Raw genomic sequence first — 144179 nt, 5'->3', positions numbered from 1 at the left:
TGTTTTTGGATGAGATTAACATTTTAATTGGTAGACTGCCCTCTACCAATTTAAAGGGTAAAGTAGATTACTCATGTGGATGGACCTCATCCAAATCAGTTGAAAGCCTGAATGGAACAAAAAGGCTAACCCTTGCCTGAGTAAGAAAGAATTCTTCCTGCCTTTGAACTGGGATATTTCTCCTGTTTTTGGATTCAAAAATAAAACACTGCCTCTTCCTGGGTCTCAGGCCTCTCAGCCTTTGGACTGGTACTACACAACTGGTTCTCCTGGTTCTCAGACCTTTAGAAGTGGACTGTAATGACATTCTCCTGAGTTTCCAGCTTGCCCTTGCAACTGTATCTATCTATCTGTCTGGAAGAACACAGGAATGTGTGCTCTCACCACTCCTATCCAATTATATCCTATTGGTTCTGTTTCTCTGGAGAAACCTGATATATATGGTGTGAGGTAAGTGTATAACTTCATTCTTTTGCATGTGGATATCCAATTATCCCAGCCCAATTTGTTGAAAAGATTATTCTTTCCCCATTGAATAGTCCTAGCACCCTGCAGTAAATCAACTGACCATAGATGTGTGAGCTTATTTCTGGATTCTCAATTCTATTTCATTAATCTATATGTCTATTTTTATGCCAGTACCACAGTGTTTTGATTACTGTAGCTCTGTAGTAAGTTTTGAAATTGGGAACAGTTTGCCAACTTTGCTGTGCTTTTTCAATATTGTTTCGGCTATTCAGAGACCCTTGCAATTCAATATGAATTTTAGGATCAGGTTAGCCCTTTCTGCAAAAAAGACAGTTGGAATTTTTTTAAAGATTACATTGAATCTGTAGATAAATTTGGGTAGTATTGCCATCTTAACAACATTAAGTCTTCCAGTCCATGACCATGGGATGTCTTTACATTTATTTAGGATTTCTTTCATTTCTTTCAATAACATTTTGAAGTTTTAAGTTTACAAGTCTTGTACCTCCTTGGTTAAATTTATTTTTAAATATTTTATTCTTCTTACTGCTTTTATAAATAGAACTGTTTTCTTAATTTGTTTTTCAGATTGTTCATTTCCAGTGTATAGAAGTTCAACTAATTTTTGTATGTTCCTGTATCCTACAACTTTGCTGAATTCACTTATTAGCTCTAATAGTTTCTTTGTATATGGATTCTTTAGGGGTTTCTATATGTAAGATCATATCATATGCAAGTAGAGATAGTTTTACCACTTCCTTTCTAATTTAGATGCCTTTTATTTCTTCTTGTCTAATTTCCCTGGCCAGAACCTGCAGTATAATGTTGAATAGGCATGGTGAGATCACACATTTTTGTGTTGTTCCTAATGTTAACGTGAAAGCTTTTGGTCTTTCACCATTAAATATGATGTTAATTTTGGGCTTTTAATAGATACTTTTTATCAGGTTTAGGAAGTTTCCTTCTATTCCTAGCTTGTTGAATTTTTTTTATAATGGAAGGGTACTAGATTTCATCAAGTGCTTTTTCTGCATTAATTGAGATGGTGATGTGCTTTTCTCCCCTTCATTCTTTAATATGGTGTATTATATTGATTGATTTTCATATGTTGCAACACTCTTGCATTCCTGGGATCAATCCCACTTGTTCATGTAGTATAATCCTTTTAATATGCTGCTAGATTTGGTTTGATAGTATTTTGTTAAGGATTACTGAATCTATATTTATAAGGATATTGGTCTGTAGTTTTCTTTTCTTGTGATGTACTTGTCTGGCTTTGGTATCAGGGTAATGCTGGCCTTAGGATATCAGGAAATATTCTCTTCTCCATTTTTTGGAAGAATTTGAGAAGGATTCATTTTAATTCTTTAAACTTTTAATCAAACTTGCCAATGAAATATCTGGTCCTGGGCTTTTATTTTATAATCTTTATTACTGTAATGTCCATAGTAAGGTGCTTTCATACTTGATTTTAGTGGTGTGAGCCTTCTCTCTTTATTTCTTGTCCTGTCAAGCTAAAAGTTTGTCAGTTTTTCTATCTTTTCAAAGAACTAGCTTTTGGATTTGTTTGTTCTCAGTTGTTTCCCTATTGTCTACTTCATTTATATTTGCCTTAATCTTTTTATTTCTTCCCTTCTGTATGCGTTAGGCTTAGTTTGTTCTTTTTCTAGTTACTTAACATGGAAGATTAGGTTATTGATGAGCTCTTTCTTCCTTTTTAATCTAGGCATTTACAGCTATAAATTTTCCTCTGAACACTGGATTAGCTCAACTCCATAAATTTAAATGTTGTATTTATTTTCATTTTTATTCATCTTAAAGCATTCTCTTATTTACCTTGTGATTTCTTCTTTGATCCATTGTGTGTTTAAGAGTGTTAACTTCCACATATTTGTGAATTTCCAGATTTCCTTCTGTTTCTCCTTCATTTTTGTCAAATACAGTATAGATTCTTGGTTGACAGTCATTTACTTTCAAGACTTTGATGGTGTCACCCCACTGCCTTCTGGCCTCCATGGTTTCTGATAAGAAATTACCTATTTATTTTATTGAGGATCACTTGTATCTGAGTTACTTCTCTTTAGCTATTTTCTGAATTATCTTTGACTTTTGACAGTTTGGTTATAACATATCTTTGTTTTGATCTCTGGATTTATCCTTTTTGGAGTTCTTGAGTTTACTGGGCATGTAGGTTCATGTCTTTCATTATAATTGGAATGTTTTTAACCATTATTTCTTCAAATATTCTTTGTGAACACCCCCCAATTTTCTTTAGTGATTACAACTATGCATGTGATTGTACACTTGATCGTGTTCCATAGATCTCTGAGGCACCATTTATTTTTTTTTCATTCTTTTTTCTTTTTGCTCCTTATCCTTTGAAGATAAGATTGTCTTATCTTCACCTAGTCTTTTTCTTCTGATTCAAGTCTCCTATTGAACTCCTTTAATGAATTTTTTATTTTAGTTATTGTAGTTTTTAAACTGAGAATTTCTGCCTGGTTCCTTTTTATAATTTCCATCTCTTTATTTATATTATCTATTTGGTGAGACATTATTCTCATGGTTTCCTTTATTTCTATTTTTATGGTTTGCTTTATCTCTTTGAGTATATTTAAGTAGTTGATTTAGTCTTTCTCTGATAGATCAAATGTTTGGGCTTCTACAGGGACAGTTTCTATTAATTTTTTCCTGTGATTGGGCTCTACTGTCTTAGCTATGTATGTATGTATCTATGTATGTATGTGTGTGTATTTTGCATGCCTTGTAATTTTTTTCTTGAATACTAAACGTTTTTACTAATATGATATGGTAACTTTGGAAATCAGGTTGCCCACCCTTCCCCCCACCCCACATAGTTTTCTGTTGTTCCTTCTTGTGTTTGCTTTTGTTTGTTTAGTGACTTTTCCGAACTATTTTCATAAAGTCTGTATTCCTTGCTGTACATGGCTATTGAAGTTTGTGTTAATTTAGCTTAGTAGTCAGTTAGTGAGTTAAAGGTCACAAAGCTCTTCTACAAAGACTCACTCCCCCATTTTTTCTTGATTAAGCATTTGCCTGGTTGCTATAAACCTTTGATTAGCTTCTAGATCTCCAATAAAGTTGATTCTGATAGTTTTTGCCCATTTGTTCATTGTTTTTGTGGAGGGATGGGCCCTTGGAATTCCCTACTCTGACATTTTTACTGATAAATTTAGCTTGTTCAGTTTACATCACCTTTCTGGCCTCAGTTTACTCATTTGATAAATAGGAAGAATATAATTATCCCACCATTTTGTAGTAAAACTTAAACAGTGCAATCTAGCATGATAGGCTAGGTATATATGTTTTCCAAAATGCTATTTGGAGAGTATCACACAAAGCCTTACAGATCATTACCACCGTAAGTCTAATTTGTTTCCAAAGAGAAGGTGGATCTTGAGAAAAATGTGACATAGGACAGGTGAGTTGAATTAAGTAGAGGACAACAACTTGGATGCTACCCCTTATCTCTTAGGCAACTTGAGAAGTATTAAAGACTTCCTAGGGACAGGGGCAGAATGAGAAGGCAGGAAAGGCAAATTTATATTTTATAAAATAAAGTAAAAATTTTACAGATCAATTACCAGTGGCCACCACTTGTGACTTAGCCCCACAGAAAGCCTCTGAGACACACAAAAGCCTAAGATAAGCAAAAGCAAAAGATCCTTTGCTTATTAAGACCTCATTTAATTTCCTACCTTCCCCCCAAAACTTTCCCAACTTGTCTAATCCATAGAGATTTCTCCATCTTCATCCTGACTTTTTAATATTATTCTGGCATTAAATCATAAATTGCTTTTGCACCATTGTAGTGTTAACTCTTTATGTATGCCAACTCAACTCATCCTCTACTGCACCTCCCTAATAATAATCTCCTTGAGTGTGTATTTTTACATCTACTTCTTTGCATTTGTTACAGCATTCAACAAGTGCTATGCACATAGTAGGTATCCATTAAACATTTAAAAAATACAGCATGATAAAAAAAATCTCTATCTCAAAAAATTGATGGAATTCTTCGAGCATTTCCATGTCAAGGCAAATCATTTGAGTGATAATTAGTTTTCTGAGCTCAGGTAAAAGCTTTGACATGCTTCAAGCAGAGAGTAAGTCTCCTATGTAATACTCAAAATGGAGCAAAATTCTTGACCAAAATCAAAGTAATTCTCTCTTAAGGAGAACCCTTCTAGCTCCAAGTCTACTGCTCTCTGTTAATGGACAGTTATCTCCTGCTATATTGAAGCCCCAGAAGCTCTTTTAGCCCAAGCAACCCTGGTTTCAAAGCCAAACTTCCCAGTACATTATGTTGATTCTCCATCCCAGACCTTTTAGGAAGCAACAGAAACTTTGCACTCGTCCATTTCTCCACAGTCTATCAAGTCAGTTACCTCTGGATGCATCAGTTCATTCTTCTAGTATCCAGGCTGTCAGAAAGTGATCATTAATGATAGAGGCTCCTCCCCAGACTGTTGGTTTCATTACCCCTCCTGATTACATAGGGCAATCTGGCCCATTTTACAGAGCTTCTTCCTGCCATTGTATTGTTGGCCTTTTATGAAAGCTTTTGCCTGGAAAGCTGTGTCAGAGGTTAATGTGACTGTTTTTTTCTTCTCAAATTCAGTTTACTGGAAACAAACTCCCTAGAATGCTACTTAGATAGTTATTTATCTTTATAATTTGAAAAGGCCATATTCATGTGAGGGGCTCTGGGTGAATCTTACCATTGTTATTTTCCCTCTGTCACCTCCTACTAGTCTCATCAGCTAAAAATATCCAAACAGACTGTGAAAGAGGTCTGTGAAGAGTAGGTCAATGGAATGCAGGGGTTGGCCTTCTAAAGAGCATGCTTTTTTCCCAAAATGGTTTGTCACCGGACACAAGGACATGGATGGCTCTCTAGGGCCTTTCCATCTTGAATTTGAATGAGCCTGGCCCAGGGTGAATCAATAATGATCTTTGCTTTATACTTTTCATCCACCCTAATATGCTGCTCAGAGCAACATCACTGTAAAAACATGGGTGGAGAGCAGTTTCTTTGTATTGGAAGGACAGTCACATTTTCTTTCCAGTTCAATCTTTAACTCAGGATTTTAGCTTATTACTTTCTCTGAGGCTTGAAGTTTGGGGTAATAGTGGGTGATCCACCCTACTATTTAAGAAATTGCATTGTAGCTTCTCTGGAGATTCCTCCATCATCTGGAAGAACAAAAATACAAAAATGTGAGCTATGTCTTGGACATGGGAGGGCCACAGGGTTGGATGGAAAGCAAGGACTGGGACAGTCCCATAACCTGTCAAAGGCTACCTCCTCTGGAAGATTTAATGATTCTCTCCTTTGTGTTTCCAGAGCACTTAAAAACCTTTAAAATAATGGTTCTTTATTTCTAGTTGCTCAATTAATGTATGAATGCATTCTTGTTTTAAAGGATTCAAATGATGCAGAAAAGGATAAAGACCCACTTAGCTACCTCCTTGCCCTACAATCTTAATCCCCTCTCCAGAGGTAACCTCTATTATCAGTGTGGTCTATCTCCTAGACATCTTCTATGCACCTGCAAACATGTATATATATATATATATATAAAATATATATACACACATATATAATATATAAATATATAAATTATATAATATAGTGGTTTTTAAAAATATGAATAGTATCGTATTGTCTATTTCATTCTGTGACTTCTTTTTTTCTTTCTAAATCAGTGGCTCTCAAATGTTAGCATGTATCAGAAACACCTGGGGGGCTTATTAAAACACAGATTTCTGATTCCCACCTCCAGAGTTTCTGATTTAGTAGGTCTGGGATGAGGCCCAAGAATTTATATTTCTAAAAAAATTCTCAGGTGAACTGAAACTGATGGTTGAAGGACTACACTTTGAGAACCACTGCCTTAAACTTCACTCTATTCTAAAAAATGCTGCACAGCATTCCATAGTGGCATGAGGTACATACCCCTTCCATAGTGTTTATCATGTGGCATTATAGTTAACAATTCTCACTGCCATCATTGCCACCCCCTACTCCTCCCCCACACAGTCACAGTAGACTGAGGTCTGAGAGAAAAGCGATTGCATCTTTGATTTTTATAGCCCCCATAGTGCCTGGCATGTAATATACACCAAATAAATTAGTGAATGAAAAGAATGAATGACCAACTAATCTGAAGACCTATTTGAAGCTGAGTATTTGCATTTGGGGGGAGGTCCAGTAAGATTTAGGATTCCCTTCGAACTCTGATCAGACACTGATATATCAATGGAAAAGATGTCTGTGTGTGTTAGGGTGGGGTTAAGGAATGTGTACTAGAAGAAAAAGCTGTAAGTTGATTTTTATGTCTCCCCCACCTCTTCCTCACCCTTCCACCCCCTCCAACAATGTCCACTGCCTTTTTTTTTTAAAAAGCAATGGCTTATATGAGGGCAAAATAAATGCCCTCTGTCTGTGCTCAGATGCTAATAATTTGCTGGTTACATGTTACCAGAGGTAGAAATCACTTATCTTGCACTTTAGTATTCTCATCTATAAGATGGAATGGCACTGGGATAGGATACTCATTTTACACTTTGAATTTAGCACTTTTCATTTGAGAATCATAAGGCATTCTTATCGCTTTGGTCCTTATCTCCTCTGCCTGAGGCCTGATAATTTGCTATCAGAGAAACATTTACTACATTCATATGCAGATACCTGACATATCTCCTGCGGACTTGCAGTATGTTTTTCAGCCACATTTCTTTCTAAGATGTGAATTACAACCCTCTGTTCATTGTATGATGCTACTATTACCTACTACTAGCGTAGTACCATGCTAAAACTTGAAGGCCGTAGAAGAATGTTAAGATGAGTGTTCTGTTCTCAAGGAGCTTATTTGTTAGGTGGAAAGATTAGACATTTATACGTGAAACATTCAAGTAGCAATACATCACGATGTATGATTAGGTGCCAATATGTATAGTATAAATTTGTGTGGTTCAATATGTAGCCATTAGCCACATGTGGCTATTAAGCAAGTGAAATGTGAGTAGTCAGAATTGAGATGTGCTATAAATGTAAAATACACACCAGATTTCAAAGACTTAGGACAAAGAAAGGAATGCAAATCATCTCATTAAGAATTTTTATATTGATTATATGTTAAAATGATGATATTTTTGATATATTAGCTTAAATAACATATATTAAATTTATTTATTTTTAATGGAGGGACCGGGGATTGAACCCAGGACTTCGTGTGTGCTAAGCCTGTGCTCTACCACTGAGCTATACCCTACCCCCACTTTTTAAAATGTGGCTACTAAAAATATTGAAGTTATATATATGTGGCTCACATTGTCTTTCTATTGAACAGAGCTGGTATAGATAGTTGGGTTGTAAGAATTCATAGAAAGCCAGAATAGTTACAGAAGAAATGGGACTCAGTTACAAACAATGAAAACTAAACTCAGACAGCTTAATTAAACACACATGCACACACTCACACACAAACACAAGATGGTGGGATAGTTTATTGGCTCAATTAACTGGAAAACCTACAGAATATATTTGGGACTGTCAGAAGCCATCCCTTGCACATGTGAAAATGACATAGTCAAGACAGGAACAGTTCTGATGATGCAGTTTGAGCTCCAGACTTGCAATGTCTTAGGCAAACAACTGAAGCAGGAAAAAAAAAGTTTCTTTTCCTCTAGCTTCAATAGACAAATCCCAAGGAGGACTCTAATTGGCCTAGCCACACCTAGTTGGGGGAGGCCAGAGCTCTGTGATTGTTAGCTTTACTAGGGTCATGTGTAGGGGGGGCAGTGTTCTCTAGTGGAACTAGAAGAGAAGCAGAAAGAGTCCTCAAAAGACAAAAACCATACTATGTCCACTACAGTTGGACTATAGATGTGTAAATACAATTCAGATAAGAATATAAATCTACCTTATTTTTATCTATTATTAGAATATAAATATGCTTTAGATAAGCTAATGTGCCACATAATGCCAGCATACTTTTTCCTTTTAATTAACTTTATTTTTTTAAATTAATGTCAAGGAAATATTTTTTAAAAGGCTTTGCCTCACCACTTCTCTCTGGTATGTAGAGTCTCCTCCCCTCCAGAGATCCAGCCTGGTATAGTCAAAAGACCAGATTTGTATTGAGCTTAGTTAGACCAAGATTAAAGTAGCCATTTATTTGACATGTAACACTGATAATATACTTAATGTCTTGAACCTCAGTTTCCTAATCTGCAATATGGGTACAATAATACCTACCTGATAAAGTTGTTATGAGAATTATATGAGCTAACAAATTTAGTAGGTGCTCAATTAATATTTACTTGTCTCCTTCCTCTTAATAGTAGAGAACATGCTTTGGAAAGAAAGGTACAGCATTGTGCTAATAAATGTTTACCAACCAGTTCCCTGAATAAGCGCTCTGATTTGAAGTGTTAGCCAATTTGTGTGGTGTAAATCCTCCTACCGTGGCAGATTTCAAGCTACAACGTAAGGTAACTGAGCACCCAGTTTGGAACAGATGTACAGAATCAGCTCCCTTCATACCACTTTAACAACTCAATTCTCTCCTCGGGCATTGAAACCATACTGCTGCCCCCTTCAAAGGGAATATAGGACAAAATGGAGAAGTTATCGTTTGTGACTATTGTCCTGGAAATTCCTTCCCTATATCCCTTCTCTGCCTGCTTCTTCTGATTACCTCTAGCTCTCTCAGCTTTTCTTTGGGCCTAGAAGAAACTTTTCTCACAAAGTTCAAAATGGCTTTCCAGGCAAAACCAGTTAGGATGCTTAAACTGAAACAATTAGAGGTCTCACCTCAAAGGAATTTCAAAACAGTTTCTCCTCTCCAGTTTGCCTCTTTTTAAAATAAAAGATTGACATCACTACACACCCATCCAAATGACTAACAACAACAACAACAACAACAAAAAAACCCCAGTGAGACCGCCAAATGCTAATGAGGATGTAGAGAAACTGGACCAATCATACATTACTGTTGGTGTGTAAAACGGTACAGGTACTTTGTAAAACATTGGCAGTTTCTTAAGAAACTAAACGTGCCACTACCAAACTATCCAGCAATTGCACTTCTGGGCATTTATCCCAGAGAAATGAAAATTTGTATTCACATACAAACCTGTGCATGAATGTTCATAACAGCTTTTTTCATAATAGCCAAAAATTGGAAACCCAGATGTCCTTCAACAGATGAATGGTTAAACAAACAGTGACACGTCCATCCCATGGAATACTACTCATCAATAAAAAGGAGCAAACTATTGATATACACAGTAATTTGAATGAATCTCCAGGGAAATTATGCTGAGTGAAAAAAGGCAATCACAAAAAGTTGCACTTGGGATGATTTCATTTATTTGACACTCTTGGCAAAATTCTAGAGGTAGAGAGCAGGTTAGTGGTTGCCAGGGGTCAGGGATGAGGATATGATGAAAGGGGAAGGTGAACTTGGCTATAAACAGCAACATGAGGGATCTTTGTGGTGCTGGAAGTGTTCAGTATCTTGACCATGGTAGTGGATACACAAACCTACACAGATGATGAAATTGTATAGAATTAGACACACACTCACATAGAGAATACAAGCAAAATTGGGAAAATCTGAATAAGATTGGTGGTTTATATCAAGGTCGACATTCTGGTTGTGATATTATACTATAGTTTTGAAAGATGTCACCTTTTGGAGAAACAGGACAAAGTGCACCATGGCTCTCTCTTTGTATTATTTCTTACAACTGTACATGAATCTACAATCCTGAATAAAATGTCCAATTAAAAAGAAGTCAGAGAAAAGCTGAAAAAATAAGGAAGGAATAAAAGATCCTCGACCTTAATGTTCTCCAATGTGACAAAGGCCTTATATCTAGTTGCTTCCGCCAGATGCCTCATCCTTTAGCACTGACCTTTTTCCCCACTAACGTCCTCACTTAAATGTCTATACTTTCCCACTTGCCCCCAGTTTGCTGCTGTGTGTTGTGTGCCTTGTGCACAGCGTTCCTTAGTCATCTTCTCCTGTCTCATCTCACACACTTCTTTTCACATGTAGTATTCTTATTGGTGAACTGTTTGTCTTTTTATAAATCTGGGGACTTATAAACAACAACAGTGTCGGAAACGCTGGCACAGGGCCTTGCACTGCCAGCCTATCTCAGTTTGATCTGGTAGCCTTACCAAGTCTTCCAGGTTAGGCCTTCCTTAGACCATGCCATTCTCCTGCACTTTATTTATACAGAAGTAGTCTAGAAAAGTCTTGTTTTTTCATCATTTTAGAGCATGCTGTTGAAGAACAAGAGCTTTGGAATTAGACAGACCTGAGTTTGAATCAAGGGTTTGGCACTCATTAGCTGTGACCTTAGGCTACTGACTCTGTTTCCTCATCTGTGAATGGGGGTAATAATAGTATCTACCAAATAGGTTGTGGTGTGGATGCAATGAGATAGTGTATGTTAAATGCCTAGTATACAGTAAGTGCTCATTTATTATTATTCCATTAGTCTTGCCCTTTCTGCCTTTTGACTCCACAGCATCCCAGCTTTGCACCCACAGGCTGCTTCTGCTTCTCCTTCTTCCTCTTCCTCTTCTTCTCCTCCTCCTCTTCTCCTTCTTCTTCTTTTATTTTTGGTATAGCCAAGGCCAAGATCCATTTTTCCAGTCTTTTGCCTCCCAGTGTCCTGCATGCTTTTGATATCTAGATGACTATGGGCAGCAGAGTGGAAGGATGTGGCTACTCACCAGGGATATCTCAAGGTTCAGTCCCACCCTTGTTTGAGGCCTAAGTCTAGACTATCCTGTAGTGTTTTCTTGCCTTCTCAGCCTTTGGGTGGGTTTAGAAATATCCCACCTGGGCCGCCAGAGGTGTGGAGTAAATATCAAGGAGCCGATAGGCTTATCCTTTCTTCCAGTCCCACCATCTCTCTGAGGCCCTAGAGCTCAGGTGATCTCTCCTATACTGGTCAGAAATATGGTTGTATTATTCAGATCATTCTAGACAGGGTGGTGGAATAATTGTTTCCCCACAGTCTAAGGGAGAATCTCTCAAAGCTAGTTGCAGAAAGCAAGCAATACTGTCATTATCCCAAGCCTTTCTCTCCCCATGAGAGGTATTGTGCAGAAGGGCGGTGGTTCTCAAAATGTGGTCTCTGCAGCATCAGCATCACTTGGGAGTCTGTTAGACATGCAAAATCTTGCGCCCCATCCCAGACCTTCTGAATCAGAAACTCTGGAGGTGGGCTTTAGCATTCTGTGTGTTAACAAACCCTCTGTGTGAGTCTGATAAACTCTAAAGTTTGAGAGCCACTGGTGTAGTGGTTAGGAGCACAGAGTTTGATGTCAGATTGCTTGGGCTTAACTCCCTGCTCTTCTATTACTAGCTATGTGACCTATGGCAGGTTACTGATACTCCCATGCCTCAGTTTCCTTACCTGTAAAATGGGAATAATAGTACTCTCTCTCCTTGAAACTTCCATTTTTTTTTCCTCTTGGCTTCAGTGACACTACACTTTCCTGGCTTATCTTATACCTCATTTCCCCCTAACCTCTTTTGCTGGTTCCTTGTCCTCTGCTTGACCTCTAAATGTTGGAGACTCCAGGGCTCAGTCAAGGAACCTCTTCTTTTCTATTCCATTCTTTCCATAGACAAGGTCATCCAATCACAGGGCTTTAAATATTATCTACGTGTTGTTGACTCCAAAATTAATTTTTATCTCCAACTCTGACATCACCCAGAACTCAGACATGGAAATCTGATTATTTGACACCTCAATTTGGAATTTTATTAGGCATCTCAATCTTTACATGTAAAACTGAGCTCTTGATACCTGACCAGCTCCTTCTCCTTGAGTCATTCTCACTTTTGGAAATGATCCCACCATTCACCCAAGTCAAGACACCTGGGAATACCCTTGAGTCTTCTCTTTCCTTTTAGACCCTACATCCAGACCATCACCAAAACCCTAACTCCAAAATACACACAGAATTGTCCTTTTCTGTGCTCCCCATCACTTTACTCCAAGCCACCACCACCTCTTGTGTTGTCTACTTGCGATAGTCCCCCAACTGGTTTCTCTGCTTCTGCTCTCACTCTGTTATGGTTTATTCTCAAAAAGTATCTGGGAGATCTTTAAAAAATGTCAATCTGACCACATCATTCCTCTGTTTAAGCCCTCCAATACCTTTTCTGAACAGGAGAAGAGTGAAATCCAGGCCCATGACCCAGGCCCACAAGGCCTCCATAACTTCAACCCTACCTGCCTCCCCAACCTCCTCTCACATGACTCTCCCTGTTGTTCATGACACTCCCATCACACCAGCTTTGTTTGTATTTCTCCAACACATCAAACTCTTTCCTGTCTTCAGGCTCCTGCCCTAGATGTTCCCTCTGGAACACTTCTCCCCAAGGTCTGCAAATGGCTGGCTTTTTATCATTTAGATCTTGGCTCAAATGTCACCTCCTCAGAGAGCCATTCCCTTATCAACCTATCAAAAGTAGACTCTCCATCTCAATCACATCACCTTAATTTTATTTTGTTCGCAGCACTTATCAAAACACCTGTCATTATATATTTCTTTGTGTGTTGTTCTGTCTCTTTGCACTAGAATGTAAGTTCCATGAGAACAGGGACCTATTGTGCTTACTGTCATATCCCAGTGTCTAGCACTGTGCTGGCACATAAAAGGCCCTCAATAAATATTTGCTGAATTGACAAATATTCTCAAAAACAGTGGTCCCTTAGTAATTGCGGGAGATTGGTTCCAGGACCCCCTGCAGATACCAAACTCTGCAGATGCACAAGTCCCTTATATAAAATGGTGTGGTATTTCCATATGACCTATGCACATCCTCCCATATACTTTAAATCATCTCTAGATTATAACACCTAATGCAATTTAAAAGCTATGTAAATAGTTGTCAGCTCATGGCAAATTCAAGTTTTGCTTTATGGAACTTTCTGGAATTTTTTCAAATATTTTATATATGTGGTTGGTTGAATATGCAAATGCAAAAGCTGTGGATACGGAGGGCCAGCTGTAGTTGTAGTTCTAGAAAAATGGGTATTTCTCCACCTGTATGTTGAAACATGCCAGACATATATTCCTACATGCATGCCTATATTCACATCTAATAATACATATATACATAATATATATTCAGTAAATATTCCTGAAATGAATAAATGAAGGAATGAAATTCTACAACTTCATCTCTGTCTCACTTAGCTCATTGACATAAGCAACAGTGATGATCCTGATATTTGCTTAGTCATGATGTTGCCCTAAAATCACCACCCTCCAAATGAAGGAAGAGGGCTACCTACATGTTATAATGGATGAATGTAGCAGTTAAAGCAATTAGCAAAGGCAATGCTACAGGGAGCCAGCTGCTGGCTGTGTGTGTGTGGAGGGGGTGGTCTTTGGTGCAGAGTGGAGGAGGTAGAGTGCTTTGGCCACTCCAGTGGTTCTCAAATTTCAGTATTTATAAGAAAGCAGTGATTCTGATTTGGTAGATATGAGACTGGAAGGAAGTGGGCAGGACACAGCCATTCAAGGAATGACACAGCAGTTAACACCAAGGTGGCGAAAAATTCAACTCACAACAGACCTTGAGGCTCAAGATGACAGAAGAGTTGACTCCCAGTAAACCCTGAACTTCATACACACTCATTGTAATATATTAATGTGGTAAATGGCAGTCCCACAGGTGCCACAACAGTTCCGAGGCTGACAATAAAAGGTCAAAAAGTGGGTGATGGCCCAATTCATGAGAATTTCCCAAAAGTAGTTGGAATAATCCTCCCACTTGTTAGCATATGAAGCTACCGAGCCCATAAATACTAGCAACACCATGCCTCGTGGCCTATCACTCCTTCGCCTTCCAAGACGGCCCACACTCTGTCTATGGAGTGTGTATCTACTTTTACTTTAAACTAAACACCCAAACCCACACCTCGTGGCCTTTCTCTTGCCCTCTGAGACAGCCTGCACTCTCTCTATGGAGTATGTATCTCTCTGAATAAAGCTGCCTTTACTTAACTGTGGCTCACTCTTGAATTCTTTCCTGTGCGAAGTCAAGGACCCACACTTGGCGGGGCACATCCCAGGGACTCAATGGAGACCTGGGACATGGCCATCCTCTTGCCTCACATTTTTTCTCATATTAGATCTGGATAGGGGTGACCACCCATGCATATTTGTCTGAGACTTTCCCAGTTTTAGTAGCAAGAGTCCAGCATCTGGGGAAAACCCTCAGTCTCTGGAAAACCCAGATGATTGGTCCCCCTGGTTCTGTGTCAGTTATTCTGAAAGAACACCCCCAGGTGTTTCTGATGTAGGTTGGCCCCAGGCCACACTGTGAGACATTGCAACATACATAAAAGGTTTGGTGGAGGCCCAACGTACCTCACTAACTCTGATCTCCATTCTGGTACCAAATAATAAGGTTGGCTCAGCTGCTGCAGTTCTCTTTCCAACCTTAGCTAAAAAGAACACTTTGTAAGGCTTCAATTGATTCAAGAAGATTGAAAATGCAGGGCTAAGTGATTAAACCTCTTACAGATGGAAGAACATTTAAATGCCTAAATTGCCTGAGTACTTTAAAAATAGGGAGAAATGGCCAAATTGTATCACCCAAAAAGGTCTAAAATAATCAACTAAAAGGAACCACTCAGGATGTGAGTGGCATAGTGTCATTTCTTCCCAGTCTGCTGACCTCGTCACTTTAGTGGCTATGGGTAGATTTGTTAAGTGATCTATGAAATGTTAACCTTTCTATCATGGCTGCAGATGCTGTCACCGGAATAAATTTGAATTCAGTCGATGAAAGGGTGTCAAAGGACACCAATCTCTTTCCTCAATCATCTCCAATTCTTTCAAAGATTTTCTGCACAGTTGTCACTGCGACTTGAAATCCATTTCAGTTTCTTCACCTTAGATTTCATAGTTGAGGTGTGCACAATTAAGGATACAACCTTTAGTTTCAAATAATCTAGTCTGAAGAGAGACAACTACCTAAGTAAAGGCATATTTTCAATATAGGTGCTATTTGTGGTTCGTGGTATGTGTTGGCAGGGATGTGGAGAAATTAGAGCCTTCATACATTGCTGGTGGGAATGTAAAATGGTGTAGCTGTTGTAGAAAACAATTTGGCAGTTCCTTAACAGTTTAACACAGAATTACCATATGACCCAGCGATTCTATTCCTTGGCATGTGCCTCAAAGAAATGAAAACAGATTCAAACAAATACTTGTATGCAAATGTTCACAGCAGCATTATTCACAATTGCAAAGAGTCCATGGATGGATGAATGGATAAACAAATTATTGTATATATATACAATGGAATATTACTCAGCTATAAAAAGGAATCAAATTCCTTCATCCAGAATTTAGATCAGACACAGGCTGCAACATGGATGAAACTTAAAGACATCACGCTGAGTGAAATAATCCAGACACAAAAGAACAAATATGGTATGATTCCACTTATATGAAATATCTAGAATAGGCAAATTCATAGAGACAGAAAGTAGGCTAGAGATTGCTAGGGGCTAGAGAAAGGGAGAAATGGAGAAATGAGGATTTGTTGTTCAATGGATACAGAGTTTCTGTTTGGGGTGATGAAAATATTTTAGAAATAGATTGTATTATGGTTATACAACATTGTCATGGCCAGTACCACAGGTGGTAAAAGAATTTACCAGAAACAAAGAAAAGTTTATTAAATATGCTGCTACAGGCAACAGTGGGCAGACAGATGAGAGGTGTCTGTGTGCACCGAGAGTCAGTTGCTGAGGTCTTTTATAAGAGAGGATAAACTTTAACTCTTTGTGCTTACGTGACATCAGGCATGAAGGAGGTCACAGGGTACATGATCAGTTATGCACAATTCTCTGATTGGTTGATACTGAGGTAATAAGGAGGGAGGGTTTTGTGAAAGGGTAGGGCTAGGGATTTTGATAGGGGGTTGTGACAGATTCTGGAGGTCAGGCTTCCAGGCTTCCAGGCATTGTACAGTTGGTCATTATCTCTGCTAAGGCTTTATTATCTTTAAAGGGCAGCAGCCTGGCACCTGAGGGACCTTGGAGCAGGAATATAACAGATGTCTGTGGACCCCACAGAAGCTAGTCCCCAAGCTATTATTTTACATGTTGGGAGAGGAATGTGCTTTGCGTTTCCTGGTTTATGTCTTCATGGCATGCGTGATTAGAGTACAGGCAGACATCCTGTGATTGGAGCCCCTTTTGGCTCTCTATGGGGTCTCTTGTCTCTGAACCCCACAAATGTCAATGTAATTAATGTCATTGAATTGTACACTTTAAAATGGTTAACATCTTATGTTATATTTATTTTACCTCAATTAGCAAAAAAAAAACCTGATGGAGACTAGGCACTCGGAAATTGGGGGGGGGTAGGTTGGAGGAGGAAATGAGAAGCCTGATGCCCTGAAGGTAGTTGCCTGATAGGCTTATAGCTTTGAAGATAAGGATTGTGTATGGCTTGGAGCACTGCAACAAAGCTACAGAAGGTAGTATATGAGGTGTCACTCAGGTGAATTGTGCAGGTAGTCCTTGGAGCATGCTTCCGTAAGTTACAGAGCACACGCATGTGTAAGTGATCCGAAAAGTCTGGGTAAGTGGAAATTTGAGTGAGTGAACAAGCATCTGGGAACCTAGCATGGCACCTAGCAGGTGTTCTAAAAAATTGTGTTGCATTATTGATTATTGGGAGAAGATGGAGTGCTCAATAAATACTTTTGAATAAATAAATTCATATTGCTGCCCCTTTTTGAGATGACATTTTCCTCCATCTCTGGGGAAATCCTGCAACTTGGCATAAACACAGCCTCCTCTGTGAGAAGCCTTCCCTGATTTCATATCCCCTACCCTAAATGGATGCGACCTCTCTTGTGACTGTGAGGAGTTATGGAGAGGCAGTGCTGGAGTTCAAAGGAAGGGACAGCTAGACTGGAAATGACAGGGAGGCTCACAGTTCTGCACGAAAAGTTTGTACACAGGAGTTAGGGTTGCTACAAGGAAAGGAAGCTGAGGGTCAACCAACAACAAAGTGAAGGCAACCCTCTCCCAGCCCCACAATTTGTCAGGAAAATGAATGCAAACTACTACAGTTGGAGGGAAACCAGTAAACTAATGACAGAGTAACCCAAGCCTAGCCCCCTGACTGGTCTCAGTGAAAAATTCAATCCATGTAGCAACCCCTCTCTTTACCTTTACTTTAATGTATGGCCTTGCCATTCCCTTGTTTACATTCAGATTGCTTTTTCTCTTTGCTCCTACAGATAATGCTATTTAAATGTCATTGTATCTCATATTTTTCTTTATGTACACTGGGCTCTCCAAAGAGGGTGTATTCTAAGGTCTAGCAGGTGCTGCCAGCTGACTTCTTCAATGTACAAACGTGAAAAAAAAATTGGAAGGATGTATGCATTTATCAGATCAAAACCATTTTTTTCATTCACACACTTAGCATATGCACCTTTAATCAGCCAAAAGAAAAAGTCCCAAATGTACAAGTGAAAAAAATCCTAACTGTTGACACAGGCTTAACTAATGTCAGCTACTTTTATGTACAGCTATATAAGTTAAAAAAGCTACCCTATATGTATATACAAAAAACAGGTCTGTACATAAGGGTCTATACATTTATTGCCTTAGAACCCTTATAGTGCCACCTCTTGGTGAAGACACCAACACTTCATTCATGTATCATACCAAAAAAAGACTGTTTCCAGGATTGACAACACCGTGCATCCGGTGGACTGCACACTATGGACTGTACGGCCTTTGTTGTTAAATTGTATGGGTTCTTTATATAATATTTATACTAAACCCTTATCAGATATATTATTTGTAAATATTTTCTCTCATTCTATGGGTTATCTTTTCACTTCCTGATAGTGTTCTTTGATGCTCCAAAGTTTCAATTTTGTTAAAGTTGAATTTGTGTATTTTTCTTTTGTCATTTGTGTTTTTGTCATATCGAATAAGAATTCATTGCCAAATTCATAAGTTATACAGATTTTACCTTTATGTTTACTTCTGAAAGTTTTATAATTTTACCTCTTGCATTTAGGTCTTTGATCTATTTTGAGTTAATTCTTGTATATCATGTAAGGTATGGGTCTGCCTTCATTCTTTTGCATGTGGATATTCAATTGTCCTGGTACCATTTGTTGAAGAGACTATTCCTTCCCAATTGTGTAATCTTGGCAGCTCTTCAAAAATCAATTGAACTTAGAGTGTGTGGGTTTATACCTGACTCTCAGTTCTACTTCATTGATCTACATTTCTATCCTTATGCCAGTGTCACACTATTTTGATTACTGTAGTTTGTAGTAAGTTTTAAAACTGAGAAGTGTGAGTCCTCCAATTTTGTTCTTTTTCAAGATCATTTTGGTTATTCAGGGTCTCTTGCAACTCCATACAATTTTTAGGATAATCTTGTTCATTTCTGCAAAAAAAAGGGTTACATTTTGAGAGAGATTGCATTGAATCTGTAGATAGCTTTAAGTAGTATTGTCATCTTAACAATATTTAGTCTTCCAATACATGAATACATGATGTTTTCCCATTTATTTAGGTCTTCTTAACTTCTTTCAGGAATGTTTTGTAGTTTTCAGTGTATAAGTATTTTACCTCTTTGGTTATATTTATTCCCATGTATTTTATTCTTTTTGATTTTAAGTATAATTGTTTTCTTAATTCCTTTTTCAGCTTGTTCATTGCTAGTTTATAGAAATTCAAATGATTTTGTATATTGATCTTGTATCTTGCAACTTTGCTAGATTCATTTACTAGCTTTAGTGGGGTTTTTTTTGTTATTTAAGATTTTCTATATATAAGATCATTCCATCTGAGAATAGAGATAGTTTCATTTTTTTTCCTTTCTAATTTGGATAAATTTTATCTCTTTTTCTTAATGAATTGCTCTGGTTAGAACTTTCAGCACATTGTTGAATAGAAGTGGTGAGAGTGAACATACTTGTGTTGTTTCTGATCCCCAGTGAAAACCTTCTAGTGTTTCACCATTGAGTATAATGTAAGCTGTTAGTCTTTCATACATACTTTTTATCAGGTTGAGGGATTTATCTTCTATTTCTGAATTGTTGAGTATTTAAACCAACCTTACATTCATGGGATAAATCCCACTTGGTCATGGTATATAATCTTTTTTATATGTTGTTGGATTCATATTGCTAACATTTTGCTGAGTGTTTTGCTTCTATATTCATAAGGGATATTGGCCTTTAGTTTCATTTTTTGTGTGTGATGTCTTTGTTTTTGGTACCAGGGTAATACTTCATGAAATGTGTTAGGAAGTTTCTCTCCTTTTCAATTTTTTGGGAAAAGTTTGAGAAGAATAGTTGTTCATTATTCTTTAGACATTTGGCAGAATTCACCACTGATGTCATCTGGTCTTGAGTTTTTCTTTGTAGGAAACATTTTTTTATTACTAGCTCAATGTCTTTACTTGTTACAGATCTAAACAGATTTGCTACTTATTCTTAAATCACTTTCAGTGGTTTTTGTGTTTCTAGGAATTTGTCCATTTCATCTAAGTTATCTAATTTGCTGACATACAATTGTTCATATTATTCCCTTGTAATAATTATTTCTATACAGGTTGCTAGTAATGTCCCCTCTTTCATTCTAATTTTAGCTATTTCATTCAGTCTTCTCTCTTCTTTTATGGATCAGTCTAGCTAAAGTTTTGTCAATTTTGTTTATCTTTTCAGAGACAAAATTTTGGTTTCACTAATTCCTCTATTGTTTTTCTAATCTCTATGTTATCTACTTCTCCTTTAATCTTTATTATTTCCTGCCTTCTATTTGCTTTTGGTTTAATTTGCTCTTTTTTTCCCTTGTTCCTCAAGGTGGAAGGCAAGATTTTGGGTTTGAGATCTTCTTTTTTTAATATAGGCATTTACACCTACAAATTTCCCTCTGAGTTCTGGGTTATTTCCATCTCATAAGTTTTTAAATGTTGTGTATCATTTTCATTCATCTGAAAGAATTTTCTTATTTGCTTTGTGATTCTTTTTTGATCCATCGGTTGTTAAAGAGTGTATCATTTAATTTCAACATATTTGTGAATTTTCCAGATTCCCTTTTGTTATTGATTTTTAATTTCATTTTACTGTGGTCTTTTTTTTACATTTTGTATTGAGTTATAGTCATTTTACAATGTTGTGTCAAATTCCAGTGTAGAGCACAATTTTTCAGTTATACATGAATATACATATATTCATTGTCACATTTTTTTTCACTGTGAGCTACCACAAGATCTTGTATATATTTCCCTGTGTTATACAGTATAATCTTGTTTATCTATTCTGCATATGCCTGTCAGTATCTACAAATTTTGAAATCCCAGTCTGTCCTTTCCCATCCCCCACCCCCTTGGCAACCACAAGTTTGTATTCTATGTCACTGAGTCTGTTTCTGTTTTGTATTTATGTTCTTTTTTTTTTAGATTCCACATATGAGCAATCTCATATGGTATTTTTCTTTCTCTTTCTGGCTTACTTCACTTAGAATGACATTCTCCAGGAGCATCCATGTTGCTGCAAATGGCTTTATATTGTCATTTTTATGGCTGAATAGTATTCCATTGTACAAATATACCACTTCTTCTTTATCCAGTCATTCGTTGATGGACATTTAGGCTGTCTCCATGTCTTAGCTATTGGAAATAGTGCTGCTATGAACATTAGGGTGCAGGTGTCATCCTGAAGTAGGGTTCCTTCTGGATATATGCCCAGGAGCGGGATTCCTGGGTAATATGGTAAGTTTATTCCTAGTCTTTTGAGGAATCTCCACACTGTTTTCCACAGTGGCTGCACCAAACTGCATTCCCACCAGCAGTGTAGGAGGGTTCCCCTTTTTCCACAGCCTCTCTAGCATTTGTCATTTGTGGACTTTTGAGTAATGGCCATTCTGACTGGTGTGAGGTGATACCTCATTGTAGTTTTGATTTGCATTTCTCTGATAATTAGTGATATTGAGCATTTTTTCATGTGCCTATTGATCATTTGTATGTCTTCCTTGGAGAATTGCTTGTTTAGGTCTTCTGACCATTTTTGAATTAGGTTGTTTGTTTGTTTCTTATTAAATCTTATGAGCTGCTTGTATATTCTGGAGATCAAGCCTTTGTTGGTTTCCTGTTTTGCAAAAATGTTCTCCCATTACATAGGTTGTCATCTTGTTTTGCTTATGGTTTCCTTTGCTGTGCAGAAGCTTGTAAGTTTCTTTAGGTCACATTTGTTTATTCTTGCTTTTATTTCTATTGCTTGGGTAGACTGCCCTAGGAGAACATTTTTGAGATGTATGTGAGATAATGTTTTACCTATATTTTCTTCCAGGAGGTTTATTGTATTTTGTCTTATGTTTAAGTCTTTGATCCATTTTGAGTTTATTTTTTTGTGTATGGTATAAGGGAGTATTCTAGCTTCATTGCTTTACATGCTGCTGTCCAGTTTTCCCAACACCATTTGCTGAAGAGACTGTCTTTATTCCATTGTATATTCTTGCCTCCTTTGCCAAATATTAGGGATCCAAATTGGAAAAGAAGAGGTAAAAGTGTCACTATATGCAGATGACATGATACTATATATAGAAAACCTTAAAAGGTCCACACAAAAACTACTAGAGCTGATCGAACAATTCAGCAAGGTAGCAGGTTACAAGATTAACATACAAAAATCAGTTGCATTTCTTTACACTAACAATGAATCAACAGGAAAAGAAAGTAAAGAAACAATCTCCTTTAAAATAGCACCCAAAGTAATAAAATACCTGGGAATAAATCTAACCAAGGAGGTGAAAGAATTATACATGGAGAACTATAAAACACTGATGAAGGAAATTAACAAAGACTTAAAAAAATAGAAAGATATCCCGTGCTCCTGGATTGGAAGAATCATTTCACTATGGTCTGAAAACATATTTTGATAATTTAAATACTCTTAAATTTGTTGAGACTTGTTTTATGGCCTAGCATATCTTTTAGACTGGAGTATGTTTCATGTGCACTTGAGAGGAATGCATATTCTCTTGTTATTGGGTGGAATGTTGTTTAGATGTTTGTCATGTCTGCTTGGTTAATAATGCTGTACAAGTCTTCTATATCCTTGCTGATCTTCTGTCTAGTTATTCTATCTATTGTTGATAATGGTGTGTTAAAATATCCAACTGTTATTGTTGAATTTTCTATCTTCCCCTTCAATTCTGTTTGTATATGGTTCAAGTGTTTTTGGATCTCTGTTATTCAGTACATATATGTTTGTAACTGTTATATCTTCTTTTTGGATTGATCATTTTATCCTTATAAAATGTCCTACTTTTTCTCCCTAAATAACATTTTTTTTCATGCCTATTTTGTCTGTTTCTAGTCTAGCCACTCTAGCAATCTTTTGTTTACTGTCTGTGTGATATATCTTTTCCCATACTTTTACTTTCAACATATTTGTCTTTGAATCTAAAATGAGTCTCTTGAAGACAACATACAGTCAGATTTTGATTTATATTTATTCTGCTAATCTCTACCTTTTATTGGAATTTAATTCACTTACATTTAACATAATAACTGTTAAGATAGGATTTATGCCTGCCATTTAGCTATTTTTTCTATGTGTCTTAAGCCTTTTTTGTTTCATTATTCCTCAATTACTGCACTTTTGTGTTAAATAGATATTTTCTAGTGTATCATTCTAATTTCTTGTCTTTTTTTGTACTATGCATATGTTGAGTATATTTTTCTTTGCAGTAATTCAAGAATGTAATTAACCTCTTAATCTATAACAAAATAGTTTAGATTAAAACCAATAGTATTTCAATAGTATGAAAAACTCTTCTTATATTGCTTCAGCCACCCTTCTTTTATCCATATTACTGTCATGAACTACATCTTCATATATTGTGTCCATCCACATAGATTTATAATTTTTGCTTTATGAAGTTGTCTTTTAATCAGAAATGAAAAAATGGAGTTACATACAGAAAATATATTTGTACTGTCTTTTATATTTTTCTTGTAGTTATTTGTGAGCACTCTTTATTTCTTCATGTTGATCCAAGGTAATAGTTTGTGTCCTTTTATTGCAGCCTGAAAAACTCCCATTTAGTATTCCTGGAGAACAGTTCTGCTAGGGATGAACTCTCAGTTTTTGTCTATCTTTGAGAATCTTCATTTCTCCTTCATTTTGAAGAAACTTTTGCCAGATATAGAATAGTTGGTTGACCTTTAAACATTTTTCTTCCAGCATTTTGAATATGTCAACCCACTGCCTTCTTGCTTCCAAGGTTTCTGATGAGAAATCAGCTGTTAATCTTATTGAGGAGCTCTTGTGTATGCTTAGCTATTTTTCTCTTGCTGCTTTCAAAATTCTTTTGTCTTTTGACAGTTTGATTATTATGTGTCTAATTGTGGATCTCTTAGTTTGTCTTACTTTGATTTCATTGAGCCTCTTTTATGTGTAATATTTTTCATCAAATTTGGGAGGTTTTCAGTTATATATCTTCAAATATTCTTTCTGCCTCCTTTTATCTCTTTCCTTTCCTTCTGGGGCTCACAGTATATGTTTGTTGGTATACTTCATGATATTCCATAGGTCTCTAAGGTTCTGTTCACTTTCTTCATTCTTTTTCCTTGCTGTTCCTCAAACTTGATAATTGATAATTTTAGTTGATCTATCATCATATTCACTGACTCTTCTATCAGCATATTCAAATATGCTGTTAAGCCCCCCTAGTAAAATTTTTATTTCACTCATTGTACTTTTCATCTTCAGTATTTCCACTTGGTTCATTTTTATAATGTTTATCTCTTTATATTGTCTATTTAATAGGACATTATTCTCCTAATTTTCTTTAAGAAATGGTTTCCTTTAGCTCTTCAAACATATTTAAAATAGCTGATTAAAAAGTCTATGTCTGGTATTTCCAATGTTTGGGCCTTCTTGTGGACAGTTTCTATTGCTTGGTGTTTTTCCTATGTTATGGTCATAGGATTTTTTTCATGTCTCATAATTTTTTATCAAATACTCGATATTTTAAATAATATAATTTGACAGTCCTGGAAATTATGCTGTCCCATCTCCCTATTGCTGGTTTTTGTTTGCTTATTCAGTGAGTTTTCTGAACTAATTCCATGAGCTCTATCATGTGTACTCTGTACTCTGTCATATCTGGCCATTGAAGCCTCTGTTCAGTTAGCCTACAGGGCACCTAATGATTAGGTAGAAATTCCCTTAAATGCCTAGAACTAAAATTCTCTGTCTTTGCCAAGGGGCTCTGCAAGCATTTGGGCAGAATTTCAACTCTCAGCCAAAAGGGTTACAACTCTGCGTTAGCCTGCACTTCCTGCTGGCACAGAACCACAGATCAGCCAGGGGCTTTTTCAGGTCTTTCTTGAGTGTGTGCACAGCCCTACACATGTGCCTGGTCTTCTAAATTACAAGAAATACATAATAGCTTTTCAAAGTCCCTATGGACAAGTCATTTTTCAGTTTTTCCTTTTAAGCTTTTTAGATAATCTTTTGTTTGCTTCAACTGTTACCCATTACCTCAGGCATCCATCCCATTAAAACATTTGCTGAAGTCTTTACAAAGTTAAATTCATAATACTTCAAAGCAATGTATCATTTTGTTTACATTATTTTCTAAAAAACCAATGAAAGGTAAATTTTAGCTCAGTTCAAGTCAGACTATTTCAAAACAATACAATTTTCTAAGCACTTTAAGTGCAGCTGAGGATCAGGTTAGCAAGTTTTCCCAGAGTCTTGTTGCTAAATCATTCTAGGCTTTAATAAAATAGAATATTTAGAACAAACAGTAAGAGGGAGAATGCTAGCACAGTTAATGAGAGAAAGTGACAACGATGACTTACCATATCAAGATTCAAAGGTATTAACTGACTTCAAAGCTGTGAAATAGTAAAGGTACAGTAGTCATTAACAGAAATCGTCTGAGCCACAATTTAGTTCTAGGTTTGTCTGACTCTAAAGGCTAGTCTCTTTAATTACTGGGTTATATATTGCCTCTTCTCTCTGTATCATGTCAATTATCTGATAAAAATCTGGATTTACTGGATCAAGGCTAAACTCCTATTCTGACTTTCAAGTTCTTCTCTAATTTTTCTTCCACCTACCTAACCAGATTTATTCTCTGCTAATCCCTAAAGCAATCATCTAATTTAGTCAGATCAGTTTGCATACTGTGCTTCAAATCTGTCACATTCATTTCTCATCCTGGGCCTTCACTTACCAGGAGTACCCAAATCTCAGCCATCCTACAAAAGCCAGATCAAGACCCATCTCCTGTATGAAGGATTTCCTGATCTACTCCTGTGAAAACCTACAGAATTTATCATCTATAGCACATAATTTTTATCTGGTTTAGTTTTCAATGATTTTTAAATTGAGTTATAATTTACATACCATAGAATCAACTTTTTAGAATGTACAATTCAGTGTTTTTAGTATAATTTACAAAGATGTACAACCATATTTTTACTGTCTGATCTTCATCCCGTTGGTGACAGAGGGAGTCCCATCCTAGGATAATGGGGATGGCCAAGCACATGGCACCTGACACTGGACAGATGAGACTGATAGCAGTTTATTAATCACAGATACTCAATCCCAAGAGTAGGACACAGCATGTCACACAGGGCCACATAGGAGCTGTACTTGGAAACAGAATGAATAAGCAGGGGCTGTGGGAGGGAGGCTTCATAGTTTCAGGAGTGTAGAGTGATCCTTGGTTCCCACCTGAGAATGTGATTGGTTTGTTTCAATAATTTTACAGACAGGCAGGGAACTGAAACATTTTACTTAAAGATAAGCAGGAATCTTGCTTGGCCTCTGTGATAAGGAGGGTTGTTTAGCTAGGGGACATTATTCACAGGAGTAGGTGAGGGAGGATGGTTAGGCTATTTGATATTGAACCACAAAACCATCTCCACTTTCTGAAACATTTTTATCACTCCAGAAAGAATCTCCATGCCCATTAGCCCATTCCTTTACATTCCTCCTTTCGCCAGACAAAGGCAACCACAAATCTACTTTCTCTCTCTGTGGATTTGCCTATTCTGAACATTCTTGATTACATTACCTTTATAGTAAGTTTTGAAATTGGGACTTGTGAGTTTTCTTACTTTGTTTCTCTCCTTCTGGATTGTTTGGGCTATTCTAAGCTCCTTGCATTTCCACATAAATTTTAGAATCAGTTTGCCAATTTCTGCAAATAAGCCACCTGGAATTTTGATAGGGCTTGTGTTGAACCTGTAGATTAATTTGTGGGAGTACTGTCATCTTAACAATATTAAGTCTTCTAATCCATGTCCATGGAATGTCTTTCCACTTATGTAGGTCTTGTTTAATTCCTTTCAACAGTATTTTGTGGTTTTCCATGTACAAATCTTGCAGTTCTTTTAAAAATATATTCCTAAGTATTTTATTACTTTTGATGCCAGTGTAAATGTAATTGTTGACTTAATTCATTTTCAGATTGTTCATTGTTAGTGTATAGAAATAAAACAGATTTTTGTATGTTGAGTTTATTTCCTACAGCTTTGATAAATTCATTTATTAGCTGTAAGTGTTTTTTTTTGAGTGTTCTTTGGTTTCTTCTGCATACAAAAATCTGTAGTTTTTTTCTATATACAAGATCATGTCATCTGCAAATAATTTTACTTCTTCCTTTCCAATCTGGACAACTTTTATCTCTTTTTCTTGCCTAATTGTCCTGGTTAGAACCTCCAGTCAAATGTTGAATAGAGGGGGTGACAGTGGACCTCTTTGTCTTGTTCCAGATCTTAGGGGGAAAGCTTTCTGCCTTTCACAATTAAAAATATGTTGGCTGTGGGATTTTCATAAATGGCCTTTATTAGGGTGAGGAAAATTTCTTCTATTCTTAATTTGTTGGATGTTTTGGTCATGAAGAGTATTTAATTTTGTCAAATGTTTTTCTGTGTGTATTGAGGTGTTCATGTGGTTTTTGTCCTCTATTCTATTAATATGCTGTGTTACATTTTCATTTGTTGAACCAACACTCTATTTGTGGGATCATTTCTACTCAGTGATGGTGTATAGTCCTTTTGATGTGTTGATAGATTCTGTTTGCTACTATTTTGTTGAGAATCTTTACATCCATATTCATAAAGAATATTGGTCTGTAGTTTTCTTTTCTTGTGATATGTTTGTCTTGTCTAAGTATTAGAGTAATACTGGGTGTGGAACTTTGAAGGAGCTCTGCATCAGTTAGGGCTCTCTAGAGAAAGAGAACCAATAGAAGATATATATGTTTATATAGACACAGATATAGATTTATTATAAGGAATTGGCTCACACAATTATTGAGGCTGAGAATTCCCATGATCTCCTATCTGCAATCTGGAGATTCAGGAAAGCCAGTAATTCAGTCTAAGTCCTAAGGTTTGAGAACCATGGGAACCAATGATGTAAATTCCAGTCTGGGTCTGAAGGCCTGAGAACCACAGGAGCATAGAAGGCAAAAAAGATTGTTGTTTCAGTTCAAGCAATCAGGAAGGAAGGGGCGAATTCATCCTTCCTTCACTTTTTTGTTCTATTTATGCCCTAAATAAGTTGGATGATGCCCATCCACACTGGGGAAGGCTAACTGCTTTACTGAGTTCTTCATCCAGAAACATCCTCAAAGACACATCCAGAAATAATGCTTAGTGAAATATCTGGACACTCTGTCATCCAGTCAAGTTGACACATAAAATTAACCACCACAAACTCCAACCTCATTTTGCTTCCTCCAGTGGTTTTTAGGCTGCTTGTTTTCACCATGATTGGGGCCTATTGATTTTCAAAGTCACTGCAGAGCTGGAGAGAAGGTAGAGATGGGAATAGGGTAAGTTGAAATGCCAAAAATCTTGCCATTTTTACTCAGATTCAGCCATTTTTCTTAAATAAACATTCCCTGGATTGTTGCAAGCTTTTGGTTAGTTTCCAGAGTTCTTAGAAAGTAAATTCTTAAGCTTTTTGCTAGTTTTCTCATTGCTTTTATGGAAAAGAGGATTTTCAGTGGTGCTTATGCTATCATTTTTGCTAACATCCTACAATTTAACACATATGTTATTTGTTTGCTTTTGTATCATGTGCTACTCATATTTTCCAAACTGTAGATTTTTTTTACTGTGTACTTCTATACACCACCTCTACAGCATCTAGCAAAGAAGTTCATTTATCAACCTTATTAGAATTGAGATTGAGCTCATTGTTTCTTTATATCTTTATGTTGAACAGGATGTATTTGTGAAATAAAACTAGTTATTATCTACAGATAGATTCCCTGCTTGGTGGAGTGTATTCAAAAAAACTTGAAACACTCTACAGATGAGAATGGCAAAAACAAAGAAAGTCCCAAGCTGCAAAGGCAGACAGATCAGTGATACTATGATTATAATTCTGTAGCTGACTTTTTCTCCTATTGACTTTTTTAAACAAACTTCTTATTTTGAAATAATTTTAGACTCATACGAAACACAGAAATTATATAGAGAAATTTTTAAAAATACATACATCCCAATGTTCATAGCAGCTCTCTATACAATAGCCAAGACATGAAAATAACCTAAATGTCAATCTACAGATGACTGGATAAAGAAGCTATAGTATATTTATACAGTGGGATATTACTCAGCCATAAAAAAGAATAAAATAATGCCATTTGCAGTAACATGGATGGACCTGGGGATTGTCATTTTAAGAAGCAAGCCAAAAAGAGAAAGAAAAATACCATATGATATCACTTCTATATGGAATCTAAAAAAAAAAGAAAAGAAAAAAGAAAATAATCTTATCTACAAAACAGAAACAGATTCACAGACATAGAAAACAAACTTATGGTTATGGGGGAAAGGTTTTGGGAAGGGAAAAACTGGGAGTTCAATATTTGCAGATACTACTACTATATATGAAACAGATAAACAAGTTTATACTGTACAGCACAGGGAACTATATTCAGTATCTTGTAGTAACCTATAATGAAAAAGAATATGAAGACAAATATATGTATGACAAACATTATGCTGTATACCAGAAATTGACATGTAAACTGACTATACTTCAATTTTAAAAAGTAAAAAAAGTATAGTTTTCATGTTTTACCCAGCTTCCCCTAATGTAAATATCTTGCATTGCCATAGTACAATGATCAAAACTGAGAAATTAATATTGGTACAATAATGTTAACTAAACATAGACTTTATTCAGATTCCTCAACTGAATATTTAAAGTATATAGTTCAGCAAGGATGGTAAAGGGGGAAAAAATGATGGATGCTGAGAAAGAAAGACTGTCTGAAGTTGTCTAGGGCCAAAGGCATTGAGTAAGAAGGAACAAGTTGAGCCCAAAATTCAGGGTGGGCACTGTGTAGTGCCTCTTCCCAAATGGCTTCTGGGGACTGTGCCTCTTTGTTATTGGTCTTTTTGTGGAGAGTACTTTTGGGAGGCCTTTTTGTCAATGCATGGGGCTGCATGGGGCTGGGGAGTTTTTCTTATTTGCATAAATATTCCACGTTAACCTTGGCCTTGCTGTTTCCTGTACTCTGAGTTATCCACAAGGTAAAGATTGTAAACAAAAAAAAACTATCTTTGCCCTTACTACCTATTTGTTCAACCCCTCCACCACTCCTGAGTGTAGAAATATTCAGATAGTATAGTTAGATAAAAACACTGCTTAGGTTGAAAGGTGATACTGTCCTTTTCTGCATGGAGTATGAAACAAACAAAACAATAAATAGGTAGGCAGGATGAGTAAAACAGGTTGCTTTCCAGCACCTGTCTAGTTGGGTGTTTATAATGAGGCTTCTTAAATTTGTACTAGTATAAATTCAGTGTAAGACCTATTCATACACATGTGAATGTATTTTAAAGTCAAATAGAAACATTTAAAAATTATCTTGTCAGAAGAGTTGACTAAAAGTGCATTGCACTCAAATTGTGTTACTTTGTAATATATTACAAATCATCAACTGCTTTTCTAACAGCATAATTTATGGATGATTTCATGGTAGAATTAAATTGGAGAAGCCAGAGTGCGACAGTGAATGTTTTAAATATATTTTATAACGCTCAAATCTAGTATTAGAAGGCTAACAAGTAATTGTTCTAAAATAAATTTCAGATGGATATAGTTTAAAAGCAGATGAAATCTTAAAACCACCAAAATAAAAATAAGTGGATACTCTGTTTATAAATATACTACATAACAATAAAAACTTTCTATTAAAATATGATAAACAAAATTAAAAGGTAAAGAACATTTTGAGGGAAACACTTATAAAATATATTAAAAATAACCAAATTTTATATTCTTTATAAAAAGTTTTACAAATCAATAAGAAAAAGTCAAATATTCTAATAGGAAAATGATCAACAGAAAAAATAGTCCTCAAAACAAGAACATAAGTGGCCAATAAATGTATGAAAAATTGTTCAACCTCACTAGTATGTCTGTAGTGTAAATGTTCGACAATTAGCTTTTGATTGCTAAGGAATCCATTTCAAAGACAACCATCTTTAATAAACACATTGCCAGATACACAAGTAGATAAAGAGCCAGGCTGCCCCACCTGTGAAGCCTGTGAAGTTCCCCCTTTAGAAAGCCCTAGATGACCTAGATAACTGACTGCTTACTTTTCCCTTCTCGTGCTTTAATTCCTGCTCTCATGTTTTAAACTCACCAATGAAGAACAAATTTGGGGAAACCCTGGGCACTTCACCCTTGAACCCAAGAAAGGCAGAACCCCAGGTACACACTCTCTTTTTACCTGTGATCTCTCTGTGTGGCCCTCAGGCATGCCATGTATCATCTAAAACCTGTAAGTAACATACTTTGTTTTTTCAAAGTTCCTTTATGGTTGTTGCAGAAGTGTGTCTTATAACTGTAATAAGAACCACAAGGGCCAGTCTACCCACAACATTGGCTCCAGTTGGGGAAACGTCTGTGGAGGCTCTTCACAGGTAGTACTCCTCATAGGCCCGGGTGAGTGCCCCAGGCATTCCTAGCTGATAGCATTACTATGCATAGGCAGAAACCAATACAAAACAATGTCAAAGAAGGGAATTTGCAAAAATGACATGATGCTATTTTTCCTTATTAAACTAGAAATGAAAAGGCATGACAATATTCAGGCTTTCTTAGACTGCAGAGAAATGGGTACTCATATATTGTTGGGGGAAGTATACACTAGTACAAGCATTCTGATAGTCTGGGAAGATATTAAAATATTTTGCTAAATTAAGAAAGCTTCCTGGCCATTTTTGGCAACATGGCCAACTAAATTAACTGAAAATCCTTTTTGATTCAAACCTTTATAGCTCAAGAGAAAATATACAAATATTTTTAAATTGCATAACTCAGTTCATAAGAAATAAAGGGAAAATTCCTAGATGACAGAAATGTAGGGGAAATGGGAAATCAAAGTTGTAATCTTGTGAGGGAGAGTTGTGGTTGCCCTGGGAAGGGAACACCAACTTTTTAGAACCACAGGGATAGGAGAAGAGGTCTTGGGCCCAAGGATCCCACCATAAAGTTCCCCTGGAAGGACTGCATTCTCAATAAAAGGTTGGAGTAGGGGAAAAAATCTGCATCTTCAGCGTAAGGAAGCAACAAGGAAGCTTATCTATTGCTATCTAAGTCAAAGATGGAAGGAAAAAGTTCCTCTGAGAATTTAAAGCACAGGCCTGGAACTCTTGTGAGCTTTGGGTTTTAATTTATACTACCTGCATGACCAGGGAAACTTTACCCTGAGGTCTTGGTAGAAGCAAAGGTAAAACTGCTTTGAAGGGCTGCTCCCACAACACAGACTGCAAGAAGTTTTCACAGAATTTTTTAAAGTACCAATAAAGAAGATATTGCAATAAAAAATTTAAAACCTATACGAATAAATGGCCTACCAATTGAGTCAATGGACACACTTACCAGCAAGATTAGAATCCTATGAATCACTGAGCTGGGGAATAGATTTGAGAAAAATTTTCAGTTTTAAAAAAAAAAGTAGAGATGGAAAATATGACAAAGAAGCTCAAAAACATGGAGGATAGAATGAAAGGTTCCACCTTAATCTAAGAGGAATTTCAGAAGGAAAATAGAGAGAATGGGAGAAAGAAAATATTCGAGGACATAACGGCTGAGGATTTTCCAGGACTGATGAAAGATTTAAGAAAAGTTGCCAAGTAAAATAAATATAATAAAATCTATATTCAGACACATTATAATCAAACTGCACAACACCAAAAACAAAGAGAAAAATATTTAAAACTACCAGAGAGAAAAGATAGATTACCTCCAAAGGAACAGCAATGAGACAGACAGCAGACTTTTAAATTACAAAATATAGGCCAGAATACAGGTTAAAGTTCTTCAAAGTTCTGAGGGAAAATATCTGTCAACCTACATTTCTAAACCCAGCTAAATTGTTATTCAAGAGTGAGGGCAATAAAAACATTTCCAGAAATGAACTCAAAGAATCAAGAACTCACAAACCCTTGCTGAAAAAAATACTGAAGTATGTACTTCAAAAGGAAACACTGATGTGGAAAAAGGAATGGTGAGTGAAGAACTAGTAAACATGTAGGTAGATCTAAATAAGCATTGGTTGTAAAAAAAACAATAATAAGGATGATGAATAATTTAGGAGTATGAAAACAAACTTGGAGGGACATGGTTTGGTTAAAACTTCCTATGTCTTTGAATTGCTTTAAGGGAAGCAATTACTAAAGCAATCCCTAAACTTTAAGGGAAGGTAGAATTATTGAGAAACTTTAGACATTTGAAGAAAAAAAAGTATATATAACTTCCAAACCAGTCGGAGGAAAAAAGAATTTTGAAAACTAACTAATAGAAAAAGAGGCAAGAAAGGAGGAATAAAAGCATATAAAAAAGCAGAATAAGAGAGAAATTTCATGATAAGGTGATGTAAATAAATCCATGTGTATCATTAATCACAATAACTGTAACTAGACTAAAACTTGTGAGTTTAAAGACAGAATTTTTGTGGCATTTAAAAGCCTAAAATTTATCTACTTTCTGTTCATAAAAGTCATACCTAAAACATAAAAGCATGGAAAGTGATGGAAAAAGACATGCCAGGCAAATACTAACCAAAGTTGATGTAGCTATGTTATTGTTAAGCAAAACATACTTTAAAGTAACAAATATTATTAGAGATAAAGAGTGTCACAGAACAGTGATAAAAGGAATAATTCACCAGGAAGAAGAACAATTTAAAATCTGTCTGCACCTAAATGTATTACCTTAAAATGTATAAAGAAAAAATTGACAGAATTACAAGGAGATACCAACAAATCTATCTTCGGTGGTAAATTTTAATACACCTCTTCATGTTGGTAGAGAAAGTGGGCCAAAAATTAACAAGAATGTGGAAGATCTGAACAACAAAATAAAAAATACTTGAGTTTACATATATAATACATAATTCTGTACCAAATAATTACAGAATACTTATTCTTTAAAAATACACATAAATCATTTATCACATTATTTTATCAAAATGCAATAAAATTAGAATTCCCAGAAACAAAAAGATAAAAAAGAATATACTTGGAAATTAAAAGAAAAGTTATAAAACCAGTTTGCACGATATCATCCCATTTGGGAAAAAAATAAGATCTATGTTATACATTGAACAAAAACTTTGGAAAGAGGCACTCAGAATGGTTAAGAGTGGTTATTTATGGTTTGTTGGCTTACAGTTGATTTTAAACTTCGCTTTATTTTTAAAGAATTTTTCTGTATTATTAAAGTTTCCTGCTTGGAGCATGTAAGCATGTTTTTTTTTTCTAATTAGAAAAAATTCAACAATGAATTTTACTTAGGATAATGTGCAGAAAAATAAGTTGCCTGGGCTAGTCAATAGCCTAACTGGCCTCCCATTTCCATTTTTGCCTCCTCATACATTCTCTTCTCAAAGCACTTAGAATAAAATTCAAATTCCTAAACTTAGCCTGCAAAGTTCTACATGACATTGCTCCAGCTTACATTTCCAATCTTACCTCCAGGCACACTTGCCAGATTCACTCTGTTCCAACCACACTGGCTTTCATTTCCTTGAACTCTACTCTCTAAGTTCTTTCTCTCATGGGTCTTCACATTTGCTATGCCTTGCACCTAGAAGCCCCACTGCCCTCCTTCCCCCAACACTCTCTTTGCCTGGCTAAGTCCTAGTAATCTCCATGTTTCAGCTGAAGTACAAAATCTTTAGGGAAACCTTTTCTGCTCTCCCTCCCCAGACTGGGTTTGAGTTCTCTGATAGTCTCAAAGCACCCATTCTTTTCCTTCGTAGTAACAATAAACTTGAAAATCTATGTTTATGTGTTTATTTGGTTATTGTTGGTCTCCACCACTAAACTACTTGCTCCACAAGGACAGGGACCACGTCTGGTAGGCTCATTGCTATATCCCCAATACATAACATAGTGCTAGGAATGTGGTAAATGCTCAGTGGATATTTGTTGAAAGAATGCATAAATGAATGCATGAATGAATGACTGAATCCTCACAAATGCTACTAGGGGTTATAGAACCAAAAAGTGAGGTAAAGAAGTTCCTGAAGGAGAAGGCTAGTGATATGCCACAGTGGCGGTTTTAACTCCCAGTTCTCCTGGTAATGCTCAGATTCATGGAAAAATTCTGAGAAGACAAATTTCCTTTTGCATTCTCTTTTTCTCCATTTGCTTTACTGGACAATTCCTCTTTAAAGAAAGAAAGTCCTGTGAATTAGCTTAAAAACAAAACAACAACAAAGTTGTTACTTCTGAGGCCAAGGACAGTGAAGCAGTATGATTTGTAGATGGGTATAAATTACTGGATCACATTTCATTGTCTTAAAGCTCTGTTGCATTAATACAGTGCCACATAACCAAAGCCCAATTCAAGTGGGCTTGGATATGCTCTATGCTGTCTTCCAGGGACAACTTGTACACATTCAGTCAGCTTGACTAATGATGGTCTCTGTAATTAGGGCCAATATATAGGAAAAAGAGATATATTTTTCACTGACTCACTGTTGCTTTCTAGGGAAGAAAAATGCTAGTAACCAGTCATGCTTGCTCTAGAGTTTAAAGTTTAGGGTGTAACTTGAAATTCTTAAAATATGGCCTTTTAAAAAGATATTAAGAAAGCAAACCAGGACACCCTTTTGATCCTGTAACACCACGGGCTTAAACTCACAGACACTAACTTCCTTTCAGTTAATCTCACCAGCAACACTTGCCCTCAAAGAGGAAAGTCATTTTGGTAATTTCAAAGTCAAATTCTCTACAAGAGCTTGGTGTTTTAACACAATCACTTTTTCCAAAATCTCAGTCTTTTCCTTCTATTCAGTATAGTCACAAACTAGATGCTTGGCTGTTGTCTGCATAGTTAAATCTAGAAAATATGTTTGAACATTTAGTCCCTTAAGAGTTCACATAGAAGCAATAAACATCTTTCAGTTATTCATCTCTTTTCAAAATTTACTCCCAGGTAAGTCCAGAGTTCTACAATGATACGTGAGACCAAGTCACACAAGTTTTTAAATATAATTTATTCATAAATAATTCTAAAATAAACTTACACAATACAGTACAGAAGAGGCACGATACATTGGCATAATTCATAAAACTAAGTGTGTCTAATTAAGAATAAATATAGGAAATGAGAGAAAACAGGATTTGTAAATGCACCACACTTTTCTTTATATTCTTTTTAAATGTCAAGGAATTCAATTACTAAATATAAACACAGTACTCAAAAAGGCATTGTTAATAATTATTAATGCACAAAAGGAAAAATATTTTTAACCTAAATAGATCCAAACACTGAAAGCAGGACTGAGGAAGCCAAATAACACTGTGTGCTCAAGAGTATTCTTATTCAAGCAAAACATGTCGTTAGTATGGTGCATCAGACTATTTATAATCCTTTGTTATTTATATATTCTATAACAATAGTGAGAGCCTAAACAGAGAACAGGCAAAATCATTTGATTAAATCAACAAAAAAAGGAAACTGAATAAACTTTTCTGGTGATAATAATGACCAATTGCTATGCAACTGATTGTATCATGTTATAATCAATTGGCTTAAGTTCTTTCGACCACTGAAACAAGTGGACCAACTATTTCACGGTCATATTTCAGTTATTTAATTGACCATGTAGTAATCTAATTGGTTAACCTGTAAATTCTATCCAGCGATCACTATAAAAATGAAATAGCTTATTAGTATGAGAAAACAATATTTCTTGCTAGAGTAAAAGAAATGACTGTAAATGATCACAATATCACTAGAATTGATAGGCCCTTTCTGAAATATATCAGAATAATACAGAGAAGATTGAAACCATTAAGCAATTTTTTCAGTTTTTAGTTTTTTTAATCAGTGCTGTTTTACCAAGTTTCCTCCTTATCCATGCAGTTTCAGAAGAAATTAAGAAAATCCAACTCTCGTTTCATAGTCACGGTAACTTCGAGAGTCTCACTTTCAAGGATATAGCAAGCTTTGGCACTGTTGCATTCCACAGGATGGGGAAGGGTTAGCAACAGTTTCCTAAACAAAACAAAACAAAACAAAACAAAATAAAAACCTAGAATCAGTGATATCAAGAAGATGTCACTTTTAATAAGGCAATGGGAAGTAATATATACCAGTAGAATATTATTAGGAACCAAAAAAACTATTTAGACAGTATGACTACTGGATCAAAACTATGCCTAAATAACACAAATAGTATACTGGTTTTTTGGCCTTAAAAATCCAAGCAGTGGTTTTGATGACTCCTCTTTTTTTCTAAATTGGCCTCATTTTGTATTATATAAACATAGTCTCAGGCTAGGGTTATAGGTATAGAACTACAAGCATTGCAACCTTAAACCAGTTGGATAGGTCTGTTGCCAGTCATATTTATGTGTAGATGGAATGTGGCTGACTGATAGAAATCTGAAAATTGGAATGATTCTATGATAATTCTGGTAACACAACTTTGGGCTGAGTCTCTACTACGGGTGTAGTTATTGAAACTCAGGCCTGGAATGATTTCAATACCAGATCAATGAAAGTGCTTTTCTCTGCTTCCTTCTGGTTCTTTCTACTATACATTGACAAAAATTCCCTGTGAGAGAATCCTGAGTGTATTTTGCAGTTTATGGCTCAGTTACTAGATTACTAGATAGCTGTATGCTTTAGATGAATGGCTGGGATGAGACATCCATAATTCTGTCATAGTGGTATGAATCTGAATTATGTATGGGGTTGGCACATGCTGGTATCTGAAGAAAATTAAATACATGAAACACTTGTTACCTCACATTCTCAGTAGAGGAGCTTTGAGTATCTCTACAAAAAGTGGACAGAAAAGCTCTTTTAGAAGGTATAAGATCCAAATCAGTAAAGGAATGTGGTAATTTTTAGGGATACTTATTGAATACCTGTACAAAGGACTAGTATTTGAAAACGAAACCCTTGAAAATCAATTTCCTCTTCACTCATTTGCAAAGACCTAAGTTCAGGAAACTGGGCTCATTGAAAGTATTTATCACATATCTCTGGAACTTAAAGAAGAAATTTTTTCTTACTCTTGTCTCATTCTAGATATTTGAGGTAAGAGAAACAGCTCCATCCACTTGAAGTAATTAAATTGCATTGTATTTTAATATAGCCTGTAATATTTGGCATCTCAAAAAAAGTGGCTGCAAAAAATATTTAGAGTCCATCTTTTTAACGCTGTTTACAATATAGATTGTGCTAGAGTTGTATTTGCTTTATCTCTTAGTCTACAAATGATAATATATTCACTTTTAAAATAAAGCAAAACTCAGTGGTGGTAGCTTCATTGCACTAAAAGACAACTATAATCAGCTGAAGAAGGAGTTCGAATGATAATGTGTACTTCTCTGTCCAGAGAAAAATAAATTCAAAAGAGACAGTGGCCACTGGAATGATCCATCTATACCTGTGTTTTTGTCCAGTCGTTAGTTGTGTGGCTTCACATACTAAAATTTTGAGTATAAAGTGTGCTCTTAGAAGAAGGGAAGTACTTTTGTCTAGTCTGTTTTATGGTCTGATATCTGAAGTGAGATTTACATTTTAAACAAAATAAAATTCTACAAATACTTAACCATGTACAATTTACTGAAGAACAGGACTGTATTTTATACTGGTGTCCCCTTCCTGTGTCTAGCAGAAAACTTCATAAATGTTTATTGAGTGAATGAATAAATGAATAAAAAGCAAATAGATCATCATGAATGATATTTCAATAATCAGTATAGATTAGTACTATAATAAAATACGAATGAACATTTAAATCCAATCCCTCTGCTTTTACTTTGAAAATATATTTGCTTTTTAAGAAGCTACCAGTTTAATCACTGGTAAAATGTTTATTCAGTGTTAATTTTCATTAGAAATTATTTAAATGCAAACAATACTATATGAAAGTAAAAACAAAACAGTTATCTATAGAGTGAACTCTAGTTTAGAGACTTATATGTTTACGTTTATATTAGAGAATTCAATTTGATGTTACTTGGAATAGATTTAAATAAAGGACAACCTTGTTCTGTGCATATTCCATAATGCACTTTTTATTTTATGTAGTTAATAAATTCTTTGATTTACATATCTGGGCTATAAACAGACATGAACTTTTTAAGGTTTCTTATTGGAGACATAACTGTTTTCAAAGGAAGTGCAGAAATACCTAGTGAGCTGCAATTCACTATTTCACTTAGAAAACTTTTTTTAAGGTATCGATGTCTTTTAACATCAGCCAACTCTCAGTCTAAATCAGAGGACCACAAGCAAAGGTAAGAATAATCTAAAGCAACACTCAACCAAAAATTAATTCATATTTATCTTTAGAATGTGTTTTTTTAAATCACACTCAAGGAATTCATTTATGATATTCTTAGAATTCACCTAAAAAATAATGAAACCTTATAGGAAGACAAATCAGGAGATTCTGGGACATTATACAATTTCCCCTCTCTTTCCTCCTTTCTATCTATTCCATGTTGGGAATCTATATGCCAAAACAACCAGTTTTAAAAAATGAAGAATTCAGTAAACTGCTTTGTTTATTCTGGTTGTATAATGCTAAAAACTAGGTTTTATTTATAATTTTAATGCAATTGACTATCAACAGACTGATATTACTAGTCAGTTCAGTAAAAATAAGTTTATCTGTTTTGCATTACAGATACATGAACAGAATGTATTCTTTTATCTTTCTGGGAGCCAGTTAACATAGTGTTACAGGGTGTCAAAGTTAGAAACTAAGGAAAGTAAATGTGAATATCAGTAGACTCAAAAACAAGACACATTTCCAGTAATACGATTTCAGAAAACAGTATGCTTCCAAAGAATGTTTAAGTATTTAGGAAAAGTGATTAAAAAAACTTAATTCTATCTTCTGTCTTAATTAATGAATTTTTTCCTTAAGAGACATTACCTTTCTGCACTGAGCATTTAATGTATAAGTGTAGTAAGATCCAAATGACCTAGTATAGCCCACATTCTACATGGAAAAGTATCTCTGTATGAGTCTTTCATTTAGTGGGCTTTGATAGATATCTGGAATGACAGCATAGCCAGAGCAGCTGCCTAAAGATTGATGGAGACAGTGAGAACTGCTAGGGAAACGGAAATTAACTCCATGGTGCGTAGATACGTGTGTGCTTTCAGCAAGCGCACAAATATCATGGAAGATTGACTGTACATTTAACCAACTTTCCTTGCAAAGGTTGTGTGGGAGAGTAAATACATAAATAACGTATAATGAAAAAATTACAATCCTCCTTGAAGTGAATGGTAGGAATAAAGAAAGTAATTTTTATAACATGAGACAATTTTTTTCCTGCAAATCACATTTTGAAATCACATTAAGTAATTAAAAATATTTGATATATATTCATCGGTAGGTCATATTGGGTTAAACACATCTACTATAGAAATCAACGTTAAGCTATGTACGTATGTTGGGTTGTTTACACATAGAGGTCTTTTGTTCCAGAGATCTAATTTTTTTTTCTTGAAGCCCTACGACCAACACAAGAGAATTACAGGTACTGATAATGGAAGGAAGAGAATGTGCCAGCAGCTGACTGCTCCCACAGCCAGTTTGAAATGTTTATGAGGTACAGAGAAAGAACCACTGCAATCAACCAGTGTGCTCACTGTTATACATCCAGATGAAAAGTGAACAAAGCAGTGAGATATTTAGATAATTTATCTAGCACATGCCAGGCTCCATCGATTCCTTCCTTATAGAGTTAGTTTTGAAAGACAGGACTGATTTATCCAGGTTTCAGGATAAACATTTTTATCAGAATTTTACCATATGTGTTGTGTTTTGGGAAGATGATTTGAACTTGTGTAATGACAAAACTCTTGAAAATATCAAAATGTTTAATTGAATTGTTCCATTATCATCTGCATTATTTTTAAATGTATTCACACAATTTGAGGATCTAGTGATACACTGGCTGTTAGAATTTTTAAGTAATTGATGACAATACTTTTTTGTTGATTTTTAGATGAATATAATCAAATTTAACCTTAGAGCCCCATAGTATCCAGAAAGCTTAAAGATACTGTTTTTCTTATGCCATCATTATACAAGAAAAAAAACACACGTGCAAAACTTAAAACTGAAGAGATTTTCATCTTTAATTATTTTTCCTGCCAGATAAGCAAACTATATCTGAATGTCAAGGATTATGTTTTGGTGGTATCAACCTACTCCAAATGTATGCATACAAAGTAGAAAAAAATCTACAAATTTACAAATATATTTATATTTATATTACAGATCAAACCTCTGAATAATTAACTGACTTTTTCACTTTTCTTCAGACTTTAGCAGTGATGCAAAATAACTATGTACACATTTAGAAAGGATATTGACTAAAGATTAATGAATATTATAATATTCATTATTCTAGTTCTAAGTTTTACTCACTTATTAGGAGTACGGAGGTCGAGGATCATTTCCTGAATATCGATTTTAATTTCAGAAGGGCTTGTATTTGGCAGTTTAATTTTAACCTGAAAGAGAAAACGAGAAGAAAAATACTGTTGTCTCGAAGAACAGTTAATTTGAAGAGTGTAAGATAATATGGGGGAATGAGAACTAATATTTATTAAGTGCCAACTATGTGCCAGGCCATGCTCTTTTCTCATAACAATCTTGAGAAGCAGTGATTATTACCTGCATTTTACAGATGGAGGAACTGAGATACAGAGAAGTTTAGTGAGTGACTCAAGGCAACTGTCTGTAATATGACTACGATCTATGTGTCTCCAAAACTATTATAGAAACAATTCGGTGACATGTCTATAATCTTCATTACTTGAAGGTGCATACCAGTGCCCCTGATAGAGTTGGAGACCCTCAACTGCCTTAAATCAGTGGGCACTTTGTATAAAACATGGTTAGTTCTTATGTTGAGTGTGGGTTGGTGATATCATCTTGTAGGCTCCTGGTATAAACTCTCATACCACATTTTGTACAGAAATGTAGGAGTCCAGAAAAGTTGTTAACATAACAAAAGAGAAATAACAATATGACCCCCGCACAAAAATGGAACTACTTATTGATTTAGTTATATTTCACTTAAAATTGCCTCACCTCAATTACCACATGGCCCAGCAATTCTACTCCTGAGCATATGAATATATATATACACACACAAGCATATTAAAAATAGAGGTTCAAACAAAAATATGTACACAATGTTTTTGTTTATGACTGCATTATTACAATAGCCAAAAGGCACAAACAACCCAAATGTGCATCAACTGATGAATGGATAAACAAAATGTAGTCTAGGAATAGACTTACCATATGACCCAGTCATCCTGCTCCTGGGCATATATCCAGAAGGAACCCTACTTCAAAAAGACATCTGCACCCCAATGTTCATAGCAGCACTATTCACAATAGCCAAGACATGGAAACAGCCTAAATGTCCATCAACAGATGACTGGATAAAGAAGTGGTGGTATATTTATACAATGGAATAATATTCAGCCATAAAAAATGACAACATAATGCCATTTGCAGCAACATGGATGTCCCTGGAGAATGTCATTCTAAGTGAAGTAAGCCAGAGGGAGAAAGAAAAATACCATACGAGATCACTCATATGTGGAATCTGAAAAAGAAAGAAAGAAAGAAAGAAAGAAAGAAAGAAAGAAAGAAAGAAAGAAAGAAAGAAAGAAAGAAAGAAAGAAAGAAAAAGAAAGAAAGGGACAAATGAATATAAATACAAAACAGAAACAGACTCATAGACATAGAATACAAACTTGTGGTTGCCAGAGGGGAGGGTGGTGGGAAGGGACAGAATGGGAATTCAAAATCTGTAGATACTGACAGGCACATGTAGAATAGATAAACAAGATTATACTGTATAGCACAGGGAAATATATACAAGATCTTGTGGTACCTCACAGTGAAAAAAGAATGCAACAGTGAATATATGTATGTTCATGTATAATTGAAAAATTGTGCTCAAAATTGACACAACATTGTAAACTGACTGTAACTCAATAAAAAAAGTAGTCTATCCCTACCATGGAATATTACTCAGTCATAAAAAGGAATGAAGTACTATTACATGAATGACCCTTGAAAACATTATGCTAAGTGAGAGAAGCCAGGCACAAAAAGCCACATATTGTGGGATTCTGTTATATGAAATATTCAAAATAGGCAAATCTACAGAGACTGAAAGCAGACTGGTAGTTACTAGAGGGGCTGGAGAGGAAGAAAAGAGGAGTGACTGCTTAATGAATTTGGATTTCCTCTTGAAATAGAGCAGGACCCTATTGTGCTTTCCCAGGACAGATGCCGCCATGTCCTCCACCTGCCTTTTGTCTATAGAAAAACTTGTCAAAGAATAAATAATCAGAAAAGTGAGGAAATGCAAAAAGAAAAGAAAAACAGTCAAACAAGACAAAAAATACTAGTTTAGTTATCAAGCAAAGTCAAGGACCTCTAGTTCCTCCTCAAGGACTATAGATAATATCCTAAGCCATATCTTTTGAGCTGTTTCTAGATACTGAAGCCCCCATCAGGTGGAAGAAGTTAACTACATGATGACCAGACCATAGCCAGGACATAAGCTGCCACAATTCCAATAACTGGCCTCAAAGAAATGGGAAGAAACCGACCCTGGAGTTGAAGATTAACTGTACTTAAATCAATCAAGATGATGCTGATCAGACCACTGCATGACCAATTTCAAGATGACTATCAGAGCTGACCATGCTGTTCTACATGTAGTCTCCTCCCTCTGCCTACACACCCTGAAACTCCCCTTTAAAATCTCTTGCCCCCTGATTGGCGGGGGGCGGGGGCGGAGTTAGCCTTTGGATATGAATCTGCCTTCTCCCTGGGTTGCTGGCCTCTCAAATAAAGCAACCTTTCCTTTCTACCAACATTTGCCTCTGAAGTATTGGCTTTTGAGCAACAAGCAGCCAGACTTGAGTTCGGTAACATTTTTGGGTTGATTAAGATGTTCTGGAATTAGATAGTGGCAATGATTGCACAGCATTATAAGCATACTAAATGTCACTAATGGTAAATTTTACTATGTGTATTTTACCACACTACAAAGTCTCATCTCTAATGCTAATTTAATTCATTCTCTTTTTGATAGAAGTTGAGGATCTCTCTCTCTCTCTCTCATGGCATATAGTTTCCAAAAACAAAGAAAAACAACCCAAGTTTAAGGTAAATTATGAAGTGTTCTGTAAAATGAGCTAGAAGACTTGAAATATTGGACATCTGGTGATTTCAGAACTGGAATAGCAAGGACAAAAGCAACAGGTTTTGAAGAAATTACATATCAAATAAGTAGTGAGAAAAATTAGAATTCCTTATAAGAAGCTTAAAATAGGCAATAGTGCTTTTGCAATATAAAGTATGTGTACCAATGCATGCCTGTGAGTTATATTTTACTATCTAAAACCTGTGTATAAACAAATATTTGTAAATAGAGCTCTGGAGGTCCTACTATCTAAATATATCCTTTGGTTAATGTTTTCACTAAACAAAGAATTACCTCCTAATTAATATTTTGAAAATTCAAATCTCCATAATTAGAAATGCTTTTAAGGAGAGAAATAAAACATTTCTCAAAGAAGTAGTTACAGGGGCTCTACTTCAAAGTAAATGAGCAGTCTATTGGACAAGAAAGCCCTATTTTTACTGTAATAACATTCAGGTCTGATAGTCGGGTTGAGATGTTCTTTAGTTGCAGGATGACTCATTTCACCTGGGCTAAGAGATAAAAATATTTGTTTCTTTAGTCTGAAATGTTTATATCTTTCAAGGTAAAAGATTATCTCCCTAGGGTTGAAATGACATTTGAGTAAGGAAAAACATTGTGACTTACATGAAATTTAGATACAACTTTTAGGTAGAACTTCAAGTGGTTCTTAAAATCATTTGCAACTCTAGTTAGGATAATTCAGAAACAACTCTAATTTTTCCTCTTGAGGAAATTGAAATTGTGTACTAAAATGGTTTCACAGGAGGGACAGGAGAAGGAACAAATTAAGTGGAATAGTACACGTTAATATTTCATAAAATAGAAGATTCAATGAAGAATCAACAGAAAAACTCCTCCTGAAACATGAATCACACTTCTTTAGAAATAGTTTTAATGAACACCTGGAAAATAGACATGGTTATTATTGACTTTGAACTGATTGTACCCAAGTCCTAACTTGTCCAATATTAGTAAATACAGCACGTCACTGACCAAACAAGAGGACTGATGTTCCTCTCTCTACATGGGATGTAAATTGAATTGAATTCATTTCAAAGAAAAATTAGTTCAATAAGTAAATTAAGGAAAATTGCTAAAAAGTTCACTGGTAAAATTTCAACTTTTTGGGAGATTAACCTTTGGGATCACACTTGGGCTTGAGTTCTGGTTCTGTCACATATTAGCTACTGTTTATTAGTTATCTATTGTAAAACCAAAACCAATTCACTTGCTCCCCCACTAAATCTGCAGCTCATAACAACAATAAGCATTTATTATCTCACATATTTTCCATTGGTTAGGAATTCAGGAGTGGCTTAGCTAGGTAGTACTGGGTTTGGTCTATCGTGAGGTCGTGGACAAGATATTGGCTACAGACATCTGAAGGCTTCACTGGGGCCAGTGAATCTGTATCCAAGATGGCTCGCTTACACGGCTGTTGGCAAGAAGTCTCAGTTCTTCACCACATGGACTTCCTAGGACTTAGGGCTCCCTGAGAGTCCTTATGACACAACAGCTGTCTTCCTCCCAGAGTGAATGATCCAATGGTGTAAGACAGAAACAATGCCTTTTTAAAAATGTAGCCTCAGAAATTATACACTTTCATTTCTTTAATATACTATTGGTTATGCAAGTCAGTCCTGTTCAGTGTGAGAGGGGACTACACAAAGGGAAGAATATCAGGAGGTGAGAATCATTGGGGGCCATCTTGAAGGCCAGCTACCATAGTACCCATCACTAACTTCAGTTCATACTTCTGCCCTCTAGCCTTGTGAATAAAAGTAACAGGAAAAGAGTTCACTAATTTAAAGTTTGTGAGATCCCTTCTACTTTCAGCCTGTCTTCAGGCAAGCAGTTGAAACTACTCACTTAGTCTCTCTAGGAATTCACTTTGGAGCTTTCCTCAAGATAGGTAAATGTAGGTCAAAATGCTTATAAATTGTTTTCATTTTCCTTCATTTATTCTCCTCTATGTGCTATAACAGAGCTGGCTTAATATGCCAAAGCTTTTGAGGGTGGAGTCATTAATGTGAGATTGTCATTTTGAGTTTTAAATTTTCTCTTTACTGCCTTGTTCTTATGATAGATTTATATGACAAGATGGTTCCTAGTGAGATTCTGTTCCTATAGTCTGTAAGTGATTAATACAGGCTCCCTAGCTCCTCAGATAAGTGCCTATGATCATATTCTAAGTTTTTTGAAAATTGAAATGAGAAGGCCAAATAGCAAGTGCTCCATGGAGATCATCCATTCTAGGTTTCCTCCTGAACTGTCACTTCCTAAATACCTGAACAAAAGAGTAAGTGAAATATATCTTATATATGCAACTTGGCCAGTCTATGCTATTTACTGAAATTTTAGTGAAGGTAAAGATATACAGAAAAATTTGGCCTGTGATTTGGAAGATATTCTTACTTAATTTGTGGGTTCTAAATATTGCAAAAAAAATTTTTGACAGAATAGAGCAACCACCCCCAATATATCTGATTCTTACCAAAGAAATTAATGCAACTTGAGTTTCCATTTGAAACATAACAACATTAAGAAATTCTGATTAACAGAAAAAGTTTGGGTAGGTCTCATTCTGAATTGCTTCAGTAATTTAATTTCCTATTGTTTAACTATAGAAACACATGTGAGATTTTTTTTCCATTGCAGCCATAATAAGTATTTTATAAAACTCATGAGCAATGATATTCTATAGGAAAATGAAAAAAATTAAAGGGGATGGATCCCCCTACTTTCAAATTGCATAAATATTTACCTCTGAAGAATAAAAATATAGAAGTATATGTTCTCCAAAACTAGAACACAAAACCAATAGATATCTTTTTAAATTAATGAATATATTTTCTATAATGTTACCATTGTGAAACATTCCAGAACTATACTGCCATGCCTGTTTCATAAGATCATGGAAACATGATTCCTCCCTTCTCATAGGAGTCAAGAGTAAGCTCAGCTCATTCTGCAGTAAGAACACTCATTTACAGAACCTTCATACTTCTATTGGCACCCACATTCATCCTCAAATGCAGCCTTACCACTATTAGCTATCTTGGGATTACCAGAACTAAATTCATTATACTTTGATCTCTATTTGACAATAAACACAAGAAGCCTCAAATTTCCAAGTCCTTCCTCATCATCTAATAGTTACCATCTGGTCTCCATTTTTCCTATTTTGGTTCCATTTCTTACCCCTTACCAACTCATGAAACCCTTCCATTAGGTCCTCTGGAATACACAGTTCAACATCCCTTACCTCATAAGCGTCTTTGAATATTCTCTGCAACTTCTTCGTTTAACTGAAATCTAGATCTCCCATGAAGACATGATTCCCTTACAGTCTTCTCAATTTGTGCCTGTTTTTTTTCCTCCCAACCCCCTTATATCACTGGGCCTGCCCCTTCTTTACAGCTTTTTAAAATAAGCCTCATGTCTTCACATTATATCACTAATTTTCCTTCTTGTTGCAACCATCTACCAATTCTGGGGTCAGACCTCCCACCCCAATTTCTCTAAGAATAGTTCTTTGTTCTCTATTGATATTTCTAACATTAACTGCTGTCTTAAATATTGGTGATTTAAATATCCACTTAGATAACCTTTTCAACATCCTAGCCTCACTTCCTCATCTCCTTCAAGTCTTTGCATAAATATTGCCCTCTCAGTGAGGTCTTCCCTGACCACACTATTTAAAATTGCAGCCACTACCTACACTAGTACTTGCCCTATCACTTCCCCTTGCTCTTTTCACCTTCATAGCATTAATCGCCTTCCAACGTATAATAAAATTTATGCATTTATTTTGTTATCTAGCTCTCCCACTAGAAAGTATGCTCTGTAAGGGTAGTGGTATTTGTGTTTTGTTTATTACTACGGTATCTCAGTGCTTAGAACAGTAATTGGCACATGGTAGGCACTCAATAAATATTTGTTGAGTAAATGAATTAGTGAATTAATGCCAAGATGTTTCAATATTAAGAAATTTAATTTAATTTACCAATAGGTCAAAAGTAAAAATATTATATGATCTCCACAAATGTTAAAAAGGCATTTGATCAAATTTACCATCTATTCCTGCTTACAACTCTTAATAAAATCAGAATAGATGAATAGTTCCTTAACACACAACAACCCAAAAACCAGTATCACGCTGGATGTGGAAACACCAGAAACATTCTAAATAAGTGAGAAATAAGAAATAATACCAAAATTTACTACTATTCTGAAATATAGTTCCAGAGGTCTAACTCATGTAAATAAACAGGAAAGAAACGGGAGGTAAAATTATCAACTGAAGGAAGAACATTCCAACTGGAATGAACAGCAAGAACCAGGAAATAACTCGACATATCGAAGGAAGAGAAAGAAGGCTAGGGTGGCTAGAAGATAACAAATAAGGAAGAAAATGTGGTATTAGATGAAACTGAAAAATTGGTAGGGATCAAATCATATAGGGCCTCATAGATCAAGATAAAGAGTTTGGATTTTGTTCCAAGTGCAATAGGAAGCCATTGGGGATTCTAAGCAAAGAAGTGATGCAACCTGATTTACTTTTTAAAAGGATCTATCTAAACACTGTGGAAAGGTTGCAAAGAAGCAAGAGTGGAAGGAGGGAGTTGAATCTAGACAGGATCATAATGGTCCAGGTGAGAGATGATGGTCGTTTGAAAGATGATGGGAGTTGTGGTAGCGACAATTAGATGGACTGAGAATATATTTTGAAAGTAGAGCCAAGAAGACATACGGCTTTAAAGCAAAACAGAATGAGGAATGATTTGGGTTTTCAGGTTGCACAATTGGGTGAATGTTGTTGCCATCTCCTGGGATGAGGAAGATCAGTTAAAAAAATAAAGGTTTGGGGAAAACAAGGGTTCTGTTTTGGACATGTTAGGTTTGAGTTGCCTGTTAAACAAGTGGAAGATGTCAAGTAAGTGGTTGGTTATATGAATCTGAAGCTCATGGGAGAGGTCAAGAATAGAGGGCTAAATAATATTTAAAGCCATGTGTCTAAATGGAAAGAGAATAGAAAAAAATGATGATCTTTTTCAGAGACCTGGAGAATTTCAGGCAGGAGAAGAAGAGCCAGTGATATGGGACCAAAGGAGATGAAGAATGCCCAGTGATTTTGGAAGAAAACTAGGTGAGAGTGAGGTCATTAAAGAAAAGAGAAGTGTTTCTTGAAGGAAGGAGTAATAAATAGGGTGGAATATTGCTGAGTGCTCACCCTCATGTCTTCAGTCTCTCTTTTTCTAATTTTATCCAGAACAGCTTTTCATTTTTCAGGATTGTCCCTCTTATTGCAGGATTTAGAGCATCCCTGGCCTGTGAGTACTAAATGTCATTAATGGCAATAACATCCTGTAACCTAAAATGCCTCCACCCATTTCTAAAAGTCCCCTAGGGACCCATACCATGACCACTTCTTTAAGATTTGTTCATTAAGTCTAGTGATACATGTAGGCCCTCAATAAATATTATATGAGTAAATGAATGGGTTCTTGTCATCAACAGAAAAGCATTCTTAAAGTCTCTTCTATCCTAACAAAAAAACCCAAAACCTTAAATCTGGCCTCCTCCTCAACAGCCATCTCCTCATCACTGCTCAGCTTCCTCAAAGAACAATCTATATTTGCTGCCTTCTCTTCCTCACTTCCTATCCACTTCTCAGCATTCTTCAACCCACTGTTGGTCACCACCATGCCTCTGAAGCTGCTCTCTTCCAAAAGTCACCAAAGACTTCTTAGTCAACGAATCTAAAGGTTCCTTCTGCACCCAAATCCTGGTTTACTTCTCTACAGCAGTAAATACTATTACGGCTTTCCCTGTCTCTGGATATCCTTCTCAGTTCCTCTTCCTTTATCCATTCCTCAAATACTTGTACTTTCTCCAGTCAATCTGTGAATCTGCTTGCATGGATTCAGACGTTTCTGCCAGTTCTGAGTTCAAGGATTCTGGACCATGTAATTAAAATATTTGATGAAACCTCCTCAAAATGATATCATCAAAATGTAAAATTACTGATTTTATTACTAAGTAATATGTGTAAGACATCTTTCACCCTTATTTTATCCCTGACCTTAAGCCCATCTCAAACTCCCTCTCCCCTCACACCCCTCTCTCTCTTAATCTCTGTCTAGCTATCTATCTGTCTCTGTCATTATGGGGGACTTTTATTTTCAAGTCTACTAATTTTGGTATTATTTAAAATTTTAAATATATATAACTTTCATAACCAGAAATATATTAAGTCTACACAATTAAATTAGTTTTTGAAGGGGTATTCATCCCCCTACCATCATTATGGAAAAAATATTATGATATTAACTATAAATATATGTATATTACTCAGAGAACTATTAGAAATTTAATTGGTTTACTGTGCTGCCTGGAGGTAATAATAAGGAATTGTAATACAGCTCAAATATCCTTCTCCCTGCCACACAGTCTGATATATAACCAATCAAATAAGGTTAGCATAATTGGAAAGCCTACAAAAAAAAAAGGTGTCCATCCTCCAGAATTTTAAATGGAAAAGAGAATCCATTCCATTATCAAGCAGCCAAATCTATTTACTCATTAGAAGTAGATGAATATGACTGTTTTAACCTTAGGAGAGAAACAAGGATTTGAGAAGCATAGCATTCAAGAAACAAGTGAATTCTCAGAGGATGTGCAGACACTTTGTTCAGAATGATTGATAGTCCTTTCTGAGATGAATACGTGTGATAAACGTGATTTCTGGTTGTGCCTGCCAGATGGTGATGGACTCCTATCCCATCCCTGACTCTCACCCCATTCTCAGTGAGATTCAGAGACGGAGTAAGGCTCATATCCCAGTGAGGAGGTGACAATGAAAAATAAAAACAGACAATGGCTTATTTTTAAAGTCACAACAGAATGTCCCCTTATCAATATAGATTCATTATAGTAGGAGCACCAAAATATTATGTATCTATTGCAGCTCAAAAGAAGTATCAAGTTATCTGCAGGCTTGTCCCTGCTCCCAGAACAATTGATGGACCATTTGGCAGAATATCAACAAACACAGCCCCATTCAATTTTGGATTTTAGAGATAGTGTGATGTTAAACACCTATGGGTGAAAGTGGAAATCCACTGAACTATTGCACCCATCCCCCTTCCTGTTACCAACAGGCCTATGGGGAAGCCAGGCTATCTCCCTACATAACTTTGATACCTAAAATTCCTTTTTCGATACTCCCGAGCTGCACCCAAGAGGTCAGGTACCTAGTCATCCTTGTTTTTCAGGTGCAGGCAAGTTCCCATTCTTCCCACCTTATTTCTGTGACAGCTTTTCAGCTTCCCCATCATTGTTGTTTGTATCTCTAAAGCCATGCCACAACTTCAGCTTCATTTCATTGAGCTGATTATTCTTGGTTTTCAATACCTAGCCTGGAACTGGAGTGAGAATTCACAGTGTCTCTGAACTCTGTCTCTGTTGTTGAGTCCCTCCCGTGGGTCATTTATTCTGTGCTCAGTTAGTTCCATTTCTGCAAGTTTCCTAGTATCCCCCTCAACACTTTCCCCTATCCAAACATATGCATGCTACCTAAAAACAGTGCTACTTCATTCCAAGCCTGATGCAAAGCCAGCACTCTGTGATAGTATATTCTAACCCCTAAAGAGAGTAAACACCCACTCTGAAAATCAACATCTCCAGTCTCTGTCTTTGAATTCCATATAGATTTGTATTTCTAACAGCCTGCTGGACACATTCAACAAGATTTTCTACAGGCACTTCAAAACTCAATATAACCCAAACTTAACATTTTTCTCATGGAACTTTGTCTTCTTTATTTTGCATTCCAAACCTGACCTCCAAGCACAAACAAAACCACCCTTTGTTTACTCTCATTCCAAAAGTAATAGTGAATGTAAAAAACATAGGAAATTCAGATGAGCAAAAAGAAATAAAAACCATCTCTAAGACTACCATTCAGATATAAACCATTTTACCTTCCCATATCTTGATTAATGCATCACCATTCACCTAGTCACCCAAGCTAGAAATGTGACACCTGTTTCCCCCTTACATACCACATTTGACCACTGTCTAAGTCCTATCAATACTGAAGTTGACTCTTGAACAACACTGAGTTCCTTTGAGCAATGCGGGGGTTAGGAACTCTACTGACCACTAAACGAAGTCCAAATTTCATGGTGTGTTAGTCTGCTTGGGCTGCCATAACAAAATACTATAGACTGGAAGTCTGAGCATGCCAGACATGCCAGCAAGGTTGGCTTCTGGTGAGAGCTCTCTTTCTGGCTTATACATGGCTGCCTTTTCACTGTGCTCACATGGCAGGGAGAGAAACTAAGCAGAGCAAGCTCTCTGGTGTCTCTTTGTATAAGGGCACTAATATCATTACAAGGGCCCCACTCAAGTGACCTCATCTAAACCTAATTACCTCCCAAAGGCTCTAGTTCTGAATACCAATCACTTTGGGAGTCGGGGTTTCAACATATGAATTTGGCAGAGGTGGGGGGAGGACACAATTCAATCCATAGCACATAGTAACATTCAAAGACTTTTACAATTATCTGTAAGCTGGCTATTCTGTTTTATCTTTTATTACTCCACACCAGTGCATTCTGGGGTTCCAAGAACAGTACAAATAGCTCTGAAAACATATCGTATACTTTCATAGCACTATGCCTTTGCTCATGCGGTTTACTGTGCTTAGACAACTTTTCTGCCCTGACAAACTATTATGTCCTTCAAATGTCATCAGATGCCACCTATATTGTGAAGTCTACTTGGATTTCCTCTTTGTTGTGTCATTTTGTGGAAGATAGGTGCCCCTAACTCCCTTTGTGTGTTTGTCTTTTTGTCACTTTGCACATACTCCTATCAAATTCAAACTGCTTGGGTTCAAACTGTAGTGTTGCCAGAGTCTAGATGTGTTACTTAATATCTTTGTGCTTCAGTAATTTCATTTGTAAAATGGGGATAACAGCACTTATTTCACAGAGTTTTGGTGTGGGGATTGATGAGCTACTATGTGCAAAGTTCTTAGAAAATGCCTGGCACATAGTAAGCATTATATAAATTGTTTGCTGTTATTATTATATCGTGTTTGGTGAAACAATCAGGATAACAGCTTTGATTTATGGACTGTAAATGTACAGAAGTGGTTCCACCATGGCACTCTGGTGACCTTGTACTATCCACATAGGCCTCGTGGGCAAGGCTCAACTGCAGTCCGCCCCAGGTCTTGGCAGAACATCCTGTGATCCTCCTAGAACAGGGGAAGACAGGCAGTCTTGTGAGGAGATGCCTCAAGGCTGTCTCTTATCTGCCTTTCTACCTTGTGGGAGGCTCCCTATCTTGCAGGAGGCTGCCATGAAATTCCAATAGAGTGTAGGACTTTCCACCTCCCTTCCCCTGGGTATAGACTGCAGCTTAGCTGCAGTCTAGAGTTGGTTCTTCAGCCAAGAGTGCCTCGCTGCTCACGTCACCTGTCATCTGGCCCCTTCAGTTCAAAGTCGTCCTGTGAGGCAAAGGGACATGGGGAGCTGACAACATGCTGATCTTGCTTACGCTGTCAATGTAAGTAATAAAATACATCCTTTGGGATTCATTGTTTCCTTATTGGATGGATCTATGAAAGTCTTCCCTGCTGCTTATGGACTGCTTGATCTCTTAACAGTAAGCGCCTGAAGAGAAGGAGAACCTTGTATCTATTTTGTTCAACACTGTATGTTAAGAATCTGGCCTATGGTAAATGCTCAATAAGTATTTGTTGTATTTTTAAAATTACAGAAAACAACGATAAATATGTTTACTAGGATATATATCAAGTCTATGATAGTAGAAGCCTTGTGGGGAGGGATGGAGACTGTGGAAGATGAAAGAGAAAAAAATATAAAATGCAATACAATACAATTAGACAGGTCCATTCTACTCATGAGGTTTAAAGAAAAACATGCATATCACCTAGAAGGAAGAAGCCTTCTAGACTCTCTTATATTAGTATTTGATACCTTGCAAGCTTGACCTCATTTTCTCAACTGTCATATAAGGAGGAAAGTCTAGATCAACATCTTTCAAACTGTGTTCTAAGGAGCCCCAGTTTTCTCCTAGGAGCTGCCTCACGGATGATGGCACCCTTTTAACCAGGGCAGTAGTACTTTTATTTGTTTTATATGTTGGGCTTTCTCCTAGAATTTTGTTTGAAGAAAAGAGTAGGCAGCTAAAAACAAAACAAAACAAAACAAACCTGCAAACCACTGGCCTAGTTCTAGCTCTAAAATTAATGTACAGCATGATGACAATAGTTAACAATACTGTACCGAATACTGAGAAATTGCTAAGAGAGTAGATTTCAGGTGTTATCACCACACACATACACACACACAAATGGTATGTGAGGAGATGATATGTTAATTAGCTTGAATGTAGTAATCATTTCACTATGCATAGGTATATCAAATCATCATGTTGTACACTTTAAATATATACAATTTTTATTTTAAAAATAAAATGCCTAAATATAGATTACAGGCAAGGGAAGCTTGGTAGCTACAAACTCAGGAGTAGAGTAGCAGGTATGATTTGGATAAAGGAGCTCTTTGGGTTGGGGTTAGAAGGAAAGAATGGAAGGTTTGCTGAAGACATACATATTCGTAACTCAGCATTTTGTTTAGGACAAACACTTTGATTTAGGTCTCATAAATCTAGCTTTCTTATTTGGAGTCTGGGGAGGGTGAAGGAAAGGGTGGCTCTTGTAAATTTTTAAACTCCCGAATCAATTCTTGTATTTAAACAGGTTGTTTGTATTCCTATTACCTTCCTCAGCTTGAGCAGAGGTCTTCTTAAAGTCTCTGGGTTGGATTGTTACATATAGACCAGGTCCAGGATCCAGATAACATATTTAGCCAATTCTAAGGTGCAATTTTCCTCACATTCTAATGTTTATTACACAGTCAAGGTGTATATTTACTGAGTATACTTATTTTTCCTTTGCTACTAAATAAATGACACATGTACAACTTGATGATGTCTTAGAGTTGAGAAAATGCCATATTATTAACAGGAATAATAAGCTTATAAATTTGCACAAGAAATACGTGAGATGAGGTCAATAACCTCTTTAGTCTGAGTCTTCCCAGTGAGGTTAAGCAATGACAGTGGATGTCATCATTAATATGCCTACAGGATAAAATTCAAGCTACAAATCTGTCATTTCTTTCTTTTTTGAGAGACAGCTTACCAGTGCACTACTGTCTACAATTATTCTTTATTCTTGTCACACTCAGTCCTAACTCAAATAGGCCATGCTATTTTATGCCTGGATACCTTTCCATGTGCTCTTACTCCTGCTTGGAATGGCCTTCTTAGAATGTTGTTCACCTGAGAAATCCTGTCTACCCAGTGCTGATCCCTTTTTGCTTTATGTCACCATGTACCTGGCATATGCCTTTATACTTGCCATACTGAACTGCAATGATTTGTTAGGTGTCCATGTCCTTAACTGTAAATTTCTTGAGGGTAATTGACTGTTTCTTATTTGTCTTTGTATCCCTAGGACTTAGGACAGGGCCTGGTATGTAGTAGTTATTCACCAAGTATTTAAAGACTGAATGTATGAAGAAAAAGAAAGAGAAAAAGAATGCTATACATGTGGTGAATGCCATAGCACCAACAAATATATCATTTGTTCCTGGCATTCAAAGGTGTCCCCATCTTATCCAAACCCTCTGAACTCCTGGTAAACTTAAAATTGTCAACACTGAGTCTACTTGTTAATAATAAAGTGATTATTTTTATCTCCCCAATCAATTATAAGTTCATTAGAGAGAGGGATCAAACCTTTTTCTGTACATACCTGCTGAGTTTTAGATAAACTGTGTACTCCTACTCTGAGGTGTGATTTAGTTTCCAAGATTCTTCATTCAGCCTACCTTTATTATTAATGCTAGTAGCAAGTTGTGTGAGAGAAATGAAAAGGCTCACAACAGTTTTATTTATTTAGGGCCTAGAATTTCTTTAGAGTTTAGAGCAATCTGCAATACCAGACATCAAAAACAGTTTTACAGTCATTTAAGAGAGAGAAATTTGAATATTACTGGTAAAACCCTGGGAGCTAATTACTTCAAGATCACTTGAAACCTTAACTCATTAGAGTTTGAAAAATCTCCTGAGGTCCTTAAAGACACTATTCCCATCATGTTACTTGATCCAATTGAATGTCTTAGATTTAGCTAATAAGAGAAAACCCGAAGTTTATGCAAAAGAGAAATTCCATTTATCATTTGCTTAAGAAAAAATATTAAACATCTCCTATGGGCACCTCAGTACTCTATACTGTAGAGGGTTGCTAAGAGAGGGAGGGAAAAATACAGATGCAAACCCCTGATCTCAAAAAATAAATCCCCAGCACCAAACACCAAAATTAGTAGCATATATTGCCCAAATGAGTTGCAGTCCACACTCTTGGTTAGGCTCAGACTTCTCAGTAAGACCATTATGAAACTTACATAAGCAAAAGTAAGATAGTCACATTGATATTGTTGGTATTGCTATTGTCATTATATAGAAACAGTGGTTTGGCAAAAGATGCTCTCCAACATGCTATAATGTTATTCAGATAAGGAAGCCAGGTAACATTTTAGATGCATTTTTAGACCTTTAAGTCAGTAGTTCAGATCTAAAATTTAAGGAAAAAATTCCCCTTTTAGATCCCCCAATATAAGCTGAGTCATTAAAAGAAATACAGATATAAGAGACAAGACAGATGCAGGGAAGGAAATATTTCATTTTAATTGACTGTCACCTCATCAGAAATTAATAACCAATCACATGACATGTATGGAACAGAATTAGGATGAAAGAAAAATGCATCCAAACAGAATGGGCAGTTTTATTCGGACTAGAAATAGTGTTATGTCATATGATTCTATTAGGTTTATTTGTAAATCTTAGCCACATGTGTAAATTTAGTTTATTTTGTACATGTTTACCAATTTTAAACTGTGTATCTTATTATTCCCTCTGTACCTCAAACATAGCAACCACTGTTTTTAAAGAGTTTATAGACTTGCTGATGTTATTATGAATACAACAATCAATTTAATTATAATGATCATATGGAAAACGGGAAAGATGGGAGAGGCTTACCAGTAGATCCTTACAACACGCAGTTGAAGCGTCCTTTCTGGTCAATCCCAGGAACACATCTTCAGTTCCCACCTGCTGTTTGAATAGAATTTCATATCTGAAAAAAAAGTCAGTGATACAGAGACTCAAGTGAAAGAGCAATTTCCTGTTGCAGAGCAGAAAACTAGGAACTTATGAGGTTGTGCTATGACAAAAAAAAGGCAAGATAAATAAAGTCCTTGTAGTTTTTCAGGCAAATAGCAAAACATAAAGGAATAAAAGTCTGGAAATTCAGTCAAAAATCCCTCACCCTGTAAAGCAGGATTTATGTTGTATACACTTCTTTTCTAAAAATAAAGCTTAACTATTTCAGAGCTATACAAAAAATAGATTGAGGGAACTTCTAAAAAGATTCTAATAAGAACATAAGTAAAAGAAAAAAGGAAGGTCCTTTCCTAGAAAACAATGGCTCAGAAGAATAGTGGGCCCATAGCCCAGGGTTTGATGGATAGACAGAACCCTCCTCTGCTAAATTTAAGCACAGAGTAGAGTTAGAAAATCCAGGTTTAGTACTCTTTCTGTCATTAACTGTAGGATCTTGGTCAAGTCAAAAACTCATGTGGTCTCAGCTTCTGGATTTGTACAATTTATGGGAGGGGGTGGGTTTGAACTAAACGATCTCTATGGTTTTTTCCACCTCTAAAATTCTATAACAGAAAAACTGGTAGTGTAGTCAGTACAGCCACAGCTATAGTGTTTAGAATCTAATCCTAAATAATTCTTAGTTCAGGTTTTCTTGGTATTTCGCCACACACGTGACAAGTTCACAAATATTTCCTTGCTTGTAAATTTGGGACCCTAGGGATAGAATGGTTTATAGAAACCTCCAGTCATAATGTACTCTATCTTTTTAGATGGAATGAAGTAAGCAAACATTTACAAATGACCTTTTCTGTTTAATTCTACTCTAATGAAGACGTGGTAAATCTCTGGATAGGAAGAATAAGGGACTACATTGAACTTCAAACCACTTGTAAATCGGATTGTTCAAGGATGAAGAAGATTTCTCTGAGCTGGAACAAGACTAACAGTAAGTAGCTATTTGAGATGGGACATTGTTTTCTTAACAGACTTTAACATCTACCAGGTATTTACAAAGGTGAAGCCAGGTTAAAACAAAACAGAAAGATATTGATCTATATGCCCATGACGCCCACATGGATTTGCTCTAGCTGCCATCCTGCTCCTCACCCCGAGACACAATTTTCTAAGTGCCTACTGTTTACATTTGCCTGGATGTCCCAAGGCACCTTACAGGCCACACACCCAAAACCAAACTCACCACTTACCCTCCACCTACATTCCTAATCACAGTTAATGGTTTCACTGTTCACCCAGTCAGCCAAGCTAGTAATCTCAGCATCATTTCTGATGCTTTCCTCTCATTCATTATATCCAATAAGTACCAAATCCTCCTTCAAATAACTCTCAAATAAAGACCCTCATATTTCTCTCCAAGGCCAGTGACTTAGTTCAGGCCCTTATTTTTTATTTGGCCACTTGGGCTTCTTCTTTGATGATCTCCCTGTTAACGTTTTTTACCCATCTTCCTCTATCCATGGGGGCATTTTGAAATGCATTTGCATAAGATAGAAAAATAAAGATTAAAAAATCTTATAAAGCAATTTTCTTCATATCCTGAGTGGAGGTCTTATTCACATAAAGCTTTCATGGATATTCTTTCTATAGAACATCTCACATCAGGATGGAAAGTAAAAATTTACTCAAATCTGGAGTTTGCCACATATGGATGCTTGACGTCCATTAAACTATATGAGAAACAAATGACAATTCTTAGCCTCTCATAGGGATATGTGGACACTTAACCTGAGATTTACTCCCTTCATATTTAAGATGCTGACAGAAATATTTTAAAATCCCCTTTGAATTCTTTTGTTTATGAGGTTTATGGGGGTTTTTTTGTTGTTTGTTTGAAAACTGGATACTATTTTCCAGTTAATTATCTTCAGTCTGCCACTGTTTCTATTTTCAGAACTGACATAGCAGATAGAACCATAGGGGTTTTTTTTAAACATTGGACACGGTTTTACAGTCAGAATTAGAAAAGTTCTCAGATCCCTTGCCACAGAAGTCTTTAAGAAATTATAAAGTACATTATAATTTAATAAATATTGCCTTTGTTTTTCAAACTGTTCTAATATTCAATCAAGATTTTATTTTAAAATATATACATTTAAAGCTTAGTGTATTTAATCATTACTTTCAATTATGGATGTAAACATACTTTAATCCTTAAAAGTATGAGTGTTTTCATTTATTAGTATGAAAGGCTTTTTATGATAATAATTCTAACTTTCATATTTATAATTCCTATTGAAAAGGCTACAAAGCAAGCCTTTAATCCTGCTTGCAAAATATACTAAACATAATCCTAAAATAACTGGTAAATAAGTCCAGGTAACAACTGGTAATTGGAGGGAGAACATAGCCTTTTACTGAAATTGTGGAACACTGAGTAATTAAACGCAGGTCTTTGACACATAAACATGGCATAATAATTTAGTCTGTATGAATGCTTGTAATTTAATGGGCTGGTTTTACCTACTGTTAGTTCCACATTATACAACTAAACGACATTAAATATAAATCTATAATGGAAATGACTGTATTTTTCATTTCTTGTTAGATAATAACTGAAAGGAAGGTATTATGACTTACTATTTGTTTCTGCTCTAGAAGGGAAAAAAAATCATCAATTACACATGGCTTCTGTGTGTCACCGTAGTTTTATCTTTTATGTGGTAGAAGTCACCTTATGAATCTTGTCTTAAATAGAATGGTATCAGAGGACACATCTAACTTATACCCCTAAACACGTTCCCGGCTTCATTTGACTTACTCTGGTGTTTCTCTGACATCCCACATGTCGTGGTGCTCTGCTCCTTCTAGAACCTCCTCTGGATTCCAGATGTCCTTCCTATTTTCATTGCTGGTTTGAGGGATGACTGGGAAGAAAGGGAAGATAAAGCTGAAGCTGTTGTCTGTTTTACCTCTTGAAATTGCTCCTGTTCCTCTTCACACTCAGTTTGGGATCACTGAAGTGACACATTTTCTATTTGTAATCACTAGCTTCTTTTTTTGGTCAAAGGAAGCTAAATTAGTAACAACTGACTTAAAAATCTTAATTAGTACACAGCCAATACATTGAAGAATTGTAATAATAATAATTGTAGAAAGTTTGGAAAAGACATGTAAATAAAAGAAGAAAATTAATCTACAATGCAACTGCCCATGATAGTCAATGATAGCATTCTGGTGGATATCTTTCCAGTCTCTCTCTCTCTGTGTATACATGTATATACACATATATAATATATACATATTTAATGCATAAAAACACTGTATATAAATTATATATCATGTATAACATATATGCAAGGAAATATTACACATTTTTCAGAAACATAAATAGGACCATATGTAAAATATTCTTACATAAAAGAACAAATCAAATATACAATCTGATTTGGGGGGAAATGTTTTATTTTGCATTGTGTTTTATTATATAAAAGCCCTTCGATACCTTTTCCACACTGTCATAATTCTTAAAAAACACTATCAGTTAAAGAAACTGAAAACAATAGAAACAATGATCATTTTTTAAACCAGTATTTCCCTCATGTAGACATGAGCTATAAAGAAAATCTCTGTCACTTATACTTTATGTTAAACTGAGCACTTGCCTGGGTTTCTACATGTCATCTTTAAATGTTTCAAAGTAAGTAGGCACGCAAAATCCCAGCTTCCATTTGTTCCAATTATTGGGGCAGCAAAAGGACCCACGTTAGGTGTAGAACATTATTTTGAGCCTTTTTAAGCATTCCCAGAAATGCACCTGATTGTCAGGTTTTCAATTCTGCCAATTCTTTTGAAATGCTCTGTTTCTAACCAGCATGGGCTTTGTAAAGCCTAATTACCGATTTATATATAACATTTCACATATGATTCATTGTTCTCAGAATTTAGAGATTATTAGACCAATATTATCAGAAATACAGGAAGCACAGAATTACATCCAAATTTGAACTAGTCTACCATGGAGTGAATATCTTTTGAATAAGGCAAATAGACTCTTGAGTATGTAGAACAATAATAACTGAAATTTTAAAATCATCCACTCAGACCTCATTTTAGTCATTATTTTAAACATTTTTCCAGATAAAATCTTTTACAATTACCTAAATTGATGAAGGTACTTTACTTCCTTTCCCTGTCCACCCTCTGGTAACTGTGATCATGACCATTTTTTAAAGATGTGTAAAATGTTCAACTCTGTGAAAATGTATAGGCCAAAATGCTCAGAAAACATCCCAAAATATTTATTCTAGTTTATTAGACCTGTGACTTTATATGTCACCCTGTGGGCTTAATTTATAAGCTTTCAATGTAAGATAAAGTTGTGTAGTTATTTGTATTATTGTGTTCTCCAAGAGACTATTAGCTCAATGGGGGCAGGGACCCTTTCTGTTTTGATCTCCATTGTAGTCTCAGAGATGATGATACTACCTTATACATAATAGGCTCTCAATAAATATTTATTGAATGAATTCATGAATGAATTCTATGAAATTACCAGAATATAGCAGCCTAGAAGGTGAAGAAGCTAAGCATCTTGGTAACTAGACCTTAAATAATAAAAAAATTATCTAACCACATGTGACTTTCTTGGTTTTCCACCTTAGAAAATATTCCAAAAATGTGAATCATTCAAGACAAACTAATTTGCATTATTAGAAAAGTGACTTACCTGCAACAGTAGAGCAAAAACAGCCTCTTTATACGTAAATAGCTGTCCATTGTTCCCGCAATTATTTGAGTTCATCTTTGATAAGTGCTAGTGTTAGTCAGTATTACTCTCCCTATAATTTTGCTCCCAAAGAAAAGATTATACTGATTATGTCAATCTACATGCCTTATTAAATAACGTACTTTTGAGCTCTTCTCTTTTTGGTGGTCCAATATTCCCAGGACCCATGGCTCCGACAGCAGATGAACTATTTGCCTGGAGGAGAAGAAAAGTCCAACATTCTGTAATTACTATATGTATAACTTACATGACCAGTAATACTTAAATTTGATAAGCTTCCCATCTAAAATTTCATTGAGCTTCCTAGTTTAATTTTAAACTATCACTGTTATACAACCAAGAGACAGATGTCAAGTATTATTTTGAATGTTTTCCTTGTGCTTTCAAAAAGTGTTTGGTTTAATAGACTGTAAGGCAGAATGGATCTTTGGTCAGACTAAATCCCAGTTCCTGCCCAGTGAATCATGTTCTCCTGGGGATATGGGAATGAGCCAAATTCATCTCTTAGCAGGTTAAAATCAAGTATTAGTATAAGAGCATTGACCCCTCGGTTTTCGCAGTTGTATGGTCATAGTTAGATGGGGAACAGAAGTATGGAAAAGTTTTGTAGAACTGAAAACAAACCACTAAACAGAAGTATGGAAAAGTTTTATAGAACTGAAAACAAACCACTAAACAGAGTCTAAGTATTTAGACATCAAACAACTCATTCAAAACCTTGATAATAGCTTTTACTTTTTTCCACTGTGGTGTGAAACACTTCTTTGTCCCACCACCTCACAACACTGAACTAGTGGATTTAAACAGCAACCCCAAATTAATAGTGTCAAATACATGGTAAACCACTTGAGTCTTCATGCAAGCTCAGGTTTATTTTGCCATCTTCTGTACAAGTACACACATCCCCACAGGACTGCCCCTGGCTCACCAATAGAAGAACAGTTTTCTTTTTTCAACTAAGTATAATACATACTACACCATCAGTATAGAGGCAACTACCTCATTGGTCCCTGTCAGGGGTTCTTCACTATTTCAAGAAAATCCCCATTCTTTTACTAATTGTTCTTGCTGATGTCAGACTCAGCAGCTCCAATTTACTTCATTGCTGGCAGTCAAAAATTCTTATCTCCTTGGATCCAGGCCAACTAGCATCTCTAATTCTCCTTTCCCAGGTCCCTGCCCTTATCTCCCAAGATTTCAGGCAGGTACAAAAGGTATAATGTCCCATTTGGGCAAGAGGAATAGTGTCCGTCCTTGAAAGTTGGTGGAAAAGCTCACTTGCATTTTTATTATGCTAAATTATTCCAACAGCTATAAATTAGAAATTAATCTATAACATCTCAACAGTTTCTAAGACAGTAACTACTCCTTTGCAAAAGGTGCTTCTAAAGTGCTATGTCTGCAGTGAAGGTGTTACAGGCATTTTAATGTGAAAATCCCAAGACAATATTCTGTACATTTTTTTTCTTTTTAATCACTAATGTCATATAAACTTGCAGTGCTTTTCTTAAGTTATTAATCATGAGAATACTAATAATACTAATAGTTAATCAGGGTAAAGCATTTCTTGGAACATGAGGGCCTCGTGTTTTGTTGAGTGCTTCCTTCTGCAGCAAATTAAAATCTGTAGAAATAAAAACTTGACCATTCTTGACAAAAATTGGTATGCTCTCCATGGACAGTGATGACTGGATCAGTATATCAGAACAGAGGGGGAGTTTCAGTTTATTAACTTAATGAAAATACATGATTAAAAATAAAATTTTCAAGTGAAAAGATGGATCAGGATAATAAAAACATTAAAAACCATCTGGCAATTGTTTCTATAAGAATTATCATTTCAGTCTCTACCATGAAACTACATTCAATTATCTGAGCCATTTATCATTGCCATTCACACCACTTTGCAATATGTAAGAGTGTTAGAACACCCTTGTTACATTGTCTATGAAGAGTAGTGAACATTATGTCTCAACGTCTTAAGGTCTCTTTGTGAATTGAAAAACAACAGGCATGCTCTCTTCCCAATCTCCCACATTCTTAACAATTCATGGTGAGGACAGTATAAATAAACCAATGTGTACGCAACAGTTCTAAAATCTTTTTAGTGAGTGTATTTTCAGAAAAACATCACTCTTGTAATCATTCTCCAGTTCCCAAGATTAATACATGCTAAAAAATGAAAAGCCATTTTTCTCCTGGAAAATTTAATAGTTCATTAGAAACATTAATTATTCTCCCACTGTTCTGATACTCCAGTTCCATATCCTCTAATGATATCTGTACTGCGGTGTCCGAATGACCAATTATCTCAAAATTGCTTTTAACTCAGATATACAGCATCATACATTATTATAGTAATTTTCCTCTATAAATTGTACAATTTGGTAGAATGATTCTAGTCCCTCTATTCTCATAAGCACTCATCCTTCCCCTGGAAACACCTCTAGATGCAAATAAACATCTCTAGATATAAATGCCAAAGGAAACAGGCTTTGTAACCAGGGTAAATTCTTATCTCTGAATCTGTTCCAGTTACAAGTTCCACTTCCCTTTATTCAAGATCACTGTTTCTCAAATATTTACACTTTTTCTATATGACATAACCTTACCTTTCCCAGGATGTATCATTCTATTTCAGTTAAGGTAGCAAAAATGAGTTTGCCTTCCCAACCTCATTGATATATTGCTCTTAACTTTTTCTCCTGTGTCCTATTTGTTGTATATAATCAGTGCTGTTACTAACATCCTGATTTTTCTTATTTCTTTGGCCTCTACTAAGAATTTTCTCTGACTAAAACCTCTTAGTTCCTAATCCTGGCTCTAAGCTTACTCAGTTCCCCTTTCCTACAAAATTTTATTTCCACTGCATGTTTTACTTGATTTTGCCCTGTTCCACCTAACTTCCCCCTGGAGCTTCCTGGAAGCTCAATCCAGTGTCAGTCTGAACCACTGAAATGGCTGCCTATTTAAATTATACTACTTGTTTTTCCACACTACGGCAGGAAAGAATTTTGGGAGGAGAAAATTGATATGTATGTTCATGGGAGATGGTTTATTCATGGTAAACTGGTCATAAAAACAAAGAACTTCACTAAAATAATTTAAAGCAAATTGATATATTCTGCTCTATTATGAGATTTCTGCCCCATCTTTTGTTTGCCTTTGTATAGCAGTTTGATATATAAGGAGGAGCAGAATGGAAAGCAGGGGGTTATATGAAAGTATTTCAATTTTTCTGGTAATACTGGCAGTGAATGTGGAATGGCCAAAGTTCAATTCATGGAACTCTCCTAACCAAAATAACGCCCATCTTGCTGCTGCATGCCTCCCCGAGGTTCCCTGCCCTGACCTAATGCTATTCAACTAATTAGATTCTGCAGCTGTATCTGAGCAGGTAGCCGGGAGCCAGTTTTAATAGGCTGAAGCTAGTTTGTCCCATTATTTGGCTCAAAATATTTTTTGTTCTGCTTTTGTGTGTAGACAAATAAAAAAAAACTAAGGGGACTGGGTTTTGGGGGCCTAATAAATACTGACTAATTAAAATGATTTGTTTTATAGAAATATTGTCAAGGCTTAAAAATCCTAGATACTACTCTTTGCAATGGTTGTCAAGCATTCTTTGGCCATAAATATAAATGACAAACATTTTGAAATGTGGCTATTGCTACCATAGTTACAGAACTGTTTTCCTATTCAGCATTCAGGTAGTTTAGAAAAAATGTAATTATGTTTGCTAGAAATGTACTAGAGGTTATACTCTCATGCATAATCAGCCCTGCAACCTCCTGTGAATGTATTAGATGACACAGCCCTGCTCCCACAGCAAGGTTGGAACAAGTTGTTCAAATACAGTTTTGCAACTTAGTGTGATCAGAACGAATTCATCTGTAAGTATACGACCACCTGTTCGAACTCAAAGTCATCCTCTTCAGGATAAAGTAGTCTTGAGAGAGCCTGCAGAGTTGAAACTGAAGAAATAGTTTCAATTTCCATGTTTTCAGATTCCATGTGTTCAGTTTCCATGTTTTCAGTTTCTGCATTTTCAGATTCCATATTTTCAGAGTCCATGTTCTGAGGAAGAAGATAATCAGAAAGAGATATTTTAGTTTTCTATTTTATTTAAGATATGAAGATTTTTCTAAACTGTCGTATCTCCCTTCTTGCCCTGGGTCACTCTGTTATGTCTTAATCCTCCCTGAAAATCCTTGTAAACTCCTTCAAATATATGTATTGTGCTGACTCGCAGACCTGGGGCAGCAAGTAAATGCGAATATTCAGCTTGTTTTATTAAAACTTCATGCTCAATCTAACAAGCATTTATTGAGCACTACATAGTGATGCTCAGGTTTTAGTGTGTTTAAGTATCACTTGGGGAGTGAGTTCAAAATGCATATTCTTAAGCTCTACCTCTAAAGAAAGGGTATGTCAGTGTCATATAGAATGTACATTATTATTTGGTGACGTACATTTGTAGACTACCTTTTTATCTGTCTCATATATGCTGTCTAGGCTGTATGTTCCATTTAGTGAACTGAAAAGGATGTTTGTTGGGGGGAATATCTCAAGGAACTTTACTCGTTTCACACTTTTGTCTCAGGTAGGCCTGTACCTTTTGCTTTAGTTAAATTTTTCATCAACCCTTGATATTGCTGTTTAAGAACCCTAATGGGTTAGTTCATTAATTTCAGTGAAAGTTCACACAAATTTTTTTTCTGATTATAATAGAGACAATTGATGTATATTGTGGAGACTTTAGGAAATAATACATTAAAAGTAGAAATAAGAAAATCACAACTACCTGTTAATCCTACCAGCCAGATATCAGCCTTTTAAAATAATCTCTACCGTTATACTTGGAGTAGGAATTCAGGATCTTTAAAAATATTGGAAGTGTCAGATTTTAATAACCTGAATAAAGACTGTAGAATTAGGCCATTGTTAGTGATTTGAGCACAAATATAATACGACTCTTTTCAACATTTCTGATATTTCTTAAACATTATTTTATAAAATTAATTCAAAAGAAACATTTCTTTAGTGCTTATATTAAATGATCCACTAAATTTTTGCATTGTGCCTAGAACAGTAATACAAAGGGATTCTCAAATGTGTGCTGGTATAATCACCTGTCAAAATCTATCTGCATGTAGATGGTGTTTTACAAAACTTTTGTTTTACTCTTATCTTTTACCATTACTTTGACTCTGTTTTTTTAAAAGGAAAACTGATCTTAATGCTAATCGGAGATGTCAAGGGTACGAAACAAATGTTAAATTGCCCTGTATATTTAGCGTAAAGGCAGTATAGTTAAGAGTAAGGGCTCTGGAGTCATGCTACCTAGATTTGTATTTATCATTTACTTCCTAGCTCTGTGACTCTGGGCACGTCATTTAAACTCTCTATACCTCATTTTCCTTATCTATAAAATGGGAATAATTATAGTGCTACTTCATAGGGCTGTTACAAGACTTAAGTCGCTTAATATATGTATAAGAGCTTGGAACAGTGCCTGGCACATAGTAAGCACTCAACATATGTTACCTATTATTGGTCTTTTAAAAATTTAATTTTGCTGGGCATGAATATCACTTCTAATAATGATGTCGAATAAGTTAATGATAATACTCATTACATTGGAAGCTCATTAAATTGGACAAGGTGAAATAAGAGGTGATAAAACAATCTTCTCTCACAGTATGGTCTGGTAGTCGGCTATGGAAATGAATAATTGACACATTAAATTAAACACCGAGGCTCCTGTTTATATTTTAAAAGTCCTAGCTGATTATGTGTTCATTAAATATTTACTTAACATTGACAGCAACAAGTTTATTGAAACATTTTCTGCCTTTAACAATGAAAGGGGGAAATGGATCCAGATATTAGGTGTAAAGATATAAATGATATTTTGAGTTGAGATTGTACAATGAGACAAAACAACAAATACAGCAGAAGTTGTTTTATTTCCCTAAAATAGGAGAAGCTTTGTAAAAAACATCATTATTATCTGGCACATAGTGCCAGCACCCACAGGTACATGATGATGAGGCTTGTTAGAGCTCAAATGTGGGCTGGTGAGAGGGAAAGAAACTGGAACCAGTAAAGCTAACCCAGAAGAAGGGTATTCAGAAGTCCCACATAGAGTGTCTGAGGTAGCAATCAGAACTGCTATTCATGCGTGCTCATCTGCTTGGCAGCGACATGGCAGTGGGAGTTTCAGGACATGAGTGGTGTTTCAGGGCAGAGAGGTTTGAATAGTCATGCTTATAGACCTATTTAGGTGAAGTAGTACCCTGGTCCATAGGTGGGGGTATGGGAGGCCGGGTCCAGTTCTTAAGGATTGTGGGCAAGTTGGAAGCTAGAGGAAGGCTCAGAATAGAGCAGGGCTCAATGTCACAGTTGGAAAAGAGAAAATGAACCAGGCACTCCATCAGAGGCTTTCTCACGTCACCTGGGAAACCCCAATGGAGGTAATGAAGGAGGGCTGCAGTTCAGTAGGTATACTGGACACTGGATTTAGGAATAGCAGATTCATTCTAAATCCTCACCAGCTGGGAAGTAGCTCTGGCCTGGTTCTCATCTGGTGAGAGGCAGGGCAGTGTGGGCAATGGGAAGCTATACCTGGAAGCTGAGTGTCTTCAGTAACTGGAGCTGGCAGGTAGTCAGCAGTTGGTGAATACTGAATGAAGCATGATTAAATTCATACGAACTTTGATTTCAAAGTAGTCACCTTGAAAGGTTATACATTGATGTAAATTATGCTATCACTGCTCAAAATATTTTGGAATTACCTTCATATGTATCACCAGGAAAATAGGTATCATTACAGCATCACTCTGATTACACATCAGATTTGTCTCCAAGTGATTTCTAGCTATATCACATCTACTTTCAAAATATGAAGATTTGATACTTGGAGGATATTCAAAAGAACGTGCTACAGGCCTCAAGGCGATTCTAAAAGAGTAGTTTCAAAAGTAATTTGAGCAATAACAACAGCATTAGAATACGTGGATAGTTTCCCAAAGTGATTGCTTTGAAGGGGATGCTACTCCTTGTGATGTAAAACAAATCATTCACAATAGTTTATAGTAACACTCTTTATATCTGAAGCATATTAGGAGTCAGACTTCTTAACTTCCAAATTATGCCAGCATACAATAGTATAGATTCATACTTAGCTAAACTGGAGGAGAAATACCATAATAAAATTGGCACTTCAAAAGTAATTTTTACCATATTAACCATATGTAATAATCTATAAACACAAAATTATAAATCATGACAAGTTTGTTGATATGGTATTTTGAGGAATAAAAGAATCAGCAATACTTTGTAAGTAACAAACTAAACACTTCAAAGTATCAAAAGAGAAAAACTGTGATGTGAATTTTTGGAAAAAAAGTATTCTAAATTCAATGGAAATGAAGACTCTACTAGCTTTTTAAGAAGTCATAATTTATTAAACTATTAAAAACATACTAAAAATCATTTGACCCAAACTGATCACAGTGGAAAAATTAAAGCAAGATGCCTCTTTATGAACTGTGCAGTGTTAGTTATTTGTAGGACTATCTTTTGTTTATAAATTTGATATAAAGTTCATCTTGAGCCTGGCAATCAAGGTCCTTCAGTATATAACCCCAACCTAATTTTCTGCACTTCCCTTCTATTCTCTCCTACATGCAATCTGCATTCTGTTAAAAACTGAACTGCTAATTAAACACACCCTATAATCTCCTGCCTTTTACTTTGGAATATATTCTTCCTTTTGTCTAGACTACTCAGTAGAGTGTAGTGATTTAAAAAAAAGATTCTGCCTGTTTGAATCTGGCATTGCCACTTAAATAGGCCAAGAATAAATTTACACTAAGGCAAATTTAAGTAGGAATTTCATTAAAAACAAAATACATTGCTAAATCTTTTATTTGAGACTTGGTTATCTAGAAAATAAATTTTCCAGGCCCCCTTTTTCCCTCTCTCCTTTGCTAGGCCAATTCCAATGGCAGCATTTTCTAAACAGTGCCCTTGATTTTCCACATCAACCTGAACTCTTAGGGCCTTCATAGGTAGAAGTGTGATTGGGGGATCTCTTTTGTTACTAGTCACAGTGAGCTAAAGAGACAGATGATTCAAAACCACCCCTTTGCCAAAACATTAGAGCCATTTAGGGACTAAAGAAGCTCAAGCAGGATGGTTCCAGACTCATGGCATGGAAGCAATAGTATAAGTAACCTGAGATTAAGTCAGACTCTGGTTAAGAAGGCTGGGGTCCTGTTTTCTATTTATTTTTGCCTCCATCCACAGTGTCAACAGGAATGGCTCTTTGACTTGAACTAATTGGAGAGAAGTCTAGGTTAAATTAGTGAAAACTCTGAATTACACACTATTCAAAAAGAAATCCTATTTTTAAACATTTTTTATTGATTTTTAATCATTTTACAATGTTGTGTCAAATTCCAGTGTAGAGCACAATTATTCAGTTATACATGAACATACATATATTCATTGTCACATTTTTTTCTCTGTGAGCTACCATAAGATCTTGTGTATATTTCCCTGTGCTATACAGTATAATCTTGTTTATCTATTCTACAATTTTAAAATCCCTTCTATCCCTTCCCACCCTCTGCCCCCTTGGCAACCACAAGTTTGTATTCTATGTCTATGAGTCTAAAGAAATACTATTTTACTAATTCAAGTATATATAGCAAATAAAATCAGAGTAATAAAGAATCACCAAATAATATCATTTATGAACTGATTTAATAAGTAAACACATATCCCTATGTAGAGTACTGACTGTTTATAGCTGAATGATTTCAAAGTATTAAAAATCCATTTACTCTCAAATAAAATTGGCATTTCTTCTGCAACTTTATTTACATAATGCCTTATTTAACAATTCCTGGACTAAAATTCTTCTGAAAACACAAAAGTAAACATCAATTCTGCCTATGTCTCAATTAAATTATAATATACTGGTTAATTAGTTTTTTAAATACATTTTTGACAACTATACACATCAGTGATTCCCTGCCTATTAAAAGTAATTCATTTTGAATTTTTTACAGTACCAAAAATGATTTCTTTTTTTAAGTCTCTAACTTTCACTGTCATCAAAAGTACCAAGTCATAAGTAATTACGGATTTTTGTTACAAATTTCAAATATATTTAGTGAAAGATGATTTTTCAAACTACCAGAAATATTTCATAAACCTAAAGATCAAGAAATGAGCCTCCTGATTTAATATTTCCTCTGTCCACTATTCTTTATTTTAGCCAAACTTAATACACTTGTCAATAATTCTTTTGTTTCTGTCTCATTCTCACACTCCACCTCTATCTAAAAAGGAGTTGAGACAGTACATTTTCCTTCAGTTCTTTTAAATTCTCTCAAGTCAACAGGTCTGTTTTCTTCATTTCTTTGGGAAATAGTCTCTGTTCTGAATCCTTGTCACAATAGGAAGCTCTTAGGAGAAATGATCCCTACCTCTCTGGTCAAACTTTGTTCTCTCTCCTCACTCAGATTTCAGTTTTTCACACAGTCCCTTACCTTTTGACAAATACCCTCCAACGACATATAATGCTTACTCTCCCAATCAGCCCTTGGTGAGGAGCATGTCTGGAAGGTACAAGAAATCCACGCACACCACGCTACAGCCCCTCAAGTGCGGTCTAACTGCTTCTCACTGCTTAATGGATCTGCCCAACGTCCGTCGGAACGTTCAGGCCACAGCGTTCATACTGTCACACACAGACCATTGGCTACGTAGCACGGGCCAATTTTTTCACTCGGAACAGCGTTATACCCCCTAAAAAAAATCCCACCGAAATCAGGGTGGTCCAAGATAAACCAGGCCTGTACATGTAAAACAGAAGGTATAGTGTCTCCTCCAACTTGCAGCACCCAGATCTACCTATAAGGAAGCATAGTTTTCACTCTCCAATTAACGTCAGAACCATAAGCATGTGTGTGTCTAGAGAAAGACTTTGGGAAGGCTCCACACGTTCGTTTTGGGCCTTCTGACATTCGATCCGCATCCATCCCTTGTCTGGTAAAACTGCTCTCTCACATCCTGAAGACTGAGTCTGGTTAAAGCTGAATCCAGCTTCTAGAGTCTAGGGCAGGGTGATTAGGGCACGAGTCTGTTCTATCGCCAACTTGTGGCTTTTTTGGGGGGTTATCGCTCAGAGTCCTAAGTATCTAGAGTTCTCTGTAGTTTCTCTGATAGTCACGGCATCTGAGGATCCCTCTTTCCCCCTCCTAAGGTTCGGGTTTCCTCACCTGGGTCAGTTTTTGGGTCGCTCTCTAGGCTCCAAAAATACGGTGGAGAGCTCTGCGTCCCGTGTTGCCCGGGTAACAACTTTGTTTCCTAACTCCCCCAGCCCCCACCTCCGGGTTCCCGCTTGACTTTTCTGGCCAACCATGGAAGAGTTTTCTTTGAAACTGGCGAGAATCAACCAATCCGAGCGCGCGCCAGCCGGGGTAAATGGCTGCCCTTTCCAGTTAACTAGGTCGACTCCATTTAAGCCTCGGTCTCAGTTAGCGACTCTCCATCGCGGACGCGCCCAGTGTGGAGGCCGATTTCTTTCCAGCCCAAATTGGCCCCTGTCCACCTCTCTGGCTGCTCCGCAGTCTCAGCGACCGGCCGATTTATTTCGAGGTTTGACAGCGAGCGGCGGCGCTGCCACCAAGGTAAGTTTGCGACGTTTTTGTTTGTCCTAGGCATCAGCCGGCTCCCTCATCGTTACTTCCCCCACACCAACCCCTCGCACGTCCAATTCCAGATAGGACAACTTATCTCGCAGTTCCGGAGCAGCGAGGGAGGAAGGGTTGGCTCAGGGACCTGGGGCTCAGGAGAATTTGCTGCGGTTCTCTGCTCGCTCCCCACGCCCCCTTTCCGCGCAGACAGAAACACGTGTTGTGGTTACGTCTGGGCTCGGCGTTTGTGTGTGTTGTGTGTGTTGTGTGTGTGTTTAGGGTGGGATCGCCCTTTTTTTCCTTTGCTGCGGGCAAGCCTTTTGGGTCTGGAGTCCCAGGGGAGTACCCCTTTGGCTGCCACGCGGCTCGGATGAGCGGCGTGCCAGAGCTACGCTTGGCTCCCGCTCCCGGGAACGCCGCGGAAGCTGGTGCCCGGCTTTTCCCTTCTTGGAGTGGAGAAACGCAGGCGAGCCGCTGGTTTACAGCTGCTTGACAATCGGAGTGTTTGCACTTCTCCTAGAGGTACAGTTGTGACCCTAGTTTCCCAGGAATTCCGTGATTTGGTTTTAAACAAAGAGGAAGAGAAAGAGATGGCTTAATAAATATTTCGATTGTTCGGAACTGGTTAGCTGTGTTCGATAGTGGACTCCTGCATATATTGAGTGTTGTAAGCAAGGAGAGATAGGATTGCTTAACGGATGGTTACTTTTGGTTGTACTGGGCTTGGAGTTCGGTTATGAATTAACTAAATTGCTTTCCTTCTTTCTGCTCTCTGGCGAAGGGGCTAGTGAAGCTTGAGTTATTTGTTCATTCTACTTGTTACCGCAGTAAACAAAATTGAAGGTAGAATATTTACGATATTGGCTAAAGTTTTGGCTTTTTGGCCAAATTACCTATACCATAATTCCCCTTATTACTGTAGATGATCAGAGTTTAAGGGTCTTAAAATATGTTATTTCTCTAGATACTTGTGGAGCTTAACTTATGTATGCTGTTCTGTTTCTTCTTGCTTGCTTTTTTTCTTTCTATTCTGCCTCAGTAAGGTGCATTATTCTAAATCCATAATGCCTACGTAGTGCTTTTCGGACCTTTTGGCTGTGACTCACAGTAAGGAATAAATTTTGTATTGTGACCCAGTACACATCCACAATATATAACTGGCAGCCATTTCGCAGAAACAATACTTAACTACGTGCAATTTACTCTGATACTTTCCTTTATATTTTTAAAAATGTAGATCATAACCCACTAATGAATTGTCATTCACAATTTGAAAAACACTGACCTTAGACCTTTGGTTTTCAAACTTGTGTGTATTTAAGAATCACTTAGATTTGACACAACATTGTAAAATGATTATAAATCAATAAAAAATGTTAAAAAAATAATAAAACATTTTATATTGAGGATAATAGCTAAAAAAAAAAAGAGTCACTTAGGATGTTTGTCACAAATGCAGATTTCCTTGCACTCCAGGTACTGGTTCTGTGGGTCTGTGGTGGGGCCCTGGAAGGTGGTTCATATAACATATAGGAAGTGCTTGGTACGGTGCTAGATGCACAGATACTTAATAAATAATAGTTTTCTTCTTGAGAAACACACTATTTATGTTTAGGGATATAATTTCTTCTTCGAGATTTGGCCTGCTCCTGGCAAGGTTGAATCCAATGCTAAGTGCTGTTTTTTCCAGGGTTGGAGGCATAGGTCCTGGATCTGAGATGAATCTTCAAGCATTTGATTCCTATGGAGAATTTTGTTAATACAGAAACTTAGGGGTTGAGGAACACAAAGATTAGAGAGGTTCAGTGACCCGCCCAGGGTGGTATCAGTGAGTGGATCTCTGAGATACTCACTTGATTAAGTCTAATATTCTCATCCATTGTGCCTTGATAGCAGGTCAGATCTAGAGGCAGATTTTGAAACAGGAAAAAGAGCTTCCCTGACTTGCCTATGTCAGAAACAGAGACAACAGAATTTCTTGCTTTTGACTGCTAGTTTGATTTTAAAGTGATGAAACTAAAAGATAAAAAACAACCGAAAGTTTCTGTGGGTTATAGTTGTGAAAAACGGATATAGTTTAGCTAATTCTTTTATAATATATAAATTATTTTAAAACACTAGTTAAATAATTTATTAAACCAGCATTGAAAGAAATTAAAGATGAAAATTTTCTCTTAATTCTGCTATCAAAATATAACTGATATTTCTGTTTCATTCCTATTTTATCTATAGGTACCGTTATTATTACATAATCTTAATCCCTGTTTATACATTTTAATTCTTTTTATTTAATATTATTCTGGGCATTTTTCTATGCTGTTGATAGTTCTCATGTTTTTCATTATTAATAGCAGCCTAATATTCCATAAAGTGAGATGGCCATAATTTACTCAGCCTAACTAAACCAACAACAGAAGATTTATTTCCAGTTATTCCATGTTATCAATAACACTGTAGAGTCTTGGCTATTTAAAATCATTTATATAACTTTTATGTTTCATGAACTCAAAAGGAATCCTAACAGGAAGGTCAAAGATCTGGACCTGAGCTGTGAGTTTTTGTTCCCATTGGATGAATGAATTTGCCCATCTAGGTTTCTTTGTGCTGGAGTAGCAGTGATCAGCCATGGTATCCATTTATACATATGAGTTAGGTTGAATGTATTTTTAACTAATAAATATGGACATTTTCAAAAGGATTTACTTTAAAAAATGTATGAATCATAGCAGATTCAAGCAGATTCAAGTGCCATAATAACACTCATGCTGATTAGCTTTCTTTATAGAATATCTTTTCCAAAGATTATATGAGTATATATTCATTTGTAATTTAAATTTTTTTATAAGGGAAGCAATTAAGCTGACTGGGAGAATAAAAGTTATAATTGGCCTATATTAGCACATCCCCCTTTTCAAAGCACACAGATTGTCTTATTTTTTGTCACTCTAAGACATTAAGTAACCCCTCTTTTTAATGTTATAAAATATTTCAAACAGAAAAGTGCAGAGACCATTGTATACCATCGTCCATGTACTCACCTAAGATTTAACACTTGTTAACCTTTAGCCATATTTTCATTAGATATTATTTCTAAAGAACTAAAACATTACATTAAAACTAAACACAAAACTAAAAAATGATTTGTAATGTATTGTTTTGTATGTCTTTTAACATTTACATAAATGGTTTATGGTACTTACTTTTCTGCAACCTTTTTGGGGTTAACAGCGTTTTTGAGATTTATCTGTATTGATAAATGTAGATAAAGTTAGTTATTTTTATTGCTGTAAAGTAGCCCTCATATAACTATGCCACTTAAAAATCTCTCCATTCCCCTATTCTTGCTGGACATTTAGGTTGTTTCAAGTATACAAATATTCATATAAATCATACAAATACTGTATGATTCCACTAAAAGAAATACCTAAAACAGACAAGTTCACAGAGACAGAGAGTAAAATAGAGGATACCAGGGGCTGGGGGAGTGGGCAATGGGGAGTTATTGTTCAGGGGGTATAGAGTTTCTGTTTGTGGTGATGAAAAAGTTTCGTACATAGATATTGGTGATGGTTGAACAATATTGTGAATGTACTTAATGCCACCGAATAATACACTTAAAAATGGTTAAAATGGTAAATTTTACATTATGCATATTTTACCGCAATAAAAATTACAAACATAAGAATTATGCTTATTTTTTCAAAGATGTATACTTGATGACTTGTTTTTGTGGAGTAAAACCCTGAGAAAAGTGAGATTTATTAAAAAAAATAATAAACTCAAATTAAGTTATATTAGCCAGATTTTATTTTTCCCTCTAAAATGATATATTTTTGAAATCTTTAAATGACTACTATTACTTCACTGTATAAGATTTTTATGAATACTGTACTTCAGAAGTCTCCAGTTTTTTGTTTTTTCAACAAACAAAAAACTGGGGGAGGGTTCTTCTAAAAGTCTGGGGCTTTTAAGGCTGTGTTTTGCATTTCAATGCCATTCCTACTTCATTTCTTAGACTAGTTCTCTCCAGTGATTTACTCTGTACTCTTTCTCCTCTCCCTCCCCTAAGCCTGTTCCTCCACCGCTGCCCCCACCCCATGCTCTGCCTTATTGAGTCCCTCTGCCTCTTTTCCACTTAGCCAAGCCTTCTCTTTTGGTTTCTCTGCCCTCCACTCTTGCCTTCTCTTGAGTCCCCCTCACACACACACACACACACACACACACACCCTGCCTTTCTCTTGAGTCCTCAGCTCCTCCAAGATTTTCCCTGTCTTGAGTCCCTCTGCCCACCCTCCCCTTTGATCCCACCCCTGGTCTTTTCTTTTCCAATTTTGTAACTGCTAAAGGCACTCACTGAGAATGAGGCCTGTTTCACGGCAATTTACAGTCTTTTGCAGTGTCAGCCTTTTAATGTTTGGAAAGTTGGTCTTAGTTTTGGGATTAAAAAAAAAAACACCTTTCTAGCCCTTAAAAATAAGATTCTGACTTTATGGCTTTGACAAGTTATTGTATGAAGGGGGAGAAAAGCACTTAATGTGAAAGATAATCACTGAGTTACATTGCTTAAGATGTTTAATATGAACTCAAAACTAAAGAACCGTTTTCAGTAGCCCTATATTTTATTTAGACATAAAATAAAATGATCACCATTAGAGGTTTGATCCCTTCCTTTTTCCTTAAAAATGGCTTTGCTTATTTCCCCTCTCCATATCTCTTTCTCTCTGGGGACTCAGACATTTAGGATAAAACATTAGTAACTCAGTTTCTACTTCCAGAGTTGGCATCAATAACTGTCAGTGCAAAGAAGGACCCTATTGTACTTTGAGGCTTAGATTTTTCTACTTTCTTATTTTGTTCCATTTCTGGAAGGCTTTCTTCGTGAAACAAGGGGTTTATTCAGTGAGTTTGATTTCAGATTTCCCACTACACACAACACTCCTAGGATCGATAAACGAGATTGGTAGTACACTGAGAAGATAATTTGCATGCTGATAAATGAGATCGATGTGTAGCAATTTTTTTTGAATTGTAATTTGAGATGCAAGGTATGTTTACTCTCTGAGGCAGCTAAGAGAGTGCTCCATAAATAACCCTGATTTACTGATCCTTTGCTGACAGCGAGGAGAACCCCAGCATTATGTTTTGGAAAGCTTTCATATAGCACTTTACATTAAATCAAATTAGACAAGGTAATATATGTGGAGGGCCCTTTGTAAACTTATTTTTAAGGATGCATTTTGGTTACTCACTTAGTGGAACAGCCAGGATTTTAGAGGTGAGGAAATTGAGATTCCAGTGCGTTTAAGTGACTAGCACAGTCTGGTTAAGTGTCAGCACTCATTGTGTTGTTTTCTTCCTATTCAGTTGTTTAGTTAATTCAGTAAGCCTCATCTAGATTGGAGTACCAGGCAGGGACTATTCCAGGAGCCTTTTCAGTGAGCTCTGATGATTTCTTTGGGCCTAGTGAGCTTTCTGCAGAAGCCCTTTTACCATCGGTATTTCTTTCTTTGAACATGTGTGCTTGCGTTAAGGCATCCAGGATGGAACTATAAGCTGGGCTCAACATAAAAAGTCTGTAGTTTTGTCAACTTTAAACTGCTTTATAGTCAGGCAGTGTGGATAAGGAGAGAGCACTTTGAAGAGAAATAGATGTTGAGAAACAGAGGTTGGCTAGAGGGACTCAACAATGACAGAGAGATATTCCTACTAGCCACATAGAGGAGTACAGACTTGTTTTCCATTTTTTATTAAAGCACTTATATGCATAGAGAAGCTGAAATGTGCTAAGGTCCTGTTTGTTCAAAAGAATAAGGAATACTGATTAACTTCAGTATTAGAACTTCAGTATCTTCTTTGTTAGAAGAACATGTACTTAACTATGTTAAAGTTTTCAAGAGAAACTCACAATAATGAATAGAATATGTAACTTCCAACCGTGAGAAAAATAGAAGAATAAAGAAAATCCCATCAATCCACTTACACAGGAGAAGGTAAAAGATAATACAACATGGCAAATAGAAAAGACAAAATAAGATGGAAGAAATGAGTCCAGTTGTATCAGTAGTCAAAATAAATGTAAATGCACTCCCTCATTAAGAGATTCTTAGACTGTATTTAAAGATTTTCAGCTTTACAAAAACCACACTGAGAATGACTCAGAAAGGTTGAAAACAAACAGGTAGAAAAAGATATACTAGGTATATACTAACCAAAAGAAAAATGCTGAGGCAACATTAATATCAGAAAAATATGATTTAAGGCAATTTAGTAATAAATAGTCATCTCACACTGGTGAAGGAAAGGAAATCTACCAAGAGAGTATCAACCATGAATCTATGCCCCTAACAAAATAGTCTTGAAATATATAAAGTAAAAAGCAATGGGATTATAAGAAGAAATTGACAATCTCTAATAATAATGGGAGACTTTTAAAAACACCTTTGTCAGAAACTGGTTAAGAAAAATAGATTTAAATTTTTAAGTGAAGGATATGACAGATATAAGATCTAAATGAAATGGAAGGGAAAGAATCTTAAATTCCAAATTCATAATGACAAAAATTCATTTGTTTTATTTCTCAAATTTCTAAGGTAGAAAAAAAAATTAAATGTACATGCTACATTTAATAGGAGATTCTTATAATAGGGAGATTCTTAAATTACTTCCAAAAGAATAGAAAGTCCACACATGCAAGGACACAGTAAAATAATTCCACCTTTTGATGGCTACCAGAAGATTTTCCTTTGGCCTGTAATATGGCATTGATAACATGACCTAATTCTGAAAATGTCAATATCTGTGACCATATCAGAACCATGGTTTGACAGCAATAATTTTTCTGTCAACATTTGTAATATTATCATGTATTATTATATAACATATATGATAATTTAAATTATTATAGTTTATAATAACATAACATTCATAACCTCAGGAGAGTGGTACCCTTTGGAACATAAGATTACATGCAACAAGGGCTCTTATTCTGCCCAGAATGCATCTTTTTCTCTGCCTTCCAGGACTAGTTATTACACCATTGAAATCACCATTTGGAGCTCACATTTTGAAAATTTTAAAATGTGTACATGGCTTAAAAATAAGCATGTCATAATTAACACATTTAGATAAATATTTTCCTTCAGAGTTACTCTTGGGAAGGTGTTCAGTTATAACCATGACACTAACACGACTCAAGATACTGTATTTCATCAATTTTAAGAGCTACAGTTTTTAAATTTTAACATCTCTGAAATTGAAATGAGTCTTTAACAGTTGATGTTATTTTACAAACCTTTTGGTCTAGGTGGCAGTTGTGACATAATAGTTGTTTCCATATGCATATGTAATATCAAAATGTCTAGAATCAAAACCTGCATGAGTGGCCTGGGTGAAGATCCTAGAGACAGTAGGGGATCATCTTACTCCTAGAAACCAATGGTTGTGGGGAGCCAATGGAGGAGATGGTTAACCAGGTTTAGTTACTGACTATGCTGAAGTGGGAGACAAAAGCTGGCTAGTCTACATATTTGCAAAGCTGACTTGAAAGGATAGCATAAATGGCTTTTAGGTCTTTTATGAGTTCTTTTAAGAATTGCTGCAGCAACAGTGCTTCTGGTGGCAGAGAAGTCTTCAAGAAATTTGAGTTGAAAATTGGATTCTGGGGTGGGAAGGGATAAATTGGGAGTTCAAGATTTGCAGATACTAACTAATATATATATATATAGAATAGATAAACAGTAAGTTCATACTGTGTAGCACAGGGAACTATATTCAATATCTTGTAGTAACTTATGGTGAAAAAGAATATGAAAACAAATATATATATGTTCATGTATGACTGAAGCATTATGCTGTAGACCAGAAATTGACATAACATTGTGGACTGACTATACTTCAATAAAAATATATATACAAAAAAAATTATCAAGGATTGCCAGGGGTTCAAGGGAAGGGAGGCAGGATAAATAGTCACACAGGGTTTTTAGGGCAGTGAAACCATTCTGTAGGATAGTGTAATGATGGATACATGACATGTATTTGTCAAAACCCACAAAACTGTACAGCACAGAGTGAATCAATGTAAACAATGGACTTCAGTTAATAATAATATATTGATATTGGTTCGTTAATTGTTACAAATATACCGTACTAATATTGCATGATGTTAATAATAGAGAAAATTATGAGGGGGGAAGTATATGAAACTCTGAACTAGCTTCTCAATTCTAGAAATCTAAAACCATGCTAAAAAATAAAAAGAAAAAAAGAAAATTGGATTCCAGATATTTTTTCTTAATGTATGCATGTTTCATTAAAATCTATGTCTACATTGAAAGGAGCTCTTTCTAAAAGTATAAAAAATTTAAGCAATAAGAAGGAATCATGATAGGTTGGTGTTTTTTCTCTTTTTTTTTCATTTTTACTGGTGGATAAAATAGTGGGGCTCTTAACTTTGATGAAATATTTTTGAAACCAATTTCTTAGAATTGCCTTTCAGAGCTATTATATAAAAACTGATTGTTAGTCACATCCCATTTTATAAATCTTGACTGGGTGGGTTAGAATTATGATTTAACAATGATTTTCCCTTAACACTTTAAGGGATATTTAAAGATATTATCCCATTTACTATTTGTTGCTAATGAAGAACCTGCTGTCAACTTGGTTGTTACTCCTTACTAGGTAGTTTTTTTCCCTCTCTGGTAACCTTCATATTTTTTTCTCTGTCCTTAATATTCTAGGGTTTCAATATAAAGGGTGTGTGTATATGGTAGTGGGAGGGGTTGCCTGCTTGCACTTGGTGACTTTAAATATGAGGACTCATTTTTCTTCAGTTCTAGCAAACTCATTTATTAACTCTGAATAATGCTTCTGCCATTCTGTTTTTTCCTTCTGACTTTCCTTCTGAATATATATTGAAACTTCTCTTTTGTTTTCTCCTTATCTCTTAATTTCTCTCTTCTTTTCCATCACTTTATCTGTCCTGTGTTCTGGCAGATTTCTTCTATTCTCTCTTCCTGTTCAATGATTTTTTTTCCTCTTCAACTATGTCTAGTCTACTATTTAAATCTATCTCTTGAGCCTTTTTGTTTCTAATACTATATCCACTTCTTGGATTTCTTCTTGGTTCTTTTTCACATTACTTATTTGTTTTGTGAATGTTATTTCTTTCTTGAGCTATTTGGACATATTAAACATTTTAATGTACCATTCATATTGCTCAATTATCTCTTAATTCCTTAGATGAGAATTGTCTTAATTTTCAGGTTTGTAGACTGCTTACTTAGATGTTTTGTAATTCTTGTCTTTGAGTTAATTTCTGGGGGCTTTTTTTGGATCACATGTTGAGTAATGCCATGGACAACCTTCCTGGGCCCTGAAAGTTTCATCAGCTCCTAACCAGTTTTTATGTTAGCATCTTAGTTTGAAGTTTCCACACCACAAAGGTAAATTGAATTTGAGCCACATGCATATTTTCTCTACCAGCTTGATGTTTCTGCATGTCTCCATTGCCTTTTCCATTCTCCTGTAGAGGTTTCCCAGATTTACGCTTCACTAGGTCTCTGCTGATTGAGGAACCTATGACCCTGTGGCCTCAGATTTACCCACAACCTAGCATATTTCCAGCTTTTAGGGCACATATGTCATTCAGGTTTCCCCCTTGGGCTCTACAGTGTTAGCTTTTGCTCATAGATAGGAATTCCCTGTCTGGCACCTGAAAAAAAATGTCTTCTTTCTTCAAACACTCTGCTTTGTATTTTTTAATGTTTTTATTAAGTCCCTTTTAACTGTTATTTCTTGGAGTTTGGAGTATAAGAGATTCCAGTGTGGCTTCCACCTGCCATCTTGATTTGGAGGTCTTGTTGAGATTTCTAAAACTTTTCTCCTTCCATTCCTCTCTTAACCCCATGGAGGGTTTGGAGTCAGGAGTGGGTTTATTTTTGGAGGAACTGGTATCCCTACAGGTTGATTTAATTTTGGCTGTTCAAAGACAGCTACTTCAGCTCCAGGGTTTACTTTCTCTCTACCTGGTACAAAGGGGTTTAATTTGAGGACTCCATCTCAACCAGTTAGAAGTGCATCTTCTACCGACCTGTTCTCATTTAGTAACACAACTCCAGTTACACAGAATACAGGATTCAGCTTTGGAGCACCAGTTGCATCAACCCCTACCCCAGTAGGAACTGGATTTTCCAGAGGGTAAGAGCAGTACCATTAGATTCTTTCAGTGATTACAAAGGCAATCATCTTTCAAAGACAAGCTTTCAATTCAGAGTACGGAAAGGGTAAAGGGGTGGTATGGCATTTCTAAGTCAATTATCAGGGAATTATGCCACTCATTCCCAAGATAGACTTATAAATTGAAGCCATTTCTTATTTGAGACACAAGGCACATTGAATTCTGATCTGTGGTCTCCCTTCATTTTATGTGAGCCACAGGAAGAGTACTCACTGGGTTTTGAACATATATCATCTTGAAATTAGGCTGCTTGCTGATTAAGTGTCTCTCTCTAGAGAGATCTGTCTATTGATCATTGTAATGACCTTGGATATACATTCTTCCCTCCTGCATCTCAGAATTTTTAAAGGGAGCACTTTTTAATGCCTTTCTGTATAAATTCAGTTGGATCCAGCTATTTCTTTCAGTAACACCTGATAGCCTAATGAAAGCTGGAGTATTCCCTCTGGAATTCTCCCCTATCCTGTTAGTTATTTAATAACTTGTAATTGAGTGTTAAATAACCTTTCTTAGGACAGGCAATTTAAATGTTGAAGCACTTTTTTCATGGGTCATGAAATACATTTAAAATTTTCTAGAAATTAAAGAGATGCCTCTTGTGTGACTTTGTGAGTCAGTGTAGAAAAACAAAAACTTACATTTTTAATAAAGTCTACCAGACTGATAGAAGTGTAAATTCTGTTGTCTATCCTGAAAATAAAATTTTCTAAACTACCCTTTCCCCATTAAAACATTTAAAACTTTTTTCCCCTTAAAGTAGACCAAATTAGGAAACCTTTATCTGTGGATGAGCAAATAAGGGAGCTCTGTACATACATTCCTATATTAATATCTGGTTATCTTTCCTTCTGTATTGAGACGATATAACCTATAGAATAAAATCTTACAAACTATTTACATTTAAAACTTAATTTGACAGGGGCTATGTAATCCAGCTGCCATTTATGTGTCAGAATACTGTTCTATTGATTTTTTTCCTTTTTCTATTTAGAATAAATACAAAAAAATTAAACTTGGGCAACACTGCTTTCGCACAACCTACAGTGATTATAGGGGCTTTGGGCTGGATGCCAGCACCCTTACTAATGCTGTACAAGCAGTGCCTTACCTCACCAGGTGACAGCATCTACTCCTTCTGCTTTTGACTCAGCTACTACCTGTCACTCAGTCTACAGCTGCAGCAGGGTTCTCGTTCATTGATGGATGTGTACTTCAGACTGGTGCATCAGTTTCAGTACTGTCTTGATGGGAAATACAGCTCAACCAATAGCATTTGCAGGATTACCCCTCACTCCTGCTCCTTGGGCATCTAGTGGAACAATTGCTACACAATCAATTGCTCCTTTCTACCATGGTGGACAGTCCACTGGTAAGGTTTGAACTCTGCTCTCTAAGGGGGAAGCACAGAATTCAAGTTCAATTTTGAAATTCTTACTTGATTGAGTCATCTGAACGTGACTTAACTTCTTTTGTTGCAGGTTAGTGTTATTAATGAATGGGATAGAAATTAAATCCAAACTGCCCCTTCTGGTTTTGCAGTTTTAGATTTAGAACCAAGGAATGTTTGGGGAAAAGTTACAACCTTCTGAGAACCAGTATTCTACACACATTGGCCTCTAGTAATAATAGAGTTACACTGAAATGTTTTGTTCAACTGTTTAATGCTTGTGTTTAGCAAGTATGTTTTTGTTCACAATCTGTTGATCTGTTTTCCTTTTTGAAAATAAAACTTCCGAAATGAAATTTATCAGGAGGTACAATAAAAAAGAGAATATTTTCGGAGTAGTATACAATTTTTGAGACTATTAAAATAGTAACGCAATAATAAGTGAGTTATATGGCATAGTTGTGGAATGGTAAAATATTTTGACTAGTAAAGACATCTTACATGCCTGGGTTAACAGTTTCTAAATAAGTAAGACTCAGTAAAATATATTTAACCTATGTTGAACATTAAGAGAAGACATTTAGAATCTAGCTAAAGCAAAATGCAGTTAATAAAGATTACTGGTTTATAAGCCATATAATCTTGATTTTATTGTAGATGCCTCAGATATTTTAGAACTTGGGAAATACACCGAGTGAGATATTGTATACATTTACCTTCTGGAATATTGTATTAAATTACATATTCATAGTAATGATTTCAGAGCTTTTGGAAACAACCAAAAAGGTAAAATATTTTTTAATTATAGATAACAGAGAAATAACTTATTTTAATTTGTAGTAGTGATAATAAAACCAATTTTGATTGGTTAGTACAGCATTGTAGGACATGAAGAGATGAAGTAGAGTGTTGAAATAATAATGATGCTAGAATATTTGGTCTCTACCTTAGGGAGCTATTTTAATTGTGTACAAATGAATTTTTGATATTACAAATAGTACATTTCTGTTATCAAAAAAACAACAACTAGGAAATAAATGTTTGTGTCTTGACTCTGCTATTTACCAGTTCTCTGACCTCCAACAAGTTATTCTAACCTCTCAGTGCTTGGTTTGCTCATCAATGAGTGCTCAGTGCTTTACCTCACAGGGTTGTTGTGAGGATTAGGTAGATAAGTTCATATAAATAAGTAAAATGCTTAGAACCTTGCCTGACATGTTCTAGGTAGTCAATGTAATAGGTACTTGATAAATGTTAGTTATATCTGTTGTTTTTATGAAAGTATACATTTCCCTACAGTGTTACATGTGTTGGATATTATCCCTTTTGTTTGTTTTTTAAGCTTTGGTAGTTTAACAGTGAAAATTGTATCGTAGAATCATGTTCATTTACAGTTCCTAAATTATAGTAAGGCTGACTTCAAATTGTTTATTGATTGATTATATCTGTGTTTGTGTGTGTGTGAGTGAATGAGAGAGAAAGTGAATGAATTCCCTTTTTGTATCTTTTGCTCAGTTTTCTAATATGGTATTTATCTTTTTCTTATTTATATGAAGTTGCAATATTAACCCTTTAATATTTGTGTGAGAAGTATTTTCCCCAGCTTGTTTTTGTTTTATTTTTCTTTGAGTTTTGTAAGTAGTAAAATATTTTAATTTTTTAAATTAAGCCTTTGATTTTGACATAATTGTAGATTCTCATGCAGTTTGAGAAAAAATACAGAGATCCCACATACACTTTGTCCATTTTCTCCTGGTGGTAACATCTTGCATAACTATAGTACAGTATCACAACCAGGATGTTGTTGTTGGTAGTAAGATACAGAATAGTTCTCTCTCCACTAGGATTCCTCATTTTGCCCTTTCATAGCAACGCCTACTTCTTTCTCTTCTGCTCGCACACTCTATCTAACATAACCCTGGCAACATTAATCTGTTCTCCACTACTGTAATTTTGTCATTTAAAAAATGTTACATAAATGGAATCATGCAGTATACAATCTTTTGGGAATGGCTTTTTTCACTCAGTGTACTTCTCTGTAGATCATCCAGATTGTTGTGTGTGTCAGTTGTTTGTTTTATTGCTGCATAGTATTCCATGATATGGGTGGACCTCAGTTTGTGTAACTGTTTGTTATTCAAAAAATTTTTCCTCTATAGGTCAGATGACATTTTTCTCTTGCTACTGTCAATATTTCTTCTTTGTCTTTAGTTTTCAGAAGTTTAATTAAGTGTCTTGTGGATTTCTATCACTCTGTCATCATTGATTCTTTTTTTCTTTTTTTTAGCACTCTGTCATCATTGATTCTTGTCTCTATCCCCTCCTTTCTGCTGCTGAATCCTTTCACTTAGCTTTGCATTTTGGTTATTGGTTTTCTGGTTATCTCATATTTCCACTTGGTTCTTCTTTATATCTTCTATTTATTTGCAGCAGTTTTAATTTCTTTTTTTCTTTCTTTCCTTTTTTTTTGGCTAGGGCTAATTTTTCCATGTGTTTCAGGTGTGTTTGTGATTCTTACCAATGCATTTTTATTGTGGATGCTTTAAAATATTTGTCAGATAATTCTAATATTTCCGTCATCTTGGTATTGTCTTTTTTCATTCAGTTTGAGATCTTTCTGGGTTCTTGGTAGGATGAGTGATTTTTAATTTAAACCTGGACATTTTTATATTATGTTATGAGACTGAATCAGATTCAAGATTTTTGCTTTAGCTGGCATTTAGCTGACATTGCTCTGGCATGGGAAGAAAGGGTGTTGCCTTGTTACTGTAAGGTGGGAGTAGAACTTCATTTTCTCCACTTGGTTGCCATTGCTACCCGAGGCCAAGTTCTCTTAGTTACTGCTGGTTGGAGTGGGAGTTCCTGCTCCTGATGTGGTTTTCACTGACATCATGAGGACAGTGTTCATTAACTACTGATGGGGATGAGAATCCTGGCTCCCTACTTGATCTCTGATACCATCTTAGCCAGGGTGCTGGGACTCCTCATTACAGCCTCACAATGGTGGAAGTTTAGGCTCCTCACTTGCTGCTCTCTGGTATAGGTGGGAGGTGGGAAGTGAGACCACAGTTTTTTATGTGGTATTGGTTATAGTAGAATGGTTATTGTGTAAAAGTTTTGTCTCTGGTCTGCCCTTTCCTTGTCTTTTTTTTAGAGAGCAGGCTTTCTTTATTGGGTTTTGTTTTTGTTTTTTTGTTTGTTTGTTTGTTTTTTGGTGTATACCCATTGGTATTTCTGGGTTGCCAGCCTATTCAACTCCAAGCCTGGGAAATATGAGGCAAAAAGAAAACCTATGGAACTCACTACCACAATGTTCCTTGGGTTTCTGGATCCCTAGCTGGTTTGCCTTCTTCTCTACAACCTTCAGGGTTTTCTTATGTTTGTTTTATACATGATGTCCAGGGGTTGTAGCTGTATTTAGTGGGAGGAATAGGGAAAAGTACATGTATGCCATTTTCCTGGAAAGTGGAGATTGTTAAGATTTTAATTTTTGTGTTCTTGAATCTCTCACTCTTCTGAATTTCTCTTTCTGGACTTATTTGTATAGACCTCTTTCATCTCAGGATTCTTAATTCTTTTTGTGTTTTTATGATTTATATTTTTAGGAATTTCTTGTCTTCCTATTGATTACTTGAACATTTTTACAATTCCATTATGTTTTTACGAATCTTATTTTTTTCTAAATGATTAGTGAGTATTGTATTTCATTGAATAGCCATTCCTCCCCTATTGATTTGAGATGCCACCTTTCTCTCACACCAAATTATTGTATATGCCTGGTTCTACTTCTGGACTTTCTATTCTATTCTATTTATCTGTCTTTTTTTGGCCTAGTATCACCATTTTGTTTTTGTAGCAGGCCCCACTGTCTTATAGTGTAAGGCCACCTTCCTCTATTCTGTTAAAAAAATTCTTGCTTATTTTCTATAGTTAATGATTTATTAAGATAGTTGACATTTTCTTATGTTCTTAAACATCAAGGAATTAAGGCTGATTTTGTTATTCTTATAGTGCTAGGTGGAGAAAAATTACGATATTGAACCCTTCCTCTACTGAAGTGGTTCTCAACTGGAGGCAATTTTTGCCCCCTCTCCCAGGGGATATTTGTTAGTGTCTGGAGACATTTTTGGTTGTCCAGACTGAGTAAGAGTTACTGGCATGTAGTAGGTAGAGTCCAGGGATGCTGCTAAATACTTTGCAGTGCACATAAAGGAAAATTTTGTTGGTCTTGAGACACAGTACTTCTGAAACCATACAAGTGGGGATTCTTCCCACACCATCCAATTCTCCAACTCTTGAGACACCAACTGGGTGTCCTACAATTCAGTATGATACTCACCACCTGTACGTAGCACAGACCCTACAGGTTAAGGGCTCAGTTCATCAAGGGTGTCCCCCATTTCAGATATCAATTGCGAGTCTTAGGTTGTCACCTGTACTTCTGACCAACTAGCTATAAACTGGGTGTTCCCAAGACTCCTCCCTCCTTGGGTTGGTATTTGCTAGAACAGCTCACAGAACACTGGAAAACACTTGACTTAGAATTTCTGGTTCACTGTAAATGATACAATTTAGGAACAGCCAAATAGATGAGATGCATAGGGCAAAGTATGGGGGAGCAGCTCAGATCTTTCATTTCCTCTCCAGGCACATCACCCTCCTAGCACCTCCATGTGTTCACCAGCTCACAAGCTCTCCAAACCCCTTCATTTAGGGTTTTGGTAGGGATTCCATTTTGTAGGCACGACTGATTAAATCATTGGCATCTGGCAATTGAACTCAGTGTCCAGCTCCTTTCCTCTCACCAGAGGTCAAAGGGTGAGGTTAAAAGTTCCAACCTTCTAATCACTTATTTGGTTCCTGTGGAAGCCCTTAGGGACTGTCTAAATTTCACCTCATTAACATAAGTCAGATATAGTTTAAAGGGGCTTGTTATAAATAACAAAAGAGGCTCCTCTCACTTTTATTGCTATAGGAGCTATTTCTGGAACTGGGGACAAAATCTAAATATTATAACAAAAGATGCGCCTATCACTCCCTTCACTTAGGATATTATAAGAGTTTTAGGACCTTTGCCCAGGAAAGGGGACAAAGACCAAATATACCTGTCTTTTTATATCCCAGCATGGGACAGTCCTCCACATTCTTTGTTGAAGAATTATCTGGCCCCAAATGTCAGTAGTGCCATGTTGAAAAACCCTGTCATAGTCCTATAATTAGGAAAATGAGACTTTGTCTTTTAAATCCTTCCTTATCTAAGAGTAAGACTCCTTTAGCTTAAAAACAAATCGTATAAAATGGCATTTGCTTCCTTAGTTACCTCTCGGTATGTGAATTAAGGTCAAGCCCCTGAAATTATGCCAGTATCTGAGACAGATGAACAAGATTTTAAAATACGGGCATAAATCAAGTGTAAATTTAATTAGCGCTAGTGAAGAGGTTTTGGTAATATGGCCAGTTACAAAATAAATAATGCAAAAATCAATAGCTTTCCCATGTTTAAACAGTCATTGTGAAATATAATGGAGAAAGTTCCCATTAACAATTTCAACCAAAAGTATGAAATGCCTAGGAATGAACTTTAAAAATGTGCATGACCTATATGAAGATAACCACAAAAATTTACTAAGGAATATAAAAAAAAAGATGTGAATAAATGAAGAATACACACACTCAGTAGTGTAAGAATATCACTTCTCTCCAAATTAAGCTACACATTTAATGTAATTCTTGTAAAATCACAATACAAATCTTTGGGGAAAGGAAAGGAAGGAGAGACTTGACACAATTCTAAATGAGATAAATGAATGAGACTACTAGCTTTTGTTTTTTAAGGAAAGTAGTGATAGAATATTTGTAGGAAAATATATGAAAATATATTGTAAGTTTATTCTCTAACTGTAAGTTTAAAATATTTAATATAAAAATAAATGAATCCTAGTGCTTCAGTAATTGAAACTCTCTTGTGAAACAGGGATAGAAAGAAAAATCAGTGAAAAATTTTAAAGTACAGAAACAGACTTGGGTTGATGAAGATGACATTTCCAACCTGAGGAAAGAGGATGGAGTAGTGAATAAATAAATTGTAGTAGCTGGCTAACCGGGTGATTTAGGGGGAAGGGGATTATGTTTTGCTGAAAAAGATTAACTGAAAGGAATACTAGGTGAATTAAAGGTAGAAAACAAAACTATAAGCATTTAAAGAGCACAGGTGAATATGAAAATAGGTACATAATATTCCTTGGGTTGGGGAGAGGACCATTTAAGTATAATTTAAAAATATATAATTATAGTCAGTCAAATGGTTTGAAAACAAGACTATAAAACAGTATAAATAGGTATACTCTCCCCTATCCACCCTGTATTACTCCTTCCTACCCCTACCCCTGCCATTCAGCTAACCACTATAATTGTATGTATCCTTCCAGAGCTTCTTCATAGATTTGCTAGCAAATATATATATTAGCCCTCTACCTTTTTAAAAATATAAATGGTAGTATACACACTATTTTATATCTTGCCTTTTAAACTTAAAACTTTATACCCTTATTTTAAACATTTTGTAGCTCCTTTCATATCAGTCAGTATATGGAGAGTTTCCTCACTATTTTTTATAGCATCATAGAATTCCATGGTCTGGATGTGCTATAATTTATTTATCTAGCTCCTTGCTAATGGGCATTGGTTGTTTCCTCTTTTGCTAATACAGTGGTGCAATGGATATCATTTTACGTGTCATTTTACAGGTGTATAAGTACATCTTTGCAGATACATTTCCAGAAGAAGCAAAGCTGGTTGAAAAGACAGGATGCATTTGTAATTTTAAAAACATTGGCCGCTTGTTTTCTGTAGGGGTTATACCAATTTGTACTCCTGTTAGAAATCTCAGAGGCTACCCATTATTTCACAGTGTCCTTAACAGAGTGTGTTGCTAGTTTTTTATTTCTTCCCATCTGTTAGATGAAATTGTTCTCAATGCAGTTATAATTTGTGATTTTCTCCTAAAAATGAAGTTGAATACCTTTTATATGTTTCAGAGGGAATTTTGAAACATAATATGGAGACATAAACCATAAGGGAGAAAATGATGGAAAGATTTGACTACATAAAAAATAAAAACAAAATAAAAAGCAGGAAATGTCAAACTGGGGTTGGGAAATATTTACAACATTTGGCTACACAGCCTTGATATGCACTTTTATTAAAAATTAGTGATGGGACAATACTCCAATGAGAAAATGGGCAGATAACGTGAATAGGCCATTTTGAATGAAGAAATTAAAGTAACCATTAAACCCATGATAAAAATTTAGCCTCACTGGTAGGTATTGAATTATAAATATTAAAACACCTTTGCTATAGTTGGTTATTTCTTTAAAAGTATACATGTGGTGCTTCTCCTAAATGAAATATAGGGATATTCCATAATACACATTTTAAATAGAGGTATGTGGTAATGTTCCCAATTCCTTCCCAGCATCTCCTCCCTATGTCCTACACCCCCAGTGACCCTAGATGTTTTTAGATAGCAGAGTCTTACATCATATATTGCCATGAATTGTTCAACAGGTAGATGGAGGCAGCAGTAGATTCAAAAGCAGTTACTTATTAAGCACTTCTCCCATTTGAAAAGGAAAAAGAATAGCTATAATTATGTACTGGAGTCTGGAAAATGTTGGTTCAATTCAGAAACATTTATTGAGCACTTACTACTATGTGTCGTCTATAGTGATCTATCATGAGGATAAAAAAGTAAACTTTTCAGTTAACCAATTAATCTTATTTGTGTCTTTATGTACTTAATTTCTCTAGCTTTATTTCTTTTATAGTTTTTATTTTGCAATTTAAAGCAAGAGGCCAGGCAATCTGTTATCTGAAACTTTATTCCAGACTTCTATTTATTTTTTCTCACAGATTTATTATTGTATAATTCACATACCATATCATTTACCCATTTAAAGTGTACAATTAATTGGTTTTTAGTATATTCACAGAGTTGTGCAGCCATTACCAAAGTCAATTTTAGAACATTTTCAGCACCCACCAAAGAAAGTCCATACCCATTAGCAGTCACTACTCATTCTCTCCTCACCCCAAATCTAGCAACCACAAATCTGCTTTCTGTCTCTGTAGATTTCTCTGTTCTGGACATTTCATATAAATAGAATTCTACAATATGTGATTTTTTTTGTGATTAGCTTCTTTTACTTTGCATAAAGGCTTATCTATGTTTTAATATGTATCAGTACTTCTTTTCCTTTTTATGGCCAAAAAATTCCATTGTATTAATATACCACATTTTATTCATCCATTTATCAGTTGATATTCATTTGGGTTGTTTCCATCTTTTGTCTGCAATGAATAATGCTGCTGTGAACATTCATGTACATGTTTTAGCATGGATATGTTATCATTTCTTTTGTTGTTATGCCTAGGAGTGGAATTGCAGGGTTATATGGTAACTTTATGTTTAACACTTTTGGGAAGTGCCTTACAGTTTTCCAAAGAGATTATACTATTTTACATTCCCATCAGCATTGCATGAGATTTCCAGTTTCTCCATCTCCTCACCAACACTTGATATTATCTGTCTTTTTGATTATAGTCATTCTTGTTGATAAGAAGTAGTATCTCATTGTGGTTTTGATTTGCAATTCCCTAATGACTAATGACACTGAGTTTCAAGTGTTAGATGGCCATTTGTATCAACAACTTTCCATCTTTCTGACCATTTTTTTTTTGTGGTCTCCATCTCCCTCTGATCACAGCCTGGAAAGGATTTCTACTTTTAAGGATTCATGTCCTCAGATTTTGCTTACCTGGATAATCCAGGATAATCTCCCTGTATCAAGTTACTTAACCTTAGTCTCATCTGTAAAGTTTCTTTTGTCAAGTAAGGTAATATATTCATAGCCTCTGGCTATTAGGATGTGGCCATCTTTGGGGACCATTTTTTTCTGTCCACCATACCATCTTAACAATATAAAATCTTCTGTTCTATGAACATGAGATCTTTCCATTTATTTAGGAAGTCTTTGATTTCTTTCAATGATGGTTTGTATTTTTCTGGATACAAGCCTTGCACTTCTTTTATTAGGTTTGTTCTTAACTATTGTATTCATTTTTAACAATCGTAAATGGAATTATATTCTTAATTTCATTTTTGGATTGTTCATTCCTAATATATAGAATTGCAATTTATTTTTATATTGATCTTGTATCCTGCAACTTTGCAGAACTTTTTTATTGTTTTAATAGTTTTTTTATGGATTCCTTAGAATTTTCTGTATTTGTGATCATGTCATCTGTTTTAATAGAGATAATTTTACTTCTTCCTCTTCAGTCTGGTGTCCTTTATTCATTTTCTTGCTTAATTGTCCTGGCTAAAACTTCCAATGTATTGTTGAATTGAAGTGGTAAGAGCAGACATCCTTGTTTTGTTTTTGATGGCAGTTGGAAAGTATTCAGTCCTTCATAATTAAGCATGGTGTAAGCTGTTGTTTTTTCATAAATGCACTTTATCGTATTGAGGAAGTTCCCTTCTCTTTCTAATTTGTTGGGTGTTTTTATCATGAAAAGGTGTCGGATTGTCTCAGATGCTTTTTCTGCTTTTATTGAGATGATCATGTGTTTTTTAAATAACAGCATAATTGAAGTATAATTCACATATCTTAAAATTCACCCTATAAAGTATACAATTCAGTGAGGTTTTTTTAAAAAAAACATATTCACAGAGTGTACAACTATCACCACTGTGTAATTCCAGAACATTGTCATCACCTCAGAAGAAACCCTGTAGCCATTAGCAGTCACTCCCCATTACCTCCTTGTCCCAGCTCCTAGCAACCACTAATAGACTTTCTGTATATGGATTTGCCTGCCAGTTCTGGACATTTCATTTAAGTGGAACCATATAAGATATGGCCTTCTGTATATGGCTTCTATCATTTAGCATAATATTACCCAGATTCATCCACAGTGTAGCTTGTATCAGTACTTAACTCTTCTGATCCTCAGGAGGGCTCTTTTCAGTCTTCTCTTTCCCTGGTTATCTCTGGCTAGCTGGCCTGCAGTCTAAATTGTTGCTTTCATGAAGCCACTTAGTTCCTCTTAATTGCTTACCATCAAAATCTCCATTTTTTTTCGAGAGTCCTTTGGCTTGAACTTCCTCATACTCTGTTTCAAGTAAAGTCAGTTCTTTTGGACGTAGCTTGGGAACTCTCTTTTCTTATGGGTTACGTTTATCCCTGAGCAAATCTTTGAACCAGTGCTTTGGGCACTGGGCAATGTCAGTTGCCTCTGATCTTCCTGCTTATCTCTTCAGGCATGTAACCTCAGCCTTACAAGTGAGCTGGGGCAAAACAATCAGGGTGATTGATGGGGCCCCAGTATTCTCAGCCTGCTACACGTGGTGTACAGCCTCTGCCCTGTGAGTGGGGGCTGACTGGAGGAAAGGAGCCCCTCAACTCTTGGCTGTACTCACCAGAAATTTCATCCCTATAACTGTGTGTTGGAGGTGATGAGAGATGCTGACTGCTTGCCCCTCCCAATGAAATATTATATTCTTTGGCTGGGATCTGGAAGAAGAGGGAGAGTCCAGTCTTCTTGACTTCTCCTGCCTGGAGTGGAGTTTCCTGCGAGGTGAACAAGGAGGTGGAGGGAAGGAAGAGAGTAGGTTATGGTTCATATGCCACAGACTCTCATTGGTATTCCTGAGTTTTAGCAGATTTCCTTATATAAATGTTTATTTGCTGTATACCTTCAGAACAATTTCCAGAGATTTCAATTAATTTTTTTCCCAGTTATGGTTGTTTTACTGGGGAATGAGTCCCTAGACTTCTCATGTCACAGTTCTGAAAGTGGATCCCTCTCTTATGTTGCTTATGTTTTTAGTAAAGTAGAATTTCTTTCTTATGATGGTGCTGGAAGGCTGACTGTACTAAGCAATGCTAATAAACTATTTTTTAAATCATGCTTTTACTGTGTCATATTTATTAAATATCTGGGTACTTGATTTTCCTTGCTTTGTTTTTATTTCTCCAGATAAGTGAACTTTGTCATAATGGTCTTTTACTTTTTACAAATTATTTTTAGTGACGTATTTTTCTGCTTGTTACTTTGATTTTTAGGTTTGGCTTCAGCATCTACTTTTGCTGCCACTGCTAGTTCAGGCGCCATGCTGTTTACCTCATTCTCAAATGCTTCTACTTCCACTGCTGCTACTGGGTTCTCATGTAAGTTACTGGTTGCAAAGAAAATACTATTATTTCGCATCAGGCCACTTAACTCAATTTGCCAGTATAAGCTATGGATCTCGTACATCTCATCAATTATCATTATGTTTGAATCCATCTTAACTGCTGATGTCAATAGTAGCTTTGCCTAAGAACCTAATTGTCATGGCTTTCGCTGTGAATTTTATATTAACATGATTATTACAGCTTAAAGTGATAATTTTAAGCATATAATTCATTAACATTGTAGTGTTTTGAAACAACTTCTTGAAGCTAATGGGAGTAGGAAGAGTGGGGGTTTTGCCAAGTATTTCTGAAGGGAAGAAGAAGTCTTATTATCCATGTGAATAAGATAAAATGGGAAATAAATGTTGGAGCCTTCCTGTATTTTCTTCTATATAGACCAAGTTTGTGGTCCTGACATTTAACCTATCAGAAGTGTTACATGACCTCAGGCCTAGCTGTAGTTTTGAGCTTTAATTGACACTGTGTGATGTCTCCTGTTCTTTCCCTTTGAAGAGGAACATTTGGATGCTTTGAGCTGAGAAGTGAGACATTAATTATCTTGTAACCCCAACTTTTTTGCTATACATCTTCCATTAATAGAGTAATAGCAAATGTTGAGAATATTGAATTCTGTATATATCTTAGGCAATTCTTTCTTACAGGTCCATGTAAGCTGCCTGTGCTTTTGAGACATCTTCACAGTACCATGATGTTGATCGTTAGACTTTATTATCGTAATCCTAGCTGTATATGGTTCCCCAGCCAAGCCTTGTTATAGCAAGATTGTCACCATTGCTGGGAATAAAACTTACCAGGAACTGCTGATGCTTCATCAAGCATGAAAAATAGTGGTCTACCATCTCCATCCTCTTGTGCAGTTGACATAGGTGACCATTAATTGAAATTGCAAGTTACCACTTGAGTTGTATTTTCTTCCAAGTAGAGACGATTCTAATCTTGAGACATGACTGAGATTCTGGAAACCTTTGATATATGTAAGCAATATCCTTATCAGGTATAATAAATTTTGTGAATATGACCATGTCTGAAGTTGGGAGTTAAAATTATTGAATGAATTCTATTTTCCATTCAAAGACTTGACTTCTGGCCTTTGATAGGCTTTTTTCCTTCTTGTCTTTGATGTCCTTGCCCATAAAATGAAAAGAAATCTTGACCACTGTATTTTTACGTTAGCTTTAATGATGTATAATTTACATATCATAAAATTAACTTATTTTAAGTACATAATTTAGTGATTTTTAAATTTTTAATAAGTTTACTGAATTGTATAACTATCACTGTAACCCAGTTTTAGAACATTTCTATTGTCTGAATAAGAGCTCTCAGCCCTAGACAACTGCTGATCTCTTTTCTGTCCCTATGCCTTTTCTGGACTTCTCATATAAATGAATTGACCATAGTTTTTTGATGTTTAGCCAAACTTAATAAAGGACTCCTCAGATGAAAAAGATTCTATATAAATTCTTCACTGTTTTTGATTAAATGGGTAATAGGTAATATTATGTTGTTCTCTGCAGTTGGTGCCCCATCAACTTTGGCTGGAGTATTTGGTGATACAACTTCAGGATTTGGATTAAAATTCCCTGGAATAGGTGGAGCAGTTTCTACAGCATCTAGTAAGATTTTAGAATTACTGGGATGTGTTTGAACATTCATTGGAAATGTATTGCATAACAAGCAGTAAGCAGGTTGTATTCCTTTGCTTCTCGGACTGTGTAAGTAGGTTTTAATCATCTCATCAGAGTGTCCAAAAGGTATATCAGTATTGATGATTGCCAAAGAGTAGAATGAGACAGTTGATATCAATGATATTATTTCTTTGAGACGACTATCATCAAAGCTGCTATCAAACTCTTGTCAGCTTTTAAATTTAAACGTTTTTAATTATTGAGTATACTGCTTAAAGTGACCCAATACCCAAATACATTGGATTTCATAGAGTTTTTCTCTTTAAAAGTTAATTTAAGGTTTGACCTGTATTAAAGTTGACTCTCTCCTAAACGTGATTACAAGTGTCTATAGACCTTGTTTCTGCCAGTTAGGAGTTAGTTAGGTTGTAAGTTGAAGAAGACTTGTTACACATTACCTTTTAGCTATTGTGAGCTGAGTGGTTATAGGTCAGTTATTACTTAAATCTTCCATTTAAGCCAGACTCCGCTTTAGGGAACTCTTATTTGTTTTTACTTTACACTTTACTTTAGTCTGAAATTAATCTTTTCAAACCTGTCATAAACTAAAAGTCAACCCCTTTTAAGTTTAAAATAATTTTATTCCTAAACAGAGGTGTACACCATCTTTTGCATCACCAACACTTAACTGAGTTTCTATGTATACTCAGCTAACTGGCCAACCTATGAAAGAGTGTGGCTTGGGAACTTTATAAGTTACCATATTTGCAAAAAAATGTAACAGTGTCCCTCATAAAATGCTGAACAAAAGATTGATTCTTTCAGTTGTGGGTTGAATCACTGAAATACGAATTTGCAGGCTCTTTGACTCTGCCGTAACTCATCCCCTTTCTAGGTCTTCAAATTCCTTCCCGCAAACTGGTACCCTTGCTACTAGCCCATCCCATCCACCACTGCTTTATGTACTTAACTCATCTCCCTGTCATATATGACTCAACTCGATATCCCCAACCCAGAGTTGATTTTTTTCCCCTAATCACCTTTCCTTCTCCCCAGGTGTATTTACTTGCTCAGATTCTTCATCTTATAAATCAGCCTTGTGGGGCAGCTTTCAGGTGTCTGTATCTGTAACTTTATAGCTATTTGGGATTATTCTCTGCCCTGGGTATAATCAGCAAGTTTTCAGAGAAGCTTGCTTGTTATCAGTCTCACCTTTTGTATGAGTCTGAGAAAGTGATGATGTCCATTCCTAGTACAGAGTAAGATACACAATTGTTGATCAGAGACGGGATAGGAAAATGGGATAGCAGGATCTTTTAAAGGATGTTTTCACTATTTTGAGTAAGGATTTTTTTTACATTTTTTATTGATTCATAATCATTTTACAGTGTTGTGTCAAATTCCAGTGTTCAGCACAATTTTTCAGTCATTCATGGACATATACACACTCATTGTCACATTTTTTTCTCTGTGATTTATCATAACATTTTGTGTATATTTCCCTGTGCTATACACTGTAATCTTGTTTATCTATTCTACAATTTTGAAATCCCAGTCTATCCCTTCCCACCCTCTACCCCCCCGCCCCGGTAACCACAAGTCTGTATTCTCTGTCCATGAGTCTATTTCTGTCCTGTATTTGTGCTTTGTTTTTGTTTGCTTTGTTTTTTAGATTCCACATATGAGCGATCTCATATGGTATTTTTCTTTCTCTTTCTGGCTTACTTCACTTAGAATGACATTCTCTAGGATCATCCATGTTGCTGCAAATGGCATTATGTTGTCGGTTTTTATGGCTGAGTAGTATTCCATTGTATAAATATACCACTTCTTCTTTATCCAGTCACCTGTTGATGGACATTTAGGCTGTTTCCATGTTTTGGCTATTGTAAATAGTGCTGCTATGAACATTGGGGTGCAGGTGTCATCCTGAAGTAGATTTCCTTCTGGGTACAAGCCCAGGAGTGGGATTCCTGGGTCATATGGTAAGTCTATTCCTAGTCTTTTGAGGAATCTCCACACTGTTTTCCATAGTGGCTGCACCAAACTGCATTCCCACCAGCAGTGTAGGAGGGTTCCCCTTCCTCCACAGCCTCTCCAGCATTTGTCATTTTTGGATTTTTGAATGACGGCCATTCTGACTGGTGTGAGGTGATACCTCATTGTAGTTTTGATTTGCATTTCTCTGATAATTAGTGATACTGAACATTTTTTCATGTGCTTTTTGATCATTTGTATGTCTTCCTTGGAGAGTTGCTTGTTTAGGTCTTCTGCCCATTTTTGGATTGGGTTGTTTATTTTTTCCTTATTGAGTCGTATGAGCTGCTTATATATTTTGGAGATCAAGCCTTTGTCGGTTTCACTTGCAAAAATGTTCTCCCATTCCGTAGGTTTTCTTCTTGTTTTATTTCTGGTTTCCTTTGCTCTGCAGAAGCTTGTAAGTTTCATTAGGTCCCATTTGTTTATTCTTGCTTTTATTTCTTCTAGGAGAAAATTTTTGAAATGTATGTCAGATAATGTTTTGCCTATGTTTTCCTCTAGGAGGTTTATTGTATCTTGTCTTATGTTTAAGTCTTTAATCCATTTTGAGTTGATTTTTGTATATGGTGTAAGGGTGTGTTCTAGCTTCATTGTTTTACATGCTGCTGTCCAGTTTTCCCAACACCATTTGCTGAAGAGACTGTCTTTATTCCATTGTATATTCTTGCCTCCTTTGTCGAAGATGAGTTGACCAAAAGTTTGTGGGTTCATTTCTGGGCTCTCTATTCTGTTCCATTGGTCTATATGTCTGTTTTGGTACCAATACCATGCTGTCTTGATGACTGTAGCTCTATAGTATTGTCTGAACTCTGGGAGAGTTATTCCTCCAGCCTCTTTCTTTCTCTTCAGTAATGCTTTAGCAATTCTAGGTCTTTGATGGTTCCATATAAATTTTATTATGATTTGTTCTAGTTCTGTGAAATATGTCCTGGGTAATTGGATAGGGATTGCATTAAATCTGTAGATTGCCTTGGGCAGTGTGACCATTTTAACAATATTGATTCTTCCAATCCAAGAGCATGGAATATCTTTCCATTTTTTAAAGTCTTCTTTAATTTCCTTCATCAATGGTTTATAGTTTTCTGTGTATAATTCTTTCGCCTCCTTGGTTAGATTTATTCCCAGATATTTTATTACTTTGGGTGCTATTTTAAAGGGGATTGTTTCTTTACTTTCTTTTTCTGTTGATTTATCGTTAGTGTAAAGAAAGGCAACTGATTTTTGAACATTAATTTTGTAACCTGCTACCTTGCTGAATTCTTCGATCAGCTCTAGTAGCTTTTTTGTGGACCTTTTAGGGTTTTCTATATATAGTAACATGTCGTCAGCATATAATGACACTTTTACCTCTTCTTTTCCAATTTGGATCCCTTTTATTTCTTTCTCTTGCCTGATTGCTGTGGCTAGGACTTCCAGGACTATATTGAATAGGAGTGGTGATAGTGGGCATCCTTGTCTTGTCCCAGATTTTAGTGGGAAGCTTTTGAGTTTTTCACCATTAAGAACTATGCTGGCTATAGGTTTGTCATATATAGCTTTTATTATGTTGAGATATCTTCCCTCTATACCCACTTTGGCGAGAGTTTTTATCATAAATGGGTGTTGAATTTTATCAAATGCTTTTTCTGCATCGATTGAGATGATCATGTGGTTTTTGTCCTTTCTCTTGTTGATGTGATGTATTACATTGATTGATTTGCGTATGTTGAACCAGCCTTGTGTCCCTGGGATGAACCCCACTTGGTCATGATGTATAATCTTTTTTATGTGTTGTTGGATTCTATTTGCTAAAATTTTGGTGAGGATTTTGGCGTCTATGTTCATCAGTGATATTGGCCTATAATTCTCTTTTTTTGTAGTGTCTTTGCCTGGTTTTGGTATCAGGGTGATGGTGGCTTCATAGAATGAGTTTGGGAGTATTCCCTCCTTTTCAATCGTCTGGAAGAGTTTGAGAAGGACTGGTATGAGTTCTTCTTTGTATGTTTGGTAGAATTCCCCGGTGAAGCCGTCCGGTCCTGGACTTTTACTTGTAGGGAGGTTTTTAATTGCTATTTCTATTTCCTTTCTAGTGATCGGATTGTTCAAGTGTTCAGTTTCTTCTTGATTCAGTTTTGGTGGACAGTATGTTTCCAGAATCTTGTCCATCTCTAGGTTATCCAGTTTGGTTCCATATAGTTTTTCATAATATTCTCGTAAGATATTCTGTATTTCTATTTTGTTTGTTGTAATTTCTCCATTTTCCTTTCTTATTTTGCTAATTTGTGCTCTCTTTTTTCTTCTTTGTGAGTTTGGCCAGAGGTTTGTCGATTTTATTTACTTTTTCAAAAAACCAACTTTTGGTTTGGTTGATTTTTTCTATGGTCTTGTTAATCTCTATTGTATTTAATTCCTCTCTGATCTTTATTATTTCCTTCCTTCTGCTGCTTTTTGGGGCTTTTTGTTCTTCTTTTTCTAATTGATTCAGGTGGTGGGTTAACTTGTTTATTTGAGATTGTTCTTCTTTTTTGAGGAAGGCCTGTGTCGCTATAAACTTCCCTCTTAGCACTGCCTTTGCTGTGTCCCATAAGTTTTGAGTGGTTGTGCTTTCATTATCATTTGTCTCAAGGTATTTTTTAATTTCAGCTTTGATTTCCTCATTGATCCATTGTTTTTTCAATAACATATTGTTTAATCTCCATGCTTTTCTTTTTTTCTCCTTTGTTTCTCTGTTGTTGATTTCCAGTTTCATGGCATTGTGGTCAGTAAAGATGCTTGAGATAATTTCTATCTTCTTAAATTTGTTGAAGTTTCTTTTGTGTCCAAGTACATGATCGATCCTGGAAAATGTTCCATGTGCACTTGAAAAGAATGTATATTCTATTTTTTGGGGGTGTAGAGCTCTGAAAATATCCACCAAATCTAGTTTTTCTATTGTAGTATTTAATTTCTCTGTTGCCTTGTTTATTTTCTGTCTGGAAGATCTGTCTAGTGATGTTAATGCAGTGTTAAAATCTCCAACTATGATTGTATTCCCATCAATATCCCCCTTTATCTCTGTTAGTAATTCTTGTATGTACTTAGGTGCTCCTATATTGGGTGCATATATATTAACGAGTGTAATATCTTCATCTTGTATCACTCCTTTAATCATTATAAAATGTCCTTCTTTATCTTTCTTTATGTCCTTTGTTTTGAAGTCTATTTTGTCTGAAATCAGTACTGCAACACCTGCTTTTTTGGCTTTTCCATTTGCATGGAATATCCTTTTCCATCCTTTCACTCTCAATCTATATGTGTCCTTCTCCCTAAAGTGGGTCTCTTGTATGCAGCATATTGAAGGTTCTTGCTTTATAATCCAGTCTGCCACTCTATGTCTTTTGACTGGAGCATTTAGTCCATTAACATTTACAGTAATTAATGATAGATGTGTGTTTATTGCCATTTTGAACTTATCTTTGCAGTTGAATTGGTATATCCTCTTTGTTCCTTTCTTCTTCCTTTTGTGGTTTGGTAATTTTCCTTTGTATTATCATGGATTTTATTTAATTTTTGTGACTCCCTTGTAAATTTTTGACTTGTGGTTACCCTTTTTTGTAAATCTATTAACCTATACCCGTTTTTAATAAACTGATAATAACATGATCTCAAACCCATCCTACTGTTAAAAAAATTTTTAAAAAGAAAGAAAAAAAATTCTATATTTCCCTGCCTCCCTCTCCCACTCTCAGTGATTTGTATGTCTTCTTTTATAATTTCGTGTTTTCTTTATTTGTAATTCATGAGTTATCACCTTTCTAGTTGTACGTTTCTCATTTCTGTAGCATCCTGCTGCTTTTCTATTTAGAATAGCCCTTTCAGTATTTCTTTTAGCATGGGTTTAGTGCTGCTAAACTCCTGCAGCTTTTTTTTGTCTGTGAAACTCTTTATTTCTCCTTCTATCCTAAAGGATAGCCTTGCTGGATAAAGTATCCTAGGCTGCATCTTTTTTTCATTCAGAGCTTTGAATATATCTTGCCACTCCCTTCTGGCCTGTAGTGTTTGTGTAGAGAAATCAGCTGAGAGCCTTATGGGGGTTCCCTTGTAGTTCACTCTTTGCTTTTCTCTTGCTGCCTTTAGAATCATTTCTTTATCCTTGACTCTGGCCATCTTGATTATGATATGTCTTGGTGTGGGTCTATTTGGGTTCTTCCTGTTTGGGACCCTCTGAGCTTCCTGTACTTGTATATCTGATTCCTTCTTTAAGTTTGGGAAGTTTTCAGTCATGATTTCTTCAAAAACCTTTTCAATCCCCTTTGATCCTTCTTCCCCTTCTGGGACCCCTATTATGCGAAGATTGGGACGCTTTATATTATCCCATAGGTCCCTTATGCTATTATCATTATTTTTTATTTGCTTATCTTGTAGTTCTTCTGAATGGGTGCTTTCTGTTGCCCTGTCTTCTAGATCACTAATTTGTTCCTCTGCATTAACTAGTCAGCTTTGCACAGCTGTTAGATCATTCCTCATCTCTGTCAATGAGTTTTCCCATTTTGCTTGGCTCTTCTTTATAGCTTCAATTTCATTTTTGACATATTTTATTTCTCTAAGCACTATCTCTTTTAATTCCTTCAGCAATTTGATCACTCCTTTTTTGAAATCTTGATCTAGTAGGCTATCGATGTCTATTTCATTGAGCTTTCTTTCAGGGATTCCTCTTGTTCTTTTAATTGGGAAAGGTTTCTCTGCTTCTTCATCTTGCTCATACCTCTCTGGCACTGTGGTTTATGGAGTATCAGTTGTCTATTTTGGATCTTAAGGATTTTATCTATCTAATGCCTATTTAGGAATAGAACTTAGGGAAAAAAAAGAAAAAAGAAAAAAAAAGAGAAAAAAATAAGAGAGAGAGAGAAAGATTTTTAAAAGAAGGGAGAAAGAGGGTTTGAAAACAATGTATAATGAATAATAGAAGAGCGGGTTGAAGCAGAGTATTAATCGGGTGGAGACGTCCTTTTAAAACCTTTAAAAAAAAAGGGGGTGGTGAGATGAATATATGTGTTTGAAGCCTGTGTCTAATCAATAACAGGACATCAAAACCCAAGAGAAATAGAAATGAATTAAGAAGTAAAAATTAAGAGAGTAATTGAAAATAGAACAGGTAAAAACAGATTAAAAAAAAACAAAAACAAAAACAAAAAAAACAGGGGGGGTTGTCGGTGTTCTCCTGGAGTGTGTGTGCTTTTAATGTGATGTCCTCCTGTCTTCGTCCTGTTTTGGAAGCTCAGCTTGTTTTCATAGGCCCTCCGTTGGCGCCCTCTTCTGTGCTGCTCCCAGCACCTGTCGGCAAGCTGATCGCGCCCCCTCCTAACACGGGGTCAGATGCAGCTCTCCTCTGCTGCGGGCAGGCGGGTCACTGCCCCTCCGGATGCCGCAGTCAGATGTTGCAGACTGGCCAGGCAGGAGGGCGGGTCATGCCCCCTCCCAGCACCTCGGTCAGGGGTTGTGTTCCTGCCCGACAGGCGGGGGGCCGCTCTCCCCCTGCCTGCGCCGCCGGTAGCTCCGCTGCTCTGTGCGGCTGCGCGCTCTGCGCCGGCGCTCTGCCCTGGCCGGCGCTCCGCCCTGGCCGGCGCTCCGCCCTGGTCGCGCTCCGCCCCGTTCGGCGCTCCGCCCTGGTCGCGCTCCGCCCCGTTCGGCGCTCCGCCCTGGTCGCGCTCCGCCCCGTTCGGCGCTCCGCCCTGGTCGCGCTCCGCCCCGTTCGGCGCTCCGCCCTGGTCGCGCTCCGCCCCGTTCGGCGCTCCGCCCTGGTCGCGCTCCGCCCCGTTCGGCGCTCCGCCCTGGTCGCGCTCCGCCCCGTTCGGCGCTCCGCCCTGGTCGCGCTCCGCCCCGTTCGGCGCTCCGCCCTGGTCGCGCTCCGCCCCGTTCGGCGCTCCGCCCTAGTCGCGCTCCGCCCTGGTCGGCGCTCCGCCCTGGTCGGCGCTCTGTCCAGGTAGGCGCTCCGCCCTGGTCGGCGCTCTGCCCTGGTCGCGCTCAGTGGGTGGGCTCGGGGAAGACCGAGGGGCAGCCTCGTCCCTGCTCCGAGCCAAGACCCAGCTGCTTGTTTGTCTTTGTGGAGCAAGTTCTCTGGGGGACCAGAATGGAAGGATCCTATCTGCCCAGGGCTGTAGGCCCGTCTCAGTCTGGCCCTTGAGGCTGCTAAGCCCTTTGGTGCGGACGCAGGTTTCGCCTCTGCCCCCGCCTGGGTGCTAAGCGCCAGAGAATATGGTGGCTGTGCCTGGGCCCCGCCTCTCTTCCCCTGAAAAGTTTCCACGGGTTTTCAGAGATGGGGGTATGCACCCTTCCCCCGAGAGCACATCAACCTTGCTGTTTTATGGAGGGCCCAGGTTGTTCTGTCCTGTACACCCACAGCCCCGGCGCCCAGCCCCTTGCAGTCCCCTGGAGCTGCCTCCGTGCAGCCGCCCCCGTCCTCCGCCCGGCTTGTGCAGCCTGGCCCTGCCCGCCGCTGCTGGCCTGCGTCTCAGGCTGGGTGTCGGGGGGACGCTCTGTGCCCGTTTAACTTAGTTCTGTCAGACAGATCTGTCTGTACAGATCCGAGCCTTGGAGGCTCCCCCTCCGTCCCGCTGGCCTCTCAATTGAGAGGGGAGACCCAGCGAGCAAGCGCCAGTCCTCCTTTGCCGCTCCCTCCCCGCGGGACCCGTCCCGCGCTGCTTTGCCTTTTGTTCTTTCTTTTTTCCTTTTCTCCTACCAGATTTTTGGCGTCTTTATCTTTTGAAGAGGGCGATGATCTGTTGGAGTTCCGCAGGTGCTCTGGTTGGCTGAGTGGGTCTGTAGATGTGGGTCTTGGTGTATTTGTGGGAGAGGGTGACTTACAAGCGTCCTTCTACTCCGCCATCTTGCCCGGAAGTCTCCAGTAAGGATTTTTAAGATCATCAGAATGAGGTTTGTTTAAATGTAAATCCAAATTCAAATTTTCTATTATTTAGAGAACTGTGCTTCTCCTTTACTACACAGATAACTGAGTTGACTGTATTTAGTTAGACCAAAGTTGTCACTTGCAAAATCAGACTGTGATAGAACCTTCATTCTCAAATCCATTGCTTCTTTTGGTATTAATTGAAATATTACAGTTATTTGAATATTATCTCCTATGCCAGAGCTAATTTATACCTTTTAAAAGCACCATGAAAATAAAGAACAAAGATAAATACTATATAAAAAGTTTAAAATAATCATACTTTTTTTTTAATGACTCAAGATTTCTTTGTTTAGTCTGACAGGTATTAATTTCCTGAAGGTATCACACAGCAGCTTTGGAGAGGTGATCTGTTAATCTGTTTCTTTAGTGATAGTAATGGTAGGTGCTTTTTTTTTGAATTATAAAAATCATGCACACATACATATATACGTATATCACTCCCTCTAGAGAGAATAGTTTGTTGTTTATCTTTCCAGCCTTTTTTCAAACATACAAATATACATTAATTGGTTGTACAAAAAAATGGGATACACACATACATAATCTTAGAATTTGCTGTTTTCTCTTAAGTATATATTATCTTTGGATATCTGTCCATGTTAGGAAATGCAGGTTACTTTTAAAAAAATCTTCTTTGGGTGAAGATATGCTCCTTTACAAGAAGGAATTTTTTTAAAAATTGTTTTTCTGTCTTCAGTATAGTAGTTACACAATGTTTGAATGAATTAATCAATAAAAGGGGCATCTTGATAGTGTCATTAATTTTCAGCATTTATGGGAAAGAAATTCTTTTCAGATGAAGATTTTTTTTTATTCTCAGATGAAGAACGCAATGACATATGGCTATAAAGAATGCCACATAGGATCCAATCTGTAATCTCTTGTGTTTTGAGTGATCGTGACTCCGGGGATCCTTTGTGATTGGGCATGGTCTTTCCTTGTGGTGCTCAGTCCACACTCACAAAGGCTCACACAAAGAATGGAGGAGTTATTGTAAGAATCTTTGTGGCCAAAACAGAAATGGAATCTTGTGGAAAGCTAATAACTGGGATTATATGGCACTGAACTTCAAGGAAATTGGAATTTCAGAGTTGTCCTAAAGTCAGCTTTAGGGACCTGTGGAAACTACTATTGTATTAACATAATCCAGCTATTCTCTTTTTGCCATTTTTTTCTTTTTTTAAACTTCCTTTTGGATTTTTTTTAAAGTGTATATATATATTTTTATTGACTTTATAGTCAGTTTACAATGTGTCAGTTTCTGGTATACAGCATAATGCTTCAGTCATACATGAACATACATATATTTGTTTTCATATTCTTTTTCACAATAAATTACTACAAGATATTGCATGTAGTTCCCTGTGCTATACAGTATGAACTTGTTGTTTATCTATGTTATATATATTAGTATCTGCAAATCTTGAACTCCCAATTTATCCCTTTCCACCTTCTCCCGCCCTTGGTAACCGTAAGTTTTTCTCTGTCTGTGAGTCTGTTTTGTTTGTCTTTTTATTTTAGATTCTACATATAAATGATATCATATGGTATTTTTCTTTCTCTTTCTGGCTTACTTCACTTAGAATGACAATCCCCAAGTCCATCCATGTTGCTGCAAATGGCAAAATTTTATTCTTTTTATGGCTGAATAGTATTCCATTGTATCAATATACCACAACTTCTTTATCTAGTCATCTGTTGATGGACATTTAGATTGCTTCCATGTCTTGGCTACTGTAAATAGTGCTGCTGTGAATATTGGGGTGCATGCATATTTTTGAATTAAGTTTCTCTGTGGATATATGCCTGGGGGTGGTATTGCTGGATCATATGTTTTTAGTCTTTTGAGGAATCTCCACACTGTTTTCCATAACAGCTGCACCAAACTACATTCCTACCAACAGTGTAGGAGGGTTCCCTTTTCTCCACATCCCCTCCAGCATTTATCGTTTGTGGACTTTTGAATGATGGCCATTCTGACTGATGTAAGGTGATATACCTCATTGTAGTTTTGATTTACATTTCTCTGATAATTAGCGATATTGAGCATTATTTCATGTGCCTATTGGCCATCCTTATGTCTTCACTGGAGAATTGCTTATTTGGGGCTTCTGCCCATTTTTGGATTGGGTTGTTTGTTTTTTTTCTTATTAAGTTATATAAGCTGTTTATATATTCTGGAAATTAAACCCTTGTCAGTCTCATCTTTTGCAAATATTTTCTCCCATTCTGTAGGTTGTCTTTTTGTTTTGCTTATGGTTTCTTTTGCTGTGCAAAAGCTTGTAAGTTTAATTAGGCCCTGTGTGTTTATTTTTGCTTTTATTTCTATTGCTTGGGTAGCCTGCCCTAAGGAGAACATTGTTGAGATGTATGTCAGATAATGTTTTGTCTCTGTTTTCTTCTAAGAGGTTTATAGTGTCTTGTCTTAGGTTTAAGTCTTTAAGCCATTTTGAGTTTATTTTTGTGTATGGTGTGAGGGGTATTCTGACGTCATTGATTTACATGTAGCTGTCCAGCTGTCCAAACACTGCTTGCTGAAGAGACTCTTTACTCCATTGTATGTTCTTGCCTCTTTTGTCAAAGATTAATTGACCAAAAGTTTGTGGGTTTATTTTGGGACTCTATTCTGTCCCATTGATCCATATTTCAGTTTCTGTACCAGTACCATGCTCTTTTGATTACTGTAGCTCTGTAGTAGTTTGAAGTCTGGGAGGGTTATTCCTCCAGCTTCATTCTTTTTCTCCAGTATTACTTTGGCAATTGTGGGTCTTTTGTGATTCCATATAAATTTTAGGATTATTTCTTCTAGTTCTGTGAAAAATGTCCTGGGTAGTTTGATAGGGATTGCATTAAATCTGTAGATTGCTTTGGATAGTATGGCTATTTTAACTGTCTTACTATTAAGCTTATTCTTAATTTTGACTTGCTCGTGGCTCCTCAGCTCTACCTCATGTTCTTCCTCTGCCAGTTCTTTCAATTCCCTCTGCCTATAGTCTAATTCTTTCTACATGTTTGGAAATATTTCCATATTTCTGCTTAGAGTCTGATTCTTTCCATATTTCTGAAACTATTTTTAAATTTCTACCTGCAATCGAATTCTTCCCTTAGTTCTAAATTTTTGAAAATGAAATTCTGACTCATCTTATCCTTGTTTGGCTAGAGCTTTTTGTGCCAGACCCTTTCATAGGCTGCCAGTAGCATATGGGATGGCTTCCTATGCTTCAGATGTCCACCCTTGTCCCAGTCAACTGTGAACTGGGATCAAAGGACAGAGTTAATGAGATAAAGAATGAATGTCTGAACCTGATCCCCCAGCAAGAGCAGAGTAGGCCAATCTCCCTAAGAATAGGCAGTGCATGTTGGCAGACACCATGATATATGTATTTATCAAGGGTGACAGTTAACCTGAAAATATTGCTAATTGGGAAAGCAGGGCTAATGTAAAATAAGCAAACAATTGTATACATGTTATATTTCTATAACAAATTTCTTGTTACAGAAACAGCATTTATTAATTACAAGAACATTTGAAAATACAGAGAACCAAAAAGAAGAAAAGAAAATATTTCCAGTCCCCACCAGCCACAATTTTCTGTTGTTTGTTTGTTAAATGCTCAGTGTGTAAGGAAGAACCAAAAGTACTATAGAAGTTCAGAAAACCAAGAGATAACTATGAGTATAAGAGAAGTGGGTGATAAACATGGAGCAGGAAGAATCTGAGCTAGGCCATGGTGTATACTGAGAATTTCAGCTACAGAGGACAGAGCATTCTCATAGGGGTGTAATAGAAAAGGACACATCAGAGAGAGGTCTGGGCCATAGATAAAACTTTGAGAAAGTTTAAGACTGGCAAAGTGTATGCCTACTATGGTCTATGCTTTAGAGAAACAAGCACTCTCCCCTATTGATAGGAATGTAAATTGGCAAAATCTTTTTGGTAGGGGAAGTTGGAAAGAAATATTAAAATTTAAAGTATGCTGACCCTTTGATCTAACAGTTTCATTTCTAGGAATTAATTACACAGATATATTCATGTAAGTATGCAAAGATAGATATACAGAGATTTTGTGTAAGATTGTAATTATTCTTTCCTTGAAAATTTAGAACATACTACTGTGGTCATCTGGGTCTGGAGTTTTATTTATTGGGAGTGTTTTGAGGATTCTTCAGTTTCTTTAATGGTTATAGGTCTGGTTAGATTATAAATGTTATTATTCTACAAATTTATCCAGGATTTTAAGTTTTTGGTGGGAAGCTTAATCTAGAAACCTGGCCTGTTGCATATTACAGCAACGATGAGTTAAAATCAATACAACTTTGAGTTCAAATTCACATTTTAAAAAATGCTTTTTTAGTTTTTAATACTGAATGGTAAGTACTGAGTGAAAAGGTTTCTTATTTATTACTAACATTATACACTTTATTTTCTAGCTACATCAACTACCACCACCACCACTAACACCACCACCACTACCACCACAACCACCAGTGGCTTTACCTTCAATCTAAAACCAGTGACATCATCTGGGATTAGTAACACTGTTCCAGTCGGTATTACTCCTGTACCTTTTACTTCGACTGTTGAGTAAGCCTGTTTATTTGAAAATTTGTTAGAGTTTCATTTATTTATCATATGCAGGTATAATTTGCTTGTATATCTTTAGAATAGTGTTTGAAAGTTAAGTAAATGACTCAGAGTCGAAGGCACAGTTAGAGAAAAGATTTCTGTTGTTTAGGATGTTGAACAACTAAAAGGATGTCTTTGTCTTCTGAATACCATTATAATACAACTATTACTATTGCTAATAATAGACAGTATTTACTGTGTAATTATTATATGTTTAGCAATATGACAGTGCATCATGTCATTTAGTGCTCACAATAACCTTATGAGGTAGGTACTATTTTTGTTCTCATTTTATTGATGAAGAAGCTGGAATACTTAGAGATTTTATAATCTGTCTTTGGTCACACACTTGGTAATGGTTGAGCCAGGATTAAAATTCAGATATTCGAGCTCTGGAGCCTGTATTCTTACAGTCTATGCCATGTTCCTCTCTAATTATTTGATTTTTTAGATAAAAGATAACTTCTGTAAATCACTCAGCATAAAGCTTAATGCAGAATATGAACTCAGAAAATATAAGCTTCAACCATACATTTTTTCTTTTTTTAATTGAAGTATAGTTGATTTATAATGTGTTAGTCTCTGGTGTACAGCATAGTGATTCAGTTATACACATACATACATATATATATATATATATATATCCTTTTTCATATTCTTTTTCATTATAGGCTATTACAAGCTATTAAATATAGTTCCCTATGCTATACAGTAGGACCTTGTTGTTTATCTGTTTTGTATATAGTAGTTTGTATCTGCTAATCCCAAACTGCTAATTTATATTTGTTTTCTTAATTAAGCTTTTTATTTTGAGATAATTGTAGATTCACATTTACTTCTAAGAAATAATACAGAAAACCCTGTGTGTCCTTAACCTAGTTTCCCCCAATAACAACATCTTGCGATACTATAGTACAATATCACATCCAGGATATTGACATTGATACAGTCAAGATATAGAACAGTTTCATCATACGAGGATCCTTCTTGGTGCCCTTTTACATCCACATTCACCACCCTCCTCTCCTTTGCCTGAACCTGGGCAACAATTACTGTGTTCTCCATTCCTATAAACTTGACATTTAAAGAAATGTTAAACAAATGGAGTCATACAGTATGTGATTTTGGGGACTGGTTTTTTTTTTTGCTGGATATAATTCCTTGAGATAAAGTTGTCACATACATTAATCCTTTTTCCTTTTTATTTATGATTAATATTTCATGGTATTGTGGATGCACCATCATTTGTTTAACCACTCACCTATTGATGGGCATCAAGGTTGTTTCTAGTTTTTAGCTATTATGAATAAAGCTGCTGTGAACATTTGTGTACAGGTGTTTGGTGAACATAAGTCTCATTTCTCTGGGATAAATGCCTAGGTATGCAATTGCTAGGTGGTATGGTAGTTGCAAGTTTATTTTTTTAGGAAACTGCCACATTCTTTTCCAGAGTGGCTGTGCCATTTTGCATGCTCAACAGCAATGTATGAGACATCCAGCTTGTCCACATTATTGCCAGGATTTGGTATTGTCACTAGTTTTTGTTTTATCCCTTCTCATAGGTGTGCAATGATATCTCATTGTGGTTTTAATTTGCATTTCCCTCATGACAAATGATGTTGAGCATCTTTTCATGTGTTTATCTGTCATCTGAGTAGTTCTGCTTTGTAAAGTGTCTGTTCATGTCTTTTGTCCATTTTCTACTTGAATCTGTTTTTTCTTCCTAAGCTTTGAGAGGTCTTGTATTCTACATACCAGCCCTTTGTCAGATATGTGGTTTATGAACATTTTCTCTAACTTGATAATTTGTCTTTTCACCTTTTAAATGGGGTATTTCACCAAATAAAACTTTTAATTGATAAAGTTAATTTATCAATTTTTCCTTTAATAAATTGTGCTTTTAGTGTCAATTTTAAGAACTCTTTGCCTAACCTTAGGCCTCAAAGATTTTCTCCTAATTTTTTTCTTAAAGTTTTATATTTTATGTTTTACATTTAAGGTTGTGGGCCATTTTGAGTTAATTTTTGTATAAGGTGTAAGTTTTAGATTGAGGTTTATTTTTTTTGTCTATGGATGTCCCATTTTTTCAGCATCATTTGTTGAAAGCCTACATTCCTCCATTGAATGGCTTTTGCACCTTTATCAAAAATTAACTGGACATATTGTGTCAAATGTTTTTTCTGCCTCAATTGATATAATCTTTTAAGATTTTCTTCTTTAGCTTCATGATATGATGAATTACATTGATTTATTTTCAAACGTTGAACCAGCCTTGCATATATGCAATAAATCCCACTTGGTCATGATGTACAATTTTTTATACATTTTTTGATTCAGTATGCTAGTATTTTGTTTGTGGGCTTTTGAATCTAAATTCATGAAAGATACTGGTCTATAGTTTTGTTTTCTTTCTTTTTTTAAAAAATTCTGTCTTTGCTTTTGATACCTGGATGATACTAGCCTTATAAGATGATCTTGGAAGTAGTTCCTTCTGTTTTATAGAAGAAATTTTATAAAATTTGTGTTAATTCATTAAATGCTTGGCAGAATTCTCTAGTGAAAACTCTGGACTGGATATTTCTTTTTAAGGAGATTTTAAATTATAAATCAATTTCTGTGATGGTTCTAGGACTATTCAAGTATTATGTTGGGAGAGTCTGGGTCCTATTTAAATCTGCTTTGTTTATCAGACAATCCTTTTGTTAAGGTATCGCACAAGAGTTAGGTGCATTTGTATGTTCAACTTCCCACTGGACCCTAACCACACCACCTCAGCAAAAGTGGAGCACTGACTTACATTGCCTCAATGCAGATGACTGATGTGGAAGTTCACTTTTTCCCTCTGCCCTGCTGACTCATTCCCCATGAAAGTGAGCATTGCATTACACCACTTCATTGCTTCTAGTGGGGATATAAGCTCGGTTCCCAGAAGTTCCCTAGAACAAAAGAAAGTGGGGGACTAACTCATATTTCTTAGTTGTTGCAGGGTAGAGAAAGTTTAGCTTCCTATTGGGCCCCACCGACACAGATGAGGGAGGAAGTAAGATGTCAACTACTCTACCTCATATCACTTCATTCAGCCTCATTGCTACTGGGTTGGTATAGAAGCTTAGCTCACTATTGGGTCCCACTAACACAGGCTCAAGGAGAAGGAGGACAGAGTGCTGACTCAACCTGCTTTGCCCTGCCTCAGTTAGTCTTGGTTTTTCCAGTGGGTGTGGAAGTTAAGTTCTCCACTGAGCCTTGCTGACACCAGGGGTGGTGGGAAGTGGAGTCCTAGCCCAAGTTGTATTACCTTGTTCAGTCTCAATGATGCCGGGTGGGTATATAGGTTCAGCTCTCCCTTGGCCACTGCTGACACTGAAGACAAGAGGTGAAGTCTAATAGCAACCAACCCTGTCTCATTCTGCCTTCTTAAGTCTTGTTGCTGCTGGGTAGGGACTTAGGTTCAGCTTATCGCTGGACCTCACCAACACTAACCTGGCAGGGGAATTGGAACACTGCCTGCCTCTGTTGGGCTAGGAATTGATGATTACCTCCCCACCCAGTCCTGCTGACACTGCCCCAGAAGAGGAATCAGAGCACTTCCTGGTTCTGCCAGTCCTGGGATAGAAAATAAGCTACCTTCTCAGCCTATTTGATACCACTTGGTTAGGGGCATCAGAGTTCCGCTCAGTTCTGCCCACTAGGGGATAGCAGATCAGCTGCCTACTCTGTTTCATGGATACTGCTTAGATAGGGAATGGATCACTTTGACTAAGAGCTCAGGGGAGAGGGAATCCTCTTTGGCCACACACTCACCCAGAGTGGAGCTTCCAACATGAGGGAGAAGGAAGGGAGCAGGTTGTGACACAGACTTTAGCTGTTCTTACTGAGATTTAGTAGATTTCTTAATAAATCTTTATTTGCTGTATTCCTTTAGGATAATTTCCAGAGACTGGTTGTTTTTAAAATAATCTTTACCAGTTATGGTGGTTTTGTTGGGGAGCAGGTCTGCGAAACTCCTCATGTGCTATTTTCTTCTTTAAGTCCTCCTGTGTTATGCTTTTAAAAAATATGATCATACTTTTGAAAGTATGACCATGTGATCATACTGTATCCTTTTTTTTAAGTGCAATTGTAACTCCGGTGATGACATATGGTCAGCTGGATGCTCTGCTAAACAACTGGAGCCTTGAGTTAGAGGATCAAGAGAAACACTTTCTTCACCAGGCCACTCAGATCAATGCTTGGGACCATATATTGATTGAAAATGGTGAGAAGGTAAGAAGATATTCTCAGTAATCTACCTGTATTGTACAAGTATTTTCAGATGAACACAAGAGAATAGACTTGTGTGTTGTGGTTAATTTTCTCTTCCAGTATTGGTGATAAACTTAAAAACATTTTCCTTAGGTAATAAGTAACATGAATTAGGAACTCTTTCATATTTGAAATGTATATGAGAAAATAAATACTGCTTTAAAATTATAATATAAATTCAAAACTTACATTATTGTATTCTTATCTTCCTTTATAGATTACTGCTTTACATGGAGAAGTAGAAAAAGTGAAACTGAATCAGAAAAGGTAGAACTATAGATGCCCTAGATTGAAAGATTAAAAATCCATTTCTTTGTCTGGTTGTTTTTCCTTATAATAGTTTATTGACTGTAAACTATATTTTGTCACTCCAGATTCATTTCATCAGCCCTTCTATTGACTTGTTTTTTTCAGACTGGAACAAGAATTGGATTTTATCCTTTCACAGCAGAAGGAACTAGAAGATCTCTTGATCCCTTTAGAGGGATCTGTAAAGGGCGAAAGTGGGTCTGCTTATCCGCAGCATACAGATGAGGAGCATGAGAGGACGTAAGTAACTGAATAAAGATTGAGGAATGGGGCAGAATTTAGCTACTGAAAAAGGAGGAAGATGGAATTGAAAGGCAGGGAATAAAAACTGGTAGAAAAGCGCAAGTTCTGGTAGTTGCCATTCATCAGCTTACATGACTGTTTTCTGTTTATCTTTTCAGGATACTTGAAAATGAAGTAATCATTCTGGCAATTTTGTTTGATAGCATTTTGTACACTGTTGTTAATCTCAAGCGTATACAAGACCACTGTAAAGTTTTCATCTTTGTCAAGTTTGTTCTTAAATTAGAAATACAAATTTTATGTGTGTGTTGTCATGATATTGTGGAATATTTATGGTCTCCTATTTATATTGACTGTTTTAAACCTAATGTTCATGCAGTTGCTTCAGTGATAAATCCATTTGCTATTTTAAAGGCAATTTGTTAATCTAGGGGTAAACTGCATGGCTTTCAAAAATTGAATGATTTCATTAATGTCTTGGGCTGAGTATATTTTATTTGTGTGTTACTCAGTCTTTACCTTCAGTTGATACATTGCCAGTGTTCCCACAGTAACTTTATCTCTTTGGAATTGAGATTTGGTAATCAGGCGAAAAGATTAAATGTTAGGAGAACTTGAATGAATGTGCTGCATAAACTAGACTGAGACTAAATCTGACTCATTTTATCAATGGCTTATTAGTGCATCAAGACTAAGCTTATTTTTAAAAGGCTGGCAAGTTAATTTTTTTGTAGGTGCATTAAATGTAGTAAGTACAGCTAATCTATACAGACCCTAGTTCTGTTTCTGCTTTTATATTTCAGCCTTTTTGATTCTTTTTTTTTCTTTGCATTGCTTATTCTATTCATTCTATCATTTTTTGGAAACACAGAGTTTTCGGCCATGAGATCCTAACTGTAGTTTGAAGAAATAATTGAAACATTAGTTCCTTTCCAATTGCTTTTAGGTAATCAGATTTATATTGTCTTGGAATCTTTACTAGAATTTTCGACAATCTAGGCAACCAATTACCTATAGGTACTTTGGGACAGAAAGGCAGTAGATAGTTATCGATAAACCTAATTGAATTGTTTAATCTTTATAGACATTATGATTGAAAAACTCTGGTCACTTTAATTCTCTTAATCATATTCATTGACTCGGTTAAGAGAGGGAAAGTGTGTGTGAATAGTTTGGTGGAAATCTTGACAATTTAACCAACTAATGAATTTGTTGTGAACTTAGCAGATTTATCTGTCTTTGATTATTGTGAATCTTATTTCTCAAAATGTCTTTTGTTGAATGATAAAATATATTTATCTAAGGTTTTACTCTGAAAATTTATGTATTCAAAATTATTGAAGAGATCCCAACATTTATTGAATATTGCTAAACACCAAATAACTTCTCATATATCTAAGTAACCTATGGACTTAATTTGGATACCTGAAAAGAGTTTCTTTGCTTAAGAGCTTCCCAGAAAGTTATCCAAAGGACAACTAGGTGACTGTAAAAATGGCGAGGTGGACAAAAGCCTTCACCTATGGAGTCTTATTAGAATATGGTAATAATCAGGTTGTGAATGCTACATCCATAAAAATGTACTGTTAGTCATAACTGAGACCCACTGAGAAGATAAGAGAATTGGGGCAAATCCAGTTGACAGTATCATTCTTTGTATGTCAGTAACAATACATAGTGGAGGGAACATTTCTTGGTAATCCCTTCATTTTACCTGCCTTTTCAGTTACAATGTAGCAGAAAATATAGATGCTCAGCTGAAACAAATGGCCCAAGATTTCAAGGACATTATTGAGCACCTGAATACATTTGGAAGTCCTGCTGACCCTACTGACCCGGTGTGTAAACTGCTTTTTATCTATTTAGACAATCAAAATTTAGTAGGAAATTAGTATTCTGTGGTTCCTTTAGCTTATCACCTTTTCCTGTCCTCTATAGTGCTCCTTACCAGTCTCCAGAGATAGGAAGCTTTTGGGTGTAGTTAGTGGGGCAGGAAATATTTAGGAGCAGAAAAGGTTGTGAGTTTTTTTGTGATTATCCCCAAGTGGAAAAGACAAATTACTTTTCTCCCAATTTTCAGGGTTTTCTCTCTGTTCTTCCCGTAAGTATGTCCCTGTTCTGATTTGTCCACTTACTCATTAGCTACTTTGTTCTTCCTTTTACATATTAATCTACATATTCATATAATTGTGTGTGTTTATATATGTGTGTGTATATATATATGTTTGAATCTGTTAGGTATATCTAGGCAATCCTTAATTTATGATTAGGTTGTATCTTAAAAGTTTGATAAGTCAACTACTTGAGACTTAAAATATATTTTTCCATTGAAAGTTTGTTAAATATGGTTATTAGGTTTCCACCTGCCTTATTAGAGAGCTGAGATGTTTTGAATTAATTTGGTGGTGAGAAAGGATTGTTTTTCTTTTCCTTTATCTATACTCTAATTAGAGGGCTTATTTCCTCTACTTTTCCCTATTACCTTAGCAGCCAAATGGAGTCCTCCTTTTCCCCACTCCTACCCCATGGCAGTAATGGTAAGAGGAATCTCCCATTGTGGGAGCTCCCATTGTATTTTGTGTCAGTTGATTATAATTAGGAGTGGGGCCAGGATCTGGGTAGGCAGGGATGAATGACATACATGATTATTCTTTAGTAATCTCTTCGTCCAACTATATATGGGCAGTTCTTTATCTACATATGTATTACTAGCTATTTTAACTATATATGGGCAGTTCTTTATCTACATATGTATTACTAGCTATTTTAATTATAGAGAGAGCATGGTATAGTTGAGAAAATATTAGAGTTTTATTTAAGTCACTTAATCTCTGGGACTTGGCTCCTTCTTTTGCAGAATGTCAAGGGTGGGTGAACTAAATGACCTTGAAATCCACTTCAGCTATTAAAATTATGCCATTGTCTACTTTGGGAGAATCTAAAGTTGAACAAAGACAAATATAAATTAGTCTGGGATTATACATGCTCCCATCTTCCTGTGTTCACACAGATGTTCAAGAGTTAACAATATAGATTTTCTTTTTAATGAAATATTAGATCACTACTGTGATTCCAAAATTTAAAATTGTTTTGTTGTCCTAGAATTTTGATGCATAGATAAATGCATGCAGATTTAGACATGAAACAGAGCTGACGCCTAGTCTCTGTGTTAATATAAGAGAAGTGTTCTGAGCAGAGTAAGTAAAAGGAGACTATAATCCTATCCTTATCCTTTTTCTCTACTTAGCCTTGGATTGTTTTGTTTTAATAGTGGGGAGCAAATGATTTGAGTCTTTTTTTTTTCATTTTTCTTGGCAAGGGTGATTGAGATGTTTAAGATGAGTGAATTAAAGGATAATTGCTTCTTGATAGCAGAACAAAAGAAGCAAGAGATCAGCAACAATTCATTTCTTTTCTCAGAGAGCATAAATCATTGGACAGGAAGCAGAGAAAACATTTGCCGAACAATAATATTCTTGTAGATAATTAATTAATTGTTATTGTGGGTCATACACCAGGGTAGAAAAATAGCCAGTGTGTTCAGCAGTATTCATGATGCTAGGATTTACCTGTTTATTTGTACCATTTTTGAAGGGAGATAGGAAAGACCACCTAATATCTGAAGTTTATATTAAGCAAGTCCGTATTATAGTGTATGATATTCAGGCACATATTTTTACAAAAATTCATTGTTACTACTACAAATTATATTTCTAGTTGTTATATTAGAATACACTAAATTAGCTGTCTTATTGCAATCTATTCTTTTAAGTGTGGTAACGTTTTCATTTCTTCTTATTTTTAATATCCTGGACTTTGCTAGAATATTTGTCAAAAGTGTTCTAAAACTTTTTAAAGGTTTAGTATTTTTTAATATAAAGTTAATACACATCCTTATTCAATGTGTCCAATTTGGAGAATATGGAAATATGTAAAGAAAATTAATTCACCTGGGTTACCAGTACTCTGCTATTATTAGTATTATTATTATATTAATGTATTTCTTTCAAGTCTTTTTGCAATACTGGTAAAAATGTTTATTTTCTTTTAAATGGCATTGAAACATACCTATATAAAGTTTTTGAGGCTGCCTTCACTTAATATTCTTTCATGGTATTTTTCCAAGTGTTAACCATTCTTTGAAAATACAGTTTTAATGACTCTAGTATTTCATTAGAGGTGACTTTACCATAATATATTTAATAATTTTTTATTGATGAAGATATTGTTTCCAATTTTTTACCATTATAAAGTTAACCTGTAATGACTAGTTATGTTTAGATTTCATTCTTTCATCTGGATAGATTTCTAGAAGTAGAATATACTGAGTTAAAAGGTATGAATATTTTAAGACTTTGGTATATACTGCAAAAATTTCCATTTTGAAGGGCTGGGCCAAATTATATTACCATAGGCTATATATAAATGTACCTGTTTTCCTGACACACTTGACAACTGAGTATTACCATTTATTAAAATTGCTGATTTGGAAATCTTGCCATTTGTGCAACATGGATGGGCCTTGAGGGCATTATGCGAAGTAAAATAAATTAGACAGAGAAAGACAAAATTGTATAATCTAACTAATATACGGAATTTATAAACAGAAACAAAAACTAAACCAAGCTCATAGATACACAGACCAGATTGGTGATTGCCAGAGGTAGGAGGTGGGCAAAATGGCTGAAGAGGGTCAAGGTACAAACTTCTAGTTATAAAATAAATATGGCATGATGGCTATAATTAATAATACTTTGTTGCATATTTGAAAGTTGCTAAGAGAATAGATTATAAAAGTCCTCATCTCAAGAGAAGGATTTTTTTGGTAACTGTATGGTAGGTGGATGTTAACTAGACTTAATGTGGTGATCATTTGACAACATATACAAATACCAAATCACTGTGTTATACATTTGAAACTATGTTATATATGTCTATTATATCTCAGTCAAAAAAACCATTGATTTGATTGTCAAAAGGTAAAATTTTTAAATTTTATATGAATTTCTCATCTCATCAAATGTCTCTTAATGTTCTTTACTTATTTTTGTACTATAGAAGCCGGTTTTTTATTGAATTGTAGGAATCGAATTATTGACAGTTACAAAATAATTAGAATGAACTAAATAATATATACATGTAATGAGCATTACAAATATGAAATAGCAAAAAAACCCCGCACAATTAATATTTAGCACATTCTCAGTTCATTTCTTACCAGAATAAATGAAAACAACTCTTTAATTTCAGGTTTTTAGTTTTATTTTTTGTTTACCATATCAGAATAATCATAATTTAACATTTTTATCTTGTGTGTTTTTAGCTCCAGCAGATCTGCAAAATTCTGAATGTTCAAGTGGACTCTCTGCAGTGGATTAATCAGACTTCAGGTGGGAGTTAATTTGTACACATAATTTTCTGTATTGTAAGTAGAAAATGTGATACAAGTCAGGTTTTGTGCACCATGACCATACTCAAATAAGAGCTCAATTGTAGGGGTGTTTTTTAACTTATGGTATGTCTGTATTAATTCTGACAAACTGTAATTGCTTGTTTTTATAAAAGGAAACACAGGAAGGATAAACTAGAAACTAATCAAAATAGGGGATGTATAGGAATAGGGTGGAGGAAATAGGGATAGAAATAGGACTTTTCTGAGTATACCTTTTTACACAGTTTTGACTTTGGACCATATAAGTGTCTAAATTCTCAAAAATAAAGGGAAGGAAGACAAATGCTAAAACTGAATACAAGTTGAAACCAAAGATACCTGTGTAACTAATTTATAACATAATCATGCAATTCATGATGGTGCATCCTTACTAGGTTGTAATCTTAATGATAAAAAGAACTACAAAGAAATCATAAGCTTTCTTAATAAGTTTATTGTTAGTTTCAGAATTACAATATGCTGTATATTATATATACACGGAATAATAATATTACTACCATTATATATATATATATAGTACAAAGCAAATGCACAAGTATATTAGTGATAATAGAAACCAAGATTTTCATTGAAAGATAAGAGAAGATATTTTTCTTTCCTTCCATTATATTTATATTATAAATATGAATTGTAAATATCAGTATAAATTCCTGTTTCCCTTGTTCTGTACGTGGAAAGGGCCAAGAAGCAATGACACACACCCTGATAGAAGTGAGCACATCTAACACCTGATCTTGGTTTCTAAATACCACTCCCACTAAAAGGAACCAAGGCTTCTTGGAGGCCTTCTGGTCTCAGGGCTCAGGCAGGGAGAGTACAGGGTGAGTTTGGCACTTTTTGTGCCAGAAAACTAAGATTGTTTGAAGACTAATGAGATTATATCAAGATACAAGATTGTGCTTTAATGGGCTTCTAGTGGCCAAATTAGGTTTCAACATCAAAAAGAATAATGACAGTGGTGGATTATAATACAGTGAGGGAGAAAAAACTCATGTGTTTGCAGTGATACTCCAGAGAGAGAGAGAGATGGGAGGTGCTGGGAAAAGTCTTTATAGAAGCAGGCCAGCTAATAATTGTAGAAGGAATGATAGAATTAGAGAACCACCATTAAAAAACATTTTCAACAGAACATTTTTTTAAGCTTACCTGATCTTGAATACCTTGCCTCGTTTATAAAATATTTCAACTGTCAGTTATCTCTTGGCAGAAAAAATATTCTAGCAGAAAATGGACCAAATATAGACTGCAAGTTACTGAGCTATTTTTTAAAGTTTTATTTAGGTATAATTTATATCACATAGATTTCACTAATTTTAATTGTACAATTTAATGACAAAGTCATCATTTTGAAGCCCCAGCTTAATGATTGATTCAGGCAAGGGTCATCAAGGAATGCTAAAACCATGGAGTCTAAGATTGTTGAGGAACAGGATATTTACATTGTCTCAAAAATATTACTCCACAGATTACTTAAAAATTACAAAGGAGAAAATGTGCGTAAATTTACAACAGAGCTATCTGACAAGTACCACTTTAATCAAGTAATCAAATTTAATATCACCAATAGTGGGATTACTTGACACTGTGTGCCTCTTGATCTGACATAAGAAGAAGTGCACAATATCCCTTATGTATGTATTCTTATGAAAAATGTTTAACCTGAATCTAATAAGAAAATAAGCAGAAATTCTACATGTGAGACATTTTGAAAGATAATGTTGTAGTATTCTTACCAGAAATGTTTAACTGAATCAAATCACAAGAAAATAATCAGACAGTCTATGTGTTAGACATTCTGAAAGATAATTGGCTTGGACTCTTGAAAAAGTCAGTCATGGGAAACAAAAAATTTAAAACAAAAAGATTAAGGAGATTGTCAAAGAAGAAAGGAAACATAATAATCAAGTCTACCATGTTAACTTTGATTAGATACTCAATCAAAATAAAGAAGACATTATTTAGAACAATTGGGGAAATTGAATATGGGCTATACATTAAATATTAAGGAATTTTTTTATTTTCCTATGTGTGTTGTAGTTACATAGGAAAATATTTTTATCCTTAGAAGCTGCATGCTATAATATTTAGGGAAGTGTCATGTCTGTAGTTTTATTTCAACTGATTCAACCAAAACCATTTGTGAAGAGAAAAAAATTGGAGCAATTTGTGGCAAAATGGTAATAGTGGGTTAACTAGGAAAGGGGTATACAAGTTTGTGGTTTTTACTATTCTCTCATCTTTTCTATTGATTTAAAATAAAAATTGGTGGGAAGTAATTTTTACAGACTTTTGCCTAAATATAGAGTATAATGAGACCTCAGTAACTAAGACAAATGGGGGCTGGTAGCCAGAGTTACTGTTTTTAATGATGTACTATGAAAATAATATAAATCTGGTTATTTGGCTTTATAGATTTTGCATTCTCTACATTAATAGAGGTCATCAACCATCAATTCTTCTGCTTCTCCCTTCCAAACATGTCTATATCATCATCATCCATCTTTACTTCCTTCTCTCCTGTGTTAGAAGAAAGAGATGTCCTATTCCTTTCTAATCTGTGTTTTGAATCATCATAGGGAAATTAATCCTTTGCTGCTTTAGTACTAATTATGTGATGGAGAGAGAGTTCTGAGTCAGATAGAATGGATTCAAGTCAAGGTATTATCACTTAATAGTTGTGTGACCTTAATTGTTACTTAATCTCTCAGTCTGTATCCTCATTTTAAAAATGAGGAATAATACTTACCTTTTAGGGCTTCTGTAAAGATTAAAAGAAGCAACGTTATACTTTTCCTTGAGCAGTGCCTGGCCTGTGATTGGTGGTCAGTAAATCATAGCAGCAGAACTGGTTGTCAGAGTTTACTGTATATAGGAGCTGAGGTGGGGAGAATTGACAAGAAAGGTCATGTGGTACAAATGGTAGCCATTAAATTAGGTCTAGAGAAGGCAGTTCCAGGTAGATTATCATTGAAAACCACTTACTTAGAGAAGTTGTAAGAACAGCTGAGATGTGAGAGAATGAACATCAGTGGCTGGAAGACACTGAGGAATGAGTTTATACAAAGTTTGACTCAGTTGTCTTACTGTCTGTTGCATATTTTCCTACAATGAGCAATGCTTCTTCTGTGGAGTTGGGGGGATGTCAAAATGTAATTAAGTAAAGAAAGATTATAGTGAATTTTTTTTCTCTTGGCTGGGATCCTCTTTGTCATAAGTGAAAACTCAAGGCTCTCAGCCAGTGTTTTCCTACTAATAAATTAAGGTTGTTAGTGCTACAAAGAACTTACTTTATGCTATAAATGAAGAAACTGTGGTTCAGACAGGTTAAATGACTTCCCTAAGAATACACAGTTCATTAGTGGCAGAGTTAGGACCAGAATCCAAATTTCCTGATTACCAGAACAGTATTCTTTCTACTGGTGTGCTCTTAAAACAATTATAATGTAGACATCACTCGATATAAAAACAAATCTTAATCATGTACCTAACAGTAGAGGACATGGATTGTCAGAGTATAATAATGGTAGTACTTGGGTAGAATGTAAGTTCTAGGTGCCTAGGTCAAGTTCTCAGTCAACACAGGATAAAAAAGAGTGAGACAATGGAGAGTAATTATTACTGGGAGTTACTTTTCTGCTAAAAACTCAGTTGAGCATAAGAGGCAATGAGAACTCATATAGGTTCTCAAATGAGACAAGAGAGGCCGTGATAATGGAAAGAAACCCTGGTCATTCTTGATACTGTGGGCTCCTTTTTGCTGTTCTCACCCAAGGAACCTTTTCCTTTTCCTATCAGAAAATGACATGATCAAGTAATGGAGAATGGCAGGATTTAATTATCCTGAGAGGTTTTTTGTTATTGTTGGTTTATTTTGCTTTTTAATAGTTAATGGGATCGTGTCTGCTGAAATGGTCTGACTGAGAAGTTTTAAGGTTAAACTTCTCAATAAGTCTAGTTATTTACTCCCAAATAATAGTGAGAGAAAAACCAATAATGCATGTGCTATTTTAACAATAGAAATAATGTAATTTTTTTACTAAAGGAAATACGTAACTAAGGTTTTTTTAAAAAATGATTTTAAGTAGGGGAGGATATAGCTCAAGTGGTAGAGCACATGCTTAGCATACCAAGGTCCTGGATTCAATCCCCAGTACCTCCTCTGAAAATAAATAAGTAAACCTAATTATCTCCCCCCCAAAATACATACATTTTTTAAAAATAAAAAAATGATTTTAAAGTCAAAATCTATTTTAAAGGGGTTCTGGGAAATATTTTTATGATTTGATATCTTTAATGACAGTACAATTTTTTCTGCCATAAAACATAATTAATGCTAATAGGATCATATATTTAACTTAAAAATCAGCTTATCTTTAAATGTGACTTGAAAATCATATATTACTCTTTAAATATGTTAAAATATTACACTATCCAATTAACTTTTTAATATCCATGAGTAAATAGAGAACCAGGCCCCTTTCTTCCTCTAACCTACATAGAACTGACTGTGATGGAACCAAGCTAGAAAGGATCAGAGATAAGTTTAAGAGTATTGAATGAGGAGGTGTCTGAACTGGTGTTGCCCAGTGTTCAAATTTGATATTTATCCATTGTTTAATATTATATATGCCTCTTTTCCTCATGATTAGTATAAATAATTGAGAGTTAATAGTAACTATGATCAAATACCAGTTTCCTCTCTTGTCTTTTCCTTTGTACAAATTTACAGCATTATTTCGAGGTTGGCTTCATGGCAATGCTGCAGTCACACATCTGTCTTCTCAGTTGGCAGTCACGGAAACTGCAGCAACTCCAGCTCTGCTGGGACCACTTATGACAGAGTTGGCAATCAATCTGAACCAATTTATTATTCATTTTAAATATATGGAACTAATTCTTTTAGGAGAGGGAGGTAGGGGAGAAGGATAGGCGTTTTTTGTTTTTTCATATACCAAACCTTGTTATGTCTGTTAATATTTATCAAATACTGTAATAAAGGGATGGACAGTGGAAAATCTTTTACTTGTCATTTAAAAGTTCTTTGAGTATTTTCATGGCACTTTGCTTCCATTCATGAAGTGTCCCAGAGCTTCATGGCTAAAATATATTTCATCTGTAATCACTGCAGTCTTTTATGAGTTAGAACCCCATAATCATCTAATGATGGCTCACAACATTTAGACTTTTATTATTGGTAGAAAGAGAAGAATCCTTAGAGTAACTAAAAATACCATAAGAAATTTTGTGATATTTCTACAAGATAGTCCTATTAGCACTGTTCTATGAACACCTTGTTTATTTATTTTTGACATAAAACATTCTTAGTCATCTGGCATGATGCCTCTAACTCTTGCATAAAATGCCTTCAGGATCATCTTAGAGAAACAGCTTTTTGCGATATCTCAATCATCCTTCATTTTTACCTAGTGTTAATATTTATTGTTTGAGGGATTATTTTAAATTAGATTTTTCAGGGCTGGGTATGTTTTTATCTTTTTAAAAAAACTTGACATATAACATTATATTGGTTTCAGGTATACAACACAACAATTTGATACTTGTATACATTGCCAAATGATCACCACAATAAGTCTGGTTAACATCCGTCACCTTACATAGTTACCCCCAAATTTTTTTTCTTGTGATGAGAACTTTTAAGATCTACTCTCTTAGCAACTTTCAAAGATGCAGTACAGTATTAACTATAGTCACCATGCTGTGTGTGTTTTTTTAAAGAAGCTTTGGTCCAGATAACAAATGCTTTAAAATGTTTTTACTAGTTACTTTCAGCCCTCTCATATCTCAAGAGTATCAAATGCTGAGATGCCAAAAGATGCTTTTGAATTCCAATTAAAGTGTTGTCTTCCTATTTCATCTTCTAGACTAGAATCTGATTTACTAATTGAGGTGATTTCTTTTACCTCCTCTTTTTCTGAAACTCTTTGGGAAATCTTGGTGACATTGGTTGATCAATGAGGTCATCTCTTGTGTTCTGGAATATGATGTTCCACTTCAGATACTTGAGAGGCGAATGCTCCTGATCTGCCAGAGACGTGGCAACAACACAAAGACTCACTTTAAGGGTCTTTTAAGCTCAATAGAGACAGGTACTTACTTGCTTCCTCTCATTTCAGTTAATTGAACGGTACTTTATGTCTTTCCATTGTTTAATGAGCTACCTGCTCATCTCTGCTCCCCTTTACAGACAAGATAGATATATTGTCACATCATCATTCCTTGATTCTAAACAATTTCTTGTAGGTTAGATTAGAGTGCTAAGATTAAAAATGATCAAGTCTTCAGCTTCTGTTAGGAAAGAGTGTGCGATGGTTAACATTCTCAGAGCGCCTCTTCCAAAACTTCCTTTCTATATGTAAATCCAGATTTGAAATACACTCAATACATCTGCAAAATTAGATTTCTCACTAATCCTACTTATGTACATTTTGTGCCCAAGTGAATTTCCTCAAGCTGGAGAGCCTCCCCAGATGAATTATATGTAACATGATTTAAATCACTCCCAAATAGCAGAATTTATATTGTTTGTGAGATACACAGATTTTTCTCCGAAGCAATTTTCTTCCTGTTAGTGACTAAAAACTATAAATATGCTGGAGCCTTGCTATAATGCTGTTTTGGGGCCCATGCTCTATGGCCACCTCATAGATAAAGTGGCCTGATAGTATTTCACCAATGAAATGTCCCCAGTTGGGACTCAGATAGGCATGCCTTATTTTGAGCACTTCAGTGTTTGAAGGGACAACAAATAGTGTTATCCTCTGGTGCCAGTTATTAGCTCAGCCTAGTACTTTTTATTTACAATTTTCATAGCATCTGACAAACAGATGCACTGTAATAGTAAAAGCATTCTTTGATGGGAGTCTGAAGATAGGAGTCCTAATATCAGTTTTCATTAGTTTTGGCCTTTGGGAAGCCGCTGAACCTTCTTGAGTTTTTAGTTATTCTCTTCATCCTAGGATATTGTGGGAATCAAATAAGGTAATATGCATAGGCATTTTGAAAACTCAGGTGCTGTATAATGGAATGTGTTCTTTTAGATGCAAGTCAAAACCACAGACTAGTTATAACTCTACATACAAAACACCTACTATGTGCCAAGGTGCCATGTTAATCAGTGTAGGAGGCATAAATATCAATCAATGACATGCACCTCTGCCTTGAACAGGTTCAAAGCGTAGGCATACAGGGCAGTAAAGAAAAGAGAAACCTAATCTTTAGTTGATTTCCTAGAAGAGGTAGAATTAGAAATGAGACTTGAATAGTGAGTAACATTTCAACAGATGACTGAGGACCACTTAACATGTAATAATTCTATTACCTTATCCCCCTCCCTGCCTCTACCTCTAAGAATCAGGATAATCTTTACCATCTTTTCTTTTTATTCAATTCCTTAAAATGTATTTTTAAATTAATTTTGTGTGAACAGTAGTGCTATATACAGAGTGTCTTGGCATCACCACCCTAATGTATCAGCAGTGAGACCAGGAAGAGAATTCTCATGGCAGAGGTGAGAGCTTTGTACGTCTTTAGAAACACTTTTCTTCCCATCAAACCATAGTTAGCACTAAGAATTCAGGTATATTTATTCTGAGTGTTTCTTTATTTTTAATAAACTGGGAATCTCCTTAAAAGTACCTATGACAAGTGAGAAGATAGTGTTTTCTTTCCCTCCCTCCCTCCTTCCCCCCTCTTCCTCTTTCTACCTCCATCTCCCTTTTTCTTTGAATGAAAAATAAACCTTAATTAAGTTAAGCTCCTGAGATTTCAAGGTTGCTTTTAAACAGCAGCCTAACCTAATATGGAAGTATATACTACAGTAACTAAAACCTTAAAATGTGGCTTTGGCTTAGCAGGCATGCAGCAATGAAGAAACCCATATTGAAAGCTAAAAAAATGGCCATTAAGCAGTGAGAATATATTTGTTAAAACTATTGCCTTACATAAATTTGGGGTCATATTATATGCCTACTGAGCAGGCACTTCTAGAAGAAATTGGGAATCAAAATCTTATTTATATGTGTTAGTCTTTTACGCTAATTGAAATTTTTACTGAGGTAATTGTGGATTCACATGTAGTTGTAAGAAATAATGTAGGTCCTGAAGAAATACTATAGAGGCCCTGTTTATTCTTTACCTAGCCTTCCCCGGTGGTAACATCTTACAAAACTATAGTACAGTAAACAACCAGGATATTAACATCAATTCAATCTAACTAGCTTGTTCAGATTTCCCCAGTTTACTTGTGTGTGTATATATGTGTTTATCTGTGTGTGTGTGTGTGTGTGTGTGTTTAGTCATATACACTTTTATCACATGTGTAGGTTTGTATATCCATAGTCAAAATACAGAGCAATTCCATTACCACAAGGATTCCTCATATTCCCCTTTTATTGCCACATCCATCTCCCTTTTACCACATCCCCCTACTCCCTGCCCCCTAATTCTTGACAATCACTGATCTGTACTCCCTTTCTAAATTTTGTCATTTCAGAATTCTGTATAAATGGAATAATATAGCATGTAACCCTTTGGAGTTGATTTTTTTCACTCAGCATAATTCCCCAGAGATTCATCTGAATGTTTATCAATAGTTTGATCCTTTTTGTTGCTGAGTAATTTTCCATGGTATGGATGTACCACAGTTTGTTTGCACATTTACCTGTTTTGGTATATCTGAGATGTTTCCAGTTTTTGACTACTTTCTGAGTATACATACATAGAATAAAGCTTTTATGAATATTTATATACAGAATCTTATGTGAATGTAAGTTTTCATTTCTCTGGGATCGATGCCTAAGGGTGCAATTGTTAGATCATATGATAGTTGCATGCCTAGTTAGATAAGAAACTGCTACACTGTTTTCCAGAGAGACTGTACCATTTTACATGCCCACCAGCAAAATATGAGTTACCTAATTTGTGTGTGTCCTCAACATTTGGTATTTTCACTGTTGTTTTTTTCCATTTTAGCCATTCTCATAGATATGCAGTCATATCATTGCAGTTTTCATTTACATTTCCCTAATGGCTAATGATGTTGAACATTTTTTCATGTGTGTATGTCCCATGAGTATATCCTCTTTGATGAAATGTCAGTTCTCGTCTTTTGTCCATTTTCTAACTGGATTGTTTTTACTGTTGTTTTCAGAGTGCATTATATATTCTAGATACTAATCCTTTGTTAGCTATGTGTTTTGCAGATATTTTCTCCTACTCTGTAGCTTGTCTGTTTTTCTTAATAGTGTTGTTCACAGGACAAAACTTTTTAAATTGTGTCAAGTCCAAGAACTTTTTGTGTAGTCCTATATCTCCCCCCAATTTTCTCCTATTTTTTTTCCTGCAAGTTTTATTGTTTTACATTTTACATTTAAGGCTGTGATCCATTTTGAGTTAATTTTTGTATAAGACATGAGGTTTAGATCAAGGCTTTTTTTTTTTGTCTGTGGATATCAAATTGTTTTCTGGAGTCTCTATTCCGTAGATCTGTGTTCCCTCTACTAAAACCACACTGTCTTCACTATCGTAGCTATATAGTAACCCTTAATATCTGGTGGAGTGATTTCTCCCATTTTATTTTTCTCCATCAAGGTTGTTTTAGCTATTTTAATTCGTTTGATTTTCCATAAAAATTTGCTGGGATTTGGTAGGAATTGCATTGAATTTATAGATCAGTCTGGGGGAGAACTGACATCTTTACTATGTCAATTCTTCTCATCCGCGAACATAGTATGTCTCAACATTTATTTTGATCTTCTTTGATTTCTTTCATCAGCATTTGTAATTTTCAGTACCCACATCATGTATATGTTCATTTTGTTTGACTTATACCTAAGTATTTCATTTTATTTGTTGTCAATTTAAATGGTATTGTGTTTTATATTCCGGTTTCCACATGTTCATTGTTAGTACATAAAAACACAATTTTTATACATTGATCTTGTATGCTTGTGAACTCATTTCTTAGTTCTAGGAGTTTGGGTTTTTTTGGTTTTTTGTTTTGTTTTGTTTTGTTTTGTTTTGTTTTTGATTCCTCGGGATTTTCTACGTAGGTAGTTACATCATCCACAGATAGGGATAGTTTTATTTCTTCCTTTCCAATCTGTATGCCATTTATTTCCTTTTCTCATATTGCACTGGCTAGAACTTCCACTACTCTGTTAAATAAGACTGATGAAAGCAGACATCTTTGCTTTGCTTCTGAGTTTACATGGAAAAGCCTTAGTTTAGTCTTTCACTGGAAGTATGGTTTTAGCTGTAGATTTTTTCATAGATGCTTTTTATCAGATTGAGGTAATTCTACTCTGTTCCTGACTTGCTGAGAATTTTTATCATTAATAAGTACTGGATTTTGTCAAATGTTTTTTCTGCATCAATTGATACAGTCATATGAATTTTCTTTAACTTGTTGATGTGGTAGATTACATTGACACTTGTTTTTTAATGTTGAGTCAACCTTAAACTTATGGGATAAATTCTACTTGTTCTGGTTTCTAGTTCCGTTTAAACATTGTTGGATTTGGTTTGCTAGAATTTTCTTGAGGATTTTTAATTCTTTGAGAGATTTTTAAATGTTCATGAGAGATATTGGTCTGTAGTTTTCTCTTTTTTTTGTGCTGTCATTTCCTGACTTTGTTACAAAGGTAATACTGGCCTCTGTTTTTAGAAGAGTTTTTGAAGAATTGGTATTGATTTTTTTTTAGGTATTTAGTTGAATTCTCCATTGAAACCATCGGGCCTGAGTATTTCTTTTGGCAGAGCTTTTAAACTACAAAGTCAATTTCTTTAATGCTTATAGGACTATTCAGATTATCTTGGTTGACTTCTCATCATGTGTGGTGCATTTTTACTAAATCATTGAATTTATGAGCATAGAGTTGTTCACAGGATTTTCTTTTAATCCTTTTAATGGATGCAAGATCTGTAGTGATATACCCTGTTTCATTCCTTTATTGGTGGTTTGTGTTTTCTCTGTTGTTTATTTTTTTCTGTCTTGGTAGAGGCTTATCAATTTTACTGATGTTTTTCTGAAGAATTGGCTTTTTGTTTCATTGATTTTTCTCAATAGTGTTCCTGTTTTCAGTTTCATTGATAACTGTTCTTATCTTTATTTCCTTCCTTCAGCTTATTTTGGATTCATTTTGCTCTTTTTTGGTTTTCTTAACTTAAGAACTTAGATTATTGATTTGAGACCTCTCCTTGTCTCTAAAAGTACTCTCTTTTAAGCCTTCCTGATAATCAGCATTTTTTAAACCTCAATTGTCATCTCTGATCATCAGTTTCACTAATGATTCTCTGACTGTCTGTTATAAAGCTCCTTGTTTACAAACATCTGCACATAAACTATCCCAAAGGCACCTCAAATTAAACTTGTATAAAACTAAACTCATTATCTTCACTCTCTCCTGGGCCTTCCAGATCTGTAACTCCTACTTTTCTTTTTCTTAGCTGATTGCTACTCTTTATTCAGGGACTTAAGATAGGTTATTTCAATTTCTTTAGTAAGTAATGATGATTATACTTTTTAAATAGCTCTTGAATTTTTTTTTATTTTCAGTAGATTCCTGCCACTGCCTTATTTCAGGTCTTCATCTCTTACCTTGAAAGTAGAGTAATTTTATAAGGCTTATGAAAAATATCAGCTCCCTGTTCACACCCCATTTCCCACTCCCCAGAAGCATACTCCTTCAGTTATTTTAGATTTTTTTTTAAAAAAACATTTCTAAGTTTCTAAATACCAGATACACTGTTTCTTTTTAGATTTTCCATTTTAGGCCTTCTGTAGTGACTTCCCAAAATGAGAGGTGAGGATTTAACTCTTTTATAACACTCCCATTCTATCTATGTATTGGTAATATATGTAATAGGTGCTTACAATATGTAAATACATATAATTGTGTAATACATATAATATATATACCATCCCCATTATATATACATACATATATATACACACACATGCACACACACACACACATACATAAGCATACTTTTCTCTCATCTTCCCAATATAGTTATATCATAAATTATACATAGATCAATATTTATTATTTGAATTACTATTGCATAAATGTTATTCACAGTCTGGCCATGTAGCATACTATTATGTCTTCTTTCATGAGTTTTTGTTTTCCTTTGAATTTTTTCATTGTTTGTTTTGTTTTCTACACACTTAGTAGTAGTTCGTTCTCTGACTTCTTGCTTTTACTTTGTCAATTTCACCATCTTGGATTCATTTCTCCCAGAGCCCTCTAATCTCTGATCTACCATCTGAAATTGTTGTTCTCTTCATCTGGTACTCAGCTAGGTTCTCCTTCTATAGCAGTCTTGTGTTCCGTCTATTTCTTTCTTTGTTGACTTTCCTGTTTCATGGATCTTACTTGTACTTCCCGTTTTTTGGTTTATTCCCGTGTTTTGATATAGCACGTATTCCATCAGTTTCCTGTGAGTACATGGGAAGTAAATCTTTTTGAAACCTTGCATGTCTGAAAAGGTCTTTATTCCGTCTACCTTCACACTTAATTGATAATATTGGATGTCAAATTCTTGCTTGGAAATAATTCTCTCTTAAACTTTTGAAGGTATTATTCCATTGTCTTCTAGCTTTGAGGGTATTATATTATAATTCCTGAACTTTTGTGTGACCTCTTCATTTTTTTATTTTATTTCTTCTATAGAAGTTTTCAGGGTCATCCCTGCAATACTGAAATTTCAGATGATGTGCCTTAGTATGGGGTTTTTCATACACTGAGCTGGTGTTAGGTGACCCCTTCCAATTAAGAAATTAATTTCTTTTAGTTTGGAGAAATTTTCTTGAATTAGGTTTCTGCTAATTTCCCCCCCTATGTTTTTTCTGTTAAGAATAAGAAGATTCTGGAAATCCTCTTATTCTAATATATGATGTCCTAGACTGATCTAAATTTATTTTCTCTCCTAATTTATCTTAATATTTTTGTGAAATTTTCTCAGATATGTATGGAACTTTTTATTCTAACCCTTCTATTGATCTTTTCTTTCTGCCATAATTTTTATTTGGCAAGAACTTGTTGTTTTGTTTATGATGGTATATGTGTGTATGTGTATTAAATGGCATCTGATTCTTATTTCATGGATTTAGTGTCCTCTCTCTGAGGATATTAATGATTATTTAAAATGTTTTATTCTTCCTGGATTTTTTCTTTTAGCTTTCTTTATCTTTCTATTTTGTTTTGATCTTTCTTATGTTAGAGGCTTTCTTCAAATGTGTGGTGATCCTTTTTTGTCCATATTGAATATATTTTTTGTTTATATTTCAGAATGAGACACTAAATTGTAGGCAGGGCTTGCTAATTTACTATAAGGTAATTTGGCAAGACCTTTTCATTGGGGGATCTCCAGTCAGTACCTTTAGAATTTTTCTCTTTAGTTGTTCATATTCTCCAGAGAAGAATCTTCTAATTCTTGGCTAGAGATTAATAAGCCTAGTGGTAAGCCAATGTTCTTAGAGCTGTTAAAGAAGGGACTGGGGACTCAATGTTCAGTTTGTAGACTTCTGCTTAATCCCTTACAAACTTTAACTTAATCCCTGTTTTTAGTACAAATTCCCTACTCTCAGCTCTCCCTGGTGTCCCTAATCCAGAGGTCATCTGGTTTACCCTCTCTGAGGAAAAGTCTTCTGCTGGGCTTGGGTAGGGAGAATCACCCAGATGTGTAGGATGTGGTGGAAAAGAGGGGTCTCCTTAATCATTCATATTCCTGCTTTCAGCCCCACTTTCAGCACTGTGAGTTATCTTGGCCTGCTAATTCCAAATCCTTTCTAGGATTCTTGTTACAATTTTCCAAGTTTTGTTCTTATCTCCTTTCTTACTGTCTTTGTCCTTGTGGTTTTATGCTTTTATCTTTATCTTAAAAAAAATCTCCTTTCTATTATTTCACAGGTGTTTGGGAATACAGCAGCAATAAATGCATGTGTTTAAATCTTTAACTAGAGACCTTACTGGTCTCCTTTCCCCAGTGTTACCCCGCTCCAATTCACTTTTACATAACTGCCATAGTGATCTTGATATAATAATAATCGGTTCTAATCATCTCTTCAGTAGTTCCCATTGTCCAATTATAAGTTATTTCTTTGCATAATATACAAAGTACCCTGTATAATCTAACCCCTACCTATTTTTCAGCCTCATTTCTTGTTTGCAGCATTACTTTATTAAAATTGAAGTATAGTTGATTTACAGTATTGTGTTAGTTGCAGGTGTATAGCATAGTGATTTGGGTTTTTGGCAGATCATACTCCATTATGGGTTATTCCAAGATATTGAACAGAGTTCCCTATGTTATACACTAAATCCTTGTTGCTTATCTATTTTATGTGTAGTAGTTTGTATCTGTTAATCCTGTACTCCTAATTTGTCCCTCCCCCCTCACTCTTCCCTTTAGTAACCGTAAGTTTTTCTGTGTCTGTGAGTAATATATACGGTTTTGCAAACACCCAGTATTCTTTCCTTCTCCATATTTTTGAATGTTCAGATGATTCTACCTGGCATACCCCACCCCATTGTCTGCCTGGTAGCTGCTCCCATGTCAAGCCACCTCTTCTGTGAAGCCTTCCTTGACTCATCTTTCTAATAGCTTGTTCTATGTACAGTATTGTCAGCATTTATAATAGTGTAGTTATTTATTTACATATTTGTCTCCCTTACTGGAATTTGTGCTTCTTGATAACAGAGATTATATCTTAATTATTTCTGTATCTTCAGAATTTAGCAATATGTGACATGAACTTGGGGGCCAGTATACATTTTTAATTTATTTGTCCTCTGATATGTACACAGCACACTGTACTCAGCCTTTGATTGTAAAAGAGATACAAAGCTAACAGACATGTGTACATGAGTATTGTTCAATGTTATTAAATATTCTACATTTTAATCGTTGCTAAATTTTCCATTTTAAGGATACACCATAATTTGTTTAACTAGTACTCCATTGTTATGTTATTAATTAATGTTTCTAACTTTTTGTCCTTTTAAATTGTTCTTCAATGAGCCTAGATGTAGCTATATTTTAGGGTACATCTCTTAAAAGCTTTTGATTATAGTTCCTTCCAAGTAAGTTGTACTAATTTGTATTTTTGCCACCAGTTCATCAGGTTACCCACTTTTCTGCACTCTTTTCTCTACTGCTTCTGAAATCATCATTACTACCACCACCATCATTGTTATCATTCCTTTCTAAAATTTATAGGCGAAAATAATATTTCTCTTTAATTTGCATTTCTCTGATTATTAGTCACGTTGAGTTTTTAAAAAGTATTTATAAACAATTTCAATTTCATTTTCTTAGTTGCCTATTTGTGTCTTTTGACCATTTTTTGTAAGAATATTTTTTCTCTTACTGCCGCAGTTGTTTTTCTTAAAGGAGAAAAAAAGATATACTATAGCAGTGTTTATGAGAATATATTGCTTCCTTTGACATTGAATTTAATATTATCTAACAATATTTATATGTGTAACTTAAAATAAAAATAGTTATAGTAGAAAGCTGTGTTTGGGTTTAATGACCAAATCTCTGATTTTCATAGCTTTCTATGAAAGTCTTTTAATCTTTACCTAAAATATTTGCAAGCAGACTAAGGTAAAGAAAACATCTGTCCTCTCAACAGAATGCGGCTAGCTAGAAGCAGTTTTACCAGAAGTCATTTTTAAGAAATATTTCAAACATACAAATATGCTATTTTAAATATAGCTGTTCAACTAAAGCTACATACTTGTGCAAACATCATGCCATCCATTTTTAGAACATTTCCATTACCTCCAAAAGTTCTCTCCTGTCTATTTGTGGTTGTCATTCCTACTCTGAACCCCAGGCAACCACTAATTTATTGTCTTTGTAGATTTGCCTTTTCTGGAGAGTTTAAATAGATGGAATCATATTATATGTGGCCTTTTGTGTCTGACTTAATGTTTTCAAGGCTCATCTATGTTGTAACATATATCAGTACTTTCATTCTTTTTTATTGCTGTGTAGCATTCCAGTATATGGACATACCATTTTTTTTATCCATTTATTAGTTGATTGACATTTGTTTTTTATTTCCCAAATATAATTTTGGCTCTTTCATTTAGGTCAATAATCCACCTTGAGTTGATTTTTGTTCATAGTTAGAGGTAGGGGTTCAACTTCATTTCCATGTAAATATGCAGTTGTCCCTATATTGTTTGATCAAAAAGACTGTGCTTTCCTCCATTAAATTGTCCTGGCACCCTTGGTAAAAATGAATTGACTGTAAGTATTAGGTTTTATTTCTGGGCATTCTTTCTGTCCCATTGATCTCTGTGGCCAGCCTGTGCTAATACCATACTGTCTTGATTACTGTAGCTTTGTAATAAGTTTTCAAATTGAGTAGTGTAATTCCTGCAATTTATTCTTCTTTTTCAGATTGTTTTGGCTATTCTGGGTCCTTTTTCTTTCCACATAAATGTTAAAGCTTGTCTGTTTCTACAAAAATAGCCCATTGGAATTTTCATAGGAATTACATTGAATTTGTAGATCAATTCCTGGAAAACTGACATCTTAACACTATTGAATCTTTCAATCCATAAACATGGAGAATCTCTTCATTTTTTTAAGATGTTCTTTAGTTTCTCTTAGCAATCTATAAAGTTTTCAGTGTATAGACCTTATAGTTCATTTGGTAAGTCTATTCCTAAGTGCTTTAGTTCTTTGTGATGCTATTGTGAATGGAATTGTTTTCTTAATTTCATTTTCATATTGTTCAGTACAATTACTTTTTTAATAATGTCAAGGGTGTATGGTGTATTTTCCCACAAATTTTGACTGTTAGTAGCATTTTACTTCTAGTATGATATATAATTTAATAAGCCTGCAGAGAACAATTACTGATGCATATCACGGGACCAGAATGCTGGGCAGTTAAGTGCCTAGGTGCAGTTTTGGCCCTTAAAGAATGAAACTCCTAAAAAATTTAAAGTATGTTAATACAGAAATAGTCCTGAGAATTCAATTTGAAGATGTGATAAAATATTTGTGGTAAGGCTCCCTTAATAATGCTGACTTGTGTTTCTTGACATTTCATTGATTTTTGAAATTTTTATAAATGTACTCCTTTGCATTTCATATGTATCAATCAGCAAATTAACTGGATTGTGCTTATGTTGAGAATTCTGGCCTCAAGTTAATGGTTTGTTGTAGTGCTCATTTGTGATTCTATCACATTGAAAAATGTTATTTAGGGGGAAAAATTGCACCCTGCAGTTAGTTATTACACTAGAAAGAAGATGTATTTTTGCCAGTTTGTTTTCCTAGCTTTTCAGTAGACAACCATCATTTAAATCATTTGTTCTTAAAAGGTGTGATCTTGGAGAATGCCTGTGTGTCATAAGATAGGATGAGGTATTATACTTCAAAAGCTTCATAACATTGGGGCTTTTCCAGCTGACTGAAGAAATTGAAAGTATATTATTTCACATCTTTAGTTTTTCTTTTGTAAAGTTTTTCTTAAAATTTTGGCACCAGTTATTGCTTATCGACCAGTGAGCATTAACGAACACTAAAACAAATGACTAGATTTATTTGTGCATGTTAATAGAAAAACTCAGATCATCACACTTACTTCAACAGCTTATTTTTACTACAGAAAGTTACTGTTTTACACAGTAAAACTAATGGTATTTTGTGTTGCTCTGCTCCTGAGCAAATTTGAGGACCACCAAGTTAAATAAATCATTAGAAAGGAACAGAAATGTGACTATACTTAGTGTAATAATTTGCTTATAGGCAGCAAAGACCTACCAAAATCTACACATTCAATTCAATGACCATCCTGTATAGCACTTTTAGGCTGTAATGAGTAAAAAGCAGTTAACACTTCCTTTCAACCAAATATAGATGTCAAGTAGACTGTTATTTACCTGAAAGCTAAGGAGGCAAATCAAGAACAGTCTTGTCCATTGTATTCATAGTCTCCTACCAGATAGACACATTTTTTCCTGTATTTTCAAATACTCAAAGCTATTAAAATTGACATGTAAAGTTTTGTAAATCACATGTTGAGGGAGAATGTAAATTATTATTATTGTAAATTATTACATTATTGAATGTAAGTTATTATCCCAGGAAATCCAAGGATATTTTGACCTCCAAGTAATGATACATGACTTTTCCCTCACAGACATGCTGCAAAGGAAGGTGGAAGAGGTCACAGAGGTTTTCGAGCATCCTTGTCGCAAGGAGCAGGAACGCAATGTCGTGATTGCTTTTGATTGAATGACCATATCTTCAGCATGTTGTTTCTAGGTTATGTATTACCTACAAATTTTGATTGTGTTCATTAGAGTAGTATTTACAGTTATTATTCAATCTTTGGTAGCAATAAAGTGTGTGTGTATTTTTTTCCACTTAAATATTGTGCTACTGAGAATTATACTGTAGTTTGGCTTTAAGTAATAGCAAATCAAAACTATATCAGCCCTTCAGTCTAGGCAGCAACCTATTTGATGTTGACTCCGTGTGTTTAATTCATGTCTTACTTTCCTAGAGTCCATGTTACCACCAGCATACATTCATAGAGAAATGTTTGCCAAAAAAATAGATGCCAGCCAGTCTTTACTGAGTGCCTGTTAACATTCAGCATATAGTGCTAGGTACTGTGAAGTCTCTCTCCTCAAAGGAACTTACTGTCTACTTTGACATATAATTAATACCTGTCTGTATAAAAGTAATATAGACAGTACAGGGAAGTATGCTATGAATTACAGAAAGTATGCTATAGAAATTCAGAGAAGGAAGGAAATGTTAGGGTGGATTTGGGGCTTGAATTAGGTTATTTTTAAAAGGGTAAAGTTCAGGCAATTCATTTTTGATGTATGGATAATCTGGTGTTCTACTTGGTTTTAGCAAATGATTTATAGTTGTTGGTTTCGTGTATTTGTATATCTGTTTTTCAAGCAAAAGCCTTGTTCATAGCTTGATCTCTTGTGTTTCATGTTTTACCTAAGTCATAAATAAAGGCAGTGCTCTAAAAAAGAAAAGTAAAACACTAAAATAAACTGCTTTAAAGTTTTTGAGTGACTAGCTTAGTTGCCTGTAATTACTGAGCTGAATTTCTGTTGTACTGACTGAACATGACCGTCCTGAGGAGAACATATTATGGAAGGAAGACATTTTTGAAATATTAGTAATTTACATCACCTTATGAGTAAACTAAATATCGGAACTTACATGGGCTTTTTATTTCCGACCCAAACTTCTCAAAGTTGCAGCTTCTAATCAGGTAAGTTTTTCTTGCCTCTCAAAATTAGAAAATGTGAAAATAATCCAAAGACTATGTAATTTTATGGATGATTTCTACAGCTTTTGGGTATAATCTTGAGTAATCTTTAATTTTTGAGTCCAATATTATTACTGTTGTTTTCGGAGATTCAGCTCTTGTACTCTGTGCATATTTTAAGTTCTACATTCAGAAAAGTACATAATATATAGGAGGAAATGCTGGAATTATTCTTGTCCCTTCTTAATTAAGTGGACAGATAATTTCATTTGGAGCATTCTTATCTGTCTGTAACGTGAAAAAGTTGGACCATATTAAGGTTTTCCCAACTGGAGGAAACTAGTTTTCATTTCTCTGAAGTTTTGTGACTCCATTATGTCTTTTGACTACCAGTACATGCTTAGTATAAAGTTCCTCAACAAAATAAAGAGGGGACTACAGTACTCCTGTTGACTTTGCACTGGGAGTGTTAGTGTTTTTTCCCCAGGACATAGAAGAGGCAGGTTGATGGCAGTGGCTTCTAGATGAATACAGTAACACTGTAGGTTTACTGGTAGATGTCAGTGTACTGTTTGAAATCTAGAGTCTTGGACTAAGTCATCTCTAAGGTTCCTTCAGACTCTGTTTCTAACATGTGTCTAAAAGAAAAGACATTGTTGGGCAAATATTAATTAAAAGATCAGAAATAACCTATTCTTGCCAGTAATTTGAGGGTTACATTTATGTTAGCTACTGGAGTTTTGAACCTTTCCTAACCATTGTTAAAAACCAGCTAAGCTATTAGCTGAAGTAGAATTCTTAAATTTGTCGTCCTGACACTTTTCTAGTGCTTATCTACATTTTTTGTCTTTGAAAAAGATGCTATATTTTTTCTCTCTATAACAGCATTTATGCTATCTCATTTGGGGAATTTGAAAGACATGCACAGTTGTTTACTCTTAATATTAGATGAGTGATGCTATCCCTCTTCAAGAGAAGATTTTTGGTTTTAGCATCTTTCATATCTAGAAATTGTAATTGCTTCATAATGTATTCATCAAAAGTCTGCTGTGAACAAAGCACCTAAAAAGGACAAAGTCTGAAAAGATGTCTATGTTAAGGAGGAACTTCTGGCTTAATTAAACTAACCTTGTTAAATTGTCAGAAAGACAAATGAGGCATATTTTTCAATTTGTCATAAATACTTCTGAGGCGGAATTGTGAAATTACCTCATGGTAAGATCTCTGTGCCCATGAATAACATCTAGAAATCTCAAAGCTTTTTATATACCATCTGATACCCTTTTGAAGTGGAGCAAGGGATGCCATGGGAAATGGAATAGCTGTTACTCCACAGTTAGTAAATTTGGCAGAGCTAGAAATAGCCTGGTTTTCCTTCTAATACGATTTTCTGAATGTTTATCCCTTGGTACCTACCACTCAGATTGGCTACAGTTAAACACAGGTGAGTACTTGCTTATGACCTTGCTTTCTAGTTGTAATTCTACCCCGTGTATGTCTTTTTAGCCATTTATTCTCCACTCATCCCACCTAGTGGATTTGTAATGTAGTGTGTATTACTTCAGTATCAATAGAGTGTATGTTTTATTAGAAGTTATACACAAGTCTGGTGTGGTGGTGGTCAGTGTGATATTTGTTCCACCCTTTGCCACCTTCCCAGGGGACAAACACACTAGCAACCATTTCCTTGTTGATCAGTGTGTCAATTGGACAGTTTGGTTGAGCGGCAGAATGCAGCCCCACCACCATACAGGATTTACCTGGTGCAGGCTATGATAGGACCCACACTTTGTTTATGCTTAGATTCTGTCCCTGCTCTGTGCCAAAGCCACAAAGTGGTGCATGTTGGAACTGTATTCATTCACCTGTATGCTTCAAGAGCACAGTCACTTGCACATGATAGGTTTTGGATAACTCTAATACATTCCATGACATTTTCAATCTGTTAGAAATTCTCAGGATAGGAAGTACGTCTTCCAGTAACTGCTCTTTGGTCTTATCCTCTAACTTGAGTATGGAAATACAGACAGTTTGAATAAGTCTATACCTACTGGGTAAACTTCGAATATTTGCTCATAGATGGCCACTCTTCAAGTGATTTTAAACCCATTCTTTTGTATAGTACTTTATAGCCACGTTATTCTGAGGGATCATCCTTATTTTATAGATGAGGAAGCTGGCCTAGACCAGCTAAATAAACTTAATGAAACTTACATAGTCTTCTAACTTGCCAAAGTAAAAGTTCAAGTCCAGATTGCCTACTATATTATGTTGTCAATAACTATGAAAACAGAATCCAAGCAGCTCGACCCCTTACCCTCCCCCCCAAAACCCATGATCTTTTTCTTCTTTAGCCCTTGGTGATAAAAGAAGGGTTCTCTTTAATTTAAAAAATAGTTGACTAGGTGATGTAATCATCTGGTTCAAAATTCAAAGTATACAAGAAGATATAGTGAAAAGTTTTTCCCACCCTGTCCATCTCCATCCAGTTAACCTACTTGGAGACATTTACTTACTGCTTGTCTGTTTTCCCAAAGGTATTTTATTGCATATACAAGCAAACACACATATATATATTTCTTCTTTTTTTTAAACTCAAATAGAAGCATACTATATACATTGTTCTGTGGCCTTGCTTTTCCACTAAATATATTTTAGACTTTGTTCAGTAGCAAGCAGTCCATAGAGAACTTTGTCATCTTTAAGATTGCTGCATAGTTTTCCATTCAATAGATGTATAACATTTGTGGATATTTAAGTTGTTTCCAATATTTTGTTATTATAAACAATATTTCAGTGAATAATTTGATATATATACTTACTTTCTTGATACATAGAACTGAGGATAAGTTGAATTTTTGTTCTAAAAGGAATGTGCATTTATGATTTAAATTGAATCCTCAAGTTGCCTTCCACAGAGGTTGTACCAATTTATGTTTCTACCAGCAATGTATTGAGGATGCCTATTTCCTCTCAATCTCAACAAAACAAGTGTGTTCTCCAACTTGTGAGTTTTTGCTAATCTGGTAAGTGAAAAATGTTACTTTAATGTACTTTTAGAAAATAAACTTTATTTTTTAGAACAGTTTTAGATTTACAGAAAAGTTACATAGTACAGCGTTCTGTATCCCTCCACTCAGTTTTATTTAGTGTTAACAACTTACGTAACTCTGGTAATTTTGTCACACTAAAGAACCTTATTTTTAATTAAAATGCATGGTTTATTCATATTTCCTTAGTTTTTACAAGGGCCCCTTTTCTGTTCAAGGATCCCATCCAGGAGATCACATTACATTTAGTCATCATGTCTCCTTTGATTCCTTTGACTGTGACAGATTCTCAGACTTACCATATTTTTGATGACCTTGACAGTTTTGAGGAGTACAGGTAAGGTTATTTTATAGTCAGTGTACT

The 144179-nt window shown here is 35.6% G+C and overlaps 2 protein-coding genes across 8 annotated transcripts; one reads left to right on the top strand and one right to left on the bottom strand.

Moving 5' to 3' along the window:
• Nucleotides 1–36910: 36910 nt before the first annotated feature.
• On the bottom strand, nt 36911–72715 carry DNAAF6 (dynein axonemal assembly factor 6). Of its 4 annotated transcripts, none has more exons than XM_015247812.3 (7): nt 72644–72715; nt 66258–66425; nt 62474–62546; nt 60384–60489; nt 57485–57581; nt 41521–41606; nt 36911–37109 (listed from the first exon to the last, which is right to left on the bottom strand). In XM_015247812.3, the coding sequence occupies exons 2-7, from the start codon at nt 66420–66422 to the stop codon at nt 36980–36982; spliced, it is 657 nt and encodes a 218-aa protein (XP_015103298.1). In that variant the 5' UTR covers nt 66423–66425; nt 72644–72715; the 3' UTR covers nt 36911–36979. The 4 variants fall into 4 exon arrangements, with proteins under 4 accessions (XP_015103298.1, XP_072813901.1, XP_072813902.1 ...); XM_072957800.1 differs by lacking the exon at nt 72644–72715 and adding an exon at nt 71912–72055; XM_072957801.1 differs by lacking the exon at nt 72644–72715 and adding an exon at nt 71950–72055.
• On the top strand, nt 53823–140566 carry NUP62CL (nucleoporin 62 C-terminal like). 4 transcript variants are annotated; one of them, XM_072957796.1, is made up of 11 exons: nt 53823–53914; nt 58440–58553; nt 95817–95921; nt 97466–97564; nt 110976–111129; nt 115284–115434; nt 115691–115740; nt 115888–116022; nt 117752–117863; nt 121349–121415; nt 139668–140566. In XM_072957796.1, the coding sequence occupies exons 2-11, from the start codon at nt 58517–58519 to the stop codon at nt 139760–139762; spliced, it is 1005 nt and encodes a 334-aa protein (XP_072813897.1). In that variant the 5' UTR covers nt 53823–53914; nt 58440–58516; the 3' UTR covers nt 139763–140566. The 4 variants fall into 4 exon arrangements, with proteins under 4 accessions (XP_072813897.1, XP_072813900.1, XP_072813898.1 ...); XM_072957797.1 differs by lacking the exons at nt 53823–53914; nt 58440–58553 and adding an exon at nt 72869–73054; XM_072957798.1 differs by lacking the exons at nt 53823–53914; nt 58440–58553 and adding an exon at nt 73385–73582.
• Nucleotides 140567–144179: the final 3613 nt, after the last annotated feature.

Source organism: Vicugna pacos, unplaced genomic scaffold, assembly GCF_048564905.1.
Source record: "Vicugna pacos unplaced genomic scaffold, VicPac4 scaffold_76, whole genome shotgun sequence".
In the NCBI taxonomy this organism is placed as follows: domain Eukaryota; kingdom Metazoa; phylum Chordata; class Mammalia; order Artiodactyla; family Camelidae; genus Vicugna; species Vicugna pacos.
The sequence above is the reverse complement of the archived record's forward strand: the minus strand, read 5'-3'. Positions and strand labels throughout refer to the sequence as shown.

Coding starts and splice junctions, on each gene's coding strand:
- NUP62CL (XM_072957796.1), top strand. CDS start 58,517: ATGAAGAAGATTTCTCTGAGCTGGAACAAGACTAACA. Junction 97,565..110,975: donor AGCAGTTTCTACAGCATCTA/GTAAGATTTTAG, acceptor TTTATTTTCTAG/CTACATCAACTACCACCACC. Junction 116,023..117,751: donor GATGAGGAGCATGAGAGGAC/GTAAGTAACTGA, acceptor CTGCCTTTTCAG/TTACAATGTAGCAGAAAATA.
- DNAAF6 (XM_072957800.1), bottom strand. CDS start 71,938: ATGTCGTTGGAGGGTATTTGTCAAAAG. Junction 62,547..66,257: donor ATGACTTTGAGTTCGAACAG/GTGGTCGTATAC, acceptor CTTCTCCTCCAG/GCAAATAGTTCATCTGCTGT. Junction 57,582..60,383: donor GATGTCAGAGAAACACCAGA/GTAAGTCAAATG, acceptor CTTTTTTTTCAG/ATATGAAATTCTATTCAAAC.